At 45.0% G+C, this 144,179-nt stretch overlaps 2 protein-coding genes across 11 annotated transcripts in view; both read right to left on the bottom strand.

Moving 5' to 3' along the window:
• Nucleotides 1–33,047, bottom strand: part of LOC139745905 (uncharacterized) — a 249,739-nt gene extending 216,692 nt beyond the window's left edge. The window contains exon 1 of the mRNA XM_071656572.1: nt 32,856–33,047. Within this exon, the coding sequence (XP_071512673.1) occupies nt 32,856–32,949 (94 nt within the window). The 5' untranslated portion in view covers nt 32,950–33,047. The remainder of the gene's footprint in view (nt 1–32,855) is intronic.
• An 11,902-nt stretch (nt 33,048–44,949) lies between these two features.
• Nucleotides 44,950–118,064, bottom strand: stai (stathmin). 10 transcript variants are annotated; one of them, XM_071656769.1, is made up of 9 exons: nt 95,044–95,248; nt 93,754–93,864; nt 57,967–58,047; nt 51,380–51,553; nt 51,045–51,232; nt 49,702–49,842; nt 49,329–49,469; nt 47,560–47,862; nt 44,950–47,285 (listed from the first exon to the last, which is right to left on the bottom strand). In XM_071656769.1, the coding sequence occupies exons 1-9, from the start codon at nt 95,231–95,233 to the stop codon at nt 47,205–47,207; spliced, it is 1,410 nt and encodes a 469-aa protein (XP_071512870.1). In that variant the 5' UTR covers nt 95,234–95,248; the 3' UTR covers nt 44,950–47,204. The 10 variants fall into 10 exon arrangements, with proteins under 10 accessions (XP_071512870.1, XP_071512871.1, XP_071512876.1 ...); XM_071656770.1 differs by having other exon boundaries at nt 95,068–95,248; XM_071656775.1 differs by having other exon boundaries at nt 93,754–93,998; nt 95,068–95,156.
• Between the last annotated feature and the right edge of the window lie 26,115 nt (nt 118,065–144,179).

Raw genomic sequence — 144,179 nt, 5'->3', positions numbered from 1 at the left:
CAGCTGCTTGGTGCCAAGTTTTTCAAGTATTTTGAATCTATATCACTTAACACTTTTCCTTAACCGCAGAGGCCGAAGAAGGCTATATAGCTGGATAAGTACGTACTTTTTCGACACATGGGAATAGATCGATGTGACTGGATAGCCATAGGCACAAAACGAGGTAAGAATGTTCCTGCAGCTGGTACACGACCACGGACCATCGGCGAGGACCATAATGGTACAGTGATGGTGGTGGCTAGGGGGGTAGGCCGTCTCCTCCTTGGTGGGGGGAGGGGGTTGTCTGTTTGTGTGCCGGGGGGGGGGGGGGGGGGGGAAGTTTAGTCAGGGTGTAGCGGGAGGTTGATGAACGGGCCGCCGCCTCCACGTAAGGAAAGAGAAGGCCGGATCCGGAGGAAAGGCGGTCAACAACGGGTCATCAGAGGGTCACCAGGTCCCCACTGTCCTACAGGTCCAGCACACAGCAAGGGAGGGCTGGTGGGGGCCGGCTGGTGGCTGCACACACACACACACACACACACACACACACACACACACACAAACAGGTAGCGAAGCCAACGCCAGATAAGGTCACAGAACAACACCCGTCCAGGGTATAATGTATACACGTGTCTTTCATAACCTGCTGAGCACAACGGTATGATGACCCGGCCTTTGACCCAACGACCCTTAAGGGCGAGGTTTGAAGGACCAGCCATCTCACTCCAAGGGCCGTACCATCTGGCTCATGGGCCGTACCGTCGCAGTCAAGGGCCGTACTGTCGCGCTCAAGGGTCGTAGCGTCGTCCTCAAAGGCCGTATTGAGGTAACAGCAGGACTGCTGGTAAGTCTCGATCCTACAACACTGACCAGGAAAGTCTGGAAGCTATGGATAAGAAAAGAAAATCAGGACACCAAACTCTTGATCAGGACACCAAACTCTTGATCAGGACACCGAACTCTTGATCAGGACACCAGACTCTTGACCAGGACACCAAACTCTTGACCAGGACACCGAACTCTTGACCAGGACACCAAACTCTTGACCAGGACACCGAACTCTTGACCAGGACACCAAACTCTTGATCAGGACACCAGACTCTTGACCAGGACACCAAACTCTTGACCAGGACACCAGACTCTTGACCAGGACACCAAACTCTTGACCAGGACGCCAAACTCTTGATCAGAACACCAAACTCTTGATCGTGAAATACTTGACCCCGGAAAGTCAGGTCTGGAACGAGAGTCATGGATCCTGGAAAGCTTAAGGGGCCCTGGAATGTCGACTGTCGGTAATGGAAATTCCAGATCGTTGGAAAACCCCCGAAAGTTCCAGAGTCTGTATCATAGGAAATCTGGGTCATGGAAAAAGTTGCGTGAGGGAGTTTCCTAAACTAGAAATGCGTATCCTCAGGTTCTGGAAAGTCTGGATACTGGAATGCGTATCCCGTGAGAAAGGATGGTTTTCTGGGAAGTCTTGATGCTGGAGATCCGTATCCTGGAGGAAAGGCTAAGGTCTGGAAAATGTGGACATTCTGTTGAAAGACTGAGTTCAAAAGAGTCTGGATCCAGGAAATCCCTGACCTGGAAGCCCTGTATTCCAGAAAGTCTGGATATTGAATGTTAACCCTGGAAAACCGCTCAAGCAAGAAAGTATTTGCTCGGGCAAGCATGTATGACACTCTGGCAACAATAGATAAATAAATAAATAAATGAATGAATATATATATATATATATATATATATATATATATATATATATATATATATATATATATATATATAATTTCTTTTTTCTTTAAGAACCCAACAACAAACATTTCATATTGTGTGACATATCTGTACATTCACTCCATGACTGTAGTTAATTCAATTACGCGTCATCATTATTATTGTAATTATAATCACTATCATCATTATTCAGCTTTTGTGGCCCTTTCACACACACACACACACACACACACACACACACACACACACACACAGACACACACACACACATCTTCAGGTCAGCCGGGATCCAAACCATCAGGGTGGGAGGGGGGCGACGACCAGTAAGAAGCGGGTGGCCGTGGGGGGGAGGGGGGGGCTATATTCGTCCCTGGCCAGGCCTGGTGGAGGAGCTCCTGCTGCTGCAGAGGTAATAAGGCCAAGAGTGGGCGCAAGAAAAGCCAATAACAAATGGAGAGAGGCGGCGGCACGTGGCTCAAGGAGAGAGAGAGAGAGAGAGAGAGAGAGAGAGAGAGAGAGAGAGAGAGAGAGAGAGAGAGAGAGAGAAACGCGAGTGTTAATGTGAGCAGCGCGGCGGCCCCTCAGACGCCGGCGACCGTTAGGGCTCGAGTAGGCAGATGGTCCTACTGACGGAGGAGGAGGAGGAAAGAAATACAGTACCACGTGAATGAACCAAGAAAAAATAATTATGATACGAGGGAATGAAGACAGACGTGAGTGAGTGTTGTTCTTACGGAGGGGAACGTGAGAGCGGGCCACCACCCGCTGTCACGTGACTACCAATCATTGGCTCACACGTCCCTCCCTATAGTGATGGTACATCATCATCATCATCATCATCATCTTTCGTTATTCTCACCCAAAACAAATCAAGGCGTCGCGCCACTCCTTCAGTCTGGGGTCATGTGACCTGAAACTTGGTTGTACACGCACATCCCTGGTTCATATCTACGAGGTCTAATGAGGTCAGAGGTCGAGCGTCCCATGAACGTATATTTTGAGGTATTGTTCCTGAAAACTCTCTTCAAGTGAAAGGAAATATTGGATGAAGATTCTGTCTTTCGCAATGCCTCGTTCGTACACAGCACATTATAAATCTAATCTGAGACTGTATCTATCAATCTAATGGGGACAAAAGTCATTCAGAAGGCAAGTCTGTCATGCCTGGTCATCGTTTTGCCATAGTTCAGCCAATGGTCATAATCTCTGGCATAAACTTCCTACATGATCTGCTATGAGTACAACAAATTTGTAATAATTTATTTTTTTCTACATAATTGCGCAGACCATTTTTTTTTTCAACTAACATGTTTCTTGGTTGGCGTCACACCCTGGTGAACATCCAGTATACCTGATGAACTTTCTGTGGTCAAGTACGTTAACATATTTTGAATAGTAACTATTTCTGTCCCTGAAATGGGTTTGAAGATTAGTATTTTTGAAAGGTCAAATCTTATATATAAAACACACTTTCAGCTTCTGGCCCAATTTTTCTGTACAATTTCATCCAATTTCGATGATACTTGGTACAGAGGTAATATTGTTACCACACAATCTATGGAGGTAGAAGAAGGTTGACGCCACATGTAGGTAGAGGAAGGTTGACGCTTGGTGGAGGTAGAGGAAGGTTGACGCTTCGTGGAGGTAGAGGAAGGTTGACGACACATATAGGTAGAGGAAGGTTGACGCTTGGTGGAGGTAGAGGAAGGTTGACGCTTGGTGGAGGTAGAGGAAGGTTGACGCTTGGTGGAGGTAGAGGAAGGTTGACGCTTGGTGGAGGTAGAGGAAGGTTGACGCTTGGTGGAGGTAGAGGAAGGTTGACGCTTGGTGGAGGTAGAGGAAGGGTGACGACACATGCAGGTAAAGGAACAGATCCGGTTAATTCTTGGGACAGTTATTTCAGATGTGTATGTAGGAGACAGATATACACTACTGCAGTCGCTCGCGAATGCTGGCCTAATTAGAAACGTCAAACCATATATACAAAAAAAAAGTGCACTACACAGTGATCTTCAGAACAATTTAAGAGTCAGCTGGGACGTGAAAACCCAAGAAACAAGGTAAAAAAAAAAGTTACTAAACAAAAGCGAATACACCGCCATGGTCAATCAACACCAGCAAAATGTTTTTTATTTGTTTACGTATAGACAGAAAAAACAATTCTGGGGTCGAGAGATCTCACGCCAGCCCCAGACTCTCTACTCTCATCCCACAGTGACGGTACCCCCTCACACACACACACACACACACACACACACACACACACACACACACACACACACACACACACACACACACACACACACAAGACAGCACATGTAGGTAACACTGTTGACCGTAGTGGTCAAAGTGGCTGACCCTATCTCAATCCACCTTGGTTCAAATCCTGGCTGCGGCAGTCGGCCTTCACCCAACCCAGGTGTTCATCCTTCCCTCGGGGGTCGACGATGAATGGGTGTCTGGCTTAAGCTGGCGTGTGTTTGTGTGTGCACATTAGAGTGAGAGGCAAATACATGATCCATAATAAACAAGATAACGAGACGGGGGCAACACGAGCGTAAAACGTCCCCAGTAAGACACAATTGGTAATCACATAGGCACACACACACACACACACACAAACAAGCCTTGACCTTCTATAGCACCATCGAGAGAGAGAGAGAGAGAGAGAGAGAGAGAGAGAGAGAGAGAGAGAGAGAGAGAGAGAGAGAGAGAGAGAGAGAGAGAGAGAGAACCCAATAAACACACGATAAATAAACTTTAAACTTACAATCTGTTGATTCTGCTCCGTCCTCCACAAACATCAGTACGAGTTACCCAGAATCAGCCTTAGCTAGCATGCCAGGCGACACACCAGCCTAATTAAGCCAGTCCTGCATAATTACTGGGCTTAATTAATTTATTTAGCGTCACCTTGTCTGCAGAAAACTACGCTACATTTTACGCCAAGATCCGCTGAAGAAGCGCCTCTTCGCATCCTAAGGGGGAATCCACCCACACATTCCTATAACGGGGTCAAGTACTGTTATGACCTCAGATCTCGGCCGGAGGGTTGACGACCTCTTAACCCCTGTGTAGGATGGCCAGGTCTTTAACCTGACTCTCGTGTGTTTATGACCTCAAGATCTCGGCCAGGGGGTCGATGACCTCTTGGCTCGTGACCAGGTTGGCCTGGTCTTTGACCTGACCCTCATGAGTCAGGTCAAAGCCCGAACCACCATACACAAGGGTTGAATCGTTGTGTTAAATGGTCGTATGGGGTAGTACGGTCGTGTTACAAGGTAGTATTGGTCGTGTTCAAGGGTCGTATTGGTCGTGTTACAAGGTAGTATTGGTCGTGTTCAAGGGTCGTCCTGGTCGTGTTACAAGGGTCGTACTGGTCGTGTTACAAGGTAGTATTGGTCGTGTTCAAGGGCCGTATTGGTCGTGCTCTTGGATAGTATGGTTGTGTTCCAGGGTTGTATGATCGTGTCTATGGTGTTCAAGGGTCGCAGGGTCGTGTTCGAGACTCGTAGCGTCGTGTAGGAGAGATTACAGTAAGTGTTTGCATGTGTGAACGGCGATACACTTGTGAGTCATACGGTCCACAGCATGACTTGAACTGTGGTCGAAGCTACCTACAGCTTTGGTCTAGAAGAGGAGGTGGCTATGGTGAACGTCTATAGCTCGTCTCCATCATGAGGAGGTTGTGTTAGAGGTCCCAGCTCTGCTGTAGCAACATCTGGCTATGAGAGAGGCTTCCAGTAAGCTTTGTTGACACCAGAGGCCGCCTTCCTAGCCTTTATCCTGTGTCAGGTGGATGAGTAGATTGTGGAGGGGAGGGGGTGGAGGCTTAAAAACTTCACTCTCATTGTATTCTGTTCTTACCCTGGGTCTAGTTACTGGTAGTGGAGAGGGAGAGAGGTGTGGGGGTTGTTCCCCCAGGGCCCGAGCTACTGGGACCTTTGCCCAGCAGCCAAGTTACTGGCCTTCTCCCCCCCTAAAGGAACGGTAGGCAATGGGGAAGGGGAACGTGACTTGGAAGGGAACCTGTTGGGGGAGAGAGAGAGAGAGAGAGAGAGAGAGAGAGAGAGAGAGAGAGAGAGAGAGAGAGAGAGAGAGAGAGAGAGAGAGAGAGAGAGAGAGACGTCCTTGTGAGCGACGGATAATCTTCACGATTTTTAAATCAATAACATTGATCTGGGTTCGTGCGGCCCTGGACCGGCAGCCACAAGTCCATGTCCTCTGCTCACACCGTGGGTCCCTCTTCTGAGGTCTTATATAACATATATACAGTGGTTCCTACTTCCACCTGCAGGTGGTAACAACGCACGGAAGAGGTCACCTTCGACGAGGCTGTATCATCGTCAGAGGACAGGAGGAGGTGTAGCGTGTTGCAAATGAAATGTCTGAGGACAATATGTTGGTGCGAGGTGGTCTGATCGAGTGCCGTAATAACTGGGTAAGAGAGAATTGTGGTAATGAGGAGAGTGTGGTTGAGAGAGAGCCGAAGGCGTGCTGAAATGGTATGGACACGTGGAGAGAACGAGTGAGGAGAGGCTGATACAGCGGATACGTGTGTCGGAAGCGAAGGGGAAAAATGAGATGGAAGGATGGAGCTGAAAAGGTTTTTGAGTCGAGGACCTTGGCATCCTAAAGAAGTCGACCTCACCCTGTTCCAGCGTGAAGCGCACGCAGCCTTGTCACTGCAGGAGCCAACCATTAAAGAAATCAGGGATCTATAACGCCAACCATTCGTGTTTTCAGTTGTCTGTGTTTATAGGTACGTGCAAGCATGCGAGCAAGCACACAACCAGACCTCCCTTCCCTCCCCCTTCCAAGGGTTCAAGATGTTTACAAACTCTGGGCCAAATATGGCGCACGTTATACCTGACGAACTGACAGTCTGACTACTGCCCGGGAGAAGAAGTCAGGCGTGGGTGGAAACAAAAGCTTGTTGATGCACCCTCGTCTTTTATAAAACAACTTTACAATTATATAAAGATAAAAAAAAGGGGGGGAAGGCTAAAACTAGTTCATCAAGGGTCTATTGTTTTTCATTCTCTGTGTTCTACGACCTTGGTCAAGAATAATCGTTTCCCGTCATGTGCGATCACACTACAAACTGTTCACCACCACATACCAAAATACCATCACCATCACCAGTCACCTTCATGATGGGCCTCATTTTCTCGGGAAATGAATCGCGCGCTTCCACTGCACGACGTTCACGTTTTCACTGCCTGACGTCTACGTTTTCACTGTCTACTCCTCATTCTCTTGAAGAACACGGGTTCTTGGTGTCAGTTACCATGTCCTTTTAAATGGAACTGAAGGTAACATTGTCACATTAGCAAATATACACATGTATGTTCGTTCCTAAACAGACACACAAAAAAAATCACATACGTATACACACGCATACATTTAAAGACACACCCACACTGAGGCACAAATACGAAACATAGACACATGCACACTCGATGTATATATGCAAATCTGGATCATTAACATAAACACAGGTAATTACATATACAAGTGGCCAGCGAGCGAGAGTTCTAGCCCATTGCCTGGGACTGACTAAATTTGTGGGCCCAGGATGTGTTTACAGTGGACAGACCAGTGAGGTCTAGGATGTTTATAGTGGACCAGTGAGGTCTAGGATGTTTATAGTGGACCAATGTGGACTAGTATATGTCTACAGTAAACTAATAAGGCATAGTATGTGTTTACAGTGGACTAGTGGGTTCTAGCATGTTTACAATGGACAAGGGTCTAGAGTCTGCTTACAGTGGACTACTGGGGTCTAGTATTTGTTTAGTATTTACAGAGGACCAGGGTTGTGTTTACATGGACAAGTGGGCACAGGTTATTTAAGCAGAATATACCTGGTGCATTTTTGGGCCTAGGCTGTCTTCACAGTGGGCCACGAGGCCTAAGTAATCCTGGACCAGATGACTTGCCAGTGCCATATGATCCCATGTCCCACATAGTCTCCATGATCTGGGTGTAGGTTATTCCCAAGTCCAACATGATATTCATTTCCCACATGAATACCAAGTCCCAGGTCTTCTCCATGCTTCCTATGACCCAGATGATGTTTACGACCTGAATGCTCCAGATCTCCATGCCCCCCCTAACTCTCCCAGATCTCCATGTGTCCTATGCTCCAAATCCTCACGTCTCCTATGCCCCCAAAACTCTCCATGCCCTCAATGCTCCAGGGGCTTCAGTAATATCTATCTCCCAATGATAATCCCCAATAATTTCCATGCTCCAAACCTTCTCCATGCTCCACATAACCTCTGAGATCCCCACGCCCCAGGTGTTCTCCATGCTCCACATAACCTCTGAGATCCCCACGCCCCAGGTTTCTCCATGCTCCACATAACCTCTGAGATCCCCACGCCCAAGGTGTTCTTCATGCTCCACATAACCTCCACGGGACCTTTGCTCCAAATGACCTCCAAAAGCACCATGCTCCACATGACCTCACGGAGCCTCATGCACACGCAAGGGTTTTAAGTAACCTCACCTGAACTCGGTCGCTTCCGATAACATAATACCATCTAATTAGTTAGCCAAGTTAACTGCAGTCAAATCACATTTCAATGAACGTTGTCTCTCACAAAGGACGCTGGAATACGTTGAAATCTAATACGCGCGTCACACGTTCCAGTGCATTATATATATATAAAAAAAAAAAAAAACGGAAGAACGGATGCGTGCAATAATGTCAAAACGTGAACCCGCTTGCCCACTGTACACGCAATGTTGGTTCACCTACCCTCTTCTACAGGTATGACTGTGGTTTTAGCTCCTGAGAGCTGGCTGCTTGTGTGCCCCCCACCACTAGCTAGATCACGCAATACTCGGCAAACTGCTGCGTCACATGATTACTGTGCGGCCGTTGACAACTCAAGGGTGGGCCGTTTTGATAACTGTTTCTTTCCCTACACCTCGAAGCTTTGGAACGCTGTATCTTCATGTCTTTCCCAATAACTACAACCTGGCACATTTTAAAAGACAGGTTTTTTCATTTTTCCGAAATTCGTAAATACTTTCCCTTCTCTTCTTTTTCCCTTTCATTTACTTCTCTGTATTGCAATTAAGGCCCGGCCTTGAAGTGGACTTTTGTTCGTGACTGGAGCCTTCAACGCAAAAATGCGGCCGTTGTTCGTTTGTTCTTGACACTATCTCGTTAAAACGGGAAAAGCAATTAAGCATAACAAAAAAAAAATATTAAGTACAAAACTTTGGCTCTGAAACCTTCTATCCGCAGCTTGAACGACGAAATATATTGTATATACACGACAAGGCTTGTGTGTGTGTGTGTGTGTGTGTGTGTGTGTGTGTGTGTGTGTGTGTGTGTGTGTGTGTGTGTTCCTTCATAAACCAGAGAGAATTTATGCACCCTAGAGAATTTTGGACTATATTCATACGAGATATATTTCCGCGAGCGCCATAACAATATAATGATCTTCCACTGTGTCTGTAATCCTTCTGTGCAATCCTCATCCACAGTCTAACTATAGATTTTATGCTGACGTGATCTTCTTTTGTCCACGGTTACAAAACAAGGGGTTTGACCTCCACGGATACCGTCTTAAACCCCATGAAAACGAAGGTACGATCCCTGGTTATACATATAATGGGTTGGCCTTCGATCTGACTCACAGAGGTTCTGGGAAAGTCCAGAGCATCAGAGCCAAGAGGAGTACCGCCAAGTTCGGAGGAGTAAAGACATCAGCATCGAGGCACAGACAGCCGACCTTGTATCTGTGCTTCAGCTAGACGGCATCAACACAGTGCTGGCCATGTTTGCTGTAACCGCTTTCCTTTCCAATTACGTCACCATCAGTGCACAAACCCCAGGAACGGTCCGTCCAGAGGGGGAACAGCCGGAACGGTCCGTCCAGAGGGGGGACAGCCGGAACGGTCCGTCCAGAGGGGGAACAGCCGGAACGGTCCGTCCAGAGGGGGGAACAGCCGGAACGGTCCGTCCAGAGGGGGGAACAGCCGGAACGGTCCGTCCAGAGGGGGGACAGCCGGAACGGTCCGTCCAGAGGGGGAACAGCCGGAACGTTCCGTCCAGAGGGGGGAACAGCCGGAACGGTCCGTCCAGAGGGGGGAACAGCCGGAACGGTCCGTCCAGAGGGGGAACAGCCGGAACGTTCCGTCCAGAGGGGGGACAGCCGGAACGGTCCGTCCAGAGGGGGGACAGCCGGAACGGTCCGTCCAGAGGGGGGACAGCCGGAACGGTCCGTCCAGAGGGGGGAACAGCCGGAACGGTCCGTCCTGTTGTTTTAAACGCCTCCATTTTTGCCATGATCTATAACCTTGACGCGGGGGTTCTTGCTTGCTGTTAACTCAGTCATCGTCTCGTTAGTGGAGCCATCTTCTTTCTTGCGCTCTATCACCACCATCATGATAGCCTTGTGTTGTCTCCACACACCTTTCATCACAGTGACACTGACAACAACAACAACAACAACAAAAGGCTTTCTTTCTCCTTTCTACTACACACAACTTCAGTAAATCGTCATGACTGATCCTTCAGTCCAACTTCAAATTATCACGACGTCAGATGTAATGATAAGGAACACTATAAAAGCAGTCGAACGAGATGAAAAGGTAAGGTTCATAAATCGGAGGAGGAAGAGAACGAATCGTTATGTAGTATCTGTCTCAACCACGGCAAGAATCATTTACCACCTCTCCCTACCACAGCAAGAATCATGTACCACCTCTCTCTACCACAGCAAGAATCATGTACCACCTCTCCCTACCACAGCAAGAATCATGTACCACCTCTCTCTACCACAGCAAGAACCACGTACCACCTCTCCCTACCACAGCAAGAATCATGTACCACCTCTCTCTACCACAGCAAGAACCACGTACCACCTCTCCCTACCACAGCAAGAATCATGTACCACCTCTCTCTACCACAGCAAGAACCACGTACCACCTCTCCCTACCACAGCAAGAATCATGTACCACCTCTCTCTACCACAGCAAGAACCACGTACCACCTCTCCCTACCACAGCAAGAATCATGTACCACCTCTCTCTACCACAGCAAGAACCACGTACCACCTCTCCCTACCACAGCAAGAATCATGTACCACCTCTCTCTACCACAGCAAGAACCACGTACCACCTCTCCCTACCACGGCAAGAATCATGTACCACCTCTCTCTACCACAGCAAGAATCACGTACCACATCTCCCTACAACAGAAAAATCACGTACCGCCTCTCCCTACCACGGCAAGAATCACGTAGCATCTCTCCCTACCACGGCAAGAATCCCGCACCACCTCTCCCTACCACGGCAAGAATCCCGCACCACCTCTCCCTACCACAGCAAGAATCACATACTGCACGTCTCAACCACAGCAAGAGCCCACACCTCCATCATACCCCCCTCCCATTCCCCCCACATGGCACCGTGTACCTTCGTCCCCAGCAGAAACATCTCCCTGGAAGCCAATTTCAGCGAGTCAACTTGGGCAGGAGGCTCAAGATATGCTGGCCCTGTTCCCGCCGCCAGGAAACACCTACTGCTCACTGCAATGGGTACGAGTTTTAGTGGGAGAAGGTCGGGAGGAAGTGTTCGCTAGAGCGAGATGGATGGATTTAGGGAACGGGAGAAAGAAAGACGGACATAATGAGCAACACTGCCCTAATTAATCATAATACATAGTCTCACTCTTTCAGTGAATACTGTTTAATGTTGATAATTACGGCAGCAACCGTACCACAGTCCAGCAACATTATACAGAAGGCTAGTCTATTATAAGTAATCGATAAGGAGGAAACTAAGAGAAGGAGAAGCTGTGGTGGGTGGAGGAGGAGGAAGAGGAGGAAGGGGAGAGTTGAGTTCCTCCATTCACAGCCTTGAGCTCCGCCCACCCACCACTGGGGACCCCACCCATGGGAGGGAGGGGGGGGGGGATTACAATTGGCGATTACATGTGATGCATCTTACCCCAACACACTTGATCCGAGGTGGTTTATACAATTAGCCAACTTGGGTTGATGGCAGATTTCATTCGGTTAATTCATTGATTCGCTTGTGATATGATGAATCGAATCTCAGTAAGTACGAGATGAATTTATAACGGTTGCCTCAACTGCGATATAAGTTCAATACTTGATATATTCTTTTCATTTGTATCAATAATTTATCTTTGTTAAATAATCATAACAAATCTACTTTCTGGGATTAATTATTTTTGTTGAAAACAGTAGAAACTGTGCCTCCATCACAAACCTTTAACAAAAATATTAATAAGGGCAGGACCCTTACCACATTAAAAAGGGCAGAACCCTTACTACATTTTTCAATTAATTTTGAAACTACCTCCTTTTGAGTTATTTGGTGTTTAATCTTAAAACCGACACCATTTTCATCTAACAGTCGCCCTTTGTTCAACAAATTATTTGAAAAACAACAAATGAAAAAAGCTTTTAAGCAGGTAATAAAGATACAAAAAAGAATGAATTTACGAGGTGAGATACAGCAGCTTCTGATGTTTCAAAGATATATTACAAAACCCAGGAAAGCTGAGATAATCCTGATGTTAATTAGTTACCTCTTCTCTAATACTCTGGACACTGCAAGTATTAAATAAACCAACTGAATAACACTGGGGTTTTACATTTTATTTCAGTAAATATAAGTATCTCTTTACATCCTGTCACTCATCCTGTAATAAGTGAAGTAATTAAAGTTAGGGAAAATTATGGAAATAAGATCTTTCGACGCCGAGTTTGTATAATTCAATCGTGAGAGTTTTTGCATTTACTTTGGCCATAGTTGATCACACACGCTCGACTGGATGGGGTCCACAAGATCAGGTATTAACGTCTCACCAAATTTGATCTGAATGATCAGCTGCTTTATATATGTTTGCTTACCTCACAATGACCAGCTGCTTTGTATATGTTTGCTTACCTCACAATGACCAGCTGCTTTGTACATGTTTGCTTACCTCACAATGACCAGCTGCTTTGTACATGTTTGCTTACCTCACAATGACCAGCTGCTTTGTATATGTTTGCTTACCTCACAATGACAAGCTGCTTTGCATATGTTTGCTTACCTCACAATGACCAGCTGCTTTATATATGTTTGCTTACCTCACAATGACCAGCTGCTTTGTATATGTTTGCTTACCTCACAATGACCAGCTGCTTTGTATATGTTTACTTACCTCACACTGACCAGCTGCTTTGTATATGTTTACTTACCTCACAATATTTTCCCCCAGCGGTTGAAACACACAACACATTTTTTTTTCTTTTTGCTCAATCGATCACATACGCGAAACAAGGATGTAAGGAACGGTGATGGTTGGGGTGGGGAGGCGAGGGAGAGGGTGAGGCTTGTGTATGAAGGAGAGAAGGTAATGGAAGGCGTGAAGGAAGAGGAGTAAGAGGAAGATCTTAGTGGGAAGGAAGTGGAGGGTTAACAGTCTCTGACGCCGTACCATACTCCCCCAGATGTCTATCTTGCGGGTCATCTGGAGCCGCTGTTAACCAATCGTCTAACTTTCTTTTTAACGTAGTAACTTCCCTCCTGAGTGAGGGTGTTTCCTATCACTTGGCATGATGTCAGAAGACTGACCATCTTCACCGCCGGGCTCTAATAAATTACTGTTTTGGTGCCTTTCTGATCTATTCCAAGGGCAAAGGAGAGAGAGAGAGAGAGAGAGAGAGAGAGAGAGAGAGAGAGAGAGAGAGAGAGAGAGAGAGAGAGTGGGGGCGAGTGTGAATGGAGAGTGTGTGTGTTCACCAAAGACGGAAGAGGAAGAGCGTTTACAGAGGCGCACTAGAGGCATGATTTTGTCATCACGGGGCAGCAAGGTTACTATGGAGTTGTGCTGGAGGTTAGGGAGAGAGACCCGGGCGGCAGACGCGGGAGGGGAGGGTGGTGGGGAACTTACTCTTGAAGGGTAGGGGTTACGTGGGAGGGGAGGCTACAGTTGTGGAGTGGGGGGAGAGGGAAGGGAAGGGGGGAGCTAACTCCACCGTGACAGAGAGAGATGGTGTTCAAATAATTATCTCTGAACCGTGTCTCATTCGAGGCAGAGGGCTCAACACACGTCCTGTCTGCAGAGGTTACTATAAATGATCACTAATATACTATACTACTTAATGATCACTAACACCCTCACACAAAGGCCACACTCGTGAGTTTAATTCGTTTACGTAAAAAAAAAAAAAACGTTCTGTTCCCTCATGAATAATTAAAGTGAGGCTGGTGAGTACGACTGAGAAAGTTAGATTGAAGAGAAGTAAGAATGAGGCAGGCGACACCAGGAAGGTGGGCGGGGGAGGGGAGGCAGCGGATCTGGAGGGAGGGAGGGGGGAGAAAGGGGTGTCACGTGACCCACGTGACTCAGGCAACACCAGACACTAGCTCTCACGCCCGAGCTGGGTTACTGTAAGTCTTCTCGCCCATTACACCCACCTCGGATACAGTGCCACACAGTCTCTTGGCCCTCCCGACGCCTACTGTGGCACTACTGACTCCTTGTTTGTACTTCCAATAAAAACCATCACTCGCTCCTTGTTCACAAAACGTCTTTAACGTATTAACATAAGCTACCACAATGTTCTGCATGTGCTGTATCCCGTGAGTCGCCTCCCACCACGGCCAATTTCCCCCCCGAGGCATCAGGACAGCGTCCTCAAACCTGCGGAAGTAATGAACGCTGATAGCAAATAGGGTCCTCATCCCAGTGCGCAGCCTTGTTTAAATCCACTCAGATACCGCAAGAAAGACTTCGACCTGCCTTGCCATCCTGTGGGCACGCTGAATGCGGTGCGAACATTCTCAAGATATTCTCGCGCCTTTTAACATAAAAGCCTCACAACGCATCTCTATAAAATATCATATTCATTTGCGAGAAAAATAAGAGTGAATGTAACATTATCCAAGGACGTCGTCCACACGAGCAGGACTAACTCGATCCCACCACAAAGGTCTTTCAAATTTCATGACCTAAAAGTAGACTTCATGACCTACACACACCTGCCCACAGAATAATGACAGTAATAACCTACAGCATTCCTGACGCTGTGCTACAACAGTGAGAGAGAGAGAGAGAGAGAGAGAGAGAGAGAGAGAGAGAGAGAGAGAGAGAGAGAGAGAGAGAGAGAGAGAGGCCGCTGTGCCGCCCATCCTACACACCAACAACGTGAACCAGGGGGGTGGTAGCAGCGTGTGTCGGAGAGCGGCTGGGGACGAGAGTTGATCACAAGTGACCACAGCACCAAAGGGGCAGCAGCGTGTGGTTGGAGAGTGTCTGGGGACGAGAGTTGATCACCAGTGACGTCATCAGCCCGGCCTCCCATCACCCATGGACCCCGGCCGGGCATAGGAGGCCTCCAAGCCTGCTACCTCTACTGCCACTACTACTATTATTACTACTACTACTACTACTACTATGATAGCAGCTCTACTTGGCACACCTGACTGTTACCATCTCAGCGTTCATGTATGCTCACGCTGCTACTGATATCAGCTCAGTGTTCACGTAATGCCCTTATGTGCTCTTACTGTGACTGCGTCAGGGCTACGGTCGACTCATGCGACTATATTACTGCTCTAAACGCCCAAGCCTATCCACGCTAATGCGACTGCTCCAGCGCTCAAGTGGGTCCACGCTACTGTTACTGCTCCAGCGCTCAAGTGGGTCCACGCTACTGCTTCATCCAGCATAATTACTGCTATCGCTCACAATTCGACACCTACCATCGCTGCTCCGGAAATCTCGAAACCCTCTCTGTCATCAGTGCTACTGTTCCTTCGCTCACAACTTGTGTTCCGGCGTTCACACATGAGGTAAAACTACCAGAAGTGTTACTGTTCTAGTCCTCACGTCAGTTCATACTACCCTTATTGGTACTACCCCCCGACAGTAGTGCCAAAAACTATGATCAACTTTCCTCACTCACCACGACCATCCCGAACTCACCAACATCCACCGCCAACCCGTACACTGGCTTGACCCAGTTAGATAGTAATTTCACGGTGAATTCTTCCCGTAGTGGCTGGGGACGGGCCATAACATCCACACTGCCAGTGACTGTGATGTTGATGTACACAATTCATATCTCGATACGTCTTAAAATGTATGGTTGATGGCGATAAATTACCACATAGGACATTTTATTCGCTGAAAATAGAGAAAAAAAAATTGAATCCAAGCAATAACGTTGCTATCATAACACTTAAACAGCACGAGAACTAAGAGCGAAATTCGAGAAATGAAGGAAGTATGGGGACGACAGCACCAGGGAAAGCCTATCCATGACACAAAAACTGGTAACGCATGGCAACCCTCTGTTGCTAGCTACCAATCAAGACCGGATACCCACCTTAACCGACGCCCCAGGGGCGCGTAACACTGTCAAATCATCCTAGAAACTACATGAAGGTGTTGAACATATCTAGACAAGTTATAACTTCGTCACCGCCTCAATCACTTACTCCAGGAATCGTAGTAATCGTAGTGCAAATAACGAACCCCCGAGCACGTCACGGTAGACACAAACATATGTGAAGCTCGCTCTATGAAGTTATTCTAGAATCACTAAGCAGAAACAGATCCCGCGGAGCCCTGCAGCAACCTTGAGCGAAACTAGAGCTGGGAGGGACGTGACTAACTATGGCCATGAACGCCCTCCGCCCACAGTGTAAAACCCTAATCAACCCGGCCAAATGTACTGGGCTGAGGGGCAGGATCTTGTTATTCTCACGGAACACACACACACACACACACACACAACTCCCGCTACTAAATCGAGAATAACAACGGTCTAGTCTTGAGAAACAGCAGCTGTTACCAAGGCTGGACAGTACGTTGTGCACACGATCGTGGCTGCGGAGGTTAACTGATGGTGGGGGGGACGAAGCCACACAACCAGACGGTCTGGTCTGTCCACAACAACCCTACAAAAAGGAAACAATACACATATTAGCGAATCATGAACGAGATGTGTATCATACTCTCCCACGATGCATCGCGGTAGTCAAGAGAACCCTGCCTCGTGGATCACACACCCACTGCTATAGCTATCATCTACCCCTTACCGGGGAGGGAGGGGAGGGGGGTGTTAGTCGTTGTGTTCTCACACACACACACACACACACTGCTACCCTGCAGATTTCCCCCTCCCCCTCAACCAACTACTAGGATAAGGGGGGAGGGGTAGGCTGAGCGCCGCAATGCAGCTGGCAACGACACCAGGGCGTCGCCAGCCCCGCCGTGCCCAGTCCTCCCGACACACGCTTAGATGCACTTCACGACCCTTCCCTTCCCTTGAACCCATGATCGCGACGGTACGACCCTTAAGTATGACGACCCCGGCGTCTGACCAGACCCTTAAGGGCCAAGTCGAAGGTCTCTCGCACTCGTAACCGAGGGTTATGCCATCGTACTTCAAGGAATTAACACGTGAACTAACAGAAGAAAATCAGATGACTCATTCTTTCTGGTGAAACAAAAATAAATAAAACCACTCACAGTAAACATAGCATTATCAAGAAAGATGTTCAGTTTCAGTACGCGTATCATCAGAATAATTACTACAAAATAAAGAGGAGGTTTACAAATTCAGCAAATACTGAATAAAGCCACGATGGATAAATGAAACCTTGCAAATTGTGGATGCCGAGAGAGGAACTTTAAAATGCTACAAATTTCCAGACGCGCACGATGCAAAAACTTGTCTATAAAGTAACCCTGAATAACTTACTATGTGAATGGAACAGTGTGCCACGCCAAACCGTGAAACCCATAAGGTTTATAATCTTGAAGAGAGTCATTGAGGATACGAGCCTTACAGATGAAGGTAGCCAGCCAGCCGGTGGCGCTGGGAGAGGACAGTGATGGTGTACATGAGCGTCGGGGCAGCTGTAGCAGTGGCGTTGCCACGGCCAATGCTGGGGGCCAGGACAAGAGGAGATATGCAGGAGAAGACAAGACGATACGGAAGGGAGGACAAGACAAGGGATAGAAAGGATGAAAATCGAGGATAGGAAAAAGCAGAACTATGAATGGCGTTGAGAGAAAATGAAGACCAAAACATTAGCAGCTTAAGCATCCTTGACGTCAATTATCGGGCCGTCACGCCGCCCTACAATGGCCACTCAGGCAGGGGCCCAGCCCCGTTGGGAACGTCCCCATAATGCACTACCAGAATAGTAAACAAAGACCTTGCCAAGGAAGACGAAATATCGCTTGGGCGGCTCGAGAGAGATTCACAGGAGCATTCGATACGGCATAATGATTCTTAGTTTATATTTTTCTGTGTGTATACAAAGAAGATTCAAATAATATCCCGCAAATACAACTTCATTTCAGTTCCCCTTTTTATTCAAATTTTCGTATTCCATCTTAACATCACAAAAATAACGACTGCGAACTCGCGAGTTTCCACTCACATTTTTTGGGGTTTATCACTCTATCTGACAGCAAGCGTTAAATCGTGCAACATTCGTTTTCTTTTTTTACGGAAATTAATTAAGGAAAGTCTCAGTTATGTGCCTAGCCATATAAAATAATCTAGGCTTTTGCCTACCAGTTCGACGATGAGCTGCCAGATGTCAAGATCCGTTACAAGATACCCTAACATGAAATGGATTAAGTTCGATTATGCATTTCCGAAAGTTACTTCATTTAATATAGTTAATCATTCTTTATCTTTAAGAAGAAAAATTAATAAATGATGATAAGTGACACAGACTGAGCACATAGCGGCCATACTGCGTAGTGTTTTCAAACTCGCGAGCACTTGAGCATCTTCACCCATCCCTGCCGCCATCACGTCCTCACCACACATGCACAGTAGCCTTGGACACACAACCTCACGTCCGTCAAGGGTGGCTCCTCAAGGCTGTTTAAACTGCCAACCGACTGATGAGGAAAACACCACTTTAGTACATTAAGTGTCTCACTTATGCACATCTATTTAAGCATTCGTATGAGCATGGAAGAAAACAAGGCTGTGTCAGGACAAAGAACCCGTGCCTGGCTATGACCTAACACAAGCTGTCGACGTACACGCACGCACGTATGTGCAAGTTTATGAGCATCTCAGAGGGTAGACAGGGGATGAATTACAAGTACAGTGTCAGAAAAAATTCCCCCCGTCCCACCCATACATTTTCACTGTCATTACTCTGTCATCTCTCCTTTGGCCTTGATGACCACCTGTAAACGTCTGGACATGGAGTTGGCAGGGTTGCTGAAGTATTCTTAGGTACATACATGTATGGTTCCATCGAGTCTTGATCTGAATGAGGCGAATCACTGATGTGGTGCTGCAGGAAGCACCCGCCTGACCGCGCGGTCTGATGATCTCCCCGTTCCGCCAAAAATCTCACGTGGACCCACATTTTCTTCCTTCCAGATGAGAATTCGGGCTTTCTTCCGCGCTTTCTTCTGCGTTAAAAAGTAATACCCAGCCATCTTGAAGCCCATGTGGAAGAATCATACCGCTTAGAAGCGAAATACCTGAAATGAAGTGGCAGCCAGGAAGAAGAAAGAAAGAAATGCTCCCTCAAGATAGCCTGAAGCACAGTGAGGCGGACAGCTGATGCTCACACCGTTGGAAACATTAGTCTCAGCTACTAGATATACGATGATTTCATCCTGAAAGCTTCATATGATTGTACTCACAATAAACCTTAGCCGTGTATCGCTTTTGAAAATATATTGGGGGGGGGGGGGGGGTGCGCAAAACTTCTAGCGGACTACGCACCAAATAAAGATCTCGTTATGACGTACCGCGCAGCGCCCACAACTCAGGGGGTAGCAACAGCGAGATTAGCTGCCCCTGAGAGACAAGTTTGGTGGAAGAAAAGAACATGGTGTGTGTCGGCAGCCATAGGGTAAAGGGCAACTGGCTCGCGGTGTACCCTCCACCCACACATCCGGACCACGCCCTCGCCATACACGAAAGCAGCTCACCGGGGAACTGGGGCAAGCGGTCAGGCAGGTTAATCCCACCAAGTTTGTAACGGGTATAACATGTGTACGACACAGTGCAAGTGACCTCAAGGGTCACTTAAATAGGTCCCATTTCTCTTATCAAATCCCCTGTTGTCTTCTCTATCATTTCCATACCACTGTATGATCATAGGTAACCATCCAGAACCATATCCCTAAATCCAGCCCATACTAAACCCTTAGCTCTGACCGTACCAAGCCCTGAGCACATCCTATACTAACTAAGCCCAGAGCCCGGACCCTACCAAGACCTGATCCTGGACCGTACGAAGCCCTAAGGCTCGGACCATAGCAAATCCTGAGCTCAGACAGTACCAAGTCCCGAATCCGAAAGATGCCACGTCTTAAGCCCGGAAGAAGGAACCAACCTACAGATTAAGCGGAAACAGCTGGCTGGACCGACGCGTTGCTCGACAAAGCCCTGCCCTTGATCTACACGTCCAGATTCAACAAATAATTCAATGTATTTTGTAGGTTCTGTGGAGCAGTCAAGGGACATCGAGCCACCGGTAACATCGTGAAAGGAAAATCCGATAAGATGCCTTTGCTTTAACCTTTGATGAATATAAAACCAGACATACGTTTAAACGGAACAAACCTTTTTTTGAGATGTTGAATATGAGGCTACTGGAGAGAGGGACGAGTATGGTACATTAAACGCAAGGGATTACATAAGGTTCTGCATCGTGTGTATCGATCTGAAGGTTGTATAAAACTATACGACAAGAATTATGATGATATGATCGTAATAATAACAATAACGAGTGTTGTGGGGACGTCTCCAGGGTTGGTGACAGGTGATGGTGCCCAGGGAACTCATGCCTCCCTTAAGGGGATGTAAGGGGAAGGATCAGAGCCGGTCCCTTCAGTGGGGTCAGGGCCGGTTGGGGGTAGGGTTCGGTCCGACGTGGTGCGCGGGGCACAAGGAGAGTCCGGGGAAAGGCAGGAGAGTAGGGAAGGTCACTATATTCATGGAGGGTAGAGAGGTAGTGACTGTCGGCCAGGAAACAGAGAAAATCAAACAAATGGAAGGGATTCTATTCCCACCCGTCTCCACAGTAAATACCCGGCTACACAGTTTATCTACTACAACCGAGGAACTGGCTACCATGATGAAAGAAGGCACTAATGCAGCATATTCATAGACAGATCACCCTTGACTTAAGGCCTCCAAGTCTTCAGGTCTGATTAGCTCTGTATATGTTTCGTGGACACTGACGTACCCAAGGGCGTCCTCCTCCTGTACCCGAGTTTGGCAAGCTCTGGAATCTGGAGCGAATATATATATATATATATATATATATATATATATATATATATATATATATATATATATATATATATATATATATATCACCCCTCTGGTATCCGAGAGGGTTCAGACAAGATCCTGTAATGGACATCTAGTGTCCCCCTGGTCCGGCAGACCGTTGTGTGGCACTCTGTGTGTGAGGTGTTCTCATGTTCTCCACACCAGCTGCTGCCTCCATCTGACAGGACAGGTGGGAGAAGGAGGAGGAGGACGGAATGGGGGTAGCGCTCAGTCATCCCTCCACCAACACTGTGACTTCCCTCCCCAACACGACGACGGCCCTGTTCACTAACACCATGATTCTCCTCCACCATCACGCACCCTCATTACCAGCCCTTGGGTTTATGTTCTCTGGTTGATGGGGGGCTTAACCTCCCGACCATCTGGTAGGACTACGGCCAGGCCTCCTTTGGCCTCTCCCCCTCTCCCAGGTAGGGTGAAGAACCCAGCTCCCCCAGGTCCTGGGTAAGGCAGAGGTGGGACTCGGCACCACACACACACACACACACACACACACACACACACAAGAACGAACCAATTAGTAACAACTGCCAACTAACACGCGACACTATTGGCAGACACTGAAAACCCAGAGCACTTCAAACACTACCCACCGAAAAAAATATATATATATCGCCAAATTAACGAAACTCGTTGAACCAAATAAATGTAAATGAAGAAACTCGCCGGCGAAGCTGCTCGTTAAATTCGAGAAGTCAGCCCTGGCCATGGATAAACTCACCCTCTCTAGTCTTTTTCTTCCCCTAAAAGAGCTCATGGTCAAGTGGGTACCCCACAACACACACATCATTAACAATTTTCATTAATTTTTGACGAAAAAAAAAAGAGAAACGGCGAATTTATCATGCACTCTTACCCAAGAAGAAGGAGGCGGCGTACGAGAACACGGCACATAAAAACTGCAGACACTGGTCCACAGTCAATTAAATGATAAGTAAATATTTAAAGCCAGCAAAGTCTGGATGCCATTGGCTGAGATGGTGTTGTAAACACTCGCCCTAAGCCACACCACCTCGCCCTTAACAGGAAACATTAAGACGAGGCTTTCCTCCTCTTTCATACAGACCGACACATTTAAACAACTCCTGGACAAGGGCGGGGCTAAAATTAGATTGGGAGAGGTCGGCTGCGCCCTCACCCCCACATGCAAGCTGGGGAGGACCCCAGTCGTTAGTGAGCACCAGGATTATCACGGTAACACGAGCAGAGAGGATTAAGGCACAGAGGAGCAGCAGGCCCCCAGGGTTAAGGGGCTGGGAGTAGCTCGTACAAGGGGTGCTATACGTCTGGCAATCCGGGAACAACTGTATCAAGAGGGAGGGACCAGCTGAAGCCCAGCTCTGAAGAAAAAAATATAATATCCCATAAAATAACATACTGTAATTCGGTTATCATGGCAAGATCAAACCCTTGGCAACCGGCGTTGCCGCTCGCACTACCCTACTTAACCTCCATATACACAGATACTGGGCCAACTTGATAGTCTGTCCCGCTCTTACTGGGTTAGTGTAGGGAGGAGGATGTACATAAACGTTGTGTAATGCATGGCGCGCCTTTACATTTATTGTTGGGTAAGAACATAATTAGTAGCCCCTCCTCCGGGCGAAGGCCCATTGCGTGTGAAAGCCTCATTCCCACCCGGTAGGGGATCAGTGTGCAACGTTCAGTATATGAGCTCGAACTTCCCCTGGCTAGGCTAGCCAACACATCTGCCTTAATATATATTAACGTCATCGATGCTCTTCAATAGCATAGTCTGACACTGATCTCTACCGGAGAAAGACATATCTTACTCACTTTCTTCCTTCTTCCTCTTGTCCTCAACGATCAATGTTTTAAGCCATGTCTTCATTTTTCCAGCCCCGACATGTACACACCTGGACGACTCTCAATTTTCGACACACGCTTTCCTAACAATCTCAATATAAATGAGATCTTCCCACAAGTCCTTTGAATAAATATGCGATATGATTAATTTCTATTCTACGATAGTCAAAAGTTCACTCCAAAAATTTCAGCGTTTATAAAATCTCAATCTGATTTTAATTATTCTACGATCATTTGTGGGTCAAAGGTCACAAAAAATCCTATTTAAGCCAGTTCATGTAATGTGACAGTGTGATGTTTTTCCACGTGTCCCACATAATGCCCTGACATCAGTGACCTAATTATAGCCTCCTCTAGAGGTTAAAGGTTACCACAGATAAATTTTTCTTATGCTACAAAACCATTCTCTTTCAGACTGTGTTGGTGAAGCTCTACACAAAGTATCTTTAAACTTATTTACAGTTTATCATTACTTAGTCAAGATGTTTTTCACATTTCTAGCACTTTTTCATTCTTAAACAACTTCTATTTCATTTCCTCTACAAGACTTGCTTCGTGTCTCACAAGTTAATCCCCCTCATGTGCTTACCCTACCCTGGGTCATTACTTACAATAACACTTAAGGGACCTTTCAAAATTTAACGTTTTTATCCAGGAGAGCAGAACAGTGTGGGCGGCCGGCCGACAAGCCAGCTTGCCCTGAGCACCAGCATGATGGGAAACATACGGAGGACCAGGGTTAGGTTAGCTTAATTACTTTATCTACCAGACCACATGCTATGGTGGGGGCGAGACACTACAGGCTCGACACACTCATGTATAGAGTTATGCAAAGTGCCCTCTGTACTGGGTAAATAGACACACACACACACACACACACACACGAATACACACACACACACACACTGCACGAAATACGAACACAATAAAAACTAACTACAGCAATTCATCTTTACATCTTCATTATTACACAAAGCCAAACACGACGAACTGTAACTTTATCTTTTTTTCAAGATGGCTTAACACTAGAGTCATACGTGTTGTCACGCAGGTCATGGGTCGTTGATCGTGGTGGCTTTGCTATACCTACGTTCAACCAAACTGTCAGCAGCGGCGGCCCGCACGCCCGCATCATCCTGGTCGCCTCTGGGCAACTTTGAACGAACTTGTTCAGGACTTTCTGGAATATTTCCATCAGGTTACCGCAGGCGTTTGTTTTACTTTGCAATGACAAGCGCAGAACATCTTCGCCCTACCTGTCAACGACGGATATTTTCCACATTCCACTAACTGGACTTAGGATACATTTCTACACCATGCAACTACGTTCACAAGGACAGAATACAGCAGACCTTACACTATTCTCTGAGTTTAAAGTCATCTTTAAACGCTGGACGCCGTGAGCGACTGCACCGTCCTCAACCAAAGGGATTTGTCAATCTGCAAATGGGCACCAATCAAGTTCGCCAGCGGATCACTAGAAACATGATTACCAATGGTGAGAATTTCAACTCGTCTGAGAGATGAAGGGATCACACCACAGTCTGAAAGCCTGATAGATTGGGTGTTGAAGGGCCTTACTATTAGGCGACATGTGTGTGATGCTGAAGGGTCTCGTTATAACGCCACACCTACGAACTAAGACTTCCTATTCTAACTGCGTCGTCTGACCTCACCTTCAATGATTTCAAGGTCACCATCGCGACGGTGAAGACAGTGACTGACTGGATTCCAAGAACTTCAAAAGTCTACGACGCACAACCAATAATCATTGTCAACGCAAATATCACTTGTTCACGCTTCTGGAATTCTATCACTTACTTAGATCAACTGAAATTCTATACCAGGAGACGGCTGAGCCAAGAAATGTACAGAATGCCACCAGACCCTCACCCTATTGAGACGGCCTACTAGCACGGTATGTAATCAATGAAATGAAGAACATGATCATCATTAAGTGCATTATACTAGAAGACATGAGAAGGACTGGAGTTAACCTTACAATGAAAAGTAACTGAGGACTACGATGAATGGCGAGCTAAATATTGAAATCAAAAATAATGAACACGGATGTACCACTGTCATAATATAAAACGAAATTCCCGTTGTCACCTCATAATGCACGAAAACCCGTAGAGGTGAAATAAGGCAAATAATTACGATCACAATATGTCGACGAAAATATATACGAAGGAAAGTTTCTGTGATTTGAGAAAAGCGTCTAAAAATGTTTCTTCAGTATTGCATCACAAATATTGCACATCGGCTGTGAAACAATACTGCTCTCCTCCATTGACTTATAATAATGAGTTTTGTTTCAATACGGGACCACAAATTGTTTGGAACGAGTTTTTGTGCCCATTATACATAAATCAGAATACATGAATCGTGCGTATGGTTATTTTGCACATGGTTTATGCTGTTAGTTTTCCCTGTTATTTGTTAAATGAAATGCAGTTTGATAGGTTAGAGTACTCAAAACTAAACTGGAAATTCAATTCAGTTTCTTGAAGATATAGGCTTTACTTTGCACAAGCTTGTTTTCGAGCAACATTACTTAATAGCACTAATGAACACACCAGAGGACGCGAAGATAAGTACGACCTGACAATATCAACATATATGGGGAAGAGGAGGAGGAGGCTAGGCTAGTGTGTTACTAGCCGAGCCTCTTCCTCCTCCTCCGCTCCATTCCCTTTGCTCCCTCCTGCGTGGAGTTAGCCCACGTCAGCCGTGATCAAACTCCCCGATATCTCGGCGAAATCCCAGCTCTTCATCCAGGGGACATCTAGGACCCATGCGGGCGGCACTGGGAACTCCTTTATGAAGATTAAGTTCCAGGACCCAGTGCTGGAGTGGAGCGCCAAGGCATAATATTGTCCACGGCATTCTCCAGGCGTGATGGTGAAACCTGGTATGTGGGGCGAGGGTCAATATTCAAGACAATCTTGGGGTCATCGATTTAATGGATCTTTATTTTCTCATGAGTCACCAAGTCTTTTAAACACTTAATCTTTTCTTTTTTATCAAACTCCAAAGCTTAATATTTGAAACTCCTTATTATCCAATAACTTTAAATGTATAAAAATTACTATACATATCCATATGATCTCATAGCAAATCTTTTCTGTCGTTCGTCTTGCACAGGCGCATTCGCGACCTAACAAAAGTTTCAGGAATTAAAATTCACCCGCCCGAAAATGTTCAACTCGCACCCAAGTCTACGTTCACAGCCTAAGGTTGGAACTCTCGCTCATTTCTACAAGAAGTTCACCATGGTTAAGTGTATTCACACGAACGTGTTTGTACAAATGCTGCAGGTATTCATATTTTCATTTTCGAGGATGAATATTTTTGTTATGAAACACCCCATCACTAAGAAAGCCAGGATCACTATTTTCGAGTTTAAAATTAGTTGATTCCCCCTCCCGAATGAAAGAGCCCTTGGCCGCCGAGCTACCTGCCAGGGAACGTAGCGAAAACGAGCAGCAAGTTTCTTTGGTGTATGTCCTGCTTACGATCTTCTTACCTTACAAGAACCAAAACCCGCTCTCAGGCCCTGCTATAGACCAACCCCTTGCTCCTACCGACCCACCACCATCACACACACACACCCCTTCTACCGACCCGTCCTTGCCAGCACCCCTTGCTCCTAACGACCCACTCCTGCCGCATCACCCATTGCTCCTATTAATGACCCACCCCTGCCGAATCACTCCTTGCTCCTAACGACCCATCCTTACCACACCACCCCTTGGTCCTAACAACCTACCTTTGTCACAACCCACCCCTGCCACACACCCAACCCTTCTCCTGTTGACCCATCCCTGCTACTGACACAACCTCTTTCTCCTAACGACCTACCCCTACCACAGACCTACCCCTTGCCCCTACCGACCAACTCGAGCCACAAACCAATCCCCCTTCGGACAAATACTTTAGCCCTTGCCCATAAAGGTTACCCCCCATCCTGCTAGAGCTTCCTTCTCAGCCGTACATAAAGACACCCTAGTGGCTCACCTGTTTTACTACACGCCTCTCAACTTAACCCCTCCATCAGACTCCACAAAACTTTCAGCAGAATACATCTACCTCAACCATATCTACTTAAACCTTACTCCGTAACCCAATGCTGAATGAGGTGAAAATGAAGAGAAACAAACTGCTAGTCTGCAAAGCAAACTTACAAAGGAAAGCTATGTTAAGTAAGGTTTAAAACAGTAAAGGAAAAAAATCTACGCATTTCGACAGATTGGATATGAGACAATGTTAAGTGAATTTCGAGTATGTCTTGCAGTAAATATGTTTTGTAAATCCTTATACCAGTGTTGCAATCTTTCTAGGAGCTAGTTTTCTAAAAAGGTTCGTAACCGATTTAAGGAACGCAGATAAAGCTAGGAGTCCCGTTGCAGTAATCAAGGCAGACAAACTGCATCAAATTCTATACTTCTCACCAGGTTTAGCTGAAGAACACGGAATCACAATGAACTGTAGGATACACTGACCCACGATGCGTCTACCATAAATACTTGGCCTCACGTAAAACTGAATGTCAAGGAGAATTCATTCGATATTTATGTCTGACTTGTACATGCAAAGCTGAACAACGAGCAAGCTTGCTCGCTTAATACCACTTCTGGCGAACAACAACTCCACTCCCTCAAAACTCTTTCGTCCTATACCAACCACAAATACCCCTTAACCTAACAACCTGACCTCACAATTCTCTACAATGTGAGGTAGGTCCTGAGGAAGGAAACAGAATAAAGGAATAGCGTACTCTTATCAGTCGAGGGTGGGCACCAGACTGATACAACCTAACGCGTACATATACATTCAAACCCACCAAAGCCTAACGGTATGTTAACCAAACAAATGTAAATGAAATATTCAACTCCTACTTTGCTGGAGATACTGTATACTTGAATTTTGAGACAAAGATGGGTCATACAAAGGAAATATTCCAACGCGGCACGTGAATCTACCATATGTACGAAGGCCATCCAGTTGGTTCCACTGCATCAACACTGACTGCACCAAGTACGTGACGTGACAATAACGGTGGCGTTCGTTAGCCAAGCGCTCGGGCCTTTTCCCTCACTTTCTTCGCCCACGTGAATACACTTGACACTACGCTGTTCTCCCTTCTTCCATTAAAGCCGTGATAAAGTCACTTTCGATTGGAGGTTTTCCCATTTCTACTTTTTTTTTTTTTGTCCAGTGAAAAGTTCAGAAACTTCGAGCACATCATATACAGAACTGATGTTAGCTGACTGGAGATAAGAAGGTAATGGTTCCCTCTCGTGTTTACCTGAATAGTTTTCATGGTCTTCCCCGAGCCGCACACTGCCTAGCAAGGGAAAAGGCAGATGAGAAGACGAGCCATGGGAAAAATCAAGAGAGCCAATCCCACCAACCAGTTACTATGAGGGCTACTCTCCCACGTCCTCCACAGCCCCAGCAACTGCCACTAGCATCAGGTACATTTACAAATTCAACTGGTCGCGTTAAGAGATTCTCGTCCTCGATTCGCCGTTAAGTGATATTTGGAGCAAATTTCCAAAAGCGGTCCTTGAGATGTTTACACGAATACTTGTGATTATCACAACGGTCAGCCAGTCTCTTTCTTGTCTTGCAATACGTTGTGTTCAAAGGTCAGCGAGGAACACCGTCCAACTCCAATTTCGCCTTACTTCGGGCGTGACACCAGAGCCTATCATACATGCCTCTTGACCAGTCGACATCTATAAGCACACACACACACATATATCCTGTTTGACCGTCCTGACCGTTAGCTGACACCTTTTTCCTATGCAGTCTCCTCACTCACCCATCCGCCCACACTTCCCAGACAAGCTCAACTTCAGTTGTGTACCTTCCTCAAAAATGTAATCCATTTTCTCCTAGTCAATTTTTTTCCTTGCAGCCGACACAGTACGGCCAAAAACACGCCCCAGTCTTGGCCATCTCGGAAGAAGGAAAAAGTGAATATGAGAAAACGAAAGCAGGAATTAATCTGAGCTGCTCAGTTGTTTGCAGACCTGACTCAGAGGCGGAGCTATCATACGAAGAGGAGAAAAACGAACGGAGGGGGAGCATTACATAGCTTTAGTGTTCAAGGAAGGGTCGTTAAGGTCAATTCACATGTGGCTGTTTTCTTGCACTACGGCTGTTTTTTATTCTGACTGTAAGATACGAGATGCTCTAACTTTATATAAACGCTTCTAAGTACGCAATGGAATTTTGTAAATGTTGTACTAGAGGTCCTACATAAAAACAAGGAAAGCTTTTTACTGAATTCTTACTGAAGACGTATTTATGGGATCTGTCTCTACGAGAGCTGCCCTACAGATACTGTGTCGCTCCTGGGCACGCGAGGCTCCAGCAGGAGGGACGGAGAGCCTTTGGCCTCCACACAGCGAGCGAGCTGGTCGTGCGGGAGCCGGCCAGGATGCCCCGGGGTAATCCTCTTAAATGCAAGGGATTTTGCCAATTAGAAGGAATCTTACTTATTACCCAAGAACTTGGTTACTGGGAAGAATATTACTTATTACATCGGGTCTTATCAAGAGGAACTGCTTACCAGTGAGCACCGAGATACCAACCGATCTTTACTATTACGCCATTTTAGCGAATCTCCATAAGAGATAACTGACCACCTCCAAACAAACAATTTCATCATTAATAATGTACTTTTTGATCAAATATACGAACACTGGATTGGTGGGTGAAGCCAACCGCAATTTAAGACACGATTTTAACATTTCCAGCTACCACCTACCCATCCATCCCTTGACGCTAACAGACCACCAATCTACCTATCCATCCCCAAGCACAAAAGACCCCTTACCTATCTACTCATCCCTGGCGGTACAGAACCCAAATCTGCCTTCTCATCCCCTGGCACTAAAGGCACAAAGACCATCTCCTGGTATTAAAGACCCCTATTCACCTACCCATCCCCTAACACTACAGACCCCCTATATAACGAACTATCCCCTGGTGCTAGAGGCCCCTAGTTTAAATCCCCTGGAGCTAGACCCCTAACTATTCATTCTGTAGTGCTACATACCACTTACCTACCTACCACTTCTCAGACGCAACCCCCCCCCCCCCTGTTCATTCCATGACGCTACAGACCCCCTCACTAACTTGCCATCCCTTGGCGCTATAGATCGCCAACCTATCTATCCATCTCCTGGCGCTATAGGGCACCCTACCTAACCACACATACCCTGGCGTTTAAGAACCCCTACCTACCTACCCATCCCCTGGGGCTACAAACCCACTGTCTACATGCCCACTCCCTGGCGCTACAGACCCCCTACCTACCTATGCATCTCCTGACGCTACAAATCCCCTACCTATCTGCATATCACCTATCAATACAAACCACCTAACTACCTACCCATTCCCTGGCGCTACAAACCCCTTATCCATCCCCTGGTGCTAGAAACCAAACCACACCTCCTCTTCGCTGAAATAAAAAAAAAAATATCCATCCCCTGACGCCACAGACGCAAGATCCACTGACCCTCACCTTTGACATTTGAAAAAAAAAGGGGGGGGGGGGACAACAAAGTTCTACGATTTCCTGAAAGATACCTTTCCTGAAAATATGGTGACCATAGCTCTGTACGTTCACCAGCCAGTGCACAAACATAAGCCAGCCGACGAATGACAGCGAACGAACACAAACCAAAGAGAGAAAAAATCGACCGCATGAACACATACCAGCAGAGAATATCGACTATGTAAGAATTCAGACCAGAAACCAAAAGCGTCAGTGTACTAGCAAAAATCTACAAACGACATCGCCCGATCATATATGACGAAAGTACTTTGATTAAGAAACCAGTGATGTAGGTACGTGCCAATATAGTACAGTGGAGGATTAACAGCAAGCATAGACTTGACTGCTGCCTCACTGCCTGTAAATGATGAACACATGAATTATAAGCAGGCTTCGAACACACGTACAAAGAAAATCGTACACGCACATCTGCAATCATGCGTTGGTATAAATAAATCTAAGAAGCTGCATAATGGTGAAGAATGTTCAAGAGATGGGGGCCCTAAGAGTGTAAAACTTCCTGCCCATACAGTACGAACAGGTAATTACACATACAACAACAGGAAGGCACGAATACAATCATACGAAGCATATATGAACATATCGCTCGTGGAAGGAACTGCCCATGAGAATATATATATATATATATATATATATATATATATATATATATATATATATATATATATTATCCCTGGGGATAGGGGAGAAAGAATATTTCCCACGTACTCCCTACGTGTCGTAGAAGGCGACTAAAAGGGGAGTGAGCGGGGGGCTGGAAATCCTCCACTCTCGTTTTTTTTATTTTATTTTCCAAAAGAAGGAACAGATAGGGGGCTAGGTGAGGATATTCCCTCAGGGGCCCGGTCCTCTGTTCTTGACGGTACCTCGCTGATGTGGGAAATGGCGAACTTTAATATATATATATATATATATATATATATATATATATATATATATATATATATATATATATATATATATATATATATATACGAACAAAGCTTTACCCGTAGGTTGGAAGTCAGTGATATTTAGTTTTCTGTGATGGAGGAGGTTCAACAATGAGGCCAAGTCAACCTTCAGTGAGCGCGAGAGGCTCACTGAAGACAGTGTCTGCCAACCTCCATCAAATGGGAGGACTACCCAAAATGAGAATCTGCATCTAAAAATGATGCAACACGTTAAAACAGATATTCTTTTCCTTGAGTTACCGTGTTGATCCTTATGATCCAGTTATTTGACGTAAGTGAAGTAGCAATGAAGTTTCACATAATGATTCGCATCACTTACAGATTTGCCTTTCCCCAACTTTTTCATTGTTTAGTTTAGTTTGGGGGAAGGAGGTACAAACGAAACGATATTATAATTTTTACGTAATCTAACAGCCAAGGAAAGCTTTATGTATTTCTTTTATCTGATTTCTTTGCTAGAGAGATCTTAAAGTGATCCATCTAATCCACCCTCATTTGCTATCAATACTGTTAACGACCGTTAGATCTCCCACTTGGTAACAATTCCTTTCTCCATATGTGGTTTCCTTTGCGAAAACCGACACATTCAGTGTGATCATATATAATTTCCCTGTACCGGCAACGGCCAAGCTTCTGACAGTTATGACTGGTAAGGACCGGGTGTGTGGCGGCTTGATGGTGTCCCCTGGTACTAGCTGACGTCTTCTCCTAACACTGGTACTGTAAAACCTTCTCCGACAAGTCGGTAATTAGCATTCCATACGACCAACGAGTATATGTTAACAAATACAATGTAAACTTAACGAACTATCGCACAGGGTGATTAGTTATTAGTTATATCCTGTGTGAGATACCTAATCTTGCTAAATACAGGCTAAACATGCATGCCGGTGTATGCAAAATGCACACATAATTAGACATAACCTCTGGCTGTAGTGAGACACATTCCACCTCATAAAAGCAAAGTGTATGTCCTGTCAATAACCTTGTTGCAACTCCCACACTCTGAACATTACCTGCGATATCTTGGAACATCCTCAACTCCTGCCTGCCTGCGCATACGTTCCTGATCCCTTTGTTGACATCCGCACAGCTGTTCCTGAAACGTTCATTCTCTTGCACAAATACAGTTTTTCGAACTGCGAAAAACTTTGAATGCGGTTTATTATGTTTATAATATGTTCGTAACCTAAATCCGTATCAGGTCAACAACAAATATTTACTAAAGTGATAAAACTATTCAAAAGAGGATGACCCCTCAGTAGGAAGACTGCAGTATTCATGGTAACTTCGCGGAAAACTCCCATGCCTGCATGTCACGCATGAATGTTAATATATTATTCAAGATCGGGGTCCAAAACTTGTGGCCTCGTGCGCCCTCACATTCGTTCCTTGTGTTCATGAAAGAAACCTCACCAGCACACTTACCTTTCGTTTGAGCATTATCTGACTCCCATCCGCAGACGCTGAGTATGATTGGACATATCAATACCACTTGCAGGTGGCTGAAACCTATAAACATGATTCAACCATCTAAAAGACTTGAAAATTCAAGCGAATCACTGTATATCATACGCGACGGCACCACACTCCTCTCATGACCACAGCTCAACATTCACTGTCATCTGCAGAAATGCTCTACCGAAAAGAGACATTCAGTTGCCAGGTACTATTACTAACTTTCCTATTTAATGCAAGTATTTGTACGGTTCTGGGGAACTAGTCTTATATCGTCGTAAATAGATAATTCTACACATTCATATTCAGTCGTTTGTTTAAGAAGTTTCATTGAGAGAAAGCTCTATTAAATTTTGAACTGAATGTTTGTGTATCACCGAAACCAAGCCAGCTGATTGGCCCACACGTGTAGTGATGCCAAGTCTCTCTAACACAAAGTTCACAGAAAACGTAAAGGTTTGGGAGACACCAATATAATTTCTTTTGGGCTTCATTTCGTCGTTTTGCAGATTATATAAAATGAATGTGCACAGGGATGAAGCTCTTACCAGTAAGAAATTTGTTATGCTTGTGGATCAGTATGTTCATCAAAGTGATGTATATATGTCTTAAGCTAATGTTGACTTCTTCGGTGAGCATTTATCTAAGTTCGTTATACACAATTTGGGTCAGTGTTATCAAAATTATACTGGTACAATTGTTTTACTTGTGTCAATAGATATAATTTTCTTTTTTGAAGTGTCATGTGGAATCCGTGTTGACTTAGTGATGGAGAATAAATCATTGTGAAATGTATAAGAAATTGAGTAGTAGTATTCTTTATTCTATATTCATCTATGCGTGAGAGAGTCCTATTGAAGTTCGCTTGGTAAAGACAAAAGAGCAAGCCATGGAGTTAATGCTGAGACTTATGTTGTGGCCTACCTCACTCCATTTTAAGTGACAGCAGGACTCAGTCCTGTTATTCTTGATGCTACCTCGCCAACGCGGGAAATGGTGAATATATATATATATATATATATATATATATATATATATATATATATATATATATATATATATATATATATATATATTTTTTTTTTTTTTTTTTTTTTTTTCAAACTATTCGCCATTTCCCGCGTTAGCGAGGTAGCGTTAAGAACAGAGAACTGGGCCACTGCCCTGGGGATAGGGGAGAAAGAATACTTCCCACGTATTCCCTGCGTGTCGTAGAAAGCGACTAAAAGGGGAGGGAGCGGGGGTCTGGAAATCCTCCCCTCTTGTTTTTTTTTAATTTTCCAAAAGAAGGAACAGAGAAGGGGGCCAGGTGTGGATGTTCCCTCAGAGGCCCAGTCCTCTGTTCTTAACGCTACCTTGCTGATGCGGGAAATGGCGAATAGTTTGAAAAAAAAAAAAAAAAAATATATATATATATATATATATATATATATATATATATATATATATATATATATATATATATATATATATAATTTTTTTTCATACTATTCGCCATTTCCCGCGATAGCGAGGTAGCGTTAAGAACAGACGCTATCTGGGCTCATGCAAATGGCAAACAAATATATATATATTATTATTTTTTTTATTTTTTTTTTTATTATACTTTGTCGCTGTCTCCCGCGTTTGCGAGGTAGCGCAAGGAAACAGACGAAAGAAATGGCCCAACCCCCACCCCCCCCCATACACATGTATATACATACGTCCACACACGCAAATATACATACCTACACAGCTTTCCATGGTTTACCCCAGACGCTTTACATGCCTTGATTCAATCCACTGACAGCACGTCAACCCCGGTATACCACATCGCTCCAATTCACTCTATTCCTTGCCATCCTTTCACCCTCCTGCATGTTCAGGCCCCGATCACACAAAATCTTTTTCACACCATCTTTCCACCTCCAATTTGGTCTCCCTCTTCTCCTCGTTCCCTCCACCTCCGACACATATATCCTCTTGGTCAATCTTTCCTCACTCATTCTCTCCATGTGCCCAAACCACTTCAAAACACCCTCTTCTGCTCTCTCAACCACGCTCTTTTTATTTCCACACATCTCTCTTACCCTTACGTTACTCACTCGATCAAACCACCTCACACCACACATTGTCCTCAAACATCTCATTTCCAGCACATCCATCCTCCTGCGCACAACTCTATCCATAGCCCACGCCTCGCAACCATACAACATTGTTGGAACCACTATTCCTTCAAACATACCCATTTTTGCTTTCCGAGATAATGTTCTCGACTTCCACACATTCTTCAAGGCCCCCAGAATTTTCGCCCCCTCCCCCACCCTATGATCCACTTCCGCGTCCATGGTTCCATCCGCTGCCAGATCCACTCCCAGATATCTAAAACACTTCACTTCCTCCAGTTTTTCTCCATTCAAACTCACCTCCCAATTGACTTGACCCTCAACCCTACTGTACCTAATAACCTTGCTCTTATTCACATTTACTCTTAACTTTCTTCTTCCACACACTTTACCAAACTCAGTCACCAGCTTCTGCAGTTTCTCACATGAATCAGCCACCAGCGCTGTATCATCAGCGAACAACAACTGACTCACTTCCCAAGCTCTCTCATCCCCAACAGACTTCATACTTGCCCCTCTTTCCAAAACTCTTGCATTTACCTCCCTAACAACCCCATCCATAAACAAATTAAACAACCATGGAGACATCACACACCCCTGCCGCAAACCTACATTCACTGAGAACCAATCACTTTCCTCTCTTCCTACACGTACACATGCCTTACATCCTCGATAAAAACTTTTCACTGCTTCTAACAACTTTCCTCCCACACCATATATTCTTAATACCTTCCACAGAGCATCTTTATCAACTCTGTCATATGCCTTCTCCAGATCCATAAATGCTACATACAAATCCATTTGCTTTTCTAAGTATTTCTCACATACATTCTTCAAAGCAAACACCTGATCCACACATCCTCTACCACTTCTGAAACCACACTGCTCTTCCCCAATCTGATGCTCTGTACATGCCTTCACCCTCTCAATCAATACCCTCCCATATAATTTACCAGGAATACTCAACAAACTTATACCTCTGTAATTTGAGCACTCACTCTTATCCCCTTTGCCTTTGTACAATTGCACTATGCACGCATTCCGCCAATCCTCAGGCACCTCACCATGAGTCATACATACATTAAATAACCTTACCAACCAGTCAACAATACAGTCACCCCCTTTTTTAATAAATTCCACTGCAATACCATCCAAACCTGCTGCCTTGCCGGCTTTCATCTTCCGCAAAGCTTTCACTACCTCTTCTCTGTTTACCAAAATCATTTTCCCTAACCCTCTCACTTTGCACACCACCTCGACCAAAACACACCTATATCTGCCACTCTATCATCAAACACATTCAACAAACCTTCAAAATACTCACTCCATCTCCTTCTCACATCACCACTACTTGTTATCACCTCCCCATTTGCGCCCTTCACTGAAGTTCCCATTTGCTCCCTTGTCTTACGCACTTTATTTACCTCCTTCCAGAACATCTTTTTATTCTCCCTAAAATTTAATGATACTCTCTCACCCCAACTCTCATTTGCCCTTTTTTTCACCTCTTGCACCGATCACTCAAAATCCCCCTCACTCCACCCTTCCACTCCCAATCTGGTCCCCCACCCCTACTCGCTCCCTCCACTTCTGACACACACATATATATATATATATATATATATATATATATATATATATATATATATATATATAGGGTGGGGGAGGGGGCGAAAATTCTGGGAGCCTTGAGGAATGTTTGGGACTCGAGAACATTATCTCGGAAAGCAAAAATGGGTATATTTGAAGAAATAGTGGTTCCAACAACGTAGTACGGTTGCGAGGCGTGGGCTATGGATAGAGTTGTGCGCAGGAGGGTGGATGTGCTGGAAATGAGATGTTTGAGAACAATATGTTTGAGGTGGTTTGATCGAATAAGTAATAATAGGGTAAGAGAGATGTGTGGTAATAAAAGAGTGTGGTTGAGAGAGCAGAGGAGAGAATGAGTGAGGAAAGATTGACCAAGAGGATATATGTGTCAGAAGTGGAGGGAGCGAGGAGGGGTGGGGGACCAGATTGGGGGTGGAAGGGTGGAGTGAGGGGGATTTTGAGTGATCGGGGCCTGAACATGCAGGAGGGTGAGGGGCGTGCAGGGAGTGGAGTGAGTTGGAGCGATGTGGTACACCGGGGTCGACGTGCTGTCAATGGCTTGAGCCGGGGCATGTGAGGCGTCTGGGGTGAACCATGGAGGGTTCTGTGGGGCCTGGATGTGGAGGGGGAGCTGTGGTTTCGGTGCATTATTGCATGGCAGCTGGGGACTGAGTGTGAGCGGGTGCGGCCTTTGTTGTCTTTTCCTAGCGCAGCCTCGCGCACACGAGGAGGGAGGGGGTTGTTATTTCATGTGTGGCGGGGTAGCGATGGGAAGTGAATGGAGGCAGACAGTGTGAGTTGTGTACATGTGTATATATGTATATGTCTGTGTGTGTATATATATGTATACGTTGAGGGGTATAGGTATGTATATTTGCGTGTGTGGATGTGTATGTATATACATGTGTATGTGGGTGGGTTGGGCCATTCTTTCGTCTGTTTCCTTATGCTACCTCGCTAACGCGGGAGACAGCGACAAAGCAAAATAAATAAATAAATAAATATATATATATATATATATATATATATATATATATATATATATATATATATATATATATATATATATATATATAAGTAAAACATCGGTGTACATATTACCAAAGCCTTTTCACCATATTACTAAAAATGTCTCCTTCACCAAATCTAATATTCCTGGTGTGGTAATAGTTTTCGCTCGCCTCCACCGTGGCGAACCACCGTGCTTCCTCAGCAGATGACAACTATCGTCTTTAGGCACGATTTCTTAGTCTAACGCAAAGCATCACTGGTTTGGCTGCCCAGTCAGAACCTATCAAGTGACATTCTACTGTGGATCAGATGTTTTATCATAAGACATGTAGAAGAAGCCGGTGTGGCAGGTTTCACAGCATAATGGCGCGGCGCTGAGACTTGCCCCTGTCAGGCATACGATAGCCTCTTACCCGTAGACGTGCACGCTCCTGGGTCTTCCTGTCCACTCGTCCATCACGTTGCACTGGACGTCCTCCTGTCTTACGGGACACAACCAACATGCCGGACTGTGGTCCCCATATGTTACACTGTATCGGGGTAATGACTACCGGACCAACGGTACTCCCTTATTATGGCCGCCTATGACACGATTCATTCCCTCCAGCATTGTCAAAAATCTTAATCAACTACATACACAACAACCACAATTACATACAAAGCAATTTATAAAACGCTGGTAAGGATGATTAGGTTTTATTCCAGGATATTTGGGGCCTGACTATAATGCAATTACAAAAATAAAGTGACACACGAAAGATACATAGAAGAATAGAGAAAAAAAAACCTAATTCCTTCAGATGATTCAATCCGAAATAGATTCACTGGAGGATTCATCACAGCCATTATTTGAACAGTAAAGAATTTCACCGTCACCAGGACTCGGGGCGAAAACCTCGTGCTGCAGCCTCGGAGGTAAATACATCTGTAAGGCTGTGCAGTGGCGTAGTAACAGTGCTTTTCACAGTAATATCTTGGAGGAGGAGTGTGTGTGGCGTCTGTTGTGTAGCGGAAACAGAGTTCAGCGACCCGTCACAGACCAAACACCACTTCATAGAAAGTAAGAATTCACTTTCCTGTGTAATGTATTGGAAAACTATGTTTTTTTTTTTATCAGAGTACGTATATATTGATAAACCAATCGTCGTCCTTGGCTCTCTGGTTAGTGATGAGGGAGACAGCTGGCGCCAGGTGGCTAATGCGAATCAAAAGACATTGACCACCGCCGCCATGGCTGCTATACACCCCGGGCGCTACTCGAGCCACACGCCACATGTTTACTGTTTCGCTTGTGGTAGCTGGACTGATGGGTCCATTTACATCTTGAATACTATGAGACTTTTTACTCCAAGTCATTTTGCATCATGTTTATTCAACAGCCGAAGCGTATCCCGCAATCCTTCGTATCCCACCAGCTACATTGTTTGGGTCCTTGCATCCCACCATTTTTTTTTTCTTAGCCTGGTACACTGTGTGGGTCTTTGTCTCCCGTCATTTATATTGAATCGGTCGTTGTATACCTGAAATCACGCAGTTGTGGAGTCACTCCGCCCAAGTCACGCTGTTACATGGTTTTCTACACGCTGTTCACCCTCAGCTAGGTTTCTTTAGCAAGTCACACTGCATATGTTTATGGAACTGTATTGTCTTTATATATGAATACTTTTGGTGGTTATGTTTGATTAATCTGGTAGGTTCTTTTGTGCTCTGTAAGTCTCTGAGCCTTAGAGTTCAGAATTTCTAACCTGGAAACTATACTACTTTCGGGAGATTCTAACCTGAGTCATAATGTGTCTATATACCCCACAAGTCACAGTGTTGGAGGTCTTCCCATCTAATAATTTACGCTTAATGAAGGATCGTTTTACCCTGACTAGTGTACAACGCGCCTTGATCTCTGCCACTTGGTAGACCAAGGAGGGTGGGGTCTTTTGACCTTGAAAACCACACTGCATCATGAATCATCGTCGTCTTCATAAACCTTTCTGCAGGTTGAGTCTGTTTGTTTAACAGAAACGTTCTTCATTACTTCCTTCTCATATCTGACCCCTTGTAGAAATTCAGCAAATTCTTATATTGTCTCTTCACATTGTTACTTTCTAACTTTTCCACGTACTTCTAGACTTTCATTTCCGCTTACCCCTTTTAGATGTAATTCATAATTCTTCATCTATTCCTTTTACACTCCGCACCACCACTACACTGTAGCTCATAGTTTGCTGCTTTTCTTATAATGCGTTTCCCGACTCATGCCTTTATTTATCCACTCATCTGAACTCCACATCATGTTTGTAGAAAATCTATCTCCACTGCTTGCACTCAAGTCGGTTGTGTTCTCTCGTATGTTCCGTTGGACAGCTGCGTAGCTCCCAGTAGTCTTCACAGTATCACTTTTGACATTTTGAAAAAATACTTTAGAAATACTTCATTATAGATGACTTTTGACCTTTTGACTGTTGATCTTAAAATGAATTCTTATTTCTCAAATTGATTGTATTCATCCCTGACGTGGTCATTTTTTCCATTTTCATGGGATGGCTGAAATGCATATACGTTCCTTTTTTAAGGGATTAAGCTAGAGGAGCTACTGCTACACTGTACTGCCCCAATCCCAGAGGCTGCCACAAAGGAAGGAACACTCGGTCTCTTAGGGTAGACATGCTGCCCTAGTGTCAGTACTGACCAAATAAATTTGTTCATTCAGTCATATTTCTCATTCCAATGCTCCTCACGTAGAAAAAAAAACCTTGCTTTCATTTGCATTTATATTGAATATTTGTTACTATTCTTCATTCCTTCACCAACTCTTAAAACATATACAGATTACATTATCAGTGTGTTTTTTTGCATTTAGCAACATTCGTATATGCGAATCTCAGGTATATCATAATGTACAACCTAAACTTCCATTGTCAGCGCAGACAACCACATTCATATAATGCATCTTTCACACCATCTTTAACTGGTCACTGCTTTGTTTTACTAATATATTTTGTACTCTAAAGAAGCCTGTATGCGGTTGGGAATGGTCATGGCAGCGAATGGAACCATGAAAGCGGAAGCATCACTGGGTAGGTGAAGGGACAAGGATCTGGGAGGGCGGAAATGAGTGTTTTAAGGTATGGTAGCCCCAGCGATGTATGGGGTATAGATGGGAATGCATGAAAGTGAATATATTGGAAATGAAATATTTGAAGCCAATTTGAGAGTTTGATGTTGGTTTATCGAGGAAGGTGATAAGAGAAAGGTGTGGTAATAAGTTTGGAAAAGAAAGCTTACCTGTTGAGTGTCCCTGATGGTTAGTGTTGGAGTAGTGATCGAGAGGGTGGTGGCTTTAGGAGTGGTAGGGGATGTGTGGATGTTTGCTTTGAAGAATCTAAGAAATTAAGATTTTTATGTGGCATTTATGGATGTGGAGAAAGTGTATGATACAAGTGGTAGAGATGTCATATGGGAGGTACTCCGAATATATGGTTTGGAAGGAAAGCAACTAAGTAATGTGTTTTTACTGAGAATGAAATGTGTATTCGAATAGGAAGGGAGGAAGGAGAGGGGTTTTAGATGAAGGTGGGTCTGCATCAAGGGTTTTCTGGTGTCACCATGGCTGTGTAATGTTTCTGGATAGGGTAACAAGGGAGGCAATTGCAAGGGTCTTGGAGATAGGGGTAGGGCTATGGTACACTAAGGTGGTGGGGCCTGGGAGTTGAGTCTGCAGGTATGGATCTGATGGCAGAATTGAGTGTGAAATGGAACCAACTGGAATCCGTGGATAGGGAGTGTGTTTGAAAAAATCAAGATGAGAACTGGAAATAAAAGTAACGTTATGAGGTGTAGCATGGTAAGAGAGAGGCTGGCAGTGGGAGTTTGAACAAAGATTACCAGAAGGAAGGAAAGTTACAGATACGTGAGTGTGGATATGGCAGCAAAAGGAATTATGAGAACTAAATTGAACCATACAGTAGGTTAAGTGGCAAAGGTACTGTATCCACCGAGTGTGGAAAGAGACTGCTGCCTGAAAGCAAAGATGGGCGTTTGATAGTTATGACTGTTGTATGGACGAATCTAGGTCCCTAAAAAGTGGGGGTACGTCAGATATTAAATGCCCAAGGACAATATGTGACATGAGTAGGGTTGACTTTGAAGAACCCAGGCCTATCTATATTTCTCGTCATTTCCATCCGTAGAATCCCATCTCTCCATTTCTCTCAAACCCAACTGTCCAAGTATGCTTCCACTTTACACTATCATATCTCTAACCTCAATTTCTGCCATGATTTCCACTCCAGGGTTGGTGTTAATATCTACTTTGATACAAGAACTATCTTATGGACCTCAAGTTAAATTTGATGCCTAGGTATCTAGTTCAAAATTTCTATAATTTTAGTTACATATATAATCTTACCCCTTTAATTATCCTCAGGTATGAACAACTTTTTCACTTCACACCCTCACACTGCATGGACTATCAACTGACACCACAAAGATTGTTTAGGCTCTGCCTGGGATGATTCCAGTCGACCCAAGGCCTTTTATTTTTCACTCCTTGACAATGAGAGAGATGATCAAACACCAAATATGACTCCCAACTGGCACAATCACTCTCCTAACACACTCAATTTCTGTTACTTCTCAACACTCACTACATGTTACTTCTTCCCCCTTAGGATCCTCAGACCAGTCTTGTTTTTTTCACATCTAATTTGGCAATCCCACTTTGTCCATCAAAACACCAACTATGGCACTTTGGGAATGCTCAGTGGTCAACCCTTAAAGCATCTTTGCTGACTTTCCAACACAACAGGTACTGTTTCAGTGGCAAAGATGCATCATGTACTGAATGCATAAAAGATGTTATCTTGGCTAGGATGGAGTCTTACAACCCCTCTAGACCCTTCTCCCCAGTAGTGGTTTGATCAGTCATGCTCTGTTGCCCGTTGCATCAGGGACAGAAAGTACCTGGCAATGAAACTCTTTCCTTCCCCTGACACCCATAGTTTTTATTTCTCCTTGGAATCACTGCAGTTATTCTTAACAGTCAAGCACACCATAAAAAGAGCTAATTTGACTTTTGCTTATAAATCATTTTGGTCCTTAAAAACTTTTCTAATGACTTCTGCAAAGCAAACTTACCTCCTATCTTCTGATGTGATCATTCGTAACATAGAAACTCTCCAACAGAAAACGTTTTTTGTTGATCATATTTTCCTTTAATTCAACTTCAAATTTTCCAGCCTCATCTCCTATATTTCCCACATGTTAGGGTCTTCCATGTACTCTCCCAGCTTCAGTGGAAAAGCATGTGGCACTGATGACACCTCAAGCTCTATATGAGCTTGCATCTGGAATATCTATCCTTGTTAGCCTGTTTTTGCCACTATAAAAGCCCAAGTTTTTCCTTCCTCTAGGAAGCATTCCTTGTCACAGCTCATCCTAAAGAAAGGAGACTCGTTTCATATTGATAAATTCAACAATCCCAAGATTTGGAGCACAACTTCCCTCACCTTCTTATTAACCAGACTGCAAACAAACGCCTTCAATCTTAATTCTTGTAGCATCAGTTCAACTCTGCAATCTCTGTTTGTATGACACATGTTGCTGCTCTCCAGCAGCAAACAGGAATTAGTCATAGATTTATAGGGTACTTTGGCCACTGTTTTCTAGAGCTGTCTGCATGTTCCAGGGATTGAACCAGCAGCACACACCTGGCTGCTGCTTCCAAAATGTATCGACTGCTCAAGAATCAAGTTATGGGACCTACTTTTCAGATAGATAAGCCATGGAATCTGCTTCTTCCTTTTGTCTTTCCCTCTTATAACCTACATGTATCTGGTGTCCAGACTAATAGAGCCCTGATTGATTTCTGCTTTTTCTTTCTTCATTCTTTCACATTAGATGGCCAGTGATCTTGGCATGTCTTGCCCGGGCCATATCAGGCACTACATGTAAGTGGTAATAAGTATAGTATGCAAGAGATGGTAGCGTAAGGTGTACTGAAGTAGTTTGGACACAAGTAGGATGAATGAACAGTGTGTGACAAGGATACCAGAAGCATTCAGTACAAAAGTGATAAGGCTTCCAGAGACCAAATAAATTTTTGATACGAAAATCAGGTCTTTCCTCGGACAATGCACTCGTATGGCTGGTATTCATTCACATTCATCTCTGGAAATCATATACAATGTACCAAAACAAGAACCCCATATTCACAACCACAACCCACAGACCTTTCAAAGGTTTCTGGCAACCACTTCATATGTGAGCATTATTCTTTCTTGGCATCCAAAGACCTCCAAAGTGGAACCAGATAAATCAAAATCCATCAGTGATCTATTCATATCTCTGAAATATGTTCCAAGTGGAACTTTCTTAAAGGGGTGGTTGTAGCAATAGTTATAAGTTAACTCCATTGCTGCTTCTTAGTGCCACTGGCAGAAGGCAACTCTAGCGCAGTGTTAGTTAGGCTCCTAGATAATGTTCCTACTGACTACTACTGTCTAAAGCTCTAGCTTAAACGTTCTACCTACTTGCACTGCTCATTCCATTTTGCCAAAAGGCCGGACTAGTGTATAGTACTCACAGCAGAAAAACATGAGTTATGAAAAATGAACTGTGAGAGTTAAGCGTTTTAATGTGTTGCACATGACAAGGAGAGATTGTACATTTGTGAACAGAAAGCCAGTAGGCAATGAGTTAGAGAGGCAGAAAGAAAAGACAGCTACATGGGTTGTAGGAGTGCAACTCGACATCCTGGCCTTTGGCTGCCTACCAACTACTACCTACGGTTATGGCGATTTACTCTTGTTGGCATTAGTTTTCTTGTAATTTATATTTGGCAAGGAAGACTTCACAAAGGACACAAAAGGGCGGAGTGAAAGTGGCTTTTAGTTATCAGGTTGTATGGAATACAGCAAACTGGAGCAAGGCATATAGTGGGCTGAAGCAAGGTGTACGAGATAGTCATGGGAAACCATGGGATTGTCTGTGGATGGGTTTCTAGTTTCAGTGGATATAAGCAAAGGAGACCATTATTCATTTGTTCAAGGCACTACCTTACTGTCTTCGTGCCTTAGAAAGTGAGGAACCAGCCTTTGAAGATAAATCCTGTCTTAATTCGTTCCTCTATTCAATTACATAGGATGCATAACTCACAGCTGTGTTCAGTGTACAAGTTAATAGCTTCAAAATTACATGTACTAAACTCGATTTGAACTCGAAACCATACCAACTTAACAAGATTTCATCAAAATCCATTATATCCTACAAGTTATAAACACATGGTATGAAGGGAAAAAATAAGTTAAAATGTACCTGGCATCGTTTCTTCATAAACAACAAAGAAGGTTATTTAAAGACAGTGATTGTGTAATTTGGACTACCATTTATTAAGCACTATTATGTGGAATGTACCGCAAACGCACAAACACATACAAACATTGGTATGCAAAAATAGACATTCAATTAAAGTCACAGCAAAATCAAATGGCACTTTATTCAAACGAGGCAAATGTCAAAAATACAAAAATTAGCCTTAATCTCCATTTTCACATTTACAAGTGCCTTTTATATGCTTTGCTACAAGAGGAGCTAAAAATAAGTTTCCTAAGCGTAAATATAATTTAAACACCAAAAACGAAAAGCAAAATGAATTTCTTTAAGTGCAGCGGATTAAGATCTGCACAAAAGTGAAGTTGCCATTACATTTTAAGGTAACAAAATCTTTTCAGTAGTCCCTTTAGGATACCTAAACATTGAGATGCCTCAATCTCAATTTCAGGGTGAGAGATTGCCCATACTGTATTAATAGAAATTGAGATATCTAGGCACAACCTGCAAAAACAAACCAGAAACATCCATATCAACATCTATGTTTTAAGATAATGAAATAATTCCATGTTAAGCTCAAATAAAAAACTAATGCTGTATCATCTTTGAATGCAGTGGGAGAACCTTATAATAATTTACTATAAATTCACGCGATTATATTCAATTTTTATCAAGTTTGTGGCTGTATGCGGTTCTTTAGTCTCAACTGTCAAGCACTAAGTATCGGGGTTTCTGTGAAGTACTTCATAACGTGTCAAAATATGAAGATTTATTAAAACTAGTACTCCATGTTCGACTGACGCTTAGCCATAAATACAATTGATAACTAAGCTGTTCATCTGATGAGCAAGATTCTACGAAATTAAATCTAATTGCATTTGAATAAAAAGAACTTAAAAATTTTCATACTGGAACATTTCCTTATATTCATGGTTATATTTTTCCTTGTGTAAAATAAATATGAATACTCATTCTAGGACATATGTACTTTGATAAGCATACAATATTATTGGTGCTGTATCTAGCACAAACCTTACACTACATACATCCCTTATATTAAAAGTGAAATAAAACTTAATGGCTGCTAAAGCATTCAAATTTGATTCATTCACCTTGAACTAACTAAAATATTTTTACATAATGTACAAAGATGAAAACCAAAATCTGTATTCTTAATGATACAAGGCAGTCTTAGAATACAGGCTTTCAGTTTTAATCTAGGCTAGAAAAATCCTTAAAAACTAAAGACAGATCACAAGACTCTTAATGTTATAGGTTTAATTGAGAATATCACTGGATATTGGAGACAGTTGGGAAGTCAAGGACACTGATGTACAATGTAACTATTGCAAGAGGCGCTAAGGATGTGATTGCTGCAAAACACGAGACAGCAGAAGGCAGTGTGGACAGGTTCTGGGAAGAAGTATTATCTGGGCAAGGGAGGGAAGGGAGGGTATCTCTTATCCTGGGATGACTACTGCATTGTTATGGGGTTTTAATAACCAAGGACCTCCAATCACCATATTCACCCACTCATCCAGCACCCTACACACACTTAACTGGAGTATATTAATCATGATAATCTATTTTCCTACTTCATTAATGCCTACTTCTGTTGGTCAGTGCACTGTCAACAATAAAATTATCAGAAAGACATGTGACAGACACATCCAAAATTATAAAACTGGCAGTAAGAGGCATTATCATCTAAATATTTATTAACCTTAACATTACCTATCACTCATAACCCAGCAGTAAATATCAAGACATTAACGTTCAAGCTGAGCACAGGCATCATGTACAAGCTAACATCACTGCATGTGGCATTACAGTAGATTCATTAGGAATCTACATCAGAAGGCAAATTAGATATGGGGCGATTAGCTTCAAGGGAAACACTGAATCTGCGAGAAATCTTAAGACAATCCTAACCAACATTCGCCCCGAGGGTGAGACTTAGAATTTTACTTGCTCAACTTCACAGCGATGAAGGGGGGGAAAAATTATCTCCTAATAACCCACTGTCCTAATCTCTACATAAAATGGGCAATACTAGGATTGTGAATGGATGGGCGGGGACAGATTAATGGTATAACCAGCCGAAGCTCGACTTTCAAGAAGGCGTGCCGTCTTCTTTGGCCTGTTGGCCTGAAATTCAGATTAGACCTCACTAGGATGAATAAGTGTCACTCATATTCTTCAGTGAATAATGTATATCAGTGGGTGAGCCTAGTGGGTTTCTTGGGCCGAATGGGTGGGTGGGTGAAAGGGTTGGAGAGTTTTGAGGGACTTAACCAGATGAGGCAGTTTCATGCTTCTCAGCAGCCATAAGGCGCTCCTTGTTAGCACGAACCAGCTCGGCTCTACGATCCTGTGGGAAGAAAAAAAAATACATGTAATTCCCTATGAAAACTACAGGCATCAAAACTATTTCTTAAGTAGATAACTATAATGAAAATTTTAAGCAAAAATAAAATATCGAAAAACAGGTAAATGATAAATAATATCCAAAAGTGAACACACTACAATAAATAAAATCAAAGCATCATTTCAAACACTGAAATTAGAATCATATAATAAAACTAAAAGAAATGAAATTCACAGCAAGCATTAATGACAGACACTGCCAGCTCCTCATCACTCACACTCTCTTCCTTGGCTTTTCTCGCCTTTTCTGCAAGTTCCATACGGTTCTTATCTGCACTTTCAAGCTTTTGCTCTAGCTTTTCAGCAGTTTTCTTTTTCAATTCCTCTTCCTCTTTGGTGCGATTCTCATAGGCCTGTTCCAGCTTTACTGTTGTTTTCGTCATCTCCTGTCGTTTGGCTTCTTTCTCCTCAGAAATTTTACGCAAACGTTCTTCCTTAGCAGCAACCTCTTGCTCTCTCTGTTTCATGACTTCTTCATTCTTCTTTGTGACCAGTTCTTGTGCTTCACTGATCTTATTTGACTGTCATAATGGGAACAAAAAAGTAACTAAAATGAAAATAACTTGGTGCTTCACTGATCTTATTTGACTGTCATAATGGGAACAAAAAAGTAACTATAATGAAAATAACTTAAGACAAACAAAACCAAAATCAAAATAAATTAAATTCAGTTTTGGAAAAAAAAATTCTTGTTCAGCAGTATCAAGAAATTGGTGTGCAGGAGAAATAATGGCTTGTGAAAAAATATGGCAAAGAACCATACTCACTGTTTCTATGAAGGGAAACTCCATAATTCTAACAATGGCAATTTCCATATCTGACTTCTGAGCGTTTTACAACAAAAGTATGTGCTTTTTGGAGACTCAAACTAGCACTATAGCTATTAAACCAGTGAACAGGATAGAGATATCTCTCTTACAGTTTTTACACAATATACTGCGAGATTACAGTAATTTTTTCATTCTTGTTCGCAGTTTCCTGCATTTGAAAGGCAGTGCTAAGAGCAAAGTAACCACCTGTTAGCTCACATCCAGTCTCTAGTTGCCATGTACAATAAACTAAACCCAAAGCATCCCCATCTACAGCCAAGCCTCTCAGACCTTTGTGTGTTTATCCTGCCCACTTCATATGGTCTGGTTTAGTCTACTGCCTTTTATACCAAATTGCTCCAATTTGCCCTATAGTATACATGCCTTAAACCCTCCTAAATGTTAAGGCCGTGAGAACTCTCAGTCTTTCATTTCTCCTTCCATCTCATCCTTGGTCTTTCCCTCCTCCTTGTTCCCTCCACTTCTGACCCATTTAGCCTTTTCCTACTAATTCTCCAAGTCCAGACCATTAGTGAACATTCTGACTAGATTTCTCAAACACACCCCACTTACTATGTATTGCTCTCCCACAATGCCATTCTTTACTCAGTGCTCATCACGCCACATATTGTCCAAGGCGTTTAATTTCTAACAGATCGACACTTTTCCACAGTTTTATACTTGGGGCCAATAACTCACATCCATACACCATCTGGACTGCAAGACCATAAGACCATCAATCATATCCATCTTTGTCCTCTAAGACAGCAACCTCTTTCCATATAATCAACACATCCAGGACTTAAGCCTGCTCATCCAAACAAAGATTCACTTCAGTTCCCATATTTCAGACTGCTGCTATGGCCACTCCCAGATATCTAAAACACCTCACTTCCTCCATGTTCACTCCATCTACACTAAAACCAACCTGTCTCTTTCCTCTTACCTTACTTTTATTCACATTACTCTCAACTGCACTGTGGATGGATGGCTGAATGAACAGAAAAATATTGCTAAAGGGCACCTAAAAACTTAGTTTATTAGCTTGAAAAAATCTAGCTACAAATGGGATTTTTCTAACTGAAAAACCAGAATTGGGTAAAATCAGATAAAATGAAGTTTCATTTTGGAAAACTATGCTACCACCTCTGCAAAGTCAATGAATGTATCATACGTACATGTTCTCGAAGTGTCTCTAGCTTCTTCATGATCTCTGTCTCACGCTTAGCTTCTGCAACCACCAACTTGGACTGAATCCTTTCCTCTAGCTGTCGGATGGCTTCCTCATGTCCTAGGCGCACCTTCTGAGCATATTCCTCCTTCAAGGAAATTAAAATAGTAATTTCATGTCTACCTAGCTCTTATATGTTACAAAAACGATTGATATCTTGATTCTGAATAACTAATTTTCAAATATTCTGTAACTGAGAAAAAAAAATATACTGAATTCATGCACTTCAAATCAACAAAACTATATAGTCGAGACTAATACACTTATTTTAGTCTTTCGCTATTCTGTGGTTACTTAGCACAATGCTTTTGATTACTAACATGTTCCTTCAGCTTCTCCAGCATCTTGCCCATGTTTTCATTTCGGTTTTCTTCAGCTGAGCGCAGCTTGTCTTCAATAGTCTGGCGCAGTTCATCTGTCTGAGCTTCCAACTGCTTACGCACACTGTCTACATTATTAAGCTGCAAAAGGTAGAGTTCATTCAAATTTACTGCTAACACTAATTTGCACACAGCCACTCTCTAGCCATCACATATGATGTAATGAAACCAGAGCACCACATCAGCCAAATCCCTCATGCAATTGCACGTTTTACTGTTATGCTCTGGTTCAAATCACAAACGAGTCACATTTTGAATAAGAAACCAAACCAATGCACTCTCTCCCTTGCAAAGACACTCTCCTTCTATCCCCATCTTGTTCTCCTCCTCCCCTTTGCTCCCTACACTTCTGACAAGTCTTTATTTGCTTATCCTTTTCATATGAGCAAACTGTCTCATCAGTCTCTGGTCAGCACTCCATCAGACTACTACTTATCTTTAAACCTCTCTGACCAATGGAATGACAACTATGGAACATGCTTGGCAGTGAATAGCGGCATTAATCAAGTACAACATGCAGAGAGTGCAATATCTTAGCTCTGCATTTTATCAAAATCTCTTACATATTCTCAAAAGGATACTCAACATGCCTTACACCATATATAACTCTATTTCAAGGCATTTAATTTCCAACTTTATAATGATTCCTTTATGTTCAAGGCCAAGCATTACATATCCAAACAACACTATTACGACTACTTCACCTTCAAAATTCACCTCATCACACCAACATGCACTTGTCTGTCAATGCGCTCAGGACCTTAGCCCCCAGTTGTCCACCCGATGACTTATGTCCTTGGCCTCGCCTGTTCTACCAGACTTATGATGTTAATCTCAGTTGTTTCATCAGATGCTCTGACCACTCCCAGGTTCCCTCACTAAAACGTGCTCAGAAACAATGCCGTTTCATCACCATATTTTCACATTCTATCCCAATATTCTCCTTTCACAAGCTCTCTAAACGTTTTTCTCACTAGTTTCAGGAGTCTCTCCAGTTCAGTGTCATACGTAAACACCAATGGATTTACCTCCAAACCACCGTGTAATGACCTGCCCTCACTAAAAAACCCACAATTAGAATTATTACTCCCCTAATCCTATACATGGCAGTTTAGCAAGAATTATTCATAAAGAATTGTACACTCATCCAAGCGGATATGATAGCTCTAAGAGAAGCATATGTATACTGAAGGAAGTAACTTTAGAAAGTAAATTACAAAGATGGGCCTTAGGAATGTAGTAATCCCAATCTTAATTCACGGGCGTCTACAGCTAATACTCACATGGTCAGAAATCTTAGCACGCAGGCCATTGAGGTAAGCCTCGCGGTTACTGGAAGTTGTGTCCAGCTTGTCTTCAAGGGCAGTCTGAGTTGCAGTAATGAAGGCGGCATTGGTCTCTTCTCTCTTACGGCTAGCCTCCTCCAGGCGAGACATGCGTTCCCCAACTGTAGCCAGACGGGAAGCCTCCACTGACTGTAGAAGTAATCATCGTCAGATAATCTAATAAATGAAAATACTGCAAGTCACTGATATGCAATGGTTACATTGCTCATTCTTTACAATGTTTGAATCAGCAATCAAACTACTTAATGTTTGCATGGAAAGCTAAGGAAAACTTGCCTTCCTTCGTTCCTCAGCCTGCATGAGTTTCTGGGCAATCTCTTCAGCAGTCATGCTCTTGGGTCGTGGGGAGACGGTGGCTGTTGCCGGCTTGTCTGCAGATGGTTCAGCGAGGATCACCTCATAGCACATACCACCGCGAGACTTCTCCTCACACCTGATCTCAGTGGCTGCAAAGACCAGACATCATAAGAACGCATTGAAAATGCACAAGCAAAAAATCACTGCCATTCAAGAAAAAATCAAGTTTGGTAAATCTGAACCATCATAGAACAGAAATCAGGAAGATGTGGTGATGTAAATCCGCTAGCAAAGCCTAGAGGATTTTGGCCGAATGGTAAACTGTACCAGTTTTATGAATATGCTGTCGTGTTTACAAACAGCACATGAATAAAACCATGGCTCTTGTATTATTGAAATGGCAGCCGCTATCTGACAGTATGAATGGAAAATCAATATTGTACATTTACTTATTGATAAACACTATTTGGAATTAATGAAAAAAAATTACAGTAAGCAACGTGCGGAAAGAAAAATCGTGATCAAAGTTCTGGCTGATGAAAATAACTTTTAATGTATGCAGGATGAGTGATATATGCTTTGACTCTCCTCCAGGCAGCGCAATTAATGCAGTCAATACAGTCCAGACACTGTCAAGGATGAGTGTGAAGTTTTCTTTCATCACAGTGACGATGCTGTAGCAATACATGGAGTAATCTTTGAATCAAAGTTCAGTTGCGGCAACGTTGTGTGCGCGCACTCACATTTGCCTTGCTGATGGAAAATATGTATGTACTCGTGGAATGTTTTGTCTAAACTGTCTCTTTTTACCATTGTACATTTGTTTTTTCATAGTCGTCAAGGCTTGAACTGCCAAACAGAAAGTAAGCAAATTAGGGTGTCAAGGTCTGGTCCTTAGGCACTAATCTATAAATATGACTTGTCCATCTAAGGATGACGAGTTACACCAGCTGTGATACGAAAAGATGCCCTAATGTAATCATTACTAACTAACCTTCTTATGGTTACGCCATTCCAAACTCAAGTTATAGAACCAGCACAGATAGCAATGAAAAGGTCTCTGACGAGCGTGTGCTCCTAATGATCGCGCGCCGGAGGTATGCTATTTTGTGTGGCGGGGTGGCGACGAGAATGAATGAAGGCAGCAAGTATGAATATCTACATGTGTATATATGTATATGTTGAAATGTATGGGTATGTATATGTGCGAGGGTTGGGCCATTCTTTCGTATGTTTCCTTGAGCTACCTCGCTGACGCGGGAGACGGCAATATATATATATATATATATATATATATATATATATATATATATATATATATCCTGTGGAAGAAGTGCCTCAGGCAGAGTGAAACCATAACGCAATCTAAGACAAGATGGCAGGCCTACGTTGCCGGCCAGCCCCACCACCACCACCTGCAATGCGACACAGCTGCCACTATCACGGCAAACGCTTTCCCGGCACAGTCCTCAGCCACTCCTCCATCAGAGCCAAGTAATGTTCTGTAACCCTAATTTGACACGACTTCATATCGCGGTGATTAGCATGCAGAGATCCCCCCCCCCTCCTCCCACGCCGTGGTTAAGTCGGACAGGTCAGCTTCAATACCTCTTGATCTGGTAGAGTTCTATCGACCAAAAACCTGTTGAATGCCTCTCGATTCCTCTCGCAAAAGTTTTAAATATATGTGGAGAAAAAGAATATAATATAAATAGAACGGATGATAATTTGTCTACAGAAGGAATGGAAGGAAGGCGGCGAGAGAGAGAGAGAGAGAGAGAGAGAGAGAGAGAGAGAGAGAGAGAGAGAGAGAGAGAGAGAGAGGTGGGCAAGCAGGACCAGGCAGCATCCGAAGAGTTCACCGGCCTCGCCTGCGCCTGGAGGACGTGGAGGATCTTTGTAGCGTGTGTTCGGACGAGGCTCAGGCCCCGCCCGTCTCGTGGTTTCATAACCCTAGTCTTCCAACACGGCCAGGCATGCCTCGGACACAACATCGTCCAGATTTCAGATGCAATGTGACAGGTTCTGTGAGCGTGGCTACCTGGCCTAACACTGACGTCATAGGCGGGAGGCTCAGGAACGGAAGCGGCGCCGCTCCAGCAACTGACGACCTTGCGAGTCCCAGACACCACCACACCCGCCTCCCAGACGACCTACTTCCTTCCGCTCCTCCCATCCTCGCCTTTGTCCACAGATCTCCAGCATGTATGATGCTGGAGTACATGGCTATTATCATCAGATAAAATTTATGAAGCCAGAAGCAACGTCATACGTCAAACATGCGACGTATAAAAAACCTGGTTTATATAATACAACAGATACCGGGTTTTTCAGACCCAGTCAATTGTAATTTTCAGCAGCATAGTACAGCTTTAATATCATTAAATACCACACCCGTGTAGTTAACCTAGTTTCAGCAAGCACGTCCAGTGACTGTGGAAAATTTCAAACGACCACTTTCAAATCCAGAGATAAAGAGGCACAGATATTCAACAAAAATGGACAAATGGGCGATAACCGTCTGGTTACTAGCCAGCCAGGGCTTGTGATCCATGGACCGGATATTCATTTAGCGAAACTCAACCCTGAGCAGTCGTCCTCTGCTCAACAATAATGGTGGGGGTTGTATGGTGACTGACAACCTCAAGTCAACAGATCACCCGTCACCATCAAAAGCAAAGACACCATTAAATACCTCTCAACATCGAATACTAAATCCAAGGTAATCCCAAATACCCGATAGACTCACACGAAAAGTCCACCAAGCTCCTGAACACAGGGGTGTGTGTGGGTGTGTGCGTGTTCCTTGGAAATGTTGACCACGTCAAAAGGTATGATAACAGGTAGTGTTAAAAAGGATTAATCAAACATACTATGGCACTAGCGAGAAGCAGCGGAATTGACTGACCACAAACACGGGTCCGTGTACTCTGTGCGTGCTTCCCTGCTTGCTTGCGTGTAGAGAGGGGAACGGTTAGGTTGAAGCATCGAGGAGAGCTCTACCTAATACCACCCTTATTATCCTGTTTCACTTGGGTACACGAACTGTCCGGTAAAAAACTTCGTACTATACACACCTTACACAAATCATAACTCGTACTTTTATCTATCTATCTATCTATCTATATATATATATATATATATATATATATATATATATATATATATATATATATAAACAAGATAATAGAGAGGGAAGGAAGAACCGGTTTGGTGGGTTCACACAGCCGGGGTAGCCTGTGGCACGAGAAATACAATATAGCTGGGCTGGGGCAGGGCTATCCCTCCCCAGCTAACTTCCAATCATAAAACCATTTTATCATCCTTCAAAAAAAAAAAAAAAAAAATTCAAGTTTAGATATGCTTATCTAAGATAAAATTAAATCAGGCAGCTTTAATGGAGGTGCTGTGAAATTAACGGCGTTGTTTGCGCCATTCATATTTACTGTGAGAGAGCGGGAGGAGTGCAGTGGTGAGATGAGACACTGTGGGTGTGTATGTACCCTTGACGCACAAACCTGCACACCATAATATACACTTGTACACTACACTGTACAAAAAGTATGGCAGACCAGGAAAAGAAGAAGGGGAACGAGGAAAGGTAAAAGGAAAACAGAGAAAAAGTAAGAATTGTAGAAAACCTACTGACAGACGAGGGAGGGAGGTACAGGAAACTACTGGCTAATGAACGAGGAAGGTTTAGTGAACCACACAGTTGGAAATAACCTACTGGAATGGGCAGCCACCTTACATGGTTGGCAGAGAGTCACCCTACAGTAAGGGTGCAAGTCACCCTACAAGGGAGGGGGAAAGTGACCCTACAAGGAGAGGGAAAATCAACCTACGACAAGGGAAGTCGCCCTGCAGGAGGAGGAAAAGTGACCCTACAAGAAGGAAACTCAACCTACAAGGAGAAGAAAAGTGACAATACAAGGAGAGGGGAAGGTTGACTACTAGATATGGAAAGCGACATTAAGAGGGAGGGAAACCAAGGCATCTTATGCGAGGGAAGTAGGGACAGTGATGAAGTAAGGGTAACCAAATGGAAGAGGAAAGAGTATAGAGTGGATAGTGTGAGGGAGCAGAGGATGGGAAGGGAGACGGTTTGAGGTGGAAGGGAAACTGCCATCAAGAATGGGAGATAAGGTAGTTACGAGTTAGGGAGCAGAAAACAAAACAGCAGAAGGGGGATGTAGAATTAAGACTGGGATGTAGGTGAGTAGAAAGCAATCAAGTGCGACATGAGGGGGGGGGGGGGTAGTGAAAGCCACCAAGAGTGGGGAGATGAAGAAAAGGGGGGGGGGGGGTCAGAAAGCAATCAAGAGTGTCAGGCAAAGGGGGGGGGGGGGGGGGTAGACAGCAATGCGTGGTGTGGGTGGGCTCAGGACGCGGTGACAACACTAACGGAAAGTTATGCGTTATCATGGGGGTAGTTCTTACCACAATACACGATAGACAGATATAGATAGATATATATATATATATATATATATATATATATATATATATATATATATATATATATATATATAGAGAGAGAGAGAGAGAGAGAGAGAGAGAGAGAGAGCCTAGGCTGGGCCACAGACAAGGACGGCAAGTGACAGACAAAGATGGAAGGGACATCAGCTTGACGCGACAGAAAAAGTGACCCCCGCCAAACTCAGAATGGAACACAGGGTAACGCAAGAAGAGGGTCTACGAAGAGCAAACCCCCAGGGATACAGCCCGTAAAAGGAGAAGAGCAAGCAAGACAATGCTGGTGGAACCGCAAATGAACATTCAGTGGCGCTGCTGGGGATTACCAAGAGGTGCTCCTGGGTATTATGAACAAAGATTCTGAGGAGCTACCTGGAATATAAAGGGATTTAGAAGTGCTACGGGAGATTAAATTAGAATTATTGGGAACTACAAAAATAGGGATTTACAGGTACATTGGTCACGGATTTACCGGAACTGCTCGAGATTTACATACGGAGATTTATGGGTAGTGCAGGAGGTTATAACTATGGATTCACAGGCAGTGCAGATATTTATGGATTTAGATGTAGCGCTGGGGATTTTAAGTATGGAATTACAGGTAGTGCTGGAGATTATAATATGCAGGATGTCGGATGTGTTACTGGCATTACAAGAAGGGATAAAGACGGGAGAAAGTATTCAGAACTTTTGTCGGAAATTATAACGTTATTCTAAGGTACTTTTGAGATTATAAACTGATTTCTCAAGTACAATTAAGAGATTAAGTAAACGAATTCAGAGTTACAGTTAGGGATTATAAACACATCTAAAAGGCATCGTTGGAGATCCTAACGTTGAAAAGGCATTGTTAGGGATTAGAAATAGCGATTTTGAGGATTAGCAGCCACTGCTATGGGATGTGGAGAGGTAATATGTAGTTCACATTTGTTGCAGGTTAGGGATGAAAGCACAGGTCATATGCAATATCCAGTTATTGATGTGGGGGACAACTGTAGCAGGAGAGTGTTTCCCCACCGATGGGGTGATGAAGGGGCCGAGGGAAGGCCAACGTGAAGGGAAGCTGTCGGGCTTTAATAATATCCTCTACAGTTGACTACAGCCAAAGCACCGACAAAGTCATGTACAACAGGGCAGCACAAGGTGGTTGATGAGACTACAATTTTACAAGGGTAATTAAATATCAATTTTGAAAATAACTTAACAACTACCAAAGGAAAATAAGAGGACATACTCGTTAGCCACCCAGTATCGGGAGAGCTCTGACCGAGTCAAGGTATGGGTGGAGAAACACAGGGGAAGACTAGCATAGGGACCTTAGACACGAACTTTTGGCAAAATTATGTGAAACGCCAAATGACCCTGTGACTTCTTCCGGATCCTCGTAGATGAGCATGGGGGACACCCCCTGCCGGACTCGTACTCGCTAAAGCGGGGATGGTTGGCATTCCCTACCGGGCACGGAGGAGAAGCAGGCAGTCAAGGAGGTCCTAAGACAAGGACCAGCAGGTGAAGTGTCTCGCTTAACACTAAGCATAAAGCAGGCAACATAAAGTGAAGTCACATGTAAAGTTCAACTACGTACTATTATTACTACTACTGATAAAAGCAGATATGGAAAAAATAAGTCAAGCACAAATGGCACCACCATGCTTGACACTAACAAATGTGGCTGTATATAGGAGGGGAGGGTTGGTACATGTGGCAGGGGATGAGGGGGGAAGAAGCAAGGGTAGGATGAAGCTGACCCATAGCAAAGGGAGTCATCACAATGTTTCCATCAACAGTATACAGGCGGGATGTGATCTTTCTGAATTCTACAGGTGCGCATTCTTCTACAGGACAGGATGAGAGCATAATGACATGCATGAGTAACACACCTCTCCGCTTATCCGTCTGTCTGTCGTCTTTTCAAAGATCAAGACTGTGATGGCATGTAATACACAAGACACTCACACCCAAACCTACAATGTGTTGCCACGCGTCGTGGGCGCCACACGGCAGGAGTGTGTCTGGTGTAAACATAACATGCGATCCAGGCGTCTCACAGCAAGGGTGTGTGTGTGTACCTGGTAAACATACTCACCAACATACTTCCTGCACTTCTTGGGCTGTTTGCACTTTGGTTTCTTCTGTCCCTTCTTGAGGGGTTTCTTATGGTACCGGCCTAAAATGAGACAAAAGAGAGAGGGGGCGTACCACTTTAGTCCACGTGGGTCGCTACAACGTAATATGGCCTGCATTTCGGAGCTTTCAGATTTTCTGTTTTTTTTTTCAGTTTATAATCGTTTCTCGTTCATTTAATTTTTAGACTGATTTTCAAGATGTGTGCATTAAAGTTTCGGAGAGGTTTTTTCCTAGTTTTTAGAGTATTGAATTTCGAAGATTTTTTTTTTTTTAGGGGCAATGTGATCACGTCCGGCATTTCCTCCTATACACTCGGAATGCTGGTGAAGATCTGTACATGTATTCATTATCAACAGAGACTACCCTCGTCCCACCTGGTAAAAAACAACTCCTCCTCCTCCATCTTTAAACCCCCCAGTGCTCCACCTGGTCCTCAGTCATCGATCTGCAGTTACGCAAGCCGTCAGGGACATCACCACCCCACAACCACCACCATCATATTCGTCGTCCCACATGACACACAACTGTACTACCATAACACACACGACACATACATGCTTACGGCATCGTCAAAACACTCAAGGTCCCAAGACAAGCGTCGATTACAAGGCGCAGGACGGTATGGCAAACTCTGGGTCAATATTACACTGACGGTACATACAACACAATACCTGAGGAGTGTATTTACTATAGAGTAATTCAGACGGTTGTCTGAGGCTTGGCAAATTGCTGATCACGTAACTTCTAAACGATCGTATACTCGTCTTACTAAAGCACCCTACTACCTCCACCCCCCCCCCCCCCCATCCATACGACACGAGTGAGTAGTTTAACACCATAATGGCCTGGCGTCTGACCCGACCCTTAACGGGTCCAGGTCAAACACCATGCCATCATATAGCTGTGGGATCGTGCTTAAGGCGTCGCCATGGTACATTCCCATCTGCGGTAGGTACAAGCCACAGCGCCGCCTCCCAACATGCCACGCAGGAACCCACAGCCAACTCTAATGTTAGTTTCTACAGGCTGACGTCACCCAATATCGCATTCACACCACGCCCACTGCTGTCATGGGAAGTCTTAGGTGAAGGATTGAACCACTGCTGCTGCTAGAGTGGAATACTATTACTATCTATAGAGAAATTAGTTCTTTACATTTAGGTAACGCAATAGATTATGTTAATAGATAACGACCCTTGAGCACGACGATACGAGCCTTTGTTATAATGAACTAGTCTGACCTGACCCTTAAGGGTCGTGTGGGGTCAGATCAGACACAGTCCAAAGGTTTAATTCGACAGCCGTGAACTCCAGAGTCCCGAGACCATTCTGGACTTCTCCCGGGTACGACGAGCCTGGTTTTAGTTCTTTACATTTAGGTAACGCAATAGATTATGTTAATAGATAACGACCCTTGAGCACGACGATACGAGCCTTTGTTATAATGAACTAGTCTGACCTGACCCTTAAGGGTCGTGTGGGGTCAGATCAGACACAGACCAAAGGTTTAATTCGACAGCCGTGAACTCCAGAGTCCCGAGACCATTCTGGACTTCTCCCGGGTACGACGAGCCTGGTTTTAGTTCTTTACATTTAGGTAACGCAATAGATTATGTTAATAGATAACGACCCTTGAGCACGACGATACGAGCCTTTGTTATAATGAACTAGTCTGACCTGACCCTTAAGGGTCGTGTGGGGTCAGATCAGACACAGACCAAAGGTTTAATTCGACAGCCGTGAACTCCAGAGTCCCGAGACCATTCTGGACTTCTCCCGGGTACGACGAGCCTGGTCGAAGCCGCCGCCGCCACCACCACCACCACCATCGAACCCTTCGTCTCGCTCTCTGTCGAGACAAGAGGGTTCGGTACCGCTTTCAGTCGTGGGTACCCCAGCAACGATGACGTGTGAGAGAGAGAGAGAGAGAGAGAGAGAGAGAGAGAGAGAGAGAGAGAGAGAGAGAGAGAGAGAGAGAGATACTGCTTTCCTGAGGGATGAGAAGCTGATGGTAAGAAGGTAAGGGAAGTGGGACGGCGTGACCACACCAGAGACTGAATCTTTACCGAGCGAGGAAAACCAGTTCCAGGAACCTGGGGGAGGCAGCAGCCACCATCAGCCCCACAGCTGGGGGGAGGGGGGGGGATCCCTGAATCATCACGCTCGAGAGGAAGGAAGGGAGGAGATGCTTGGGGGGATATGCCGGGCTGTACAGGAGGAGGAAAGAGAGGGGCGCACTGGGAATGAGTGTGTGAAGGAGATAAAAAGATAAAGGGGAAGGCACGGAGAGAGAGAGAGAGAGAGAGAGAGAGAGAGAGAGAGAGAGAGAAACAAGAGATGGAAAGGTGGGTGAAGTAGAAGCGAGAAATGGAGATTGACGATACGGCAGGTTCTATGCCACACGAGGAGCAAAATGGTTAGATAACACGGGTCTTAGGAGCAGGAAGACGTGTGTACCAGGTGTAGGGAGAGGGAGGGAGGGAGAGAGGGAGGCAGAGGTGGTGGAGGGGTAGGCCTGCAGGGAAGGGGAGCAAGTGCGAGGGGAAAACCAGAAGCCAGCGAGGAGGGAAAACCCAGCCTAGAGTTGCGTAACACCGACTGGGGCCAGGGTGAGGGGAGGTAGAGAGGGAGGGGAGAGTCTCTGGAGCACATGGAGGCTGCTACCGTCAGGGGGTCGGGGTGAGAGAAGTGAAGGCGAGGCTGTAAGATCGAAGGGGCAGGTACGTGGGTTTCCCTCTTACACTCGGGGATAAAGGGAGGGAAGGGCCGACTACAGTAGGGAGGGACTAACTATAAAACAAAGAGGGCGTGTGGGGGTACGGCTGGAGGGTCACATAAGACAAGATGCAGGTCATTATTGTTGATTATGGGTTGTTCATACAGGTACTACGTTCACGATGAACCTCTCCTGGTGTTGCGTCTCTACAGGGCCGAGAACTGTAGGTGTGTGTGTGTGTGTCACAAAGGCGGTGGTCTAGTGGTGCGACCTGTTAGGACCAAGCTGCCGAGCTGGCGTATTATTTTCACCGTCTTCCACAAGGGCCTCTGTGCCAATAGCAGATAATTCTAGTTTGGAACTACGTCTTCTACGATCGTCCGGGTGTGGAGAGTGATGCGTTCCTGTCTAGACACTTAATTTCAGTCGGTCTCGATGGTTTAGCTGCTCCTTCACCACGTCAACATTGGCTGGGAAGAATTTTCGGACGGAATCTACAAGCAGTCTCGCCCGCCTTGTATAGTAACGTCAGTACGTAGCAGTATTCTGTTAGTGAATCAAAGCGTCTTGCAAAGTGTCATCACTTTGTTTTTCCCTCACTTCTCTTGAAGGTCTGCAAGATCCATCCTACAAAAGTAGCAACTGCTGCCCTGTTTTGTTTGTACATGATTACTCCGAGACATGTTTACTCGCAGGTCTTCCTCGATGTCAAATCGTGACAACGGTATACATGCGTCCGTCCGGTATTCTGAGATGTTTTTAATATCCTCGTTCGTCTCGCACAGGAGTAAAAGCTTACTTCCAGCGGACGGCAAGTTTCAGGGGGACCTAGTACATGCCTCGTGGAGTCCGGGGGGGTTTCAACCCCCAGCTCGGGCGAGGCACAGGCTGCTGGATTGGGTCGTTCGTCGATCACACTGTTGGAAGTCTACAGCCCTCATGTACACACAGACTGGCTGGTCTGGTACAAATTGTAAGCACTTGTCCAGTGCACTCTTGAACTTCCCTATCGTGCATCCCAGGCTGTTTCTGATGGTAGATAGGCAAGGTGTTGGAGAGCCCTGGGCCCCGGATGTTTAAGGTGTTCTCACTTATTGTGTATTCATGGCACCTTCGGATTTCAGAGGTAAGTGCATACATGGCACCTTCGGATTTCAGAGGTAATATTCCAACAAGTCTTCCATTTCCGTGGTGCCGGTAGGATGTTATTCCGAATGCAAGTCGAGAATAATATCTTCCTAAAGATTATCCAGGTACAGATGATGTCGCTCTCCCGTACGCGCTCCAGGGACTGCAGTCGTTCTCAGTAAATTAGATCCTTTACCACACAAGTCTAGACCGTGGAAGACCTCTGGACACTTTCCAAGTCCGCAATTTCGCCCGCCTTTAAAGACATAATTTGGTATCTGCGTCTTTTGTAGACGATATATATATATATATATATATATATATATATATATATATATATATATATATATATATATATATATATCTTTCAAACTATTCGCCATTTCCCGCGTTAGCGAGTTAGCGTTAAGAACATAGGACTGGACCTTAGAGGGAATATCCTCACCTGGCCCCCTTCTCTGTTCCTCCTTTTGGAAAATTAAAAAAAGCGAGAGGGGAGGATTTCCAGCCCCCCGCTCCCTCCCCTTTTAGTCGCCTTCTACGACACGCAGGGAGTACGTGGGAAGTATTCTTTCTCCCCTATCCCCAGGGATTATATATATATATATATATATATATATATATATATATATATATATATATATATATTCTATTATCTGTAAAACATGACCTGAAACCGATTCATATCTACGTTAAATGTACGACTGAGGAACAGAAAGGGTGCCAGTACAGTTCCTTGCGGAACAGATCTCTTCGTCGCCGCGGAGGAACAGAATATAACCATTGACAACATGTGATCTGAGGTTATTCCAATCATTCGCACTTCATGTCACGACTGTGACATCTCTTGTCACAAGTCGGATAATTGACGTCTGGTGTGTGCGTATCACGTCAACATTTTCTCTCTTCTCCGGAGCCTCTTACAATCTTATCACAGTTGTCAAGAGAGGAAATATCCTCCCACCCGGAGCCAAAGCTGTCCTGAGTCACGTAGATTCTCGTCAGTCAAGACTTCCCACGAAAACATCTTTATGTTCGACGTTTGTCTTAACGTCCGTATGTATACATACTTTTTTTTTTTCTTGTGGATTGTTTTGCTTCCTCTTTCGTAGAGTGGGGCGATGAGAGTCAGTGTCACACTGCAGGCTTGATGGCAGAGTCAGAAATCTTGGTCCAGAACGGTTTTCAATTTCCTTATAGATTCCTTATATGTATATATGCGCGAGTGAACTGTTTACATGTATGTAAATACATACATGCTAATATATATATATATATATATATATATATATATATATATATATATATATATATATATATATAATTGCCCCAAGATGTCTTTCCAAAAGCACCAGGAACGTAAAGTTCTGCGCTACTTCCAGTAGCAGGGACATCTGGACTGCTTTTTAGTGAAGGTTCTTTCACGAGACTGTACACTCTGTGACAACCTCACCAACGGTGGCTTTCACTCACGGCGTGACCTTCTGCAGTGGATTCTTCCCAAGGGTTCGAATCCGCTCCACCAACCACGTATGACAGAACCTCGCTGAAGCTGACCCAACTCATAGTTTAACACCAGACAGGCGGAGTCCGGTAACGCATTATACATAGGTGTTACCGGACTCTGCCTGTCTGTTGTTACGCCACGAGTTACGTCACCTTCAGCGAGGTTCTATTGTACTTGGTGGATGGAAAAGAATCCAATCTCTGAAGAACTCACTTCGAGGAGTAATCCCTTCCCTGTTACGGATTGCAGCGCAGCCTTTTTCAGATGCAAGAGTTCCGTAATAGGGGTCCTGGTGTGTATATATATATATATATATATATATATATATATACAGTGTTACCGGACTCCGCCTGCTAGTAGTTACACTGGGAGCAGAAAGTGTCCTCACACAAGGCTGTATCGCCGGCAGGGGACAAGTCTTGTCTAGGTCTTTCTCGCTCCAAATGGAGTCCATTTTCCTGTTCCTACTTGGAGTGCAGCCTCGACGCTGCAAGAACTTCATAAAAAGGGTCCTGGTTTTATATATATATATATACATATATATATATATATATATATATATATATATATATATATATATATATATATATATATATATATTCACAATATAAGCAACAACAAATCTGCATTCAGTTCCATGCTGCGACAGACGTACTGGGCAACAGAGCCATGCATATAGAGGAACGAGGGAGAAATTATAGTTCAAGATCCAGCTGACGGCAGAGTAAAGGGGGGGGAGGGGGTTGTGGGGGGGACTGGACAACTGGGAGAGGCACGAAGTAAATAACAAAAGTAAAAGAGGAAGCTGAGGTCAAGACTTCCTGCCAGGGTTGAGGACGACTACTGTAAGCGGGCACAAGACTAGTATATATTTATATATATAAAAAGACAGGTTATGACTATAGTCCCTTATACGGGTTATGACTATAGTCACCTATACAGGTTATAATTATGGTCACCTACATAGGTTATGATTATAGTCCCCTATACAGGTGTTACGGGTAGAGTTCGGTCTGCAGTTCGCCTACAGTGACACCAAGGGTCATTGTGCGAGGTCAAGTGGGGCACAGTACGGTGTACAACGAACCTATCCACTGTCTTGTTACCTCCGTCACCAATGTCGCCAGTTACGTCCTGGAACAACTCTTGTCCATGTCATTTGTACAAGCCTCTAGTACAAGTCTCTCTCAGCTGCTTGCAAGGTTATCAATGGTCCCGGAGCGCCCACGCACGTCTTCCCCGTACCCTTCAGTACGGCCCTATTTCAGACAACACTTCCGACAGGTAAGGAAATCCTGGATTAAGGTAGTCCCACACCAGGAGCTAACTTCCAGGTACCGCAGGTATTGACCCGAGGAGCACTGAGTATCTCACGACCTTGTGAGTGAGTGAGCGTGTGTCTGAAGGTACACCACAAACACGACATTATCCCCTTCATCACGGCGCGGCGGTACGGCCCCTGAGCACGACGGTGCTTAACCCATCGTCAGGCACACGCTACACTCAAGGTTCGTACCGTCCTGCTCAAAGGGTTAGTGTCTAGCGAGGCCCTACATCTATTTCCTTCCTTTCAGGAGGTTGGCGAAGGTAACGCCACGCGAGGCCACCACCTGATTGCTGATGTTGCATGATCATCATCTGCCAGCACGCATATACCTTTTATTCTTTTTATCCTAAGATATCATTCCAGACTTGTATAATTGTTTGGCCTTGCCACCACCCGCCTCCCTCCCCACCAGACACTGGAGCATGACGTCAGGCACATCGGCTGCTCCTATACACCACCATTACCAGGAGCAGCAGCAACGCCTATCTTGCTATACTAATGGTCTCTAGTAAGGAGCATGGAACCTTCTCCTCATGTTCCTGCAGCAGCAAGTGTATCCTACACGGGTAGTGTGGGTGTGTGTGTATTTTGTTCTCCCACAGCGCATGACAACCCTCCACACGTCAGTGAATAGCAGTAGTAATAGCAGTTCAAAAACAAATGGCGACGTTTTCTATCAGTCGTTTCTTCCCATCCTTCTACATCCATGTCCGCTGTGTGCCTCTAAAACCATGAGGCTCACTGTATATCTGGCCTGTAAGTCTTAGTGTTAATAATGATGATAATGACTGTCATTATCAAGTCTTTCTCAAACGTTTCCCTCCCCTGGATGAGTCAATCAGCTGTATAATAATCAACTTTTTTGGTCCGCGTTCCCAAATGTTAAGAGTTATCATCAACTTAAATCAGTACGAGGAAAAACTTCAGGTAACTAGAGATGACGTTAACGTCTTAATTGCGGGTCATTAAGGCTCAGACACAAAAGTTTTACCGTACACTTTACCCATCACATGACCACTACCACACGCAGGACAGTGATAACGTACAAACATTATTCATCAAGTTTCCTCAACTGCCACATAATCGTATGGATAAGTACTGTACTACTTTATCTTCACGGTAAATTCAATTTGGCACATGCGTGGTAGGAGGATTCAGATAACACTGCAAAATACCTCTGATTTCTAGTTTCACGTCCCGACCTGACACACACACACAAGCCAACTTCACTACAGTAGGTTCTTACTAAGACGTAGTTCATAAGGTGCAGTTCTCTACCATCTAATATACTGCGGAGAGCCAACGTAATCAGGGTTATGACTCGACCATTAGCTATGCTATTACGGTGAACACCTTACATTCATACGGACACACACACACAAAATAATTATATAGCATTAAATGCAGTATGTGCTGGATTACCGTGTCTAGACACTGGCATCGCCCGTCACCACCAGCATTTCCCTCTCAAATACCATCCCATTTTAACTGTAAACTGTATCAACATGGAAGTCCCTCTGTACATTATACTTTTCATTGGCAAGCGATATGTTGAAGAACTGTTGCCACAGTGGCACAGCAGCACACGGCAAGCTACACTCCCCGCCCTGGGTACTTGCATACATGACCATGGTGTCTGGGGCACTCTTCTATACCCGCACCTCAAGAGTTGGAGAAAAAAAAATGTAGACGTGGTTATAATACCGGATAGAGACGCCGTTAGTGTTTTGTTAAATCCACAACGATCACACTACTCTGAATGATCAAACTACTTACACGTAACAATACTGTGGCCTCAAATTAATCCACAACTTTAGACTGAATAACTGGTTTACTTCGAGGCTATCAGTACGATCATCTTTCCGAGGTCCGGCATTCTTAAATGGATGAAGACCCCTACAAAGGATGGAAACCCCTAGACATTTTGCTGCTCTTAACCACCAGATTCACTAGTTTTTAAAAATGATCTACAACAACGAGGGTTATGTTATCAGTGGCTATGTTAGGGTGAGGGAGTTGGCCGGCCTGTGCCGGGGTTGGCACCACTGACACCCGGCTGCTCTTGACCTCGACGACCGACAAGGTCAACCTTTACTACACCGGCGGTCACCAAGTCCAGTTTACTACACGACAAAGCTCGTAAGCTGACGCTACGGCTGAGCCGAAGCTTGGCTCGATGTCCGACGAGGTTCCAACCGTTGTTGTTAAAGATTATGGACATAACTGATGGTGACCAACAGGCGTCATAAACCTGTACAAAACATGTTTATGAACCAGACTGTCTGCTAGTCTTCTGACCCCTTAACTGTAGACATAAGCAGCTGGCTCAGACCAAGACGTCTGACCAGGATCCCCCTGAACCATTCTAGTGGGCCTCTGGCCGCCCTACACAGTCGAGGACCAAGTCATGTCGGTGACGTGACGTCTGCACGTGCTAACTTCGCATGGTTTCCCCGAGCTACGAGACTGGTGAATTCACGGTGCACGTCAGGAGGAGGAGCGCAGGAGCGGCAAGCAGAAGCAGGGGAGTGGAGACAAGGTATCCAGGGAGCTGGGAGCCTCGGCACGGCTCCCAAATTACAGTATGACGTGACCTGGGTGTAAGGTGGATGTAGTCTGTCTGGCTGGCTGGCTGGCTGGCGCGCTGCAGCCAGACCCCCAGCTGGAGAGGCTTGTGTGGGCGTGGTGCGGGGAGGGAGAATGGTGTGGGCGTGGCGCAGGGAGGGAGGGTGGTGTGGGCGTGGCGCAGGGAGGGAGGGTGGTGTGGGCGTGGCGCAGGGAGGGAAGACTGTGTGGTAGTGGTTTAGGGGGGAGATTGGGGATGGGTGGGCGTGGCGCAGGGAGGGAAGCCGGTGTGGGCGTGGTGGGGAGAGGGAGGATGGGTGGGCGTGGTACAGGGAGGGAAGCTGGTGTGGGCGTGGTGTAAAGAAGGGGAGGGAAGCTAACATGGATGTGGTGTGGGGAGGAGAGGAAGGTTGGTATTAACACAGTAGATCAGGCAGCAGTGAGGGAGGTAGGGAAGGTGTGTAGTCAAGTCTTGACAGTTGTAGTCCACTGGTCATGTGGAGTAGAGGAAGGTCATGACCAACACCCCGCGACGCACCTTCCCCGAGGCGGGCTGGCGGGTCAGGCACCAGGTTGGTGCGGCGAGTTGTGAGGTTGTGCTGACGGGTGAGGTTGTGGTGACGGGGCAGGCTGGTGGTCAGCAACAAGGTGGCCAGCCCGCGGGGAGGAAACAACCACCACCACACCACCACCAGTAGCCGCAGCAGCAGCCGGTGGTGGTGGTGCAGGCCGCGCCCTGTGCATAGCCCGCCAGGGATCAATACCTTAGTCGCGAGCGTGGGTGATAGTGGCTGCCTCGCCGGCCATGCCTCGGTCATGTGGCCCCTCCACATACACACACTCCTCCACGCCCACCACAGACATACACACACACACACACACACTCGGGGTAGACAGTAACACGGCCGGAAACTGAGGGGAAACTCCAGGCCTGGCGCGAGGTCCCGAGACGAGAGAAACTCGTAGAAACCAACACTAACGGACCACTAGTGAAGTCATCCACCTGCAGTCTGATACACTCCAGCGGGAGTCGAACCCTCGCTAGAGCCTATGAGGATCGGGGTGAAGGGGTTATTCTACATCCAGGAGATACAATGAAAGGGGTTATGGCTACGTAGAGGCCGTCAGGACCGGGCAAAACCTCTGAATAAGTGAGACAGAACCAGAGAGAGAGAGAGAGAGAGAGAGGGACCCCGTCGGGGATGGCGTGGCGTGGCAGGTCCTCCTCAGACCTGCTGTAAAGGTCAGGGAACCAGAGGCCCCGATACACGCCAACAACCACAGGCGATGGTATATCCTCTATAGGCCTCTCCCACGTACAGGAATACACATACACACACACCTAAGACGCTAACACCTGTGGGTTGAAGCAAGTCTTGACAACGAGTTACATGTAACTTAGCACTCTGCTACAAGCCCATCATGATCTACAGATCGCCGTAAAGTTACACACATTATAACAGTCGCTGGCATAACACGAGACAGAACGCAACCACAGGTGACGTTCATCTCCGTCCTAACACGACCCGATGTTAACATGGTACCACGTGTGCGAGTCAGCCTAGGGGATGACGACTGGGGTCAGTAATGAATGGACGGACTGCTATTGTTGTGGAGAACCTGGGGGAAGCACCACCATCCTCAACATTTTGTACAGTAATGTCATCACGAGGAGCAGATGGTCGATGCCACACCCCACCCCGGAGACCAAACGTGAGAACAGTCTTCATGAACCATTATCGTAGCCCAAATAAAATCACCAAGACCATATATATATATATATATATATATATATAAACCTTGATTAAAAGGTTAGGAAACTCACTCCAAATCAAGACATCGAGAGGTTCTGGTTTACAAATTCCCCGCTCCCTTTCACTCCGGCTGCCTCACCGCCACGCGTGACAGCAAGCATTCAACACCAACTGAAGTTGACAAAATCAATATATTCAGGCCAGGCAGAAAGAAAGAGGTGACGCGGGTTTCCAGATTCGACTCCCGAGGGAGATGACACTAACTCGAGACCAGCGACTCACTAATTCAAGCGAAGGTCGGCTTCAACAAGAGCGCCACCTCCACCCGAGGGAGGACGAGACGCGCCTGCAGAAAATGTAATTGTCTCAGTCTAAAACCAGATCGAGTCCTGTGATGCAGACCCTCCGTCCATTTTCTTAGAGTTTCGCCACCTGACCAAAGCTCGTTCACACCCGGGCTTGGTCTCGTATCCACCAGGTTTTAATCCACCACATCCACAGTACGCAGTGATCTAGACATCCAGGACAGTACATCATTCTCACCACGATCTGCTATCAATTGTTTTTTCTCCCATTATCATGAGCGTTGCTAACGGAGGCGTCCGTGCGCAGGCGCGCGCGCACACACACACACGACCGATCCAACCCACTCGCTCGCATACCGTTCCACGACATTTATACACGTTACTGTCTCGCGTTACTTCCTTCTCTTCTAACTGAAGGCACTAGTGCCACCGACTCAGTGACGGTACCCGACCTCCTCCTCCTCCTCCCACAGCAACCCTGGGCCAAAACATCCTCCCACAACCACCCTCTCGACACCACATCCTCCCACGGTAACCCTGACTACCACACATCTTCCTGAAGTACCCGTGACACCAGCTGACCCATCCACCGCAGGAAGGGGGTAGACACCAAGACCAACCCAGGCCGCCCCAAGGCTCAGCCGGGACCGGAGTCATAACTCGCTCCAGTATTCACACTACCGGTATGAGCCGGGAAGGGGGAGACGGGCCACGGCCGTCTCTCAAACCTCCCGGGAGACGGGCCAGACGAGACGGGTGCTGGTGGGGGTGGGGTGGGGGCAAGAGGTCAGGGACGCGCCGCCGTCCCCCCCCTCCCTCCACCACCAGTAAGGGGGGGGGGCTCCTACTCCTCCTCTGACTGCCTGTGTGCACCAGTTCCCCCAGGGCCGAGAGAGAACCCAACGCTTCCGTCCCCAGGATTAGGCTAATAACCAAAAGCTCTCATAACCCACTGAGGAAGCCGGAGAGAGAGAGAGAGAGAGAGAGAGAGAGAGAGAGAGAGAGAGAGAGAGAGAGAGAGAGAGAGAGAGATCCTGTGGACATTAGAAGCTATTATTTTGTGGCGACAATGTACGAGACGAACGGGGGAAGGGAAAGCTGTGGTTCTGTGTCGACATGGATCGGACATACGGAGAGGAGTGAAGAATGGTTGCGAGGGTACATCTCACTTGTGGAGAGAACAAAGGAAAAGAGGAAATAAAGGAAATGGAAGGACGGAGCGAAAGATGCTTGGAGTGTCTGGGGCCTGAACGTGCAGGACGACGAGAGGCGTGCATGGGATAGAGAGAACAAGAGACATGTGGCATACAAGGGGCGACGTGCTATCAATGAGCTGGTAGAACCAGGGTATATGAAGAGGTCAGCGGAAACCATGGAGCATCGGTGGGGCTTAGCTGTGGACTGGGGGGCGCTCTGGTTGCTATGCATTATACATGCCAACACGAGAGGGGGATGTGAGCAAACAAGGCCGTTCTTCGTTTGGTCCTGGCGCTACCTAGGTAAGTGAGGAAACTGGCAAAAAGAAAATATGTGTATATTTCCCCCCTTGGTAAATACAAGGGCAGAACAAAGGAATAGGTAAAATAATGTTATCCAGTTTGTAAACAAAGCAACATGACCTTTTATCAGACCAGACGGCGTCAAGAAAGCCGGGAGAGCAAAAAAAGTATCTCCCACTACACCACTACATACTTCATCTACTTCTAAAATCTACTTAAACTACTTTTCACATCGCAACACAATCCATTACACACGACACCAAACCCACAAACAACCGCAAGTCTCCCTCACACTTAGCAGATCTTGTTCATCACACTCGCAAGTAAGTTGGGGCGCGGGGTTTTAATGAGGCGTCGCTGCCAGTAACGTAGCGAACGGCAAACGATGACGGGTCTTGATACGAGTCAATACTACTGAAGAGGTTGGCACACGAGCGGCAGCCACCACCAACCCTGGCTGGCTGGCGTGTGCACACACAAGGCCAGTAATCCTGCCAGGTTATTGGTAAAAGGTCTCTGCTTCCAGGCCTGGTTGGTCGAGGAAAAGGTCAGCGTTCAAACACTGGAAAGGAATATAGAAAAAAAAACATGTGACCTTATCAACTCTTATCATGCGCAACTCATACTGATCTAGAGTGAGCTGGTGTCGTTACCTCGACCCGCCTCTCCTTCCTCGAGCACTGCAGCAGACTGTCCGGTAATGATGGCCTGGTCTACGGACCCCACCCCTGAGAGTTTGGTCAAAGGCCGGGCCATCGTGTTCCACGGGTCGTTTTCACCGTGGTGCCGGGGTTAATGTTGGGGGGTACACGGCTGTGCCAGTCCCAAGATGACAGTGTTCCCGTAGCTACCCGGAGATATGCTATAAAGGCGGCAACCTGCGCTACAATATGCGCGTAAAAGCTGGCCGGACGGGCTATAAGAACTCCCACACTTGCTTCTCCCACTCGAAACTCCCACGTTAAGGGCCTACCAGGGCGGACGAGTTCACCCTAACCGCCCTGAACCCTCCCCTCCTATTGGTGTAACAGACCTTTACGTACGCCTTACGATGGTCTCTGAGGTCTTCTTTTTAACCCCACAAGTACCCGTCACTTTCCACTGGCATCTTTGTTTCTGATAACCTTTAAAGAAGCAAATCAATTCCACTTTTGAGATTTCGAGGCTTCTGTCTGGAGGGAACGTCTCTGTCTTCCATCCCCCTCTGTACAGAAACCAGTACCAGACGAGAAAACGTGTGCCTTAATCATGGCCAATTTAGATGCGATGTCATCTATTTTCCTTATTACCGACTAGGTTTAATTACATCAATCTTCTTTATGACATCAGTAATCCACTGAACACTATATCTACTGTACGTCATTAGCCTCAACTTGGTGAGGACGTTTGACAACCTAAGTCACGTCTCTTTACCCAGCTGTAAACAAATAAAAATACACCAGCCTGAGCCAGCTGTGTGTGTGTGTGTGTGTGGAAAGTTAAAACCTGCGGTAAGATTACGGTGCGCACGCGCGTGCTTGCTTGCTTGCTTGGCCCCACTCGCGTGCAGCAGCTGGCGATGGGACTAGCATGCTAACACACGACAGTCTGAGCTTAGTTTGATGTTCCTGTTATCGCTGCGGTTTCGTGCCCCCTAAAAAAAAACAATTTATGTAATCCTCTCGACAACAGCAGAAACAAAGAGAGAGAGAGAGAGAGAGAGAGAGAGAGAGAGAGAGAGAGAGAGAGAGAGAGAGAGAGAGAGAGAGAGAGAGGGTGAACGTTGCAGTATCTTCAAGACTTTTCAGTCAAACGTATCAACCTACTTTTGAAGAGACTCCGATACTATTTTTTTTTTTTTATAAGTTCTCAAGTCTTACAACTCGGCACGCGAGCTCCATTTACCACACCCGAGCCTAAAAAACATGTAACCAACGCGTGACAATTCCCAGAATCACGTTGTACGCCACTTACGACTTGAAAACAACTAAATGAGGGCGCGAATAAATGATGCAGTGAGGCGATGTTCCACGCTCGGGTACGGCCGGTCCAACCCCACCACCACGGAAATGCCAATGTGGCCAAAGGCAGATTCTGGCCACTCGTGGTACGTTGTTCATGGACTGTGGTAGCTCTACCACACGCCGTGTGTACGTAGGTCAAAGCAATGTGCCATCAACTGTACGTGTTCCAGTAACCACCAGAGCTGGGGTAGTAAAACTAGAGCATCTAACGAACCGATTCAAACAGGTATTATGTTCGCAAACACGACGAGGTTCCAGGCCTGGTATCTTAAAGGGGGTGAACCATCTTGATCCAGAAATGGACAGGAGGAAGGGTGACCCAACTTATGAACAGTATGCTAGTGACAGCAAAACCAGCACACGACCACCATTCTTTTTCCCACAAGTACATCCTGCAAGTGTAACACGTGTGTCTTCACGTCATTCCCGTGCCCCCCACGCCTGCAGTTCAAGGATACGGCATGCAGTTAATTACGGAAACTGCTTGATTTAGAGTGCATCCCCCCCCCTCTCCCCCAGCGTGGGCAGCTGTTACACACTAACCGACTCACAAAACCACGCGTGTGATTGAAGTCACTACGTAATATCCTGCTGTATGACAGTCCGTCCTGTGTATACATGACAATCATGGAGAAGAACTACGTGTTTTGAAGTAAAATCCTGTCAAGCAGGCGGGTAGAAAATGTACAGAGGGTCTGGGTGGGTTGGGGGAGGGTCATGTTCTGCGGCAGCAGCACATTATATCCTGTGTTAAATATTGCTGGCGACCTGAGGAGGGAGGGAGGGAGGGAGGGTGGTATACGTTAGGACGGTGGCGGCGCCATACTGTCTGGTGGTGATCGATCACGGGCCAGGCTACCGCCGCCGCTCACACCCAGGTGAACCGCAGCAGCCAACCCCTTCCCTTACCCGCAACCAGGTGAGGCAGACCACAACACGCCCGCAGGCGGCCGTGGAGAGGCCTCGCCTACGAGCGCCTATTACACGAGAATTTGTCAAAAGGCAGGACTAGTGCGCGGCGCCCGCGGGAGGGAGAGGAGTGAAGAGGCAAATGAACTCATAATACCTGACGGAGAAGGGGACGAAGTGAGGAGCATGTGCTCCATGCGGTACCACAGACGACAAAGATTCGTGGAACTCGACTGTGCTCTGAACAAGACCGGATGGAACAGCCTAACTACTTCATCAAACAATCTTTGGTTTACATATACGAGGCAAAGGATACAGGAGGGGAAAGTACCCGCTAAATATGCAACTAAAACCTTAACTCCTCTGAGGAAAGGTATGCACGACTTGCCTTACGTAAGGTAAAGCATGCATGACCGGCTTTACGTAAGGTTTGGTATGTACGACTTACCTTACGTAAGGTAAAGTTTGCGTGACTGACTTTACGTAAGGCTAGGCATGTACGACTTACCTTACGTCAGGTAAAGTATGTAAGGAAGGCAAGTATAACAAAAGATGTATATCATCTGGAATGCTACTACTCGTGGTAATGGTCTCTACCAACACTAGACTCACACACCAAAGTACATATAACCAGTCACCCACCCCAGGCTGCGTCCACACGGTTTCGCCCCGGTTTAAAAACTACTCCGGGGTGAACCCACATTGGCAGCACCAGTAAGTGACGACGTGCGTAATACAGGGAGAGAAGATGAACCTGCGTTACGAGACTACCTGCCTTCACTGAAGACTATTAATCAAATCTTCACAGAATGGAATTCTACCACGTCCCCCCCCACCATACTAACTTCTCGCCGACCCTTCAACGGTACAGAATTGTTCGCTCCTATGCCCTTGGCGTCGATCTGAGTCAAGGCCAGGTTCCTCACACGCAGCCTTGAGGAACGCCCGCGTCCGCAGCAGTAGTCGGCCTTCACTTGTTCAGCCCCACCAACCCCTCCCAACCACCACAAGATCTACCAGAGACAAACTTAAGAAAACAACACATTCCCAAATATGGATCGTCTCTCTCTCTCTCTCTCTCTCTCTCTCTCTCTCTCTCTCTCTCTCTCTCTCTCTCTCTCTCTCTCTCTCTCAGAAAAAATCTAATGTACTTACATCAAATGGCAACCATATTTCTCTCTCTCTCTCTCTCTCTCTCTCTCTCTCTCTCTCTCTCTCTCTCTCTCTCTCTCCTTCCTCAGACACTGGATGCTAATTTTATTTGTACGTCAGAGCACTAAACCTGTCATGAACCGACATTATCCCACGTTCGGGGCAATACCAGGATATATAAACTCCTTTTACAGCCCCGCCGTAAGAGCGTGAATGGCCAGGGACGAGAGCACGAAACTGCTCTGTTAAAGTGGGGCCGCCTGTCTAGTGCTGCTGTGTTAGGAAGGAAGGGTTAAGTGCGTTAAGCTTACCCATCATCTCCCCTACTGCTGACCTGAGCAGTTTAGGGTCACAACACTCGATAAACTGCCTTCAACCTCACCTGTTCAGCACTACATTATAATCTACCTCATACCACTATCCAAAATCTATCAAAGTTGCTCGTCTGGTCAACAGAGCTAAATTCGATTCGATTCTCTTAAGCTGTGCAGCGGTAGAATCTAATACCTTACCCGCTTCTGAAATCAGAGCACACATCGTGTTTGGATGTACACTAATAATCAATGCGCACTGGCCTTCTCGTGCGAACAACTGTCTTAATGATCAAAAACATCCAACAGCTATTTTTCAATCACTTTATAAGCAAATTCCCAAAACATCCTCATGTAAGTTATCCGGGTTGAAGAACAAAAAGAGTGTCCACGCAAAAGCGTTAAATCTAAGGCAATTCTAATATCGTGGAATTCTTGGACAAACTCCACGGACAAGTCCGCTCACGTTTCACTACCTCGTCCTCGTGTCAATAACCCGTTACTCGCCCACCACCACCAACCAAGCAAAAGAAAGAACGAGAGAAAAATAATTTTCGAACAAGTTTCGGGAAGTCATTTGATGAGGTCGCCGACCAGAGGTACGTTCAATACAAACTGACGACCCCTTGAATGACCCTTGGGTCCCTTGACCTCATCGTTCAGGCCGAGGTCAAAGGTCAGGCTTCTATACAAAGGGTCGAACTGTTGCTCACGAGGTGTTAATACAAGGTACAGTAAATTCGTAAGGAAGAGAAAAAATGTAACATGTATAACTCCTTTACTGCGTACCTAATCCATAAACATAACGTACAACCTGGCCAACACAACGGATAAAAACAGATGTGAATCATTGATACCATACGGCCGATTCATTCAACACAAGTATAATGCTATAAATACATCAGTTCATACAACATGGCCATTACATTCATGTTAAAAAACTAAAGATAAACTCCCATCGGACACCGACGTATACACACACACACACACCTTTAAGTTACGTACACAAACCTATTGTTAAAACACGATTTCTTTTCAATGGAAGAGAGGCGTAACGCAGAAGCTGTCGGGCGTTTACTAAACAAAGAAAAAAATATCTTTTCTTTCACCAACGAAACACTGTCGTTATGTTACATCCAGCTTGGCACTCTGTGAACTCCACCAGAAGACCCCTACATATAAGTTAATCAAATCATTAAAGAAACTAAGTCATCAAGGTAAATGTTACAGACCCATGTACCGATAATAACCTACCCTTCGCATCAAAGCCAGGCACCCACCACCATAACCACACACACACACACCACACTGTACACAATGGGGCGGGGGCTCCTCCTCACGCTGTGTTATGATTCGATAGAATGAACAAAAAAAGAATCGGTGATGTAGAGACAAGAGTGTCGAATAAATGGCTTGATTACGGTAAACACAATCTGGGTACTCTCTCTCTCTCTCGGCCGTGGACAGAAATGGAGTCATCAATTCTAGCGTCGCTGCTGCTGCTGAGAGAGAGAGAGAGAGAGAGAGAGAGAGAGAGAGAGAGAGAGAGAGAGAGAGAGAGAGAGAGAGAGTATCGTCAGCAGGTGTTCGTGATAGTAGTGAAGGGAGGAACTGTGCATATGGGCACGTAAGTAGGTAGATAGGAAGGAATGAAGGGTTAGCTCCAACATAAATACTATTTCTCTGATCTCGTTCACGGATAATCACGCAGCAGTCACGCTCAGACGCTCTGATTCACGGATAATCGCGCCTGATTCACGCAAAAATATTCCATCGCCATGCATGTATGCAGCCGGCAAGAGGCCGCATTTCCTAATGTCAGCCGCGGCGCCGCACCCCACCCACCGCAGTGTCAGGTGCCGGCACGTAGCAGAGACCACCACCACGTAAGAACCGACACGTAGCAGAGACCACCACCACGTGATAACCGACACGTAGCAGAGACCACCACCACGTGATAACCGACACGTAGCAGAGACCACCACCACGTGAGAACTGACACGTAGCAGAGACCACAACTTTATGAATTTCTCATAATGGCGGCGAAATATTCGCACGGGTCAAGCTGCACACGTGCTAATACAGATGTTCCCCCACCCTAGTGCAGGTGTACATCAACGAGTCCAGAACACGTATCCAGGTCTTTGCGACACAAGGGGGATCGTTCAAACGAGTCTGAACGGAGCGTGACCTGACCTGACCGTCACCATACCCCTAGGATCGTGGTAGCCTTGTAATGACGATTCACCATCCCTCACCAGAATCGGCACACCCCTGGCCCCGGTCCCCAGCCCCTTGCCCCGGTCACCGCCCCTACTAGCCCCGTGTCGCCACCTCAAACCCAAGCGCGCCCCAGGTCACCAACCCCCCCCCCCCTCCCCAGTCGGGCCCTGGGTCATTAGATAGGGCGGCCGGGGCAAGGTTGCCCACTACCACGCCACACCCGACTGCACCAGCTGATTGCCTGTCCCTCGTCAGGCATAAATATGTCCTTCCCTCCTCCGCCTCCCTCCCCTTAAAGACCAACCAGGCGACACCAGGAACAGATGCTTCACCCTGACTATTGCCAGCACACCCACACATACTGGGCCCCCACAAGTGTAGACCTCCCGCCCTGTACTGTACAAATAACTAATTTCCAACTGGTAACTAATATCACACACACACATGGGGGTGAGCAGTGTAAACATTTCTCCCCAACATGCACAAACAGTAATATCAAACATACACCCACACACACACACGTACGGTGAATTTCGAGGCGCGTCTAGGAAATCTACCTGCATCGCTAGTGCTACTCTGATCACTTAGGCTGTTCGAGGTGGCGATCCGCATGCCTATACAACCCTCCACAGCCTGAATGGGTAGGTACACCTGGAGAGGCACATGTGTACATCAAGTGTCACACTTCACTCACAGGAACGAAAAACCTCCAAAATCAGATCAAATTGCACATTTTCTTTCTTTCTTTTGCGAGTAAGCATCGAACATCATGTCGAAACGGTATTCTACATTCTCATGCCGAGTGTGGGCACATACCGGCACGTTGTTATGAACTTTCCTGTGGTCTACGATATTATGATGTCTCTTCTGTCTGCCCTCGGGAGACGAGCGCTTTCCAACCGTCCCCAACAGTTATCATCACACATAATCCGTGTGGCCACAGCGTGATCTTAGCACATTTCCGGGGGACAATTTCGCACCGACCGTGTGAGGTGAAAGTGTACGAGAGTATTTCCCTTCCTTTCTCGTCTTGATCGATCGCATAATCCAGCCTACCTCACAAGCGACAGCTGTGCATAAGATCAGACAAATTCTTCAAGACTTTATATTTCCAGTTTGTTCCTCGCCCTCTATCACTACGAGAGTTTGAAAAATTACTTTTATGTAAATAAAAAGAGATACACGAGACGGCTGTATAATGCCTACATTGGCTGGTCTGCTACACGCTGGAAATTCTCTTGATCTCTCTCTTTTTTCTTTTTTTTTAAGACAACGATTGTTCGCCTGGCATTTCTCATCCTCCAGCACTTTGTCTCAACATATGACCCTGTGACATTTATACCATTTCCCCCACTCGTGTTCCCCAACTGTTTCCATCAAATTTGAATTACATTAAATATTTCACCTAACCTGTCACATCGGGAAGGCTCATCATCTTTATATGCAGATTAGGCACTAGTTTCTCCACCAATTTCCCGTGTATATATAAAGTCTCTCGCGCCAGACTTCTAATGAGTAAAGTTTCAGATGTGTTCGGTAACGTTGCAGAAAAATCCAGATTTTTCTTTTTTTCTTCACAGAATCGACGCGGCTGAAGGGACCTCTAAACATTTTCACGGCTTCAGCAATATCTCTGGACGCGCGTGGTGATGGCACCAGAACGGCATTCTCAGCTCGGGGTGTGTGTGTGCGCGCGCGCGCGAGCGCGGGGTGATCAATGGGCATTTTCTTCTGCTTAACATGTCGAGCACGACGGTACAACCCTTGAACTTATCGGTACAACTCTAGGGTTATAATATGACCTACCCACTGACCTTATCCTTAAGGGTCAGGTCTAACATCACACCCAAAGGTCGTATCGTCGTGCTTTGACTCTAGTCCTGAGCATCCATCCTTCCTAATCATCCTGGCGTACTGGAGAGATCATGTTCGTCTTCCAGGAAGGTGGGCGCCACCCTGTGTGTGGCTCCAGACACAGCCCCCTCCCCGCATCACCAAGACAATCCAACAGTAAAAGATTCATGACAGTAAAGCTACGACCTTACTGAAAACACATCATTACTACCAGCGATGTACAATGAATATAAATAAAGTCCCCCCACACTAGGTCGTGTACCCACCGTGTCAGGAAGTGTTTCCAGTTCATGGTACTTCACAAATTAATATTTCATAATCATTATAATAATAGGTTCAGGTGAGGGTGTATCGCTCCCCTGGCTATGAATAACCTGGTTAGCCATATCAGATGTCAAGAAAGGTACGACATTTCCAGCCATCAATATTCCGACATAGTTTTGGTTCGACTGCTCAAAGTGCGACACAATTTCACATTTCAAACAAAGACCATTCAGCCCTGTGGAGGCCAAATGAAGGTTGATAAAGGACTTCTCCTGGATCAATTCTCAAAATAGTTCTGGCACAAATGACCGAGTGTTTCTCGAGTCCATCAATATGTGAAAGTTCACACTGAAGAATGATGATGATGATGAACGCAAAGAGACGACGGTTCCTCACCCGATGATGATACAGAAGAAGCAGCAGGAGGAGGAGGAGTGGCAGCGGTACAGCGAGTGAGTCATGGCTGCAATGATCATTCTTTCTCCCGTTACTCGCCTCCCACAGGAATCCGACAAGGCGACACACTGCCACCGCTTTTTTTTTTTTATCTTTACTTCCTCCTCCATCTTCTACACTACCACACACACACAATGCTCTCTTAACTCCCAACCCCTCAAACTACACACACATACATTCACTAAGAAAAACCCATTCACAGCGTCATTAAATCGCTTGTTGTTCATGTCATGGTTCTGAAAAACTATCCTGATAATCATTGGATTTCCATAGAGAGTGAAAACTAATGGAGTGCCACCTGTAGGTCCGTCAAAATCATTAAATCTAAGGGAATAAAAATTCATTAAGAAAGAGAGAAACCCTCAAGAACTCTCTACCATCCTCCCATCTACACACAAACAACCCAGAACCATCTATCCCTTCTACACCAAGCAGTCCCTCCTTCCCTGGCCTCAACTTCCATTTTCCCATTACTAGACTGACAGCCCATCAACCATCCCTGTACGGCACCATCATCTACTACAAGTACTTCCCTCCCTCCGTCCCCGGCCCTACACCCTCCCTCTACACTGTTCTTGACCAGCGTAAACAGCGGTAAACGAGCCACCATCTCCATCAATATTAACAGCCCACTTACCGAGGAGCTAATACAAAATTACGCATCCTCAACGCCTCATTAACCATCATAGAGGGGGAAGCTACTGGGGAGACTTGAACAAGAGGGTCTCAAGTTTAAGAAGACTTAAGACACTGTAGCTGCCACACAACCAACAGTCTTCCTTGTCTCTGGAAAAACCTCAACTACTCGTTATGATGCGACTGTCCAGATCAAAGATGACGTCAAAATATGAAAATTGTTGACAATTTAAAAAAAAAATGTACTTAAACCTGAAAAAATCTTACCTCATAACACGAGATCAACCTCTAAAATCGTTACCATAAACCTTAAAAGAAGATTTTACGTTTAGCACCCCAAGGCTAGGGGTGACTGAAGACGGGGGTGAGGGTGTATGACCTCCCCAGTCTCCCTCTTGGTTGCAGAGTAATCTACCCATTCAAGCTTGATACATACATCCTCAAAACCCAGCCTTCCACTGACCAAGTACTCGTTTCAACCTGAGCTCTACAGCCTCAGGCGGCCTCAGGTAACCTCGAGAGGTCTTGTTGAGCGTCAGAGCAACACACCAGGGCTTTTGTCCCTCTGTGTGAGGACGAGGGTTGTACTCCAGTCGAGTGGAGGGGAGAGTAGCACATTATGACCACCTGGGGCACCACCCGCCTCCTTTATGTGCATATACAACCCACGAGCGACTGTCTGCAACATGGGAGTATAAATATATATATATATATATATATATATATATATATATGGAAACAATGCCAGGGTCGAGAAATAACGTACTCTGATGTTATCACAAATTTCATCTTCCGCAAATCAACATTTTATGTAAATACTTATCCCACGAGACGCTGATATCATCTGACAGCTTCTTGGCAGGAGTTCCCAGACTTCTCCAATCCATCAGTCACAATTTATCTCAGAGAATCATTTCCACTCGGCAGTCCACCCTCCCTCCACCGTGACGGGCAGGTATGGCCATCCCGCCGCTGTCGACCATCCTCAACTTTCTCTGAAGAGTTGACACGGATTCCACAACTTTGGATCCATCCACCCCCCCCCCCCTCCTGTACGTTCACATCTCTCTCATGGTTCATCACAGTCGCCCACATCACCACCTCTCCAACTCTAGCTCCGCCGTAAGATGCCAACAGTTTATATTCTTTATATTCTGTGTTGTTGCTGTACTCGACACCTTCTGTTATTCAAACTCTATAAAAGTATATTTATGGTTTTCTGAAAATACACGAAACGACCTCTGTGCACCCAAAAAACGAGGAAATATGAGATGCCTTTGAAATATAACATTTTCCCACGAGCACATTACGAGTGCACTACAGACAGACGGACGGACAGGCTCGTGCTGCGGGCCTCCCTGGTTCAATCCGGAGGACAAGAGCCTATCAAAAAAAAGGCTTGGCCGACAACGAATTTCGCAGCAGTCCCTCCAAAACGACTGTTCACTGGACCTCGGAATTGTCTGTACCGACAACAGTTAACAGAGGCAACCAAACTAAATTTGTACTCTGAACAGTTCAAACGATCGTTATGATAATGATGCATAACTATGAATTATACATGTATATATACAGTATTATGTAAACATTTAAACGTATGAACAAAACATCAGGTAATATCTGACTGCTGGAGAACATGTACAGAATACACTCCGATCATGAAAGCAAGTGTCACGTAGAGACTGCGGAACAGTTTGCTGTTTTAGTGCCGACTCTGTACACGTCAACCAGCGGCTCGTCACGCACTAGTTCATGTCGACCACAGGCCTAGCACCACCGAGGGCACGCATACACACACACACACACACACACAGTCAAGATCTGGGTTGCCTCCGTAAAAATTTCCTCGAAATTTCTGGTGACTCATACGGCCATACAACAGTGTGTGTGTGTGTGTGTGTGTGTGTGTGTATAAGTGTGAGGGTGTGAACAGTCACCAAAGCGAGACTGGTGAGGCAATACGACCCGGGAACCCAGGCACCAAGTCGCCGCCGCTGGCAAGAAGGAATCTCCCACTGACTCATCCAGGCGAGGGGCTGGGGGGTGAGGGTGGGTGTTGAGGAGGGAGGGGAGGAATCAGACTCCATTTCCTGCCCCCCGACGGAGTCAATACTCAAACTTTCTTCAATTCCTCCTCCCTCCCCCAGCTGTAAGAACCAACCACTCTGGCGCCACAATACAGGTGTCGTGCCCCGGCCACTCACCACACAGGAGGCGGCGGCGGCAGTCCACAATAATTACAGGTAATCGAAAGCTTCACCTCAGGAGGCACCACGATCAACAACGAACCTGGCGAAAACCAACCAAACCTAGCGATCTGTATACCCTATATATACACACGCGCGCGCGTTCGCCTTCTAACTTGGCGAAGCAGGACAAGGAACAGAGACGAATGAGCTTTCGAGGAAAAGTCTCCCACGTAGTACCCCTCCTCGTCAGGTGACATTCAGTTCGGAATCACTGAACCACACGTCAGGTGCACTGCGGATGCTACGAACGGACGAGCACCATCGACCCCCAAAATTCCTCGATTTTATCTTATGGTTCCAGGCCACGACACAGGACAGCTGAGGGGGAAGGAGTGGATGTGCTAACAGGTTGTCCCCGCTGCCATCTCTCGCTACGGAGGGTGTAGAGCACTTGACCGTAAACAGAGCCGCACTATTCCAGGCCAGCCCACGATTTTGTAACTTTTTTGTGTGTTTTTGTTTTGTTGTGGTCAAAGCCTTTGTGTCCGGTACTTCAATGGTAGGAGAAAACTTTGACCAGACTCCCTGAACTCCATTCTGTACAAGCTTTAAAACATTGACGGAGCCTGGCCTTAACCATGACTACATCTTCAGGTCGCCGGGTTGTATTGCGGAGCGTGGCGAGGAGGTTGTGGTGGTGGTTGTGGTAGCAACAGCTGGCGCCCGCGAGTCCAGACGGACCTCATCCACTGGCACCTGGCACCACCAGACTTCAGGCCTGATCAATATCTCCTCCAGTGCGACAACAGTGAGTCATCAGTGCCAGGCCTGACCCTCTCCACCACCACACCTGGTCGAAGGTGACCACCCCACACGCCTGACCTGGGCTGACCCCTAACCCCACCCCCCTCCATGACGAGAGCATGATGATTAAAGCGTCATTACATTTCAAGTAATCACCCAAAAACAACAATCATAAAAGAATCTAAAAAATGCTTCATATGCAAAATACAAGTAAAATTTCACATCAATGAACAAAGGAAGAATTCTCTGGGTTCGTTCACTCGTTTCCTGCAAGAGTTGCTCACTACAACACAAGCCAGGCATATGCACGCTGGAGAGGAATGAAGTCCGACATATAGGAAGGAGCAACGGTCGACCGTCCGAGATCCACCTTGCGATGGTTTCCAGTCTACGTTATCTCCCACAACGAAGGAAGAAAAAAAAAACATGTTTGCGAGCAATGTTTCGAAGTGCGCGCAACCATCGTCCGGACAAAACTTTGTATAAAGTTGCTCGTTAAATTCTTGTGGGTGGGCCATAACGAATGTGGGAGGATCCAAAACAGGGATCGTCAATACACAAGGAGGGAGCGTGGGTCGCTCGCTCGCCCGAATACCCTTCGACATATCAGCCTGTGTGTGTGTGAGAGAGAGAGTGCCTCGTCTTAGGTATTAATATGGCAGTGCCATTCCCGGTGTGGGCCCAGGATAATCCTGGCTCTGGTCCCCCAGCACATCCACACACACACACACACACACACACACACACACACAGTCCAATAACCTCGCCCAATACACCCGAGGCCAGCGTGCAAAAACACAAGTCTCCACCCATCCGCACGACCACACGACTTCTTACATTGCTGAAATGACCACCCCTGGGAACATGACGCATCTTCAGGAAACTGTTATTAAAACTATTTCAACAACTCGGGTCCCAAAATCGTTTAATACACTGCCTACTGTCGCTGTAAACGTCACCGTTGAGCTGACCAAAAATCTTTTTAAAGGGCCTGAACAAGTACTGAAATGTACTAACCAGCCTGAATGTCGCGGCCTCCAACAGCCTGATTGAGCAGAGGGTCACCACGACAGTAAGGTATACGTCACATGGCATTTAATAGCCAATACTGACAAACACGCTTGACATAAACCTCAAAACTCGGCCCCTGGCCATCACGACAGTATTCTCTTCACCAAATCCACCATAACATTACTTCCCCTTCTGCTGGAGACCAGGTCGTCTACACCAGCTGCTCCACACACACACACACCCTCCCCCTACAGTTTAATATAAGCACCCCGCTGAAGGGGAAATCCTCTTTTACAGCATCAGTGAACCATAACAGTAACAGGCCTAAAATTTCCAGCAATAACTTAGGACATGCCAAGAAATCAGGGTTCCTGTACGCAGTTCCAGGAAGCTTGAGTAAACAAAGAACCTGAGTTTACATTCAGTTTTGTTTACCACTACACGAGGTTCACGTGTACAGCAAGTGTTCACGATATGCTACAAGTATCTTGGATATAGAAAAGTCCTTGTAAACTTGTACTCGAGCCTAGCTGTACACCAGTAAGGATAGAGTGTCAAATACATAGTTTCCTACACACTGGCCATGCGAGTCACTGCGGTATACCAATAAATACAGAGAAACAAATCTTAATTGACCATCCCTTACCCCGAAATAACATCCGAGTCACGTTAATTCCTGTTGGTAATTTACTAACAGGAAAACGGTCGGGTTACACAACCTGTTATAACACGACAATCCTTGGTGAGGAACGCCCCTGGTTTAAGTAGACCAGGCCCACGAGAGGTGTGTAAACCGGAAACACTTCATTAATTATGCGGTGGAATGTTTGTCTGTAAACTGTGGCCGAGGCTACCACCTTCAGCCATCTAAACCCAACCTGTACAGCCTAGAACTTATCACCCCCCCCCCCCCCTCACTTCATGGCTCCTGTAAACATGTTCGCAATAAGCGTGCAATAACGACAAATCGCCCATGAAGGCTCGTAAATTGGCTAGCAGCCATAAGCTGGTCCCGGAGCGACCCTGCCGTGTGAGGGCGAGGAGTGCCCACCCCCGGGGGCACTGTGGGGACACCCGTCTGGCCCCGCTGATACTGGGGAAAGAAAAGGCCTTTCCACGTTGCCTGGTCACGTCCGCCCGCCCGGCCCGGTCTCCCGTGCTGTAGGCAAGAGGGATACGAGCAGTGACGGAACACAAGCAGGAGAAAGATGAACAAGAAGGAACAAAAGTTAGGGGAGGGGTGAGGGGTGGGGCGTGTTGTTAGCTCTCTTGTAGTGAGCGAGGAAGGCGTGACCAGACAAGAGGGAAAATAAAGGGAACGAGGAAGCACAAACAGGCACGAGGACGGGAGGGGAGGGGAGTGTGTGAACTACCCGACCACTACCGAACCTGTTCACCAAAAGCAGGACTTCCCCGCCTGCGACATACGCACGGCCAGAACACATACACACACACTGGTGCATCCATCATCGCAGGAGTTTGGCACAAGACTCACAGTCGAACCCAAGACTACTGACGTGTGTGTGTGTGACGTAAGCTGGACACTCGCCCAGCACCACACACACCACCTACTATGACGAGTGTGGATTCCCTTCGGGATCACAAAGGCCAGAGACAAAGCCATCACACAACCGTTTACGACGCCATTCTCTCCAGAACCCGTGCAGGCAGTACGTACCCACTCCATCAGGAGAGAGCAACTGGAAGGGTTATCAAATAACTGCGTCCTTAGAGCTGTCATCACAAATAATGGCCAGTGAAAATAGAAATCGAGTCTCTCTTTCACCGAGTACGAGTAAAGGAAAGGCATTGCTACCTTCTACTCTACCGCTGCGCTCGCAAGGTATACATATGGCACAGGAGGGAGGCGTCCCCTCCTCTATCCTTTCGTCTACCATTACTCCACCTCCGTGCAGGGGAGGGAGACTGTGGTGGGGGGATCGATGCCCCACCCTCTAACCTCCATCAATCCCTTGAATTAAAGGGAAGAAGGTCCTTCCCCCCTCGCGTCTGTCCTGACACACACACACTTGTGATCCTCCAATACAAAGGTCCGAAAACTTATGATGACAGAGAAGTTTGAAGAGATGGGGTGCCCCCACGAGTATCACACGCCTCCCCAGTACAGTACAATTAAGTAATTAGGAAAGTAGACGACGGTGGCGGGGTAATTTAAGACAACCTGCGGAGCAGACTTACCGGCCCTAATAGCAAGGCTGCGCCACCCAAGCCGAGACTGCCGTCCAAGGCGAGACAAGCTGGCGAGATTGCACCAAGGTGAAACAGGCCATCAGGCTCCAGACCAACACCTTAAAGCCAACCCTTGCAGGCCCCGAGAACTCAGGAGGAGGGCCCCCCAGAGAGGAGGCACCACCACCCCTCGTGGCTGCTGGCCGTGAAGACAACCGTAAAGATGACTTACGTTCTCCAGAAATTGAATTTCTTCACGGCTTAACCTCGTCCATACATCTTGCCACCAAGTTATCAAAACCAGACCTCGATGGCATCAGACGCAGGAGTCACAAAATATAACCCTACATTCTTCTATACCTCACACCACAGCAGCAGGGGTCAGGCACGCCCCGCTGACAACAGATGACGTGATCATGCAATGCCTCCCCCCCCACACCAAACCCCTTCCCACGGAACTCCCCCTGACCCCCGGCGCCAGTCTATCGATCCTCTTGCATCACCAGCTGCTACAATTCCCCCCTCAGCACCAGCTGCCACATCCCCCCTCCTACCCCCGCAACCCAGCAACACCTACACCATCTGGACCAACGGATCAAACAAGCCCACAACACCGAGTGTAAATATACCATCACACAAACACACACACACACGATCACCAAAAACAATTAGTCAGCACCGATAACTGTTTCACTGCTGTCAACTCTGTGCTCAGACGTATCTTCATAGTAAAGAACCAATCCTATCTTTTTTGCACGCCTCAATACTCCAGTCCTTCACACACACACACACACACACACACACACCTTTGAAACAAAACCACCTTACTGTGTCCAACTTAATAATTCTTTTTTAACACCCATTACTTCTTGTACCTCCAGGTAGTACACACAAGGAACAAGTGCTCACCATAACACGTTCATATCCTCCTGCTAACAATAAGGATCATACGCATGGCCTTGTCATCATCCTGAACATCCTGCAAAAGGAAAGTTCATTTTTCTACCGTTGTAAGGCCGTTGTCGGCCTGAATGATCCGGGTACCCGACAAGTCTACAGCCCAAGTAACAACCAATAAAATTCTATGGTAAGCCTTCGGTACAAGTGTTGTATGTTGTGATGAAAGACACATACCGTCCTCACTAGCGGTTTAAATTCTTGGTTAACCAGAGTTGTATGTTGTGATAAAAGACCATTCCCTCACTAGCGGTTCAAATTCTTTGCTAACTAACAACAATTACTAAAAGCTTCCGTGTGTATTTGTGCAACACAAATATACCAATTTCCCTGCGTTATGCCCAATTAGCTGCAAGTAAGAAGTTAAAACTGACGATACCAGGAAATGTCGGGACGTATTACCACTAACAAGTTACGACTAAATTCACAGAAAATGTGGTGACGTAAGGTGTGTCTATGTGCCGCAGCACACACACACACACACACACACACACACACAGATTTTCCACAAGACCGATGGCGTATACAGCCACAACTCGTGCATGGCTTCCCACAACTCCGGTTAAGATCCGGCGATATCAAATACCTGGCACGACACCCTAGACGCTCCCGCCATGTCATCACCTACCTACAACTGTCGCCTCTGATTCTAGAGAAATTACAACCATGTTTATACAATTGTCCCCCAGCATTCGCCAGACACCAGCTCTTCCGTCATCTACTTTCCCCATTTATTCCTACGCGAATATGAACTATAAAGGGAGAAGTTAATCAATAAATAATACAAAATAATCATTACGAGAACAAGGAAGTCGGTAAGACACTTTAAAAGCAAGTCCCCATGATCAAATATATTTCTCCATGGACACGACCCCAAAATGGCAGCCATCTTAGACGACCACGATGACTGATGACTTTAATGATGACGGAAGAGACCTTGCCGAGAGTCGCCCCGCTCGAGCCAGATCGTACAACTTAACGCTCCGTCACATCTGAGGAACGTCAGAGTTGACGAGTGAGGATCCTGGCGAGAACCGGGAACTCATTGTGTGTGTGTGTGTGTGTGTGTGAGAGAGAGAGAGAGAGAGAGAGAGAGAGAGAGAGAGAGAGAGAGAGAGACTCGTATGACTAAGATTCCACTAGGTGGGAGGAGGTTGCTTGCCTGGCCAGCCTTCATGACTGACTAAGCCAACCTGACACTCAGCACACTTCCTCAAACACACACACACACACACACACACACTGATGCAACACCTGAACCTCCTACGTTCATATGTACACACTGAGTCGTACTGTGACGGCTATACGAGCCTCCGAAGTCAAGAAAAAAAACTGGGACAGGCATTTCTGTTTTTTTTTTTTTTTTCTTTCTTGTATTCTGTCCACTCTGAGCCTTTGTTATCTTTCCCGTCACCAGAGCCACAGCCTCGAAGAAACACGGCAGTTTCTTTGTGCTTTCATGCCTCTGAAGCAACTTCCCTTGGACCTCCTCCTCCTCCTCCCTCCTACAGCAAGATGACGTTCTACACAAACTCCCATCTTTTACAATCTCGTGACGTTTCCAGTACCGAAGCGGAGTCTACGCTCCGGGCCACAAGCAATTCCAGTGTGACAGGATTTATAAAGCGAATCAAATGTCTAATACAATGAAGTGTCTTTTGTCCGTAGTACCCACTCAACCTCCACCATTACGAGTCACAATGTCGTACTCTGTCATCATAGTTTCGTAGTACATCTTGGCCAAGTACCAAGTTGTATACTGTATTTCAATCTAGCGCATCAAATAAGGTCGACATTTGAGCCTCCTGGTTTCTATCCCCTTAAGCACGCAGTGTCGACCCCTTGAACTTATCGGTAAGACTACGCGACCATTTGGTATGATGGCCTTAAGGGTCGTTATCATACCCAAGGGTCGTGCTTAAGGGTCATCATACTCGAGGGTCGTAGCCATGCTCTCAGGTCATTCCGTCATTCTCAAGGGTCGTATCGTCGTATTCAGGAAGGTCGTATCATTGAACTCACGAGAGCGTCAACAACATGCATTAAGCACACTATTTACTGATACTTTGAAGTCTCCAAGGCGGTCCCGTCTGACGGAGAGGACTCACACTAGCAGTGCTGCAGATGACGCGCTCAAAGCGTTTACAATATTCTATACAAAATCATGATTCATACAAATCATTTTACCAATCACAAAGGCAAACAATACGACGTCGGACGATCTGGAAGCTGGTGAACTTAGCCGCTGTGAGCTGGCCACGGAGCACGAAAAAAGAAAAAAAAAGATACAATTTATATAAGCAAATTCCTGCCATCAATCGCTCAAGCTTCATAAGGCCGGCTATGGTAGGCTTAGGTAAGCGCTGGTTAAATCCACGGTGCGCCATCCTTCCATTACAGCGGATACAGAGCAAATTATCTTCATGGGTCTTGTGCGAAATACGACCTGCCCCAGGTGGAGTTACCTGATGACCTTCCTGATCCACAGGTAGGACGCGGTACACCGGCAGGATGGAGAGGGCGAGGTGAACGATGATGAGAGGCAATGTGTGGAACCCTGGTATAAGAAAAAGGGGATCATGGAAAAGAAAACGACATAGAAACAAGGTAAAATAAGAAACTCGAAGTACTGGAAAAGAATTTCCAAAGCAAAGAAACAATAGGTAATATAAAGAATAAGACCTGAGGAGGAGAACTTAAGAGGAAATGAACAGGAAGAACAATATAATCGGAATAATAGAAGCGTAGAAAATACGAACAGAACCTCAAGTAAAGTGCTACCCAAGATACTCGAGCATTAAAAACTGGAGGCACGCGTCTGGCTGCTGCTTCCCACAGTTGCTGTGGTGAGCCAGCCACTCGAGTATTGACCTTTATGAGACAACCTCCTTCCTTCGAACAACCACCACAGGATGTGGAATTCTCCTCCTTCATGCACCCTTCTCACTACGACCTTTCTACCTTCAACAACCTGGACTACGAACACACGAGGAGCCGTTCACTGATCTCTACTTTCCTTTGCTTACTAGTTTCATCCAAGATGGCATTTAATTTGGACATGTTTTGCCCTTAACATCTCGGTCACTACTGAAAAGTAAAATGATAATAAGTGAAGAGGAGTTGTTGAACATATACACTTGGTTGAGTGACAGAAGTGCAAGTTGAAGTCCATAAAATCAACATCCGCTCAAGTTAGAAATAAAATGATTCTGAATATCTAACTAAACTTTCCCTCAGTAACAACAGCAGAAATACTGATAATGGTACAATTAACAATAATCAAAGAAGCAACATCACAACCCTCAACTACGGGACAGAAGCAAGGGTCAAAGTACAACACAACTCACACTAAAACCAGCACATACAACAAAAATAACCAGAGCACATGAGATGGGAATACCAAAACCTATAACCATGAACTACTACAGAGGTTATGAACACTAGCCAAGCACACCACACGGACATTCCATGGAGGAACACCTAGGGTCACCTACAGAATAGCCATAGCTACTGGGAGTGAGACGAGAACGGTCAAGTTTAGACAAAAAATCTGCATTAAGTTCAATGGCCAAAGGCGGAATGTTACGAGTATTTAAGTCCCGATTCAGCCATACTGTATGACTCAAAGCGAGCCAATCAGATCTTTGGATGCTGGAATACAACATTTCATTAAAAATCAGAGTTAAATTCTACAATTCAACCACAGTTAAATTGTGGGTTAAAGAGACCGACTCCCGGGGAGGAACAATGAAGCAAGAGTGGGCGCCGGGCGACGCAGGCGAGAATAATGGAGTACCAACAATTACAACCAATAATAAAGCAAACACTCTGTCCTATAACGGTGAACCAGTACAATAAACAACCTAATGGAGCAAAAGATCATATATATAATATATATATATATATATATATATATATATATATATAGGATCCCTTTCAGAAAAGGTCCTAGCGTTAGGCCAGGATCCCTTAATCAATGGCTGCTACCATTCCGAGGCTGCGCTACACTCTGTAGCAGGGACAGGATGGGCCCCTTTAAAGACGATTCCCTGACAAAACTCTGAACAGTTTCGTGTACTGACGATGATGCAGCCTCGCCAAAGGTGACCCTTCTCCTAAAATAGAAAGTTATCAGTTTTTAAAATACTGATCTCAAATAACAGTGATAAAGTCAGAGGTCATTATCTACCTACTGAAATATTCTTTCAAGCCCTAACAGAGAAATACACTTTAAGGTACAATTTTTTTTTTTTTTTTAAGAAAAAAGAAATATCAGATCCCCCCCCCCGCGACCCTCCTGCACTGTGTAATACACCTGCAGCATCACGAAAGATGATAGGCTATGACAGCGCCAGCATGGTGACGGATCACTGATGATAGCCGCCTGTGATAACGACAGCGCAGCGGAGGATCAAGTATAACCTGTAATAACACCAGCAGCGTAATGACAGCACAGCAGTGACCAGCACCGATAAAGATAACATTATCACTCAAGATAACCAGTAATAACAGAAGCAGCAGCACGATGACCAGCACAGTTATAGATAACGCGTATCAGTAACACCATTAAAAAGTATATGCCGTAATAACAGCAGCACCATCACACTGAGTATTGCTGGCGGCTGTGCTGGCCAGGAGCCTTGGCACAGCAGAACCAGGCAAGGACAGCAGCGCAACAGCTGCACCAGCTATAATGGCGGCCAAGACGAATACTCCCGCGACATTTACCACGGCCGAACGACATTTGAGCACGGCGGTACGACTCTTGAGCATGGCGGTATGACACGAGTACGGCGGTACACGAGCACGGCCGTACAACACTTGAGCACGACGGTACAACTCGATCACGGCGGTACGGCTATTGAGCACGGCCGCACAACCCTTGGGCACGAAGACCTGGCGTTGACGTAACCCTGTAGAGGTCAGGTCGAGGATGACAACTGAGAGTCGTACTGTCGTCCTTAGAGAAGCGGACGTATACAATCCTTTCTAATCATCTGTTGTCAACTGCCTTTGGACAAGCACGAATCAACTGAAAATACATAGTAATTCACAGTTATTTCTAATTTAAGACACAAACTCAAAATTCCAAAGAAAGTCAAAATCAATGTTAATGTATAAAACGATACACTCCTCCCCAGTGGATGAATGCGAGGGGTTTATGAAGGAAGGCGTGTGTCATTCACTGGCTTCAGCCCAGCAGCAGCCGACCATTGGCCGATATTGATCGCTCCTTCTCACATCCTTCGCCCACAAAACAAGATTTTAGACACCCTGCTCGCTCCTCTCACCACGTGTTGCCTTTAATCGTCCTTGAAGTCCCATTATTCATATGCCTCAAATACCACATTCAGTAACTCTTGCGTATTGATAAACCCCACGCCCTACGCCATGATCATCCCGTATCCACGATCATACCAACCGATAACGAAAAAAAAATAGTCCATGCTGGACACTGCAGCATTCTTACTTCCTTCTGCGAACACAGAAGGTCGATTAGGACACTGCGGCCCTTTGGGAGCAGCGCCCTTGACGACACGCGGCTCCCGATCGATCGCCGGTATGGGCGATGCTGCATTAGGGGGAACACGTAAGGTGCGCCCTTATTCACATCCATGCTAGTGATAGTGGGCGCGGCTTGAAGAAAACGGAAACAGAAAACGAGACTTATGGCAACCCCGAATTCTGAATGGGGCTCTCCGGCCTTAACCGTCGGTCGCCCTTGCTCAAAATTTTCTCCATGAAACTCAATTCCTTTTGTTTTCTAATCACACATAATTAAAAAAAAAAAATCTGAAAGTTCCGACAATGCAGGCTTTTCAAATAAATCTATTCGTAAACAAATACAAAACTAGTTAAATTCAAAACACACATACAAAGCTTTGCGGAAGTTTTTTGTATAGACAAAAATAAATAACACTAGAAACTTTAAAAAAAAAAGAAGAGGAGAATATGTATAGAGACGAGAGACTGATTACTAGCTAACCTGGAAGAGCAGTGTTGACGGAGCAGGTCTGACAGAAGCACCGAAGGAAGGAGTCACGCACAAGCCCGATGATCATCTTGCTGGAGTGTAGTAGGGGTAGTTCCTCTTCACCTTCGGGAGTAGGTGTTGTGTGATAGGGTGGGATGATGGGTCGGGGAGGGGCGGGCGCCGCGTGGGGCAGGGCAGGTCCCTGGGCAGTGCTACGAGGAGTGTGTACACTGCCGCTCTACACCATACAGGAGGCCCTGCACGTAAGCCAGGTCGAGGGCGCCCGGTATCGTCACTGGAGGACCAAAACTTCGTCAGCGCCGGGGGGAGGGGGAGGGGCTCAGCGTTACAACACTGTCAACACACATCCCTTAAAGGGAAGGGGGAGGAGGGAGGGTTTCCACTGTGCCGGCTAGAGCTGGCGAAGTTTTGGCCCTGCAGCTTGCGCTGGGGACACTACAATGATCATCCACAACAAAAAACTACCGGGTTTACTATCTTACAACTGTACACACGGCCTCCTATGGAGGCAGGTGTGGTCTTCACTACCCTAATCTGATCGAGCTGCTTTAGGGACAAGAGTTTATGCCGTGGGCTCTCTCTCTCTCGGGTCACGGTATGTTACCAGTACGGAATCGGGGGAGGGTGATCGCGAAGGGGGAGAGGGGACGTGGCTCTCGGTACACAGTGCCCTGCCCGGCGATGGGCAAACAGCCGCGAGTGGGACTGGCACGAGCCACCAACCAGGAACGCACACGATGCCTGTCAACACCAACACCAGAAGCACCACCACCACCACGCCTCTGCCGGACCGCCTCCTGTGGCTGGGGTTAACTAGGAGAGACTCTCAAGCTGAGGGCTACCAAGGCTGGCTGAATATGCCTCTGGTTTAAGTATCACTGACACAAGTAATGGCACTGGAGGGAGAGAGAGTGTGAGAGAGTGGCTGTCTCATCGATTACTCTGAGGCTGTAAAGGGCGGAACCGGCCGAGTCACGTGGTGTGACCTCAAGAGAATCAGACTGTCTGAACTTCCTTCAGAAGATCCTGGGCTTGAGACCTCTTTAAAAAATATATATGTATATAAAAACTGAAGGACGACCTTCCGAGTGTTATGTACCACAGGAGGTGTGCGACTCGTTCCAAGCAGGAGACGTGGTGGACTGGGGTTCCCGACGGCTGGCGTGTGGCGTTCTGGTGGTGGGCACCACTGCTTGGTGCAGGCACTGACTGAGGGCCAGGCTACCGTGGCTCTCCTGCAAGCAAGCCGTGTTGTGTGACTGTAGGAGAGAGTGTATATACTGTACGTGTGGAGAGCTGCCTCACCACTGGTGCTGTGTCCGAGCCTGGCTGGGGCAGTTGTGTGGTGTGGGCGTGACGGTGGTGGCAGTGGTAGTGGTGCGGGGGCCGGGACGACACTGACTGATCCAGCTGCCTGTGTCGCGGAGCCGCTGCTGCTCGCTTGGCCTCCCTGGGTGTGGTTTCGGGACATGCGCGCTGACGTCGCCACCCCCCGGCTCAGCCCCCTCCCTCCCTACCCCTGCTGCTGCTACCGTCGCCGCCGCTCCTCAGCCTACAGCACCTGCACGCACACATACGTACATACACACACACATACACACATGAATAAATTTCTTTTATACACTTTTAAAACAGCACAAATCCAACAGAAAGTCACGATCAAATTCAGTTTAAAATAACAACGTACAATGATAGATAGACTAATCTATCTATACCACCACAACAGTATTACTGTTGTAGAATGAGCAACTTCAACAACGCTGTACTTCCCACCACACAACAAGATAGCCTCACATGGAGCATAAATCATAAATCACTCACACTCGGCCGGTAAGAAATTAAATCCTTTCCATCTCTGCCAAGACTCGTATCCATGGCTGTCTGCGATTACAACTGCAGACCCCCAACTTTAATAGTCTCTTTGTAATAAAGCTGTTCAGTGTTAATGGGTCTTAAAAATGTCAGTATCTCAAAATGACTGCTCCCTGAGAATGATCATATACATAAAGGCGTTACCGGGCTCCGTCGACATGTGCTCACATCGTAAATGTAAGTCACCTTCGACAAGGCTGCATTTATAATCCCTGCACGAAAAAGTGTACAGTCTCGTCGAGGAACTTGTTATTCCGAAGAAATCCCTCTTTCCCTGTTCCGGACTCTGCGGCGAAGCTGCTGTGTCTCATAAAGGGAGTCCTCGAGTCTGTGGCTAGGACCCCACCAGTACATCTTACGAACCAGGGGCGAGGACCGAACACTTGACCCTTGACCAAAACTAGCCGTCTGGTCTACTTTCGTACCTTCATCTATAGACAACCAAGAATTTACGGTATCGTCATCTGTCCTGCAGCAGAGACTCTTCGTCGTAGCTCGGGTCTCGTTCTCTGGCTCCCTCATGCAGGAGTCTGGGGGAGTACGTCGGGGGTAATGCTCACATTTACTTTGTTACGGCACAATATGCTGCTGACGTACTCAATTATCGCCTCAGAAGCCAACTATAGCCACTGCCATTGTAGAAGCAACAATTACGATATCTATCGCAAAGTGTAGTAGAGAAGCCCCAACAAATTCTGTATAACTAATTTACATGAACAAAACTAACACACACACACACACACACATATATATATATATATATATATATATATATATATATATATATATATATATATATATGAAGGCAGCCAAACGATCCAACTGCAGTACTTGTTAAACTAGGCTTTCCAAAAATTCTGGCACGAAAAAAAAGTTTCAATCCACCAAGAATTTCTTTTTAAATACCTATGCAAGATGCTGTGACTTGTGGATTTGGACACCTCAAATGCTAAACATCAATATCGGCCCAACGGGCTCCAAATGTCACTGCCTCCTGTCCTCAAGATTCAACCTACCTTACAGGTTGCGACGGAGGGAGAAATATGGCTGACAGAAACAGAGTAAGGGAGTTTATGAACTAGACCTAAAGCTTCTGTTAAGGCTAACGTGTACCCTATATGAAGGCATCACGGAAAAACAGTGTTGCGGCTTAATACTACATTTACTTACTTCTGCTGAAGTAACGCGCAATGCCTGATGATTTAGAACGAAAACATACATTCATATACAGAGGTAAACATGAAGAATGACCAGAAACTGGGCACGTCTCGTTTTCAGACTGGAGTTCACTTTGCCCGTCTTGCATACTTTAAATATCTGTGGTAAAAAGTTGATAAAAATTCTTCCTTCGCTAGCGAGGAAGACCAGTTTTCCTTAAAGCATTACACTTTTACACACAATGCGCCAAATAACATTTGACAAAACAAAGACATCCTTCATTAAAGTTGTAGATACTTGAAAAAAAAAAATACACCCTCTGCTGTTCGTCAAGAAGCTCACACCTGCTACACAGCCCTAGCGTGACAACACCCTCCCTCCCTCGACTGCAAGCCGTCCCCAACCGATAAAAATATCCAGCACCAAAGATGGAATGCAGTCCGCATGATTTCAAGAGGGCAACTCCTATTTATTGTTTCACATGCACATATCCTCCAATTAGTGAGAATTTCCCCTAAGAAAATATCCATTACACATACAAACGACCTGTCTCATGACCCCCCCCCCCCAAAAAAAAAAAAAAAAAATTAAGGGGCTCCCGCAGCGAGCGACAAGTCGGCCACGTCCGCAGGTCAAAAAGTGTGGTGACTGTTTTTCTTTAGTGATGAAAGAAAGGCAGTTGAGAAGGACGTAGGTTGTCTTCTACGAGGAAGTTGCACCTTCGGCATACAGGGTCCTGTGATTGCTGGATCTAAATGCTTGTAATGTTGAGGAGATCGGTGGTGCCCAAAGGGTAAACACGAAGTGCAACCCATACTTGTCTGGAGAGTGCAGTTACCTATAGTTGCAAGTCTTGTTCAGGACTGGGTTACGGGAAGATATTGACATGCGTTTGTTTACAGTTTGTGAGTCATTATGAGGCGAATGTTCTGTACTTTTAGTAAACTACACACACACACACACACATATATATATATATATATATATATATATATATATATATATATATATATATATATATATGTATATATATGTATCGCATATACTTTCCTCATCCATGGGACTCGCACAGCGCTCAGGGAGCAGTCCAAGCCCATCTGGCTGGACCACTGGTCATAAAGCGTGGTAATGTTGTGCGTGCCTCCGTGTGGGCAGAGTGCAGGACAATTGGTCGGTAACTGTTTTAAGTCTTCATCGTATAGGTAGACACATCTTGAGTATGAGGCGTCTTGTGATACGTTGGAACAGTGTGTGTGTGTGTGTGTACTGTTGGATCAATGGGTAGTGTCCAGAGCACAGAAGGGAAAGGCTTACTCGTACGTGTCTGGGGAGTGTGGTTTTCGTCTGGTTAATTTATGATCGGGTCAAGAAGACAGTTCAGTGCTTGCTGTATCACGTCGGTGCGTGTATTTTATCATTTTCACTGATGGGGGAAAGGGAGATGATTATACGTTTTGAAGTGTGGCTTAACCAAAAATATAGATCTCCCAAAATCTTGTGTATATATACGAGTCGAATCACAGTGTACCGCGTGATCTGAGATCTGCTAAAAACCACGAGATGTAATACATGAAAGTGCACTCTGAACCTACTGTGTTTGTTTTTTCTTTGTGAGTTATAAGTATTTCAGCAGGTCAATACAATAATCAATCAACTGAATATCTTCAAATAACCCTCCCTAAGGTTCTACAAAACATGTATCATTCTAACCACTTCAGAGATGCTGCTGCACAACGGACCAAAGTCTCTCTCCTTGACCGTGGATGAAGCTATGCCGTGGGGGTTGCCCACACCAGGCCATAATATTGGTAACGAAGAAGGATTTAAAAGGTGTGCACAGCCACCGTGCATGACGTGGCTAACTACGTCAAATTTAACTCCTTCAGTACGGGGGTGTACGACCGCTGGGCGATAGCGAGGCCTTCAAGTCACATACCACAATACCCATGGGATAGTACATACTCGTGCACATAATGGGAGCAAGGAAGGGGTGTTAATAGAGCACGCATTCAATACATATTTAAACATGTTTTCAGACCACAATGTCACAGTTCACATCCCCTCTCCCATCGGCAGAGACAGCGCTCGCCAATATTGTATAACCCTACGGAAACTCATCCTAAAGAGTGCTCCTCTTCAGGTATTACCGGCAGTGTGTTACCAAAACGCTGACTCGAGCGTCTTTCCCGTGTAACAGCGGTTATCAAATACCTCCACAATTTCTCAACTGTACGACGAAAACAGAAGTCTGGTTGTCCGCGATGACGTATAGAGGTAGCTTAACATACGATGCTCTTCGCGTCATTAACTCAGATTCGGCAAAGTACATGTCTGCAACATTAAAACCCTCATGGTAATATTGTCCGCCAAACATTCAGTCCAGATGATAAGAATGAGGAAAAGCTCTTTTACCAACGGACGTTGCTTCCGAGAACCGTTACGTGACAACAGCCACGTTGTTACATCGTTACGCTACGTTAAGAGGATTAATAACCACGGGTCAAGAATAAGTGAAGTGACCCCCCCCCCCCCTCTCTCTCTCTCTGCCAGCGTGAGATTCCCAAGGTTATGGAGGCGATGCGAAAATTCCGATGCGCGCGCACCGTATCCATCCCATGCTTTGCTGTACGGGCCAAACCAGCGGCGGTATCTTGCCATACCAGCTTCCAATGTACGTGCAAATGCGTGCAATCCAAGGAGTTCGTGCGTGAGAGCGTGCGGCCGTGCGCGCGTATGGTGTCTGTCAATGCAATCAATACCAGACACCGCCGCCAGTGTCTGCTGTCTGCTGTCTGGGGGAGGGACCCGTGCTCCCCGCCCCTCCTCCCACCTCTCTCTTGTTGCCCACCACACACACACACACACACACACACACACACATCCTCTCCACCAGCACATCACTCACCACCGCCACTGATAACACAGCCTTAAACACTTGCTTCCCAGCACGACGGGCGAGAATGATCGTCTATCTGCAGTGGGAGACAAGCAACAAACAAAGAGGGGCCTTTAAAGGTGTAGGTGGCATCCTACAGTGTAGTCCCAGGTTCATCCTACCATCACACACACACGTCATCGGCATCTCTGTCACCGCTCGTCGTCTGGGCCAAGTCTGGCAAGAAGACATCTGCTGGTGCAAGTTACAGACCAGAGGCCTTGTGCCCACCAGGACCATTAAGGGAGGAGGGGTGGGGATGGAAGTGGTGGTGTTGGGGGAGGGGGGGGGTTGGTGTGTCCAGCACCACTCACCCCCACCCACCCACCCCCCTCTCCGCCAAGGTTAACCGGTTAAAGAGACGAGAACACAACATCGGCCGCCTCCCTAAACCACACTTAAAACGGACCACATCTCTGCTCTATTGAGCACATGGTGCACACAACCCCAGCTGACGTTTGCCCCCACAGCAGCTCATGACTCGCGTCCCTCCATTAACTGGAAACCCTTGGGTGAGACGCCCTACGTGTGATGGTTGATCATCCACCTTAACTTTAAAGGGTCAGGTCGAGTTCGATGGTGGACGGGGGGTTAATTACTTATGCCCATCCTCCTACCATACATTACGCTCACTGGAACATCCCGCTAGTTCCTCAGGCAGCCTGACCTGACCTGACCTCCGACCCCCTTCAACAAGAACAAAGTCAAGATGAGGTCACTTAAAGCTCCCCCCCCCCCCCCACCAACCAGGCCAGGCCAGGGGGTTGGGGAAGCCCGCAGTGTAGGATGACAGATGGCGGGGAAGTTACAGGTCAGGCGCCGGACATGCGGAGGCAAGACGGGGATAGGACATTCCCAGGACAGGCGGGGCTAGGAGAGAGATCGTCCTAAGACAGACGGGACAGAGAAAGACCGTCCCAGGATAAGCAGGGCAAAGAGACAGAGACTGTCCCAGTACAAGAGGGGCAAAGAGAGAACTTTAGGGAGGCCGTCCTAAGACAGGCGGGTCCGAGAAAATGGATGCAGTCTTACGACAGGCGGGGCTAGGAAGAAACAGGCTCTCGCAAGGTCAGGCAGGGCTGGAGGGGGAAGGAAAGCTGTCTCATGCCAAGCGGGGCTAGGAGGGAAGGGAGGGAGGCTTCAAGGTAAGAGGTCGTAATATGAAAGGTGAGGCTTGGAGGGTAGAAGCGCCGTCCTAGGATAGGCGAGGATAGGAGGGGAAAGAGGCAGCCCCTGAACGGACGGGGCCAAGAGGAGGAGGAGGAGGCAGTCCCAAGATTGGCGGGGCTAGGAGGAGAGAGGGGCATTCCCACGACAGGCATGACTTGGAAGGGAGTGAGATTGTCGCAGGACAAGCGGGGCTAGGAGAGGGTAAGGCGTCCCAGGAAGGACGGAGCAAGAGAACGCTGGATACATGGCTAGGAGAGATAACACAAAACCTGGTTGTTTATGACGTTCATCTGCTAGAGGACAGTAACAATATGCCAAGCTGCGAATCTATTTACACAGTACAGAACGGTACTGCCCTACGATACACGTCTATACGTTCATAAAGCATGGTTTGATGATGATGATCCAGGATAGGTCCAGAGGACGTGATGCAGAAACCCAGAGAGGAGCAGACCGATAGCTGGAGTGATGCGGCGAGGCTCGGGACCGTACGATATAATCGGGGGTGAGGGGTGGGTGCCTGCCTGCCTGCCTGGGCCGGCCGGCCGGGGTGGAGAGGAGGGGAGTGGTTGTGGCACTCGTGCAGACATCGAGGAGCCTCCAGCACCAGGCCCCCGGCACCAGCTGGACAGGTGACACGAACACTGACGAGCGTTGCCTTCCTCCATCACCGGACCGACACTGACCCACCTCCCTCATGTTCACGTAAAGATTATAAAGATTCTACCTGCCACACTAAAGGCTTAGGTCGAGCATGACAGTTACTATCGTACGTCCGGGACTTCGACGAAATACTGAAAGGGCTGTAAAAGATATGGAAGACGGGCTACAAATTGAAAAGGTTTTCTGGAGAAAAAAAAAAAAAAACCCACATAAAAAAAGGACACGAGCGGGAAAATGAATTTCTAAGCTACACTGTAGGATAAGGAACATACATCACAAAGGATCATCCTTGAGCTGTCACCAGCCACAATAATCGTGTAGTAATCTGCCGAACAATACGTGGTCTGGGTAATGGCGAGAGAGAGGAGTACACACACACTAGCCACCAGGCCTTGGAAGGCGAAGCCTGGGCGATATACACAGAGTGAGGAAGAGAACCGAGCGAAGATCAACTGGGTCAAGTTTCGGGGTCAGATTGGGAGAGCCGATAAGCCAAACTGCTCTTGAAAATTCTCGAGTATCATACAGATCCCAGCTAGAAGTGTGAACAGTATTCCATACAGAGAATGATCGATCCTTTCATCATGTGAGGAACTGTAAGAACGAACCACTATACCCGCAGCAGTTAAGCTACAACTGCTACACACCAAGGCGAAATACCCGCAGAGCTGTGCATCACTAGTGTGTGTACACAGTCTACTTCTACAGGGCAACGTATGGTATTAATCAACTGTAGCGTCATCTTAGAAGTACGACTGTACGGTCAGCTGAGCAAGACGGCACGACCCTCGAGTATGACGGCCCGGCATTTGATCAAAGGCCGAGCCACTGTACTCCAAGGATCGTGCAGACATGTTCAAGGGTTGAAGGGGGAGGAGGGGTTAACAATGCAGGAGGAAGGGTGTGTATAAAGCAGGGTTTGGACGAGCAGGCAGAGAAGGATGAATGGCGAGGACGACGACGACCAACCAGTTATCGTACCTCGAGCATGGACGAACCACAGCTGGTGGTCCAGTGAGTCATGGGGGTGACCCCTTCCCCTCCGCCACCCCTCCCCGCACCGCAAGCCCCGCTCAACCCCACCCCCCTCACACACCCCGCAGACTGACGGGGCACACCCCAAAGTAACAGGCACAACCCCTCCCCCATACACTTGACGGGCACACTTGCACTGTAAGCCTGACGACAGAGAAATCGAAAGGATTATGCTCGTCAGGACCACGAGGTGCAGACCCCACGAGTACCACCAAAGACCAGGCGAATCACGCAAGCATTCAACCCACCACCCACCCCCAACACCAAAACTCCTCGCACACTACCATTACCTACAGACCCTATCACGTGCGCAGACCTCCCCAAATTACAGACTTCATCATAAAGACTTGCGCATACCCCGCAGACACTGACAAGAGAACAGACAATCAGGACACCAACACAGTGCCGCAGAACCCCCTCCCCCATGAAAAAAAAAAAAAGGGCCTACAGCCACAAGACCACAGACCCCACCCCCCACAGCCACAAGACTAAAGGCACAGACGCCCACAGTTATACGACAAAGAGCAGAGATATACAGCCACAAGACAAAGAGCTCATCCCCCACAGCTGCTCGAGAACAGACGCCCACATCCACAAACCAAAGAGCACAGACGCCTACAGCCACAAGCCAAAGAGCACAGACATCCACAGCCAAAGAGCACAGACGCCCACAGCCACAAACCAAAGAGCACAGACATCTACAGCCACAAGAAAAAAGAGTACAGACTCCCATTGCCACAAAACTTGCACAGACGCCCACTAGAGCCAAACAAAGCAACACCGCCTAATAACTTCACACTGTGTACGACTCTCCTTACTGCTACCCTTCCTCGATTTGTCGGACGTTACAGAAAAGTTTAGTCTGATCGAAATAATCCATCAAATAGTTTCCTATTCCTGTGCCACACTTATAACTCGCCGAGTTTCCAAGACTTAACCAAGCCACGATCAGCTCTCTCCCACTGTAGGTATCCAGTATAACATGGGAAGAGGATATTCCTCTCTATGCCTCGAATGCCATCCAAAGATAAGAGTCAGGGACTCAATAACGGGGTACAAATCATATTCCCTGTACATCTCCTCACAAAGCCTCCCCAAGACTCCAGATCTGAAAACACGAGCTGGGAAGTGAAGCTGAAGCTACTGCAAACAGTCATCGGAAGGAAGAACAGGGAGGTACAGCAGGGGGGTGGCATGTAACCACTCCCTTGAACGTAAGGAGGGGCTGTTGGAGGTTTGTATGTTCATTGAATGTGCGCGTTCATAGGCACTTTATTCGTGTGTGTGTGTGTATATATATATATATATATATATATATATATATATATATATATATATATATATATATATATATATAATCTATTTGGGTTAAATATTCCTATGAATATCAAACAGCAGCTTATCAAATATGGCATCAAGGCTTTTACACTACATCAGATTTCCGAGGTTCAATACCTGACAGCACATAAAGGCGAAGAGTGTGTGCCAGAAGTACAAGATATGGACCAAATCTTCACGAAGAGAACGGGAAACCCGCCCTTGACGGGCCGACCACGGAAAATACGGACCAAAGAAAACGAGTCTGCCATTGATTCAAGTGAGGCAAAGTCACACCGTAGAGTTAGTTGGTTAGCCTGGGCAAAACTAACCCCCCCCCCCCCCCCCGGAGAAGGACCGGCCATTCGCCTCAAAAAGAACCGACCGGTCCTTCGTCAGGATGACCCACCTCATCTCTTAAAGGTTCCACGTAAACCTTTCCCGATCATAGGGAAACAGAGAGATTGCAGAGCGATCGTAACCAACCACTTCGTCTACTACATATATATATACACACACACACACGGAATAAACATCACGGCTGTGTATTACATAACGCCCCGAGGTATGGGAGGGTTGGTGGGGAATGGGGGGGGGGGGGAGTGGGGAGGCGGCAGGAGCATGTGCTGGGGGAGATGACTCACCGTTTCCAAGAGAGGGAGACCTACGCTGGCGTTCAGGGAAAAACCCCCTTGGTAATGGCAAACTGGGGATGGCGTGGTGGAACTGGGATGACACGGTGATTGGGGGTGAAGAGGTAGCTAGTCCTGGGGTGTAGAGGAAGGGGAGATGACTGGTGCTTAGGTGTTGAGAAGCGCGACCTGATCCTAGGGTGCAGAGATGGGGAATAGCGATTGTCCTGGTGTGCAGAGAAGAAAGGGCAGGTCCTGGGACGAACGAAGGATAGAAATGACAGCCATGGAACTGACAAAGTGGATAAGGCCAGCCCTTAGTTAAACACGAAGGGGTAAAGCCGGCTCTTGGGTGAAAACGAGGGGGTAATGCCGGCCCCTGGGGCGGAGACGAAGGGGTGAGGCCGGTCCGAAGATGGAGATGAAGGGGTAAGGCCGGCCCTGGGGTGGAGACAAAGGAAGGCTCGTCCTGAGGTATAACCTAGGGGGATATACCAGTCACGGTGTGCATAGGAGAGGACAGACTGGCCCTAGGGTGCAGAGGGGATATACTGATCCTAGAGCAGACGAGGGGGAAGGGGGGAAAGACTGATCCTGGAATCGAGGGGGGAGTGAGGGGGGGGGATTGATCCCGGGATGCAGAGGGGGATATGCCGGTCCTGGGGTAAAGGGGGCTATTCAGAGCAATAAATTACTCCACGCTGCATCCCGTGAATGTGACAAAGCCTTTAACATTACAGCTTCAAACCTGAATACACGGTTGACATTTCACAATATACTGCACAAGAAATCTTTAACTTTCTAATTAAAGTAATGAAGAGCAAGATTCTGGGTAGCAGCAAGGCATCCACCCGATCCTTGTGAATGTAAAAATCTATTCAAAACAGGTTACCAGGACTTTTAGAGATCACGTGAAAAAAAATTAACAAGGTGGTGTTGTAAACGAGCATATAATCTTTTTCAAGATCACGTAAGAATCATCTCTCACACGAAATCATGATACACCAGCAATGGCTGAAAAGTCTATAACCTCAGCGTAAATGAAAATAACTGGTCAAGTGCAAATTTTGTTTTAAAAGGAAGCACCAGAATGAAAGGATGTACGTATATAAGCGAAAAAAAATATATAGAAATCCTTATTAGAATTACTGTAAAATCAAGCGAAGCTTCTACACATGGTGTATGCATGATATACATCCTTCCCACATTCGGTATATCAGCTACTGCCAGACAAAGCCTTCCGGCCTGTCTAGCTCATTATCATATAACCTTTGCCCCCCAAGAGCCCTTTCATGCTCCCGCTCAGATAAGTCTCCTCCTCCGCCCTTCCCACTCCTTTCACAGACACTCGCCCCCAACCCATCCACCTGCACACACATCATCCCATCCATTGAGCCCCTTTTGGCAAGTCATGACGAGTTTCTCAGGTACCTCTTTTTATGAAGTCATGACCTGTTTTCCCCGGTAGGTAATTCCCGTAGCCTGGATGGCACAGCGCGGCGGCGCCGCCAACCGTCTCCATATAAGGCAGGCGGGACCGTTGGCTCGGCGGGGTTCCGTGCCCAACGTCTTTCCTCGTCGGTACGGGACGCCCCAACGCTCCCCGCCCGCTCCCCAGCCTCTCATCAATTACTTGCACTTGACGTATTTCAAATTAGTGGAGCCCAGTATATACCCCCGCCCGTTTTAATAAACTTAAAAACAGAGAGCCCCTTAGAAAGAAAGAGAAGGAATGCGTTGTTAATGTTTAAATAAATTATCTTTAATCATGAAATATTATTGACGTCACTGGAACCCCCCCCCAAAAAAAATTAGGAAGCATTCCTCCCTCCCAACAACATAATCAGAAACAAGATCTTTCCTGCCGGCACACGCCACTTCCTAATCTAAAGGATTCCAAAACCTTACCACAGAAGTGATAGTTACAGATCCAACGAGCCAAGGGCAATATGGCAGCATGTTACAGCTCTGACTGATCCTCGGTCGTCCAGGTGAGGGGGAGGAGAATAAAAAGAGGATCACAGGCCCTTGCGACTCAAATGCTCACGCGTTCTTGTGTCCAATGTCAGTAACAACTCTGCTACCAAGAGAGCCTAGTATTCAACTCCTGATCTACCGTAACCTCAATAAACGCTCGAATACGACAGTATGACACCTGAGAAAGATGGTCTAAACCCTCCGACATGACGGGTTGGGTCAAAGGTCACGCCATCGCACCATCTAGTCAAGAAGCAAAGCCCCTAAAATAAATCACCTAGAAAACTGGGACTTACCAAGTTGGACATTCCATCTGGTAATTTTCTAATTAATACTCAGTATGCAGGGTATCTGGATCAAAACATTAATAACCCCTAACCATACCTTAAAAAAAAAGGCAGATAAACACCATCCAACTGTGAGCCTTTGCCATATATAATTCTATAAAGAACTTGAAATCATAGGCCCTACTAAAATTGAGAAACTGGGAAAGGTTCTATAAATTTCAAACACAACAACGTTCATTGATATTTATATATATATATATATATATATATATATATATATATATATATATATATATATATATATATATCCTAAAGTATAGAGGCCTCCCAGAACACGGGTAGACAGGTATAAAATTATGCATCTTCAAATTTCAGGTTACGTAATGACCCACATTCACTTCCCTATTTGCATTACTTTCATCATTCCTTAAATGCTGAAAAGGTCAGGGTCTGCCATGCAAATACGTTGCACGATATATTGTCATACAATACCTACCATGACCATCGACGATCACAATTACCCAAGCTTCCATATGTTTTGTCATTACTAGACTAAGGATTACTGGGTCAATTCATTAAATATTAACACGAAACCTATAATCAATGCCTTGAAATAAATGAAAACTATACCCTACTAATTCATGTTTCTCCTAGATCTTCAGACAGCTATAGATTTGTAAATTCACCTTTTATCGATTCAGCAAATACCTAAAATGTCAAGCCAGTCTAATGGTTAACAGTAATCAAGGACAATGCAAATTGAAAATATGACAGCCCACAGGAAGACCCTAAGCCAATGCTCAGCAAAATGTCAAGAGAGAAAGCCGTTCTTTTATCTACTCAGGATGCTGGCTTCACAACAGACATCGATTTCCTGCCTTCAATGGATGAGCAGGGTGACCAGGTGCCGTGATATGTCGCCTACAGGTCGACCTTCTCAACACATCCCGCGTTAGCAATGCAGTCACGTGTACTACATATATATGGAGATAAATCTAGTAGTCTGGAAACTGCCCGTCACGCCTAACTACAGTACCGAAAAAAAAAAAAAAAAACTCATGAAAGAACTACATGACTTACCACATCAATCTCACTGCAGTATATGAACTTGCAAACAAACAGCATACGTAAATACGTATGCCAAAATTTAAGACAAATCTATTTCTCTAGAAACAAGATATTGTACAAGTTACTTTAAAAATGGCAATTATTAGTCAATTAAGCGTCATTAATCTCAAGCACGACGGTACGATCCTAAGGCACACTGGCATGAAATATGACCTGACCCTTAGGAAAGATCAAAGTCTAAGCCTTCACGCCGAGGGGTCATGCCGCCGTTCTCAAGTGTCGGTCCGTCGTGTTCATGGTGTAAAGTTCCTAAAGGAATCCTAAGGGCAGGGGTGGAGACGCCGCCGGCCGGGCCTGTCAATCAATACAGGTGACCAGCAACAACCTTCACACCAACCCCGGGACAAGAATCTTGTTCTTAATCCACAACATCCCACAGTATCCCCAGTCACCTGCACACATTGCAGGGAAACTGAGTGAAATATGAAAATGTATGATAATATCAATATGAATGATAAGGCGATGCTAACATAAGAGATCATGACAATTTATGCGGGAATAAAAGTTAAATGCATTTGGATCATTACATGAAATGGCAGAAATGACATAATTAAGAGGTGAATGGCAAGGGCACGAGGAGGCCACAAGAGCCAATTAGCGATCTTGTGCTGATCAGTATTCAATACTCACATTCTTTGTTGGCAGCGGTGGATGAAGACATCTTGGCAGCTGATTTGTCTGTAAAATTAAGAGAAAAGACAATTAACTGTGGCTCCAAACATTTATAAAATATAATTTGTGTAATTCAGCCTACCAATCCTACTACTGTTACTACTGTCGTAAGTGCAATACATAGCGTACCAAACTATACAAAATACTAATTAAATCTTTCTACAATTAACAATGTTAGAAATAGTCAGACGATCCGCAACTACAAAATCACTCAACAAGCTTCCGAAAGAAATAAAACATGGCAACACCGCCCTTAGACTCCTACAACCCCAAGCATTATCAGCAAAAACAAATGGGGGTCAATTAAGTTCCACACCGACTCATTACTCAAGTTTCCGATAATCGAACCCTCATTTTTTTCCTCTCGGGAAGGGGGCACTGAATTATCTTACACTTCCCTCGCATAAATGATGAAACCGCGTGGTCGGTCAGTGGCAAGATTCAGTTACAGTCTGCTTCTGGCTAATTTCCGTTCAGATGATAAAGTTATGGAATGTCATTCTGTAAACCACTTTAATATAAAAATAATACCACACTAAAAAACAAAAAAATGGGTACATCATGTGCACTCACTACTCCCAGTGTGACACCGGTTCGTCCACAGTTATTTTACCTTTATCAAGAATTACGTCTACTCGCAGCGACCTGCTGAAGTCGACCACCTGCACAAGACGACCACCGTCCATGACTGTCCGCCTTATCGAGGCCTCAGCACGTGGTCTTAACCCAGTTCCAACATGGCGGCACTATAACATAACCCCCTTATACGGACCGAGACTCCTGCAACGGTCAAAATCGCTTTGCGCGAGGACGGTTTCCACTGTGTGACATATCAACACCTACACTTAATGTGAACGGGTTATACCAGTTCTCGTTTTCTGTGAACTAAACGCAAAAAGTGTACTTGGACATGTATGAATTTATTAAGCGGGGCGTACTATACCTGTGATGCGGCGAGGATGGGAGAGTGCGAGACGAGTCGGGTGGGGGCGGGATCCTGATTTGCCAAAACGGAGCCTTCAAAAATTTCCGGAATAGCTTGAAAAGCTTCAAACTTTGTTTTTGTTATCTTGGACACAGTTTACTAGCGTCAAAACTGGAGAGCGGGTAAGCGGATACCTGGCAGGTGACGACAGGATAGCCGTGGGGGGTTGTGTGCGGTAAGCGAGCAGGGGGGCTTGGGGGCACTGCGGCAAGAAAACCGGCACCACCACCACGGCAGGAGTAACAGAAGGCGGGGCGCTTCTGTGGTTGGCCACACGCCCCCATCCGGTTTATATACAGTACCACACCCACCCTAGCCCCCCCCGACACCATACACCTGCATAAACCAACTGGTTAGAACACCTGCACCTCCGCATCACCAGGTAAGCACGGGTCGGTGCTTCTAAAGCACGAAAACGGAAATCATAAAACTCATGGCAGACGGGGGCTTTCGGCAACACTTTGACCCTTCGCTTTCATTGAGCCATGAGCTCTCTCGTAACCCGACGTAAGGGGTTTACAACTCCGTGGAGTATATTACATTACACCTTGCACCGTAATACCAAGGTCAGCATACCGAGGCATGCGGCAGGCAATGTTATAATCCTGGTTCTGAACGGAATACCGGTTACATAACAGGCTCGTCATACCCTCCGACACTACGACTAGGTTCATGGCACTCTGAACACAACCACTCAAGGTGTTGGGTCTGGCGACACGTGTTTGCGGCACCTGCCACAATGATCAATACAATGGGGCAGTATGGTGGAGTAGTGAGTGCCCCCGGACCAACCTGTCACACCCTAACACATGGAACTACTACTACAACAAGAACACCAAGAAACAAGTCGAACACATTCTTGTTACACGTGAAACGATCTCAACGCCGGCAGTACTAAAATACATACACAATAGCAGTACGCTTATCCAATAGTTATATAATATACATCACAAAAAAAGTAAAATAGTGCAAAGATATTTGAATGGCTTCTTTTGACATGCCAAGATCAGTCGTTCGCCTCGCCTCTCTACCCTGTCAATCTGCCGCAATATCACGCTTCTAGGTATTACCTGGGCTTCTGCTGTTGCTGGTGTCGAGAGCTGGTTTGCGTGCCGCCGCCTCTGGCCTGAAAGTCACCTGCACCATACAAACCCGTCTCAGGTATTTTGTGATCGCTGGCAACTCGGGAGTTAGCAGGTTCCATGTCTACTACTTTCCTACCATAGACATCATTACCCGCGGAACCCAATACTGATGCAGGCACCAGCAATCGTCACGTGAAACGTAATTATACTACTACCCTGACAAGCATTATGCGAATTCTATACCATATTCGATGATGGGGGGACATTAATAGGCTGCACATGGAAAGGAACCGGTTATGAAAACCAACCAGTAATCTGGTTTGGCAATAAACTTCATAAAGCCGTTTATCATGCTAGGTTCTTCCAACAAACTTCTGCATTGCTAGCATTCCAAACACTCGAGGAAAGCACACACCACTGACTAAAGAATGCAAGTTTCTGAGAGAAAACCAAAAACAAAATTTGCTTAAATCGTCCTCAATCGTCTAAATATATATAAAGGAGTGGAGCCTCATCCCAAAATCCTCCCAGTACTGTACAAGTAGAGTTGCGGTTCGACGCTGCTGCATCGACCCCGTACGAACTCAAACCGCAACACTAAACAGCCCCATCCCTACTATTCCGAAAATCAATTAAAAGTTTGCATAAACCTAGTTTTTGTATAGAAAATTCAACCTTTCACACTAAGCTCACTTTTGTATGGTTCTTACATTTTCAGTCTTGAGCCGCAATTAATTCCATAAACCATTAATTACACTAATTACCTAACAGCTTTTCCCACATTCACAGGGTAGCATTAGGAACAGACAAATCCGTAGACTGAAAACATAGTCCCTTAACCTGTGTTGTATCACGAAGAACGTGTCTACCGGTCACAGAAAAGACCCACATACTGCACATAAAAACACACACACATATCGCGATTCTGAACTTGAAACAATTTAGATAAACCAACTAAATTTCAAACACATACATAAACAGGCAACTGACTGCAACATCAAAACAGCAATGTCTAGTTATTCACACAACAAACTTAACCAGTAATACAAACAAATCACATAGAATGTAGGTTCACAGGCCGCACCACAAGGCACGGCAGGATGCAAAGCCGCACCACAAGGCACGGCAGGGTGCAAAGCCACACCACAAGGCACGGCAGGGTGCAAAGCCGCACCACAAGGCACGGCAGGGTGCAAAGCCGCACCACAGGGCACGGCAGGGTGCAAAGCCGCACCACAAGGCACGGCAGGGTGCAAAACCGCACCAAAGGGCACGGCAGGGTGCAAAGCCGCTCTACAAGGCACAAAGCTGCACAAAAGGCACGGCAGGGTGCAAAGCCGCACCACAAGGCACGGCAGGGTGCAAATACACTCTACAAGGCACGGCAGGGTGCAAAGCCGCACTTCAAGGCACATCAGGGTGCAAATCCGCACTACAAGGCACGGCAGGGTGCAAAGCTGCATTACAAGGCACGGCAGGGTGCAAAGGCGCACTATTGGGTGCAAAACATTACTACGGGGCACGGCAGGATGCAAAGCCGCATTACAGGGCACTGCAGGGTGCAAAGCAGTGTTACAGGGGAATGACTGGGTCCAAAGCCGCATTGCAGGGCATGGCAAGCATCAAAGCAGCATTACAGAGGACGGCAGGGTGACAAGCCGCATTACAGAGGATGGCAGGATGCAAAACCGCATTGCAGGGGGCGGCAGGGTGCAAAATCTTATTATAAAGAAAAGTATAATCCTACATTTCAGGGATAGGAGTATAAGGGTTAGAAAATGCAAAGCCAATTTACAGATAGGGATGCAAAGCCTCATCACGGGATGGGGTAGCCAAATAAAGCCAGTAGTGGTTGAGCCGATAACTGGTCACGCCCCTAAAAGGGCAGAATTTAGAAAGAGCCGCTAGGCTGCTGGGTCTAGGAAGATACGATAGACCGACCTAACTCCTCCAGGGAAAGGATCAGATCACTTAACAGCAGAGATGGAACTGAAGACTGCACTGCAACAAGGCGATAAGACTATGCGAGCTACTGAAATTAAGATGGGAGAGGAAATCTGGCCATAACTCATGCACTGATAGGGGTGGAGGGAGTAGAGTCACACATACAGCGGATAGGAGGAAAATTGAACCACTGCAAGTAAGCTTTAAGAGGACGCAGAGCTACAGCAAATCTGCTGAAGGGCACGCCTTGACACCAATTCAGCAAAGAGGGGAAACTGTGCCACTGCAACAATATAAGGGAGCCAGCCCACCGCAACGATGGGGAAAGTATGTTAAGACTACTGGAGGGAGATCATGTTCAAGCAACATAAGGAACTAGTTTCATGCAGTGGGTAAAAGAGAGGAACAAAGTCACTACAATGGAGAAAACACTTTGCTACTCCAAGAACCGTGAGTATGGGACGCTATGCCAGTCTGAAGGGTGGGGAGAGAAAACTGGGCCACTACAGGAGCAATGGAAGAGGGATACGAAGTGATCGAGATGTACAGAAATAGCAGGAAGACGCAAAGCTACTGGAAAAGCGAGAGGACTGCAAAAGCGGTGTTCATGGAACGGTAAAGAAAAAAAAAGTAACGTAACAAGCCATAGCAACGAGTGAAACTCAAAACCATACAGAAAAAGATACAACGCAGGATTTGAAGCATGCCATGAATTAGGTACATTCTAACGCATGGTGCGCATATAAAAGCCTTGTGAGGTTATCTATCCAGTTTCTCAACATTTTCTTATGTCTTAATGAACACAAACCCACCTTTACAGTGGTTCTCATCCCGACGACCATTATGCCAAACTTCAATCTTGCAGAACGAGCTTTTACAGCGGAAACAAGGACCATAAACAGGGACAGCAACTGATTATACCCACCACACCTTGAGGTTGGAGCAAGGATTGTTTAAGTCTACCTCACACATATCGTTCAGTTGCATACAAGCCTACAGGCCAGCCAAAGAGAAATGTGCATTATGAATAATTTTTGCCTAAGAATGTTTAGCAAATAGCTATTACCCAATCAGAAAACCGGAAACCACATCAGTGAACCCTGCCAACATGATGGTCAGGAGGACCAACCCCCTGACGAAAGAAAACGCTCACCACATTCCTGTAGTTATCTGGATCAATGAAGGCTAGACATAGTAGCGCAAGGTAGCCGAAACACCTGCAGCACCGCATGCGAATACTATCACAAGACTACTACCACAAAAAGGGGGGGAAACCGGATGCCTTCAACGGTTACATAACGTTCCTGAATCACTCGGAACATTAAACATCTAAGATTTTAAAGTTACCCCAATATCGTCCAAGGGTAAACTGAACCGTTCAGTCGACCTCTAACAGATGTAGTCATGGCACTTTGTTACCAGGCAGTGTTGCTCCCGCAAGGCCATCTCACGTAGCCAATGAGGAGACTGTGTGCATGATGCGGGGGTGGAAAGGAGAGGCACACCAAGCTCAGGATCTCAGCGACTCCAGACAAGGGGTCATTCACCCTACCACCCTGCAGACTCCCGACTCCCAGCAGTATTTTCTCTAATTACCAGAGATAACACCCCCCCCCCCCACGTCTTCCTCTCCTACACACGAAGGGAATAAACCGAACAAGGAAGAAGGAAATGCAGATAGCATAAAGCACGATGGAGATGCTTCAAGAAGTGGGACCTCACGTGTATAAAACTTAGCCGTACAACCAGACGTTAACACACCACCTCACACAGGACAGACATTACATGGCACAATGATAACATACATTAACCAGTAACTTATTTGTTGATGGATTCGTTTGATACAACGTTGATTTCCAGTGACTTGCAAAAGTCAAGTTTTTTAAAAGAAAATCCTCAGCTACAAAAAAATAAACATCGAATTACAGATATTTTAGGTCAATATATCCAATGACATACAAATACTCCAAGTTAAAGCAATATAAACAATTCACGGACTGGAGAGATGAATCGCGTGAAAGACGTGTCATCCTGTACTAAGCTTCATCTACACTGTCACGGGCTAGCACGCAAGGAACCCCACAGGAAGTCCACAAGTGAAACGCATATGCCCTTGGGCTGGGAGATCGTCTACCGCAACTTTCCCACAACGTAGCACTGATGACCCTCAATCAGTCACAGTCTGTTGACCACAGGTCCTCAACTTGTTCCCCTAACATTCTGTATAACAAAATTTGGTGGAAAACTGTTCTACATCTTTAAACTGCATTTGAAAAGGTAAATGATGCACTTTGCGCTGTCCTGTGACCACAGATGTCAGGACACCGTAAGCTGAAACTCCATTTATAAGTCAGAGGACTTAACTTTTCAACTCGGACGTAAAGTTCTTGAGAAATCTTTTCTTCAAACGAGTTCCATGTACAATTAATCTAAATGTAGTTTACCCAGCCAATCACTGTAGTGTTGATAACGTTCATACTCCCCTCGAAGTTTACAGGAGTCGCGGAACCCATTTTACGATAACTATAGTGTAAACAGTTTCAGCCTGGATAATCGAGTATCTACATTTTTTCCCATTATCTTGTAAATTCAAACATTATGCCTCGGAAATCCTCAACGTTAGCTCTAACCAGCAAAGATGCTGGAAAGACGCGGAACTGATAATCTTACCACATATACTAATACAACTGAACATTCCGGCAAGATACAATGTCAGCCGACAATGTAATTCTAGGTTCAACAGAGAGACCCACCTCTTGAGGTTGTACACGAGGTCACTTCACTAGCATAATAGCTCGAGATTCCTATCCCCTTGCCACAAAAGCTTTGTGACAGTTTCTTTCCACCCTATCAAGCCTGTGCAGCCCTATGGGGAAAAGTGTATCGCAATTTATGTGGCTAGAGATAGTTTTAACTCTGGAAATCCAAATATTAAAAAACGTGTTAATCTAATTGTACTCATAGTCGTCCAAGACAAAGTCACATGTACTTTCTGCAAAATTATTGCACCATAAACCAACAACGCTTAGAACAAATGAACTCGCCAGAACCAAAAACAGAACGGTAAACTTCTCTAAAAATTCTGTTCTCAAACATTCAAACGAATACTACATGAAAGCTTAAGAACAATTAGTAAACGAAATCCTTCATACACTAACTTTCTCATGCTAGCTATTTTTGGTGCTCACGAGTATTCTACTCCCAAAATAAAATTCTAGGCTAGACTAGGTTAGGTTTGAACCCTTACATAGAAAACGGAGTAAAGGGCATACCTTCAGGTACCATTTTATGACATCGCAGTCCATCCTCACCAGATACTACCATCATACTCGTTGCTATTAACCAAAAGACGTCACAGGCACAAAGTCTACCCCTATTAAATAATTACTACAATAGTCGAGGGAAACTTGCACACTAAAAACATGTTCATTGTCTACAGTTTTTAATGCGAGGAACATTAAATGGTAATGGTAATGTATCAGGTTAATTCAACCACTAAACTTTCGGTATTGTTAGATTGAGGATCGTGATCTGGAGTTACTACTTACATTTCTAATTTCAGGTTAGTGGAAGAAATGAAAATTGGAAAATATTCCGTCGAAATACGTAAAACAACCTACCTTAAACCTTCCCTAGCAGCAGCTTTATATACCAGAAGTGGTTTGCTGCTGGGGAGATAGTACAGTAATGACCGAGGGGAGGCTAGGCAGTGACGCGAACAGCACCCGTTTTTCTTGTTTACGTTTGTGCGCACTTTGTCCAGTCTTTGCTCATCAGAATTACACAATACTCTTTGCTAGGTAACAAAAACTCTTCATAGGTTTCGTCCATTTTTAATGTGTAACGTGTTTAAACGTTAATACCAAATTTTTCCCCAATAATAACCACAGTGTCACCACCTAATCCAGGATCGTATAGATAAATGCTTAAAACTATTCCCCTCAGCTTATTCTCTTCTCTGATGACCCATACAACTGCAATATCATTAGGTACGAAGGTGGCCCACCTGAACAGATTATCTAATGTTAAACCATCAAAAGTGCAACACGAATGTGAAAACAGAATCCTTTAAATTCATAAATTCTGAATCAAATTCCTCTCAGCCCTTTGGAAACCAAAAACCTCCCTTAGCTTAAACGGGCAATAGCAAGTATCAATACTTTTATATAGTTCTCATTTCCGCAGAAAAATTATATTATATACTACTGGGTGAAGTTTTGAATATTCAGTTACATGCACTTTAATAGTGACCAATAACAAATGTCTTGGACAATGACTGCAAGCCTCGCTGTATTCCCTAGTTATTAAGTGTACTTTGATCAACGTTCTTACAATATATTCGAGTAACCACGCGCAAAATAAAAGCATAAATCTGGTGGCAGCTCTACATAAAGTCCCTAACCTTCCAGTCATCCAAATTAAGCTGTGTATCTCAGATGACAACAGTGTGAGGCCTGGAGCGAGGTGATAGAGGCCGGCGAGGAGGACCACGGTGGAGCCCCGCAGGGCAGGTGGCTGGAGCAGTCTGTCTCGCCTGCCACCTTTCCATAACAACGATCCATAATAACCGAAGCCTAGCCATGAAACTAAAGCTGCTTACTTTAATTCATCTCATTTATTCGATCCAATTACAGCATGTCATTACGGTAACATAGTAAGAGCTTGTTTCAACCTAAAGCAAATTTACAATGGAAATACACAAACAGCAAACCACATGTACTCTTCACACAAAAGAAAGCCTGTCCAAGATACCCAACACTCAACCGCTTCACAAACAAAGTTTCGACAGAACTTACCACTAAACATGTGCTTAAACATATCATTTATCTACGACGAATTTACTCATCTTAGCCAGACAAATTTAATTGCCACTACTTCAAATTTACAGAAATGAAGCTAAAATGACACAAAATTATAACCACTATACCTCCACTAACTTTTAAAATAGTAACTACCTTAAAATTTAGTAGACATCCACCATAAGGAACTTTCAGGAAAGCAACTTTTGGAATCTTAAAAGCATTAAGTAATGATCTCTTAAAATGTGAAAATGTCCGGCAGTAAGGCAGGCAGCCATGAACACCACGTTCCCCAAACACGAAAATCATACTTCCTATACTTTGCCATTTCAAGTAGTTCACCTTTATCTAACCACATGAAATTTCATCTCAAACTCGAGAAACAATTTTAAACTTACTTGATACAGGATAAGCAGCAAGGAGAACGTCCGTCGTACAAACGACACTAAAACCAAAGCTAGTTATGAACAGCTCCCCGCCGTCGACAACGCATATATGCCGCCAAAACATCCTCGACAAAGCTCCGAGGGACAATATGTAAGCCAGCCTCTGATTGGTAGAGAGGTTGAAGCAACACACAACAATAACTGTGATTGGTTCATCCGAATCCTCCGCGCCAGGTTTAAATGCCTTTATGGTCATGTGGCTGATTAGGAGAATTTTCTTTTAGCTTACGTCTATTTTCATATTGATCTCGTTTATTTACATTCTATGTAATAAATTTCCTCCTCTTCTTTGGAAAGAAAAACTCTTGTCATGCTTCAAAATACAGGAAATTGTTTCAATGTGACATAAACTGTAAATTCTTATTTCAACAACAACAGCACAATTTTGAAATCTGTTTATGCGCTCGGAGGAAAATGAGCGAGAAGTGAGACAGGACGTTACCATCCCGCATCAGGTTTATGTGGGAGTTTCGTCTGACATTGACTGGGATATTTTCACTATTGTTATTTGATGGATTTTCTTGTCGATAACTAGCCAAATCTTTGACTTATGTATCAAAATTCTTTACCAGTAACTAGTAATTCCCAATTTACTAGGCATTTTCAAGAAACAAATGCAAGTCTCTGAAATAACGGTAGACTCTCAGAGAGAGGTACTGCGTTTGAACGTTTAGAAATTGTAATCCTCGTTATATTGTTGTTATGGTCATTACGATTCGAGTCATGTTGTTGTAATGGTCATTACACTTCTAGTAACACTGTTGTTTAAGTCACTGTAATTCTAGTCTTAGTGATTTTAAGGTCATTTTGTTACTAGTTGTATTGTTAAGTTCTATTGTTCTAGCTATATTGTAGAGGTAATTATTGGTCATGTTATGATATGCTTAAGGGTGATACAATTTCAGATTTACATTCCGATGGTTTATTCGGGAAAAAAGAGACTATCCATAATACGGTGAAGTGCCTGCGTTACAATGTCAACAATTACAATTGTGACACAAATTAACATTTTGTTTGATTATTTCTAAGTTAAACCTCAAAATCTTTTACCATTATTCATCATACTGATTGTAATGTCGCATTATTGTATAAATCAGTAATATGTTTTTTACATTCTACCGTTAATTAGTATTTTTGTCATTTATAATAATAATAATGATAATAATAATAATTATATTATAATTATTATTATCATTAATGATAATGATAATAATAATGATAATAATCCCTATTATAATTACCATTATTATTATTATTATTATTGTTATTATTATTGCACGATATTAGGAAAGATGAAGCTGAACCTTAAGACTCTTGATCACTTAGGTAAACATATCATCCAGAATCCAGAAGTGTAAGAGCGACACATGTGACACCGTCATGACCGGACGTTGACACCCCGCGCGGAGCCCTGCCCATGGGAGGCGCCACCCTCCACCCCCATCCTCTCCATTAACTTAATTGAGACTCCCACCGAACCGAGAGCCCCTTGGGACGTCCTCATCTCAACGTGTTTGTAAAGGAGTAAGATACTTTAAAATCTATAAGTTAAAGAGTGTGGAATAGAGTGTAAATATGGCAACATTAAGCATAACGAAAATGTGACACCCCATTTTCACCCCACTACTCTCCCTTGCGGATCTAGGGGGGGGTGGAGACTTTTTCCCCGGCACCATCATTACCTTCCCCTGCGGCTGCAAGGGGATGGCTCACCCTAACACCACCACTGCCCTCCACAGCGGGTCCAGGGGGAGCGTTCTCAACCTTGCACCACGGCTACCCTCCCTAACTGTTCCATGACTCATCCTAGCACCACTAGTACCCTCTACAGAGGGTCCAGAGGAATGGCTCTTCTCTAGGACCAACTGGGTTTCTATATATTGTTCAGGTTGTAATGGTAATGTCTTTGTCCGTCCTGGGGGTAACATGAGCGCGCCCTCAAGTGATGTGCCGGGAGGGGGGAAGGTGGCCGCTGGCGTTGCCGCCCGCAGCCACGAACAGCATGGCTGAACACGTGTGCACGTGTTGACACCGAGTGTTGCTAGCTTCTCTCTACTGCCTGGTCACCGCCAAAACCTCCAACATTTGGCGAGAAAACGCCAGAGACAATCAAGACGTGATAGCTGGAGCATGTGGCTCATTACACTGTAGTTGACGAAGGAAGGTAAACAGAGACGGGTGTAGGGTGTATGAAAACTTCTTGTGTTTTCCCCATTTCTCTCTTTTAATCCAACTTACCAACGTGTCTTTTACTGTGTTCTCTTCTTCCTCCTGCTGGCGTTTCTCTCATATATTGTAATTCATATTTCCCTCCATCCTTCTTTATTATAGTGATTACTTTCCACGACATCTACTTCCCTCATGCTGTACTTACCGATATTTCTCTCTGTTATTCGCCTCTCTCTCCCCTCTCCCCCAGTCATACCTTCCTTTTGTCTCTGTCTTCCCCTGCGTTTCCACCCTCTCCTCCCACCTCCTCCTAATCTTTCCTTTGTCTCCCTCCCTCCCTCCCTCCCTCACTGGTGGTGCGCGTGTTGGAGTGGATACCATCGTGCATGAGTCCCTCACTCCCTCACGGTGGAGCGCGTGTTGGAGTGGTTACCAGCATCTTGCATGAGTAACCGCAGTCGGATGGGTAGTTAGGGTAGCCCAAGCGCCCAGCCAGTTAGTCACTCGGGAGAACACTAGTCAGTCAAGGTGGGGTTTGGTTGCTTAGTCACTTAGTATGGATTTATCAGATCAGACTATCAGTCAGGCAGAAAACCAGTAAATCAGTCAGACAAGGGTTCAGCCAGTTAGTCAATCAAGCAAGGTTTCAGCCAGTTTTTCAATCAGGCAAGGGTTCTGCCAGTCATTCAATCAGTCAAGGGTTCAGTTATTCATTCAGTCAAGGAAGAGTTCAGTCAGTAAATCAAGGGTTCAGCCAGTCAGCTAAGGGCTTAGCCGGTCAGTCAAACAGGCATGGATTCAGCCAGTCATTCAGTCAGGCAAGGGTTCAGCCAGTCAGTCAGGGAAGAGTTCAGTCAGTAAAGCAAAGGTTCAGCCAGTCAGTCAGGGAAAACTTTACTCAGTAAAGCAAGGGTTCAGCCAGTCATTTTGGGTTCAGCCAGTCAGTCTGTCAGGCAAGGGTTCAGCAAGTCCGGCAAGCGAGGGTTCAACCGGAGTCCGGTCACATTCCATGACAGTCATGCAAGGATGACTCACCCTGACACATGAACGCGCATCCGCATACACATACACAGAGATCCCCTGCTTCTGTGTCCTCACGGAAATTTAAGCTACATTATAATGTTCAAGAAATGGGGCCCTACATGTGTAAGACTCCCTCCCCGTATAGGAAAAATAGGTAAATAGATAATCAATGACAAAACCCCTACCACATACTCACGCTCATACTACCTCACCTACATACACACGTACACACATATATAACCCGTCCACGCACACATATATGCAATCCCACCCACATACACACACATGTACACCCCCCCACACACACACATGCATACATACACACCCCCTCCTACGTACAGTAAGACCAGTTCTGAAAACGTTACATTCAAACAGCTGAGCGGAGGAGCGCGGTTGGACGGTCTGCTGTCGTTGGGTTGGTTTTAAACACGGATGTTGCAAGTGAGGCTGGGAGGGTCAGGGCAGGATTACTGTTTGTGTATTGTGGTGAGGGAGTTTTTACACTAGAGTTGCCCTGTCTCTCGAGCTTGTATATAAACTGTTTTAACCTTACATATAGGTATCTACCGCAACTTATGTGGACAGAGTGCTAGATAGGAGGGTTCGTTACAGTTACTGTATAACGTAATATGAAGGTTTGAAATGTGACGGAGAATCACAAAAAACATTGAACGTGAAAAAATTATTAAAATAATATGGCGTTGATACTACTCTTTTAAATTAGAAGAAACCAGCCTGATGGCGCCTGGGTAACTGTCTTGCTAGGCTAGAGTGCAGCTGGTACCGCCATGCACTGAGTAAAGTGGTAGGGGGTTATTCTGCTGTCATGAAAGTAGAAGCCTAGGATAATGCTGGAGCGAGTATAATATGATATATGAAGATAGGGTTGCTGAAGTTGTTATGCACGTCATTGTTGTCTGGCAGTATTATCAATCTTGTTATTGACTGGGTGTACCCTACGCGGCATCAATCCAGAACTTTGACTACTATACTAAACTATATGGTATTGTTCAAGACCATTTCAAAAGGAAAAGAATATATCACATACTATAATAACAGCAGAGGGATAAAAGTAGGGTACAAAAAATTAGTAAGGAAACAACGAAGAACCGTTACTTTGCCAGTATGAATGTTAATGCAAGTCTATCATACGGTTATGGTGAGGTTAGTCATATAAATAATGTGGATGAAAAATGATATTTGGATGATGGGATTATGATATACGAGGAAGCAGGAAGTGGTGTCGTAATATGTCAACGTGAGAAGATCGCGATGCAGGAAGCTTAAGTCTCCATAGTCTGAACAAAGAGCCGATAAAGCTTGAGCAACAGTCAAGCTTCGTGATAGGTTATACCTTGTCTGGGTAGATGTGGTTAGTTGCTTATGCTTGGTTAGGTATGACTGAGTTGGGAAAACGTAATTGAAATGTCAGCATGAATACACTTGATAACCTTTTTGAGAATCTACTAGAATATTTTCCTGATGGTTTGAATGAATTAGTTTCCATCCTGGGAAAGACTTAACTGTACCTGATCAGACACCTTGTCTGACATATCATTCAACCTTTCCCCGTGGGAAGGACGGGCTCTGCGGTGTTGTGAAGGTTATGTACAACTGTGGTTGCAAACTCATTACTTCTTTGCTTCCGGTTGAAGTATCCTATTTCTCAAGATTTTTCGGACGCATTTACGTTCTAGTTGGTAACCAAGCCAAACCAAACCTTACCCTGCCTAACTTAACCAAACCTAAGAAACAACTAATGTAACACAACCCAACTCTAACCTCGTAACTTAACCTCTTCTCTCGATAGTGCAAAAAGCTTGTACCCTTTGTTCCCAGCGCCGGACCCACTTACAAGCGGAAGTTCAGGGAACGCTAAAAAAAAAAAAACCTCATACTTCCATAATCCAATGAATTAATTTACGGAGTTCAGCAAAATTACAATTTACACGAAATGAAATCGCATGATAGATCCGTTTAATTATGAAACTCTAGGCTGAGGTTGTATATAAAGTTGGCTTTGAAGGTCGAAATATACTTGTTTACATATTAGTGTTGCCAACGAGTGAGCGCTTCTTTCCGTCGCCTCCTGACCGGCAGTGCCTGGCTGTGTACCGCGTCCGTGGGATTTTAGGACAATGGCGAGGCACTGATGGTTCTTTTTTTTTTTTTTTTGAGGTTCCCGAGTCAAATGTGGAGCAGCAGAGGTGAAAATTAAATACATGAAGTGGATAATTTGGGGAATACTACAGGAAAACTGTTCCTGTTAGGGTAAGAAGACAACGGAGCATGAGAGAAAGGGAGGAAGATGAGAAAGAACAGGAAGCGTGAAGAGAATAGGAAAGGGAAGGATAGGGAAGTAAATAAAGATAGTGCATATTTCAACTGATGAGCCAGTATAATGTCGAAGGCGATTAAGGGAGGCAGGAACGGGGGCTGGAATCCACCCTTCCTGCATAATTACTTTCCAAAAATAAGAAGGGATTACGAGATAGATTTCTTGTTGCAAAAGCCGAGTGTTGAGCCTTCTGAGGTGAGATTGGAAGGATTATTTTTAAATACCTAGTCTTATGCGGACGGCAATTGTTCTGCATACTGTTTTGTGTGGGTTGCACCTTCTCTATATTCACAGTTTCAGGTTGAGTGGAGGAATTGTTGGAAAGGATACTAAAAAATCTCTTATTTTGTCCAAAACTGCTACAGATGAGTTCTGAGTAAGTTTATTTTGCTTATTCCAATTGTGATGATGTTTGTGTTGTGCGTAAATATCTGTGTGGAGTATGTGATATACAGTGCAGGAGCTTTGCTGAGTGGCACTGAATAAACAATCAGAGGGTGACAGCGGATTTCTGTGTGGATGCAGACATTTCACTTGACGCAGTGTTCTGATTGCTGATGTAGTGTTGTATGCTTGTTGTTGCTTTAATAGTGGCAATATTCTGTAATGTGACTGTGATACCATCTGCATTAAAGAAGACTTTCACAATTTGGCTTTTAGATATGATGTCGTGTGAGAAGAGACTGAAGAGGGGTGGAGAAAGAACTGCTCCCTGTGGAACTCCACGGTAGAGCTAGTGGATTTCGTATGATTCGAGCTTGGTGGCCAGCTATGAAACTGGCTAATGATTTTTCGTAATTTAGTAGAAAGTGGTTCAAAGAATCTTTTATGAGGATGTGTCAAGGTACAGTGTCGAATGCTTTGTTGATATCTGTTGCCTCCTGTAATGCGCGGGAAGGGGACTGTGGTTGGCTGAAGCCGTCCGTGACGTGTTGTGCAAAATTTTATGCAGACTCGTTGTGGAATGATTGTATTCAAAGTTGTGCAGTAGATGTGATATCAGATGACGGAAGAAATTGGAATTAGAAAGTTTTGAGACAGAAGAGTAAGGGTAGCTTTGATCACCTTCCAGTTTTCATTTAGTTTGATGTCGACAGATGCAAAGATAGAAGGGCAGAAGGACCAAAGGCCATAACATGAAGCAATAAAACTTGTTAAATAAGAAAAGAGAAGATATCTTTATTGTCAAATTACATACATGATACGAAATGAAATTCTTTATGGCTAGCTCAGTTTAAGGTTAAATAGTATAAGAATTATATAAAAAATCATAAAATATGAAATAAAAGCACCGCATAAAATATCACATAAAGACCTTTGTAGTACACAAAAAAGTGGATGACTGGAATAAACTATGGAATGAGAAGGTAAGTGTTGACAGTATGAAAAAATATAAAAAAGACGTGATGGTAGATTTCAACAGAAGAGACCCCGCGAGTGTAGACCTCCCTCCCTGCGTTGCACAAGCAGATGATTAATATGCAAGTAATTACACACACGCACGAACAGAAACATACAGACAAAGAGATAAAAGTACCACTAAGCAAAGACAAACAATCGGACAAATGGAGAGAGAGAGAGAGAGAGAGAGAGAGAGAGAGAGAGAGAGAGAGAGAGAGAGAGAGAGAGAGAGAGAGAGAGAGCCAGCCCGTGGCGACACCTGCAGGGGCTCTGGCCAGCCGGGTACTGGTCACTGGGTCGTATAAGGCAGTGTGTGGGTTGCTGCCGCAGGTTCCTGGGACTCTGCCTTTCTCATGGAAGGCAGGGACTCTGTCCCTTCACCGGTTCTCTAACGTCTCTGGTGCCCTTGTGGAGAAGCTTGCCCCACCCACCACATGCAGCAGCACAAGTCGACATGTGTGCGCATGTGCAACTCAAGTCTCACGAAACTGCGCATATACTGTACGCTAGATTCTTTGGAAATTTCAACGTAAGCCATTTATATAGTTCATTTTAATACACCTAACGTTCGTTAGTTTGATCATTTGAATATATTACATCAGAATGTCATATCTCTGTACACGCTACTAACTTACGATACTATAAATGTATTCAGCCACTCACATATTGCAAGTCTGCACAGGGACAATTAGCACACTGCAAGTCAGTGCGTATTACTGGTACTTCAGAGATCTGCGCAATGCCGTTCACATGAGGCCGATCTGCACATACACCGTTAATATTTTAAAAGTCATCCGTTATTTTGACGGACTGCGGACTTATGACGTAATGCTGGCGCGTCCATACAGTAAACAAAGCTTATCGGCAATGGTTCCAGCGATATGGACCCACAATATGAGTTATGAAAGTCTTGTAATCCTCAAATAGTTCACGCGGCGCGTTAGCCAGGTCGCCTCCATCTGCACTCACGCCCACATCTCGCGGTCCTCCACGCATCAGCGGAAATTGCTGGGTTCAGATACAGGTACATTAGCAAACACGTGCTTACACATGCAGACAAGCACATACACAGTAACAAACAAAATATATATATTTACAGACGCGCAAACACGTGTACACACACACACACACACACACACACACATACACACACACACACATACACACACACACACACACACACACACAAAAGCACATACTGATATAAAAGGAAACTTGAACAAAGGGGCAGATGCAAGGACAAAGAGACATAAGTCAGTTAACTGAGAACAGAATACGTAACAGAGAGAGAGAGAGAGAGAGAGAGAGAGAGAGAGAGAGAGAGAGAGAGAGAGAGAGAGAGAGAGAGAGAGAGAGCATGCTATCCTCTCTCGCACCACGGGCTCATCTCTCGACAGCTGTGACACCCACGATGATCGGTAAGCCCAGTGACCAACAACACAACCTAGTCCAAAGGTTCTGCTGGTCCACTGTTCCTACACCATGGCTGCCACCGACGACCACTGACATGGCGCTCTTGACTTTTGAATATCATATAAATGTTGAACAACTAAGAAGTGTGTGTCTGTGGTCGCTATTTGCCGCGTTAGTGAGGTAGCGCCAGGAACACACGAAGGGAAAGGAAGTAGCTTGTGAGGATAATTTCTTTAAGGCCCAGTCGTCTGTTCCCAGCGCTACCTCTCTAACGTACGAAACAGTGAACTAACGCTGGGAAAAAACAGACTGAGGGAATCGTGATTCAGTGTCGCATATAAAGTGAATACGAAAGCCCATGGAAATAAAGGGCGACCCCTCACAAAGGTTATATTATTTTACAGACCACTAACAATATTTGTAAAGATACTTTAACTTAAGGCAAGTATGAAAATTTTGTAAGCTGCTTATAAACGCATATATCAATATAGTTCTCACATCTATTCACAAAAAAAAAGCATTCACTTAGAAATGTACACATCCACAAACATACACACAAAGCATAAACAACAGATACACCATCATGACCAACGCGGAGGGAGACGCCATGAAACTTCATCCCAGACAACCGCTGATCTTTTACCTGACCCTTACTGGTCAGGTCAAAGGCCAGTTTTAGGGTTCTGATTGTTGGGGGGGAAAGAAAAACAAAGTTCCTCTCCAGCGAAGGAAGGCCTACTTACAAACAAGTGAACATATACACTCGTATTTACACCACGCAAACCACAATGTCATGATGTCAGGAGGAGGCAGGATACTGGAAATATCGACTCGGCAGATGTTCAGGAGCAGATACAATTTGGATAGGCTCCCCCTTCCAGAATAGCATTCCCCACCTCCCACCCTAGGCGCTGTGGGGCCAAGGCAGTATGGATTTTAATACAAGTGATGTACCACGTCAAATATGTGTATGTGCAAAACGATTGCAGCGCTTGACATACTGACTTGCTGCTATCACTTTGCCTAAAAATAATAATCGCATTCATCCCTAAAACGTACGTCTATCAAACCTAGTTAAGTTTGTATCCTAACCTACACCAAACTTATAGAGCCTACAAATACGTTGTGAGGCGAGGAATCTTCAGGCGATCACAAGAAAATATACTGATTACCTCTACAACTCCTGGAATAAGCCTTATTTCTAAAGTTATTCATGGCAAGACTGAGGTAAATCTGGGTATGTAAAATGCCGAGCGGCGGCTCCGATACTAAGGCCATGATCAAAGACACGGACTTCGCTCGTCAATCAAAACTTTCGTGGTGTGAGTTGCGGCCGTTGCTGTGTTTATGTTAGGCTAGAGGCGACCCACCCCGAGCTGCTGTGGTGTGCTGTAACCCCCCCCCCCCCCATCATCGCCCGGCTGAGGATACCACTAAGCACTATACACTGGGCGTGTCTACACTAGTATAACTGAGAATAATCAATCGTTTTAAAGAATGATAGTTATGCTAGGTATAACTTTACCCCTGGATTACTTGAGTACAACAGTACGACCCTTGAACTTGATGATACGACCCTCGAGTGTGATGGTCTGGACTAACTTGACCATTAAGGGTCAGGTCAAAGGTCAGGCAATAAAATCCATGGCTCTTAAGGACTTCTTACCCAAGGATACAAGATATTTGTAAAACGTGATAAACACAAAACATGAATATTCATAGATATTACTCACAATCTGAGTATTGATAAGTACTGATAAGTATCATCATCATCGACTCTCACAACTTGTATTTTCACCACTTTTCTACGTGTCTTCAAACAACTCAAAAAGTTATAACAATAACCAACACGAAAACCCGAAACATTATGAAACAAAGAGTACGCGACGAAAAATGTCATAAACTATATAAGTACATGCCTCATTTACGTAACCATATAGTTTTTATTGCCTTTAATTTCTCTGGGTCTCCTTGGAAGAATAGAATATATAAAAAGCGGAGCGTTGGAAGCTAACTTTCCTCCGTCCACAAACACGCCAAGCGGGAATGATCTTTTTAATCAAAATTTATTAACTCGAGGTATAACCCATACCAACAGGTGTACCAGCGTATATAAATATACATGTAATGAATGTGGATATGACGGATAGTATGTCACGCATGTATACAGCCATCACTACCCGGACCGTCATGATGGCTGGGCTGATACAATTGTTTCATCCATGGTAATTATGTTGGGAAACATACGGCCAAATCTGCTCGATGTGACAGCTGAAGCGAGAGGCCCATATTGAGCCACGGACCGTACGCGCGTGTGCACACTCCCCCGGGGAGGAGATATAGTGCTGGGTGAACAAAATTGGTTATATCTGTGATATTTCAGTCGCGTTTCCAGAACTATGCTGTTGTGTAGAAAATGCTACTATTTCCATTTCTCCCTTCCACCACAACATAGCTTAATATTCGTACAACAAAATTAAAAGAGTTGTAAATGACCTCGGGCTACATCTAACGTTACAAAAGTATGATAAATCAATGGCCTAAATTAGTTTTGCTGATAGTTTATAGAAAAATAACAATACATTATAAGCATTTGTGGTGCAGGGGTTCTAGAAAAAGGGGTCCTAGGATAATCAATATTTTTTTTATTATCATTATACTTAGTCGCTGTCTCCCGCGATAGCGAGGTAGCGCAAGGAAACAGACGAAAGAATGGCCCAACCCACCCACATAAACGGGGATGTTTATACCGATTTGTAATCCCATGTCCAACCCGCGTCAGCCCTGATTACAGACTACCAAATCCATTAACATGACTAGATCTAGTTTAAGCAGGATTTATTGATTCACTATATAACTCACCTCTGGATAACACCATTAGTGTCAACGCTAGATATGAGATTTCAACCTTTATAAAGAGTATTAATTACGCTTGTTTGCGCTGCGTCATTATTTTGGTTATCCACTGTTATTAACGGTAGAATGATGTACCTCAAATGAGGCCACTTACAATTTCCCGATCAAGTTGGGCAAGTGCAGGTCACTCGCTTGGTTGTACTGATTGGGAAAAGCGAGTTCCCCAGGGGTTGTAAATGCGGTGGGTATAAGGTGGAAAGTATGAAATGCACGAGGCGTTAAGTGTCAAGTGTGTAGAACAAATCATGACGAGACGCTGTAACACTTGCTACCTGAGCAACACGTCCATCAGTGTCTCTCACTGGTGAAGAGCTTTCCAACGCTCTTTTCTTACTATTTGTATACCAGTCTGGGCAAGAAAATTATGGTTATAATTACACATGTAGATGGACAGCTCTACTGACCTGCTGTTCAAGGAGGGTTGGAAAATGCGCACGAGGACCTCATTATTGTCCAGGAAGTGAACCTGACCTGAGGTGAGGCGGAATAGATACGAGGTCGGAGGAAAATGAAATCTGAAAATGAGGCAGAGATAAGAGGAGAATCGGTCACGTTGAAATGTGGAGAGAAGTTGGGTGTTTCGAAAATGAAGGAAATATGAGGTAAGGATGCGGTAGCCAAGACTGGAGAGAGAGGGGTTCAGAACCAAGGAAAATATGAGGACGTAGGCAGTATTCCATCCTAAAATCCAGGATTAGATTGAAATGTACATATATACCTGACCAGCAAAACGTAATCCCTAAGTTAAAATATTGCGCAACAAAGAACCCCTTCACCATCTACTTAACAAAGAACCCCTTCACCACCTACTTCAGGCCTTCAGGTCCTAAGTCTTATAAACTTTGTTAGTAAGTACTTTATACTTCACTGGCACTGACATTTTTGATATTCCACTCCTATGCCCAAGCTCCGCAAGCCCGCGAGCATCAATGGTTTGCTGAAGAGCCCTGATAGCGCCAAATAACTAACCTTATACACTGCTCTACTGTCTATCCCTGTGCTTATATCTACGTTTGTATGGAATACATGGGGTCCTCAACCCACCTTTGCGACTTGACGTATAGTTTATGTATGTGTGTAGTAACTCCAAAACTAATCTGTATGTGCCTGTATACTAAATACAAGTGGCCCTCAACCTACAGGATCAAACTCATATGTTATTCTTCTGTTTATATACAGGTACTGACCTGTCGTACACTATGCCTGTGCCATGTATTGGTTACATGGAGCCCATAACCCACCTCTGTAACTTATCGTACTCAACTGAATTAGTAACTGTTCACTCGTTTGTCTTAATAAGTGCCTGTAGTAGTTTACTCCCCGCCACATCATATGAGTAGTGAATAGAGATTGGATGAAACCTAGTCACTACAAACTGTGGCGGGTGCTCCAACTTCAAAAGTTCCTCTGGTACGGTTCCTGGAGAAAGACAAAGAAAGAAGCAGGAGGGGTTACACACACACATCGCTCGCACAGATTAGGTCAACACTCAACCACGAGATCTTCCCTTTCTCCCACTGTATGTCTTTGTTTCACTGATGGACTGCAACATCTCGTTTCCGCTCAAGTTGGTACGTCGACAGAAATTTCATGCGTTCAATTGATGGCAGAGGTGGGGTGAAAAAATATTGAAAGCAGTAGCGACATTTATATTAGACCATTACTTTGATACAATGTAATCTACACCTAACATGACTGGTTCTAATCTAACCTATTCTGACATGCTCTAACCTGATCCAACCTATCCTGACCTATTACAACCTAAACCAACATGTTCCAACTTTACCAAACACAACCTACCTCAACCCTCTGTGTCGTATGAAATATATTTTCACCGGAGATCATATCATAACCATGGTCACGAATTATATTTCATTTGAATGGATAGCAACATGCAGGTCTGTGTAAAACAATATAGTCGACCTGTTGGTACACAATGCTGACCTACATAACAATACGACTTAAAATGTAGCACCACCTTGATTAATGTCCTTCAAGTTTCATATCTCTGCTGTCCTCCCAGCAGATCCCGTGTTCACTTTCGGGAAGGAATTTCCGGCGCTCTACTGGCACGACATCTTCATGCGGATATAAGATTGGACATCAACTTAGCCTAACCATGGAGTAAAGACTATATATCACACATACATACACACACACAAACACACACACACACATACACACAGACACACACACACACACACACATATATATATATATATATATATATATATATATATATATATATATATATATATATATATATATATAGATATATATATATATATAAATATATATATATATATATCTTTCTTTTTCTTTCATACTATTTGCCATTTCCCGCGATAGCGAGGTAGCGTTAAGAACAGAGGACTGGGTCTTTGAGGGAATATCCTCACCTGGCCCTCTTCTCTGTTCCTTCTTTTGGAAAAAAAAAAAAAAAAAAAAACGAGAGGGGAGGATTTCCAGCCTCCCGCTCCCTTCCCTTTTAGTCGCCTTCTACGACACGCAGGGAATACGTGGGAAGTATTCTTTCTCCCCTATCCCCAGGGATAAGGATATATATATATATATATATATATATATATATATATATATATATATATATATATATATATATATATATATATATATATATAACCCTGGGAACAATCAGCTCATCCACAAGACTACTGTAGATGCAAAGCTGCAAGACATGTGATGCTCATGTGCGAATAAAGCCGTGTGCATGAGCGTCAATGAAGCCCAGGAAATGCTCTTCACACAAAGGATAGATCAATAGCGAACATGATCCATCCTCCACACCAACACCCACATAGGGTGGGTATGAGATGGCTTTTGTTAGCCTTCGTACCTGATGGCGGCGGACCTTCACTTAATATGGGCAGGTGAGGGTAGCAAGAGACCTCTACAATCAAGATCTACAGCTCCAACGTTGTAGCATGCCGCTGGAGGCGCCTGAAAGATACTAAGACCTGCATAAGGTTGGGCATAATGTCGGAGCGGGTGGCCAACGGCCGCACTACGCCAACGTTATCCGGGCAGCAGTGCAGGACCCTGAGCTATACTAGCACCAAATCCTATAGGCAGGGATGGTAGTTGTGACCACCACGTTCACTACATATGGTGAGTTGAGTTAATTTCTGTGTAAGGTTGCTGTGAAGAGCCGCGGTAGACCCACCCGCAAGCATCACATGGTTATCACACCAAGTCAACTCTTGTGCAACACTAATCAAGTAGTTCCCCACATCTATTGATGTCTTGTTATATTAAAGACCATAAAAGAGATTTCATCTGTACAAACAGAGTAATACTAGTGTCAATAGATATCTTACACACTAACATGTATACCCAACTTTCAGAGTAATCATATATATATATATATATATATATATATATATATATATATATATATATATATATATATATATATATATATACATATAACTTTCAGGGGCGGCTTCTCCCAGAAAAAAACAAGTGTGGGTGAAAACAAAAACGTATCACCTCTTCCGTAAATGATAACAGACCTGATTCTTCATTAAAGGAAGGAAATGAAGTTCGGGAAAAACAAGATGAAGTCCACTCCGGCTGTGGCGGGGAAGAACCCTCCATGCCAACTCTGATCATATTTGCGGTACTAAAGCAAATTACGAAAAGACATGCGATGTATACTTTATTTGACTATTGTTCCTAGCAGGTAAGTGGCGTATAAGAATTTTGTAGTTTTTTGATTTCTTAATTCTTCATAAATGTTCGCTTTGAATATACTTTACGTCTTTATCCAGCAGATTTCGTCGTGTGAAGTACCAGTAAGTATTGCTTTTCATGAAAAAAGGAGTTTGACAAAAATTTCAGCAAACAATTAAAAATGTCATACTGCCATCTTGAAAATGGAGACGGTCAAGCAAATATTAGAAGAAAATAGACCCAGAATTATTCAGCAGGTCAACGACTAGCGCCGTGCGAAATCTGGTAATTTCATCCGGGGAGAACAAATTTTGAGCACGTCAGCGTTTCACTAGTTTTGCATCTATCTCGAGGATGACTGTTGGAAAGATAAGACAGAAGCGAATCTACATCTATTGCTTTCCAGGTGACGTACTCCCTCCCTGTCGGCTCTCTGAACTCTAAAATACTATATCTTCAATTTTCTGCACTATTTGCTTGCATCAGGCGGGTGTGCGTACGAAACATCCAGTGTTCGGACAGCCTCTTGTTTACCTACGTTCGGGTCCCGTTCGCTTGTTTGTATTTTTTTTTTCTCTCTCTCTCTCACCATTTCCCTCCATCAGCAACTACGTCTACCACAGTCCACAATAACTCTTAACCCAGTGTGGATCTTCCCTCTGAACTGCTAAGGTAAGGGCTTGAGACAACCTCTTCTTGTCGCCAAAGAACAAAAAGAACGCTAACTCCGGGACAAACACACACACAGAAATATCGTATTTTTGCAATAAGTTTGACTTTAATTAAATTCCTAAAAATGCTATTTGGAAAAAGTTAGTAAATATATATGTCACGGATTCTGATTTTTCTGCATATATATTCACACCGCAAAGGCAAATTAGATTATGGAGTTCCAGTGAAACAGGCAGAAAATATATTTAATTTTGACTTGGTATTTGTTGTTCTGTTTACATGATATTACAAATAAGCTTAATTTACAATTATGATTTATTTACTTTTCTCTAAAATGATGCTATGAACCAAAAGCCAAGATTGTGAGGGTTACATAGTTTCATTCGCTCTCTCCAGTACTCATACTAACGCTCACGATAACTCTCACTACCTGCTAACTTGCTGTCGCCCCTCACTAGCTCTCTCAGGCCTCCCTTGGGGTCTCCAGCCCCTCACGCCGTCCCCATAGGAGCCAACATTAATTCCCCGGTGGCGTGTTAGTTTCTCCGAGCGCAGGCAGGGTGTCCCCGTGCTTGATAAACCCACCTACAAGACGCATGCACTCAGTGGCAACCATGTGTCACCTAGAACACAGTGGGTCGCCTAGTATCCACCGATTGTGTGTCACTCAGCCAACAGTGGTCATCCATGACCCCCTTGTGTGTCACCCTGCCCACAGTGGGTCGTTCAGGACCCCTGTGTGTGTCATGCAGCCCATAGTGGGTCATCTAGGACCCCCGAGTGGGTCACCCAAGATCTACCACTGAACGCATGGAAGAGACAGCCAATGTACCAGGTAGTCTTTACCCCTTACTCGCGCCTGTACGACTCCTTGAGGGTCAAGTTAAAGGCCAGGTCATCATACTCAAGGGTCGTACCGTCCTACTCAAGAGGTTTAACATGAAACATCTAAGTATAGTTTCGTCAATTTCTGCTGAAGTAATATGTGCCTGGTTTGTGAAAATCCTTAACGCCACACGACCGCCCCCAAATCAGTTATCCAAATTCATTCAACTTACAGAAATAATGACTGCGCCTCTCATGGTGCTTCTGTATCTAGCAAGCTGTGACGTTACTACACTTGATACACTGTGAAGCAAAGAGGGAGTCAGAGTAACATATTGATTAATGAGGTGAGGATATTCCCTCAAAGGTCCAGTCCTCTGTTCTTAACGCTACCTCGCTAACGCGGGAAATGACGAATAGTATGAAAGAAAAGAACTTATTTAGATGTGGATTACGTATTCAATAGTTAACCTATTTATCTATTCATGAATTCATTCATTTTACTTATTCAGTTTAATGCAAAAGGAAGATTGGGTGTCATGTGGTATAAGAGGAGACAGGAGCGGACTCCAGTTCCTGTGACGGAAGGTATTTATAGCGCAGGACCAAATACCCGGCCGCTATACAATAACCGCCACTATCGTGTTGCGCCGCCTGCCTCCTGCTACCTTTTGCTACTCATATCATACACTCCATTACAACCTCAGCTAGTGCCTTCAACAATTCATCACTTACTTCAGTTTTTCCACCATACAATCTACCACATTCTTAGCTATCTTTACATGCATGTTTTTATTTAACATACATTACAATACACCTCAGCTATTTCATCATACGTTACAATACACCTTAGCTACTTCATCATATTTTACAATACACAGCTATTTCATCATATAACCTACCAAACCCTCGGCTATTTTATCATACATACTACGGCACTCAGCTATTCTACCCTAGTGGATCACATGCTCAGCTGTTCCATGGTATATCCCAACATAATGCAACCCACTTTATCACACACTTCATCCCACCGCCAGCTAATGTATGATACACTCTACCATCCCCACCCTCTGTATCATACACTCGACCACACACTCACTTACTGCATCCTACATCACCACATCCTCTCACGTCTTTCCCAGAGAACCACTAGGGCAACACAGTCACGTGTAACCGTCACACAAGTTGATCACACTTCCGAAGAGTCTGTGTCCTTCACTACCCTGCAAAGCGCTGACTTTTACAAAGACTTACTGTGATCCACTGAAGCTATCGTCTGTCACCCTAGCCAAACCTACGATAGCTATGGGAACCGTCTGCAATGGTAGGGTAGCCGAGTTAATTAATAAAACTGACGTTAAAATCGTGTCGCATAACGGATCTCGCGATGATCTTTCTTTTTGTCTTTCTATTTCACGAAGGTTGGACTCTGTCTCTTGTCTTATTACAGTTTACTCTTTTACTACTTGTTTTACAGTATCTAATATTCTATTACTTGGTTTGATATTATTTACTCTTACGATGATTTCTAAGGCGTTGCCAACCCTCATAGTGAAGGAAGCCAAATCCCAATCAATTTTCAATGCAAAATTGGACACGTATCTGATTTATTCAGTATCAGTATTATTTGGATTTACACATTCCAAAAACTCGCTGGGAAAAGATAATGCAACAAAGTTAGACAATTAATTAACTCCAAAATCAGAACAAGTAAAACTATTCCGGGAGAGTTTAATTACATTTAGGTTAGGTTATATGATCTAGTTGTGCTCAAGCGGAAATCTTAAGACAAAACTGACAATACTTATTGCAACAGTGTTCGAAGATCTTTATTTTGCGAACACCAGCACACATGGAAGTCCAATCCTCCTCCCTGGCTCAGGCTGTATAGTCTCAGGGGGTGTGGGATGCACGCGAGTGAGAAGCATGTGGGATGCACGCGAGTGAGCACCTAGCTCTTGTGGTCACCTGCGGGCGTAGAATGTGCATTATTGAGCACCGCTCTGGCGCCAGTCACCACACTCCTGCCGCTGGTATCATCGACCGCGCCTCACGCTACTCTCTGCCTCCCTACACCGGTTTCTACCTGACATCAGGTGTGGAGAGAGAGAGAGAGAGAGAGAGAGAGAGAGAGAGAGAGAGAGAGAGAGAGAGAGAGAGAGAGAGAGAGAGAGAGAGAGAGAGAGAGAGAGAGTATACTTAGTGTACCCACTTCACGAAGGTTTACCAAAGACAGGGTTGGCGAGTATCGCTCACAGCAGGAAAATCTAGTTACAAAGAATGAGTCGTGTAGGTTACGTGTGATGTCATGGTTATGCTTAAGATGGAAAGATTGTGTATTCGTGGATTTTAGACTCCAGCAGTCCACTATGGATGAGGCAGTAAGAAAAGACAGCAACCTGAGTCAAAGGAATGAAACTTGACTGCTATTGAAGTGCTAGCTGACTGCACAGTCATTCCTTACCCTCCCCGTACGCAGGTGGGTGGGTATTGCTGGTAATACTTCCCTGATCGGTGGGTGCCTACCAGCCTACCACTTACCTAGAGGGAGAATGGCGAAAGAAATCGTGAGTCTACAAGACACACTACGATATTTTTTCTTATCTAAGCCATATGCCTCAAAATCCAGCACATTTAGGGAAAATATTGATATACAGTTTCAACACTGATTATAATTATTCTTAGAGTTTCCTGCTCGGATACCTGCTATGAGAAAGTCTTCGTAAATGGCAAACTTGCCCTGCAGACAAGGGTGTAACTTTGCTCTCACCGCTCAGCCATGTTGCTGCCTCTCACCTTGGTAACAGGGACGCCATCACACAACGCCCTCACACTCGTCCTTATCGGACGCCCCAGGATCGATCCATTCTAACGTGTCCATCACCAATCACCATTAAAATAATACTGACTCCTATCAATTGACGAAGAAAGATGAGAAGCGATGGAGAGCGGTTCCATAATTATTGATTGATGATTATTCTGTGAATAACTGTATAAATCTATTAATGGTGAAGCTGGTTGTTATTATTGCGAATCGTGTCCCGCCCTCTGTTCCTTGACTTTCACCGCCTTAAGAAGCATGGCCGTTAACGTGACCATTCTTACTGTTTTCGCCTTGTCCTAAATTCATTTGTACAGCTGCACTTCAGCGCACTCTTTTCATACGAATAGTGGTGACAAGTAATTCCACTATACCAACTTTGTTTTACCAATGATGAATAGTTTCAAAATAGGGTACTGACATCTGGGAAAATTATCTTAAAATTACGATATATAGTTAGCTAATCAAATCAATTAATGATGACCGGATACCGAGGGCTTAAAAACTTTAAATTGGGGTAAAAAAAAAAAAAATTACGAGAAAGGGTTGATGTGCTGGGGCAGTGTGTAGGTGTGCGCGGCGGCAGCGCAGTCGGTTAATATTGTAATCCCGGGGTGAGTCATGCGCCAGGCCCAGCCAGACCTGACGCCGCCCACAAAGTTCCCTCCTACCTGATCATTATTGTGTTAACTTTCAGTGTTTGTAGTTTGTATGTTTAAAGGATGTTACAGATTTGGGCTTAATGACTTTTATAGGTTAAACAGTGAATTTAACGACATACAACCCTATGATGTATACCATAGCAGGAGTGATATTAGTCCCTGATTTCTTAATCACACTTCAAGTATCAATCAAGATAGAGTTCTCGAACTTTATCATTTCATTATCATTTTTGAGGAGGCGAGAAGTAAATCTGAAGACGTATTAAGTCAACGGCAATTACGTTACATATTGGACATAACTGTTATACCCACACCACGTACCTCCGGCCAGGGGATATTACGTTAAATTTTTAAAAATTTCAAAGAAATTCTATGAGTCCATTTGACATTCTCATAAATCTGATTTAACAATGAAATTTCTAATCGTAGATTTTTTTTTTTTATCCCAACTCAAAGGTACAGCTAAGGCTGTGTAGGTGTTAAGGGAAATCGGGTCTCTCCAACCGCCTCTCGGCCGCCACGTGACATTGGTTTTCAAGATGGCTTGTGTAGGAGGAACCTTCAAGGTTACTTTCTCTTATACTCAAGTTTACTTATGCAAACACCGTCTGTAAATACTTTATTAGTACAACCATTGTTGTGAACTGGATTAGCCGATCTTTTATCATATGTTGTAATATACATGCGTTTTGTAACTGAAAATCCGCCAACTAAATAAAAGTAAGGAACCAACGGGTGTGTGACAGATGGAAATCGAAGCCTACTGGCCCCAGTGGCCGGAATCTACGAATCATCAAGCCGGTTTGCATGTACATCAAGCCAATGAATCTTGACCCAAACTTATTCTTGTGAAAGAATATTTCAATGTAAGACCGTATGTATGTGTTTTGTCCTCGCCTTAGGAGACGCAGAGTTTACTCATTCTTGCTAATCTCAACGAACTTCTGATAATCCATCAGTTTATCGTCACCGACATCAAGCCAGACCGCGCCCTTCAGCCGCTGTTGAAGGCTTGACTGCAGTGAGCCGATACTCGGCAAATCTCTTCAGAGAAGTAACTTGGAAAATATGCTTTTATGAACCTGGAAACGTACAGACAGTCGCCTGTATCGTAAGCACACTTAATTAAGCAAGTTAAATCAGTATTTACCCTTGTTTTCATCTCTAGATTCAGATTGTTTAGTTTCGATGTAAGGACGTGTTTGGGTTGTTGCAACACCGTAGTGTCCATCTGTTCTACCCCTAAAGAACATCGTCGCATATGAAAATGTATAAGAATTCATCGTCTAATCACTTGAACGTACAACACTCTTATGTTGGTATGCCTGAAACGCTACTAGAGAACTTGGTTTAAAAGTTATTCTGTATATAACTGTCGTGGATTTTAACGCTGATACGTCGGCTAGGCTTTTCTGCGGGCGAGAGTTAGACACCTTGCATGACAGACATGATAAGCCATCGATTTCCAGTCAAATAAAGGTGAAGTTCTCTCTCTTTGAGGAGCACGGTCACTGCTGCCTCAAAACCCAAGGTATTTACGATTTGGTTTGCTCAACCTGACCTAACTCAACCAAAGGAAAGCAACCTAAACCAGCTGACCTAACTCAACCAAATCATATATATATATATATATATATATATATATATATATATATATATATATATATATATATGTATTCATTTATTTATTTATTTATATATATGTAAAACCTAGCCTTAATCAAAGCCTATGTAATCTCTCCTAATCTGACCAAACAATACTAAGTTTAATTTCCAAATAAGCTTAGCAGTGTTAAAGCAAGTTTAATCCAAAATAAATCTAGTGATATTCAAGTGTTGGCAAAACCTTTACATATTTACATGTTTTCCCAGGAACGAACACTTCATAAACGTTGTTGATTGATGAAAATGTTCATAGAAAACATAGGGATCAGCGACCGAATCTGATGGTAGGTGCCATATACACGTACACACTGTTTATGTAGTCTTAGAATAGTGTTCAACACCTGGAAGCGTTATCAAACATCTGTTCAACACCTGGAAGCGTTATCAAACATCATCCGAGTGGTTGTTATAACCTCACGTTGAGAGCCTTCAGTGACCTTGACAAATGATAGGCCTAATGCCCAAATAACCAAGCAACCAGCCGCATGTGAAGGTCAAGCAAGCAATATGAGAGTCGAATGTGACTCACCGTATTCTGTCTGACGCGCCGCCCAGCGGAGAGGAAAAACAAGTGAATCATCTTTACATTAGATCATCTACGTATAAATCTTGGTATTGGAATTCATCATCATATTTCTTCTTTGGATTAGATAAGATTTATACTGTGCAGGGTATTGGAACTTAATAATAAGATTCATCGAGTCATTATTACCGTCGGTGTTCTCATGAGTTGTCAACGTGTCCCAGCTACCAGAGCCTGACTGTTACAATACCTTTCCTACAACATGGAAGCTGCGGTATTTCCCCATCTTTCGTTTCCCTTCTTCCTGCAACCTTTACATATTCAAGATTCAGGTTTATTAATGCTTCATGTCATATTCATTTCTCCATTTTTTTCTCAATTTTTTTTTTCATCTGAGATTGCAACGATTGGGGTATACTTTGACGGTGTCATATCGGCAAATTCATATATGTTCGCCGTTACCAGTGTTTGCTAGATGGCACCAGGAACAGACGAAGATGAGGTCTCATTTGCTCACATTCATTCACTGGCAATTATGTAAAAGTACCGAAACTATAGTATTCTATTCACAACCAGGCCAAACAGACGTTTTCGTGGTTTTCCTCGGTTGCTTCAGTCGCCCCCTGTATACCACATTACTCCGTTTCACTCTATCGCATGTACGCCTTTCACCCTCCAAACATGGTCAGCCCTCAAGCACTCATATTCTTTTCCGCTCTAATCTTCCATCTCCACTGTAGTCTCCCCCTTCTCCTTTGGTCACTATAGACAAAAAAGGAGGAAAATACATTGTGCGCTTTGTGGGTAGCTAACTGTACAGTGGGTGAAACAGGGCAGGCCCTTACGTCATTGGGGCGTATACCACGAACTCCGCAACTCAGAAACTAGGGGAACCATAGACTACGTGTCAGCAAAGTTGATTTACTCAGACGTGTGGGAGTAGACCACGTGACGTAACGGGAACTGTTAGCCCAACATGTGAGGCAAGGGTGAGAGGTTCCCTGGCGGGGGAGAGGGTGAAGTGGGTCACGGCAGGAGGTATGGTAGGGTAAGGTGTGGTGCGTGGCGAAGCTAAGTCACGGCGCCGGCCAGGAGGAGGCGCACACACACACACACAGAGAGAGAGAGAGAGAGAGAGAGAGAGAGAGAGAGAGAGGCTAGCGAAGAGAGGACTGTTGTCACCGGGTAGTGAAGGTGAGCGGGAGGGTCCTGCTTCAACAGCGGGACGACCATCACTCTCCGAAATCACTCTTTTGTCCGCTGGGTCTCGGGGTGCTGCCGGACCACTCTTTTCATCACAGTACTTCCTCGATTTATATATATATATATATATATATATATATATATATATATATATATATATATATATATATTTTTTTTTTTTTTTTTTTTTTTTTTTTTATACTTTGTCGCTGTCTCCCGCGTTTGCGAGGTAGCGCAAGGAAACAGACGAAAGAAATGGCCCAACCCCCCCCCCCCCATACACATGTACATACACACGTCCACACACGCAAATATACATACCTACACAGCTTTCCATGGTTTACCCCAGACGCTTCACATGCCTTGCTTCAATCCACTGACAGCACGTCAACCCCTGTATACCACATGACTCCAATTCACTCTATTTCTTGCCCTCCTTTCACCCTCCTGCATGTTCAGGCCCCGATCACACAAAATCTTTTTCACTCCATCTTTCCACCTCCAATTTGGTCTCCCTCTTCTCCTCGTTCCCTCCACCTCCGACACATATATCCTCTTGGTCAATCTTTCCTCACTCATTCTCTCCATGTGCCCAAACCATTTCAAAACACCCTCTTCTGCTCTCTCAACCACGCTCTTTTTATTTCCACACATCTCTCTTACCCTTACGTTACTTACTCGATCAAACCACCTCACACCACACATTGTCCTCAAACATCTCATTTCCAGCACATCCATCCTCCTGCGCACATCTCTATCCATAGCCCACGCCTCGCAACCATACAGCATTGTTGGAACCACTATTCCCTCAAACATACCCATTTTTGCTTTCCGAGATAATGTTCTCGACTTCCACACATTTTTCAAGGCTCCCAAAATTTTCGCCCCCTCCCCCACCCTATGATCCACTTCCGCTTCCATGGTTCCATCCGCTGACAGATCCACTCCCAGATATCTAAAACACTTCACTTCCTCCAGTTTTTCTCCATTCAAACTCACCTCCCAATTGACTTGACCCTCACCCCTACTGTACCTAATAACCTTGCTTTTATTCACATATATATATATATATATATATATATATATATATATAAGTTATCCATGGTGGCTATCTATACATTACACGGGCTTATGTTAGGCTCCTGTACATGGCAGACAGCTTAGTGTTTTGCTCAACTAACGGGTATCTGGGATTAGCTTCATATATATATATATTTCATTTTTTTTTTCATACTATTCGCCATTTCCCGCATTTGCGAGGTAGCGTTAAGAACAGAGGACTGGGCCTTAGAGGGAAAATCCTCACCTGGCCCCCTTCTCTGTTCCTTCTTTTGGAAAATTAAAAAAAAAACGAGAGGGGAGGATTTCCAGCCACCCACTCCCTCCCCTTTTAGTCGCCTTCTACGACACGTAGGGAATACGTGGGAAGTATATATATATATATATATATATATATATATATATATATATATATATATATATATATATATATATGCCCAGTTCAGATGGCACCAGTGCCTGTGATCGATACTTGTATGTGAGTGTGTGTGTATGCATGATTGAGGCGAAAGTCAGGCAAGCAGGGTAAGAAAATTGCAATAATCACGAGCTGGCATCCGGCTCTGCCCCCTGGTGGCGGGTCTCAAGGTATATCTCCGAATCGATCGTCTGTATTTACGTAAGACCTCTGGCTGGCTTCCCTGGATGGAATTTAAAATGGCCAGAACGCTATATATTCTGTTACTATGTAATTTCACGCAATTTCCTACCATTCTTCAGAAGCTTGCATTGTTTTGTTTCATAACAGAAGCTAAAATTTCTATTTCAAACAAAACACAACAGCAGTGTACGAACACTATGATGGAAATAATAAATGGTCCTTGATAATCTATCGGTAACTGAGGCTGAGGTACAGGTGATAATGGTGACGAAAATTATCATGGTAATAATTATAAAAACACGAAATATGCAGGAAAGTTCATTTCTGGATAAAATCAAACTCACGATCCGTGCTGGTGAGTAATTTACTCAAGGATTCGGATCATTTCTTCCTATAGTACGGGAGTACTGGCAAAAAATTTTAGAGGGAACATTGATCTGTTGTCAATATTATCATGAAAGGTTCCAAAACTTATATACATCCCAAGGCAGAAGCACTGATCTATACAAAATCGGGACACCTCCTGATTTAAGGATCTGGGATAAAATTTACATTCAAATTGGTTTTATTTTTAGCCATTAGAGCCACTGAATTTCGCAGGGATAAATTTTCGCGACTCTAGGCGAAAAGCACCTTGCCTTTTGATATATTGCTTTGGAGGCGCTCACTGTACATAACTCGGTTGCCTAATGAATAACTGGGAGTTTTCCCAGCTCAGGTTAGACGGTCATACTCTTGAAACTAAAGCGACATTCACGAGGTCAAGCGAGTGACTGATTTTTCTTATACATGTGTCATCTAAAAGCGCCACCTACGGTCAATGATTAATGAGACCAGTGTAACCTTGGGATACTGTCAGGGGTTTGCTGTAAAGTTTCACCAAACCACAGCGTTAACAACAGCAAATTGACCAGGTTTGGACAACAGTACCGTTGAAAGCTGTCGATGATTAATTGTACAGAACTATTACAGATATTTTCTAATATCTATCCAACGACATAGAAACTTTTAATGCTGCAAGATTAAGATTGATATAAAAATATCAACTATCTATATATTTTCTTAATATGCAGCGCTCATAACAACAAAAGATTAAGTTTAGAATATTATAAAACTTGCGAAACTTTCGAAAACGAATAATATCCAAGTCAGAAAATGTGTCGTTAACTCCAATCAAAACGAGTAATCATACATTAAGGACGTCTTCAAGTTGAACAATTCAAATTTAGAAAAGTCTAGCCTAAAGAAGTACCTCAGCAGTGAAGATTGTTAAAGGCTTGAGAAGGTCTAGTTAGCGTGGGGATTATAAACTACGATCAATGTCCTCAATC

This window comes from Panulirus ornatus, chromosome 63 (assembly GCF_036320965.1).
Source record: "Panulirus ornatus isolate Po-2019 chromosome 63, ASM3632096v1, whole genome shotgun sequence".
NCBI lineage: Eukaryota > Metazoa > Arthropoda > Malacostraca > Decapoda > Palinuridae > Panulirus > Panulirus ornatus.
Note: the sequence above shows the minus strand (reverse complement) of the source record. Positions and strands in the feature narration are given on the sequence as shown.

Excerpts from the sequence above, each read along its gene's own strand:
- stai (XM_071656769.1), bottom strand. The coding sequence starts at position 95,233 with ATGTCCCGAAACCACACCCAGGGAGGCCAAGCGAGCAGCAGCGGCTCC. Across the intron at positions 93,865-95,043 it reads GGCAGCTCTCCACACGTACA|GTGAAGAGGAACTACCCCTA; the intron begins GTATATACACTC and ends CTACTCCCGAAG. Across the intron at positions 49,843-51,044 it reads GTGCTAAGATTTCTGACCAT|CTTAATAATGTAGACAGTGT; the intron begins GTGAGTATTAGC and ends TACCTTTTGCAG.